The sequence below is a fragment of the Rhipicephalus microplus genome, chromosome X (assembly GCF_043290135.1).
Source record: "Rhipicephalus microplus isolate Deutch F79 chromosome X, USDA_Rmic, whole genome shotgun sequence".
In the NCBI taxonomy this organism is placed as follows: Eukaryota; Metazoa; Arthropoda; class Arachnida; order Ixodida; family Ixodidae; genus Rhipicephalus; species Rhipicephalus microplus.
Window position 1 is genome coordinate 145735848 of NC_134710.1, and position 120984 is coordinate 145856831.

The 120984-nt window shown below is 43.8% G+C and overlaps 3 protein-coding genes across 5 annotated transcripts; 2 read left to right on the forward strand and 1 right to left on the reverse strand.

Annotated features, from left to right (window-relative positions):
• Positions 1-401: 401 nt before the first annotated feature.
• Positions 402-82697, forward strand: LOC119177005 (snake venom 5'-nucleotidase). Its single transcript, XM_037428347.2, has 15 exons — positions 402-494; positions 1612-1652; positions 8464-8696; positions 18834-18920; positions 24717-24856; positions 28146-28271; positions 30127-30252; positions 33530-33695; positions 55841-55936; positions 60097-60264; positions 61469-61641; positions 66017-66094; positions 74904-75031; positions 76158-76344; positions 82245-82697. The coding sequence occupies exons 3-15, from the start codon at positions 8522-8524 to the stop codon at positions 82347-82349; spliced, it is 1755 nt and encodes a 584-aa protein (XP_037284244.1). The 5' UTR covers positions 402-494; positions 1612-1652; positions 8464-8521; the 3' UTR covers positions 82350-82697.
• A 3105-nt stretch (positions 82698-85802) lies between these two features.
• Positions 85803-91211, reverse strand: Sys1 (Sys1 golgi trafficking protein). Its single transcript, XM_037428355.2, has 3 exons — positions 90789-91211; positions 90644-90711; positions 85803-86124 (listed from the first exon to the last, which is right to left on the reverse strand). The coding sequence occupies exons 1-3, from the start codon at positions 90948-90950 to the stop codon at positions 85884-85886; spliced, it is 471 nt and encodes a 156-aa protein (XP_037284252.1). The 5' UTR covers positions 90951-91211; the 3' UTR covers positions 85803-85883.
• A 149-nt stretch (positions 91212-91360) lies between these two features.
• LOC119177006 (cytochrome c oxidase subunit 4 isoform 1, mitochondrial) lies at positions 91361-100380 on the forward strand. 3 transcript variants are annotated; one of them, XM_037428354.2, is made up of 4 exons: positions 91361-91498; positions 96808-97082; positions 99127-99258; positions 100163-100380. In XM_037428354.2, the coding sequence occupies exons 2-4, from the start codon at positions 96809-96811 to the stop codon at positions 100294-100296; spliced, it is 540 nt and encodes a 179-aa protein (XP_037284251.2). In that variant the 5' UTR covers positions 91361-91498; position 96808; the 3' UTR covers positions 100297-100380. The 3 variants fall into 3 exon arrangements, with proteins under 3 accessions (XP_037284251.2, XP_037284250.2, XP_075734068.1); XM_037428353.2 differs by having other exon boundaries at positions 91485-91572; XM_075877953.1 differs by having other exon boundaries at positions 91498-91589.
• The last annotated feature ends 20604 nt before the right edge of the window (positions 100381-120984 follow it).

Genomic DNA, 120984 nt, shown 5'->3' on the forward strand with positions numbered 1-120984 from the left:
AATTAATAAAGCGCGAAGGAGGAGCCGAAACGCATCGTAGACCGTGCACGCGGCTCTTTCAGAACTATTTGACTGCAGCGCCGCTGCTACGGGCAACGCGGAAGGGATCAGGCGGCGAGGCGCGGTCTCGCCACTCAACACTGCTAGTACACTCTAACGTTGCGCCACACTAGAGTGTAGTACACTCTAGCCACACGCCGAAGGAACCTGAGGTTGCCTGACCCCACGGAGGAGCTCCTCCGTGCCTGACCCACTGTTAACCAAAAGCCACAGCACGCCACACACAAAAAAATATACGCTCAGAGAACCAGATTTAACCCTGCAGAAAACACGAAGTGGCAGAAAACTTCAGGTTGCCTGATTTACCATTCTCCAAAAGCCATAGCTTTGTACGGATCCAAGCCAAGTTGGGTCTATTTTCACTGGGTTGAAGCGCACATAAGAAAGAAAACGAAACAAAAACATAATTCTCGGCCGCCTTCCTTGGCAGCTCGGTGAGTGGAAATCAGTGCTGGTCGAAGTATTTGCTGTACAACCCTTTTAAACGGCGCTTTACTACTGAGCATACAAGTTTGATGCCCTCAAGCATGCCTTGAACTCCTTTTCGGGAACCCAGCAATGATATGTCGTTCAATTCGCTCGCGTTAATCGCCACTTATGACAGCCGTCAACACCTATCAGACATTGCACAGTCTAATTCATGTGCCGCATATGCGCCATAGGCGCTACTTGTGGCATTAATTTTAAGTTTAGTTGCAAGCATCAAGTTCTCAGGGGCTAGTCTTAATTTTAGCTTGCCTTATTTGCGTAAGCGAGGCTTTGGCAAGGTCATACCTATGCCGTAACTGTTGGCAGTTGTTCAAACCTCAAGGCCTCCGTTCGCGCAACAAAAGAGTGGAGTTTCTGCGCTGCAGTTCGTTTGGTAAGGTGGTATTCGAGCCAATTCGAGCACCATCCTTGCGGTTATTTGCAGCAACGCGTGCGTTAACAGCTACTGTGTTTTTCTTTCGATCATCCCGTGAGAGCACCTACATATAAGTTGGTTGTTCCCTTGTTTGCAGCGCACTGTGTGTAATGTTGGGATTTATTTATAATTTGCCTGAATAGTTGGCCGTAACGTGAGAAAAAAAAAGGGGGGGGAGCCAAAAGGAAGCAATCGCGGCAACTCTATAGAGATGTTATTTATGAGTCCATATGTGAAAGTGCACGCCCTTCTCATTACAGCGGATATATGTCTTTACCAGTAGTGATATATGTCCATGTTAGAGAACCTGAGAATGTGAGTTAGGAACAAGATATAAGAAAAGCAGGTATAGATTTCACACGCACCAGTGGCGCGGCAACGAGGTTGTTTTCATGCACACACTGCCATCATTAACGTGCTTTCGTAAAATTACCATGAAGTACCAACCCAAGTTCATAAGCTCTTATGTCTGTGACTTTTCTTACAAAATTAACACATTGACTTTCACAATAGTTGGTGATGCACAGCCACATAGATTCACATTTTTGTGATGTACCATTTGAATATGTTAGGTTGCATAAAAAACATAGATTAATGTTGTTGTTGAAGAAACCATAATTATTTACTGCAACATGTTCTATTTACAGCCATGTGCTGCTGGGAAAGCTGCACAGCCTTCGTTTGAAGGGTAAAGAAAAGAACTTCCTCACTCCTGCTGCAGAATAGGTTTTCTTAGTTACTTTTTTGTTTATGCATATAATATTTATTCTTCTTATGTGCCTATGAGGATATTGTGACACCGTGGTATTTTTGTAATAGCTAGTGCAATGTATTCATGTTGTATGGTCCTATAAATGGGTGCAAATTTAAATAAGTTGGCCAATTCATCTTGACAAGAAAGATTATCAGGATAACTTTTGAAGTTATGCATATATTGTCAAGTAATTTAGTTATGGTATACAGTATGCTGAAGTTATTTATTTCTAGATGTGACCAACATTTTAGAAACTAGTATTCTGCTTTTATTTAAATTAATGCATGATTGAATGATGTTAGCTTGCAAAAGACAAGAGCACACTATTCAATATATAGTTAATGTTTTATGGACCAAAACAACAGTTCGCCAATGTGGCACATTTTAGTAGGATGTTCCTAAATGTTTTAGTAGGATGTTCTGTGCCAGTGAACAGTGGGTCAGTTCTGTGCTGGTGAACGAGGAAGACGAAGACGAGCAACCAGGGTAGGATGTTCCTAAATGTTTTAGTAGGATGTTCTGTGCCAGTGAACAGTGGGTCAGTTCTGTGCCGGTGAACGAGGAAGACAAAGACGAGCAACCCGGGCCAGGGGAGAGGTCCTTCTTTGTCTCTGAGATTTAGACAGTCGCGTCTCTTTGTATGTTCCTTCAAGCTCTTAGCGCGTGACAACTGGTGGAGGTGCAGGGTACCCTATGCACCGAACCCCTCCCAGTACAAGAAGCTCCAGCCCCATACCGGTTATTACGCCTGCTCACCGTGCTACCCGCAGGATCCGTGGACTGGACCCTGAGTTTGGGCTTCTCTCAGAGGAGATGACGGCCCCAACTATTTCAGGCAGCGCCATCTTAAGCGGCTCCAACCCAGACGGTATGGAAGGCGCAACGCCATTGCAATATACGCTGTTCAAACCACGAACGCCGAATCCCTTTCATAGTGCTGTTCATGAGAATGTAGAAGATTGGCTAATCCACTATGACTTCGTTGTCGCTCATAACATGTGGGATGACGCAGACAAACTCCGACGTGTCTACTTCAGTTTGAATGACAGGGCACGTGTTTGGTACGAAAACCGGGCAGGTGTGTTCACATTATGGGTGGACTTCAAACGCCGGCTTCTCGAAAGGTATGCAAGTCCCGATCGCCGAGAGCGAGCTGAACGTGAACTCCAGTGCCGTATGCAAATGCCAAATGAAGGCGTAGCAATGCATGTTGAGGACATGACGCGTATTTTCGACGAGCCGACTCTCACATGCCGGAAGAGAAGGTGCGATACCTGATGCGTGGAGTGAAGGAGCAGTTGTTCGGTGGTCTTGTACGCAGCACCCCCAAGACTACGTCAGAGTTTCTTGCTGAAGCCGTCCTGATTGAAAGCACGCTTGGCAACGGACCCACACGTACGAGCAACAAGTGAACTTTGCCTCTGCTACGGACTACATGGGTGATCTTGGGGGCCACGTCGATTTCTTCCGAGAGCTCATACGCTCTGTAATTCGCGAAGAACTGCAGAAGTTATCTGTACCCTCGGCGCCCACTGTCAGTTCTTTGTCCGGCATCGTCCGAGATGAAGTGCAGCAGGCACTACGAGAACCGTCCTGTCAGACAGAGCCGCAGCCCCTAAATGACTTCCCTCGCATGTCGTATGCGCAAACTCTGCTCCAGCCAGCACCACCTTTGGCTCCGCTTCCCACCGCGGCCCCTGCCATGCTTCGGACAGACCAAACTCTGCGCCAACCTGCACCACATTTCACTCCGCCTTATACCACAGCCCCAGCCATGCTTCAGGCAGTCCAAGCGGGCCCGTACCTCAGTGACCGCCGACCGATTCCGCGAAAATCAAACGTGTGGCGGGCCCCCGATCGACGTCCCCTTTGCTATCACTGTGGTGAACCTGGGCACATCTACCAACAGTGCACTTATCGAGAGCTGGGACTTCGTGGTTTTTCGGCCAACTCCCCACCTTCTAGGTTCGGCCAGTGGACTCCGGAAATCGCTGACTATGTTGCTCAGCAGCACGGATCGACATCTCGGCACCACTCACGCTCTCCATCACCACGGCGGTTCACGCCTAATCATCCCAACTATTCTGGCGTGGCGCAGACCTGGTCACCTAGCCCGCGTCGGGAAAACTAGCCTCAGCGACCTTCAGGGGCAAGGCCGCTCAAACTGGTCATGCTCAAGGCCCCCTATCGACGCAGACTGAAGATACCGACGATACATCGACAACGACACCACCGGCTGATTGCGGAAGAGTTTCCTTAGATATTCCTGTTCTGCTAGATGGTCGCGAAGTCAGCGCTTTAGTGGACACTGGTGCGGACTATTTCATAATTAGCGAAAAGCTGGCCGCCCTTCTCAAGAAAGTAACGACACCTTCGAACCGAACGCCAATTCATACAGCTGGCGGGCATATCGTCACGCCACTCGTTATGTGCACGGCAAGACTGCACTGCAAGTCCGCGGTTGTACATTTGTTGCCAGTTTGAGCGTTCTCCGGCAGTGTTCTCGAGACCTGATCATTGGCATGCATTTTCTCAGTGAGCATGGTGCTATAATTGACATTCGACGACGTCTAGTCACTTTCGCGACCACAAACGCCACAACAGCTTACGCCGACTCCAGCCACCCCCTAGTGTCTCTTCGCGTCATCGACGATGCTGTCACGTTACCACCCCGTGCAACTGTTGCGGTTCAGGTGGCGTGGGACGGAGTGATGCACGGTGAAGCAGTCGTGGAAAGCAATCACTCGCTTCTGCTGTCTCAAGGTGTCTGTGTAGCGAGAAGCCTTGTTGACCTTCGTGATGATCACTGCGACACAAACTTCAGCTACGAGTACCGGCACCTTTTTCCTGGAACTGTCATCGCCTACGCCGACCCAGTTGCCGATGTCACAGAGTGTTTTGCTTCCGAGGCCATCGGTACAGCTGAAGCGCCTTTCCGCAGCGTCGACATCAATCCAACGCTTTCTGAAGCGAACAAGCAGCGTTTGAGCGAGCTGTTGCTGGAGTTCCGCACATGCTTTGCACGTTCTTCGAAGATACGTCAAACACCGATAACGAAACACCGATAACGAAACACCGTATTGTCACCTACGACGACGCGCATCCCATACGGCAGCAGCCTTATCGTGTTTCGCCAATCGAACGACACGCGATTCAAACGCAGGTTAAGGAAATGCCTCAGGATGGCGTGATTTTAGCCTTCAAGCAGCCTTTGATCATCACCAGTCGTTCTTGTAAAAAAGAAAGGTGGCACGCTTCGCTTTTGTGTCGACTACAGGAAGTTGAACAATGTCGCAAAAAAAGACGTGTACTCGTTGCCTAGAGTCGATGATTCTCTGGACAAGCTGCGACGCGCAAAGTATTTTTCGTCCGTCGACTTGAAGAGCGGTTATTGGCAAATAGAGGTCGATAAACGTGACCGGGAAAAGACCGCTTTTGTAACGCGGGATGGCCTTTATGAATTCAAAGTGCTCCCTTTCGGCCTCTGTTCCTCTCCAGCTACATTCCAGCAAATGATGGACACCGTCCTGGCAGACCTCAAGTGGAAAAAGCTGTCTCGTCTACCTCGATGATGTCATTGTGTTTTCAGAAACGTTTGACGAGCATCTTCGTCGCCTTCAGAATGTGCTCGAAGCCATTAGATTGGCCGATCTTACACTCAAGCTTGAGAAATGTCATTCCGGCTACGAAGAATTAAAGTTTCTTGGTCACGTTGGTGTGACCAGAAACCAACCGTTGGTGTGACCAAGCGCCGTTGGTGTTCGGCCTGATCCTGACAAAACTGCTGCCGTCACCGCTTTTCCACCTCCGACAAGAAAAAGTCTTCGACGATTTCTGGGTCTGTGCGCGTATTACCGGTGCTTTATTGAAAATTTCTTGAACATTGCGGAGCTACTATTACGCCTCACGCGTGATGACACACCATTTGTCTGGGCTGACAAACAGCAGAGTCTTTCCGGAACTACAGCACCGGCTCTCTTCCCCTCCCGTGCTCGGCCACTTCGATGAAGATGCAGACACTTAAGTACGCACTGATGCCAGAAATATTGGTCTTGGAACTATTTTGGTACAAAGACAAGATGGAATTGAACGGGTAATAGCCTACGCAAGTCGCACACTGTCTCGCGCAGAATCTAACTATTCCACATCAGAGAAAGAATGTCTCGCGGTCATTTGGGCAATTACAAAGTTTAGGCCATATCTCTATGGAAGACCATTTAAAGTGGCTACTGACCATCATGGTTTGTGCTTGTTGACCAATCTACGAGACCCTTCAGGACGATTAGCATGATGGAGTCTGTGCCTACAGGAATTTGATGTCACCATCGTGTACAAGTCAGGCAAAAAGCACGAAGACGCTGACATGCTATCACGAGCACATCTGCAATCCGCCAGTACTAGCGCAGAAGAGGACGGTGCCTTCGTGGCAACTCTCAGCGGACCGGATCTGATGTCTCATCAACGAAATGACGCCGATCTAAGAATGATTATAGATCACTTAGAAGGTGGCACCGCGCCCATTCCTCGTCCGATGTCGCGAACGTTGCCATCATTTTGCCTACGAAATGGCGTCTTATACAAAAGGAACGCCAGTGCTGGTGACAGATCTCATCTTCTCGTCGTGCCTGAAGCCCTCCGCGATGACGTCTTATTAGCTTGCCACGACGAGCCCACATCTGGCCATCTGGGCTACTCGAGAACTATGGATCGGGTGCGACAACTCTACTACTGGCCTAAAATGTCTGCCTGTGTCAAACGCTACGTGAAGGGATGCCTGAATGCCAGCGTTGCAAGACACCACATTTAAAGCCTGCAGGCCATCTACAACCGATCGATCCACCACGTACACCGTTTGAACAAGTGGGGATGGACCTCCTAGGCCCGTTTCCTTTGTCTTCTTCTGGCAACAAATGGATTATTGTCGCAACCGACTACTTGACGCGTTACGCTGAGACGAAGGCATTGCCCCAAGGGACCGCATCTGAAGTTGCCAATTTTTTTATGCATCAAATTGTGCTACAGCATGGCGCCCCGTCATATGTCATCACTGATCGAGGGACATCATTCACAGCGAAACTCTTGGATGATCTCTTCAGGTTGAGAGACATAATCCATCGAAATACCGCTGCGTATCACCCTCAGAGTAGTGGTTTAACAGAAAGGCTAAACAAAACGCTAGCCGACATGATCTCTATGTACGTGGATGTGCAGCACAAAACGTGGGGCGACATCCTGCCGTACGTAACATTTGCGTATAACACTGCAACGCAGGTAACTACACGCTTCATGCCATTCCGGCTCGTTTATGGTCGAGATGTTAGAACTATGCTAGGCGCCATGATTCCGTATGAGGACATCGACAAGCTCGACCAATTAGCCCCCGACATCAATGAGTGCATTCAGCGCGCTGAGGAAGCACGTCAATTGGCCCGTGTGCACATCCGAACTCAACAGTACGCAGATGCACGGTGGTACAACATCCACTATAGACAAGTTAATTATGAACCTGGTGACCAAGTTTGGGTTTGGACACCCATTAGGCGGCGAGGTCTCAGTGAGAAACTCTTGAGAAAGTACTTTGGACCTTACAAAGCACTCAGACGTGTGAGCGACGTAAACTACGAAGTGGCTCCAGACGGAGGCTCACCATCACCCCAGCGCAGGTTACCACGCCCAGAGGCTGTACATGTAGTCCGCCTAAAACCATACTTTACGCGGTGATGCGAATTTTCTTCTTGTGCCAGTGAACTCTTCATGTGAACAGTGAATGCCGTTTATTTCCGATTGCCGGGCCCAGGACGCATTTTCTCTCGTGCACTAATTTGTTTAATGTTTCTTTATGTTGCCTACTTCGACCCACTGCTGTGCACACTTTTGTTTGAGCATCGGGTCGATGCTCTCTTGGGAGGAGGAGTAATGCCACCTGGTGTTCTGTGCCAGTGAACAGTGGGTCAGTTCTGTGCCGGTGAATGAGGAAGACGAAGATGAGCAACCCATGCCAGCGGAGACATCCTTCTTTGTCTCTGAGATTTAGACAGTCGCGTCCCTTTGTATGTTCATTCGAGCTCTTAGCGTGTGACAATATTCGTTACCTGTGGTGTCCTGAACATGCAATGAAATACTAGTGCACAAAAAAATTTTGCAATCAGCCTCCTACCCAAGGCAGGCAATCAGGTCTGAATTGAAACAACAGAGCAATAAGCAGTGAAAAGTATGCCAACCTTCAACTATGCGTGTAAGTGTCTGTCGCCATTGAATGACATGACAAACACCTCATTATGATGTTATCATACGTGCTATGGGGTTACTTGGATTTGCTGCTGCTTTTCAAAAAAAGTATTTTCACTGCTTTTAAAGTTTGTGTTATAAAATCAGACTCGCCAATCAGGAGCTATAACCAACCTCTGAAAAAGGTTATTTTCTTTTTGCCTTTAGTTTACTACTAGTGGGTACAATTATCACTTGAGGTATTTATGATGTGCACTTAAATCTAAGTACACAAACATTAGTGTGTTTGCTGCTATTTAAATGTAATAGCCCCCATTGCTAGAATACAAGCCACAGTCTTGAGTCCAATTACACAATGCCATAGCCACTTAGCTACCAAGGGTAAGGTTGCTAGTGCAGTGCATCGTGTCTTAATATCTCTAAATCATTAGCTGAAGAACATCTAATTATCACAAGGCTAAAGTAACAAAAAGTCATAGTTTGCTTAGTTGTGGCTTTATGCTTCATTTTTGACCAGGTGGTGGTGATGTCTGGCTGGTGCTAGCTGCTCAAGCAGCTGGATACACAGACATACAATGCCAGAAGAAGGTGAAGTGGTCACTGTGCTGCACTTCAATGACTGCTACAATGTGGAGGAGCAGCATGGTGAACCAGTTGGTGGGGCCACCCGCTTTTGTACTGCCCTCAAAAGCTTTGCTAGCCTGAACCCATTGATCCTGTTCAGTGGTGATGTGCTGGCTCCGTCCATCAGTGAGTAAACTTTGGAAAACCCACTAGACCAAACGAGAATAACTTTTTTTAATGTAGGGTCTCATGAAGTGAGGTAGACTGCAGAAAAGGTAAGCATATAAAAATAAACAAAATATAAAAAAAAACCTTGTAACAGTGCCTGAAGTGGACCATTTAGGAAAATTTTAATGCTTCTCGTGCCACTTGGACACTAAGTGCGTATGTGAAATGTACTGCATGTAGGCTTGTGCGAATGTTGAAATGCTTTGAATATATGAACAAATATTGCAGTATTCATATTTGCTTCGATGCAAACACATATTGTAGAAATGTTGAGCTATTCGAAGTGAACAAATGTATATTTATCCACATGTAACTTCTTGTAAAGATGGTTTTGCTGCAGTGAAGAGGTGCTAAGCCGTGAAACCACCTTTTAAATTTACACTGTTCTTCTTTATAAAAGAGAACACGCAATCACGTGACCTGCTCTCTACAACGGCTGCCTACAGCATCTTGCAGCGCTTGTCTAGTGGCCATAATTCATTGTTTTGTTTGCCGATAGATGACACCAAAAGCCAAAGTCTTTTTTTTTTTGCTGTCGGTTGATGATGGTCCTGCAGGCAGCCTTTGTAGAGCACAGGCCACGTGCTCATGTGTTACCTTTCATAAAGCACCAGCAGTGTACAATAATTCGCATGTGATTTTTTATAAAGGTGGCCCTGCCATGTCACTCAGCTGCTGAACCGCAGGTCACGGGATCGAATCCCGGCTGCGGAGGCTGCATTTTCGATAGAGGCAAAAATGCTGTAGGCCCATGTGCTCAGATTTGGGGGCATGTTAAAGAACCACGGGTGGTAAAAATTTCTGGAGCCTTTCACTACGGCATCTCTCATAATCTACGGCGTCTCTCATGGTGGTTATGGGATGCTATACCCCAATAATAATAATAATAATAATAATAATAATAATAATAATAATAATAATAATAATAATAATAATAATAATAATAATAATGTTATTGTTATTGTAAAGGTGGTTTCACTAGAGTGAATTGATGCTAAGCCATAAAAACATATTACAAGGAGAAATTCGTTCTGCTGATAATTTTATTAAATGAACTATTACTGTCACATCAATTCATCATTTTTTCTTTTAGTTTAAAAGCTTTATACACTGGCTTATATGCTCTAAGTATAGTGAATTTTAAAACGTGAAATATTTGACAGGTTATCACTTGCATTCTACCAAATGTCAAATCCTGCTACTATTCAATGTTGTCTCCACCTACTAAGAACCACAAAAATGGCATTTGCATAAGCCTGGTTTCAATTTAGAAAAAAATATTGTGCAGGTTAGTTGGGTCATGACAAATATGCACATTTTTCTTTACAATATGTGATATTGTAAAGGCCTAAGATTGAAAGGAGGAGTAAGGTTTCTCAACTAGAAGATTCTCCATTCTTTTTTCAATGGTAAATTTTTCGTAGATCTCAGACCTTACATAACCCTTTCTGAGACTAGGAAAACTCATCATTCTCACTCCCTCACACACTCTCCTTATCTTGCCAGAACTGAACTCTTTAAGTACTATTCTTTCTTTCCCCGAACTATTGAAGAGTGGAGCCTAATACCTTTTTATCATCTGGACTCGCCCTAATCAATACAGGACTACATCCTCACTGTTTCCAATTCCTTTTTGATTTAGAGTTGTTTGTTAGCCATTTTCGTTGATCTTCAATTGTGCATTATACGTTTATTTATTTTTACCTTGCCATTCCTGCTTATGCCACATGGCTTGCAGTATGTTTTAAATTTTTAAAAATACTATTCGAATTCAATTTGAGACCAAAATCACTATTCACTTCGAATTCGCTTCGAACCTAAAATTTGCTATTCGCACAAGCCTAATATGTTATTGTGTGGCCTTTGGACTATGTAATATATAAGGCCAAACACCGCATATTCATAGGAAGAGCTGTTTGTAGGCACCCACCTTCGCCAAATATGCCTTTGAATTGAGCCTACCCTAGCTGCCAGCTTCACAAATGGTCTCGGTGAGACAATTGAGTGAGGCAGGCTATGACCTAGTGTAATAATATAGAAGTGACCGATTGTTTGTGACATCAATCTCGATTCATTAGAGTTTTGCTATGGGGTAGGTCCCTCACTGCTTAAGTCTGTGATAATGCAGATATTTTGGAGTATGTTTGAACTCTGTCTTAGTAAAATTAAGTGTACTGCCTTCTCTTAAAAGGTGTTGAATTGGTGTGAAAATTTTGTCTCTGGTGTGAAATTCTGGTGTGAAAATTCTGAAAATTTTGTTAAGAAAGAACTGATGGAAGAAAATTAAGGGCTCATTTTTTTTCTTTAGACACTACCTTAAGAGCAACGAAAAGCCACTGAAGTCAAGGAATGTATTGGGGATACCATTTGAATTTATTAGGATATAAATGCGAGGAAATAGATGTAGACAAAAAAACAACTTTCCGCTGGGCGGGACCAAACCTGCAACCTTCGGATCATGCGTTCAACATTCGATCATTAAGCTATTGTGATGGTCGTCCTTCTGTCTACTTTACCGGGTATATCTGTGCACATAAAATGTTAGTTGGCGCCATTCGTAGCCATAACAGCAAGTGTTGAACACTCTTATTGCCTGCTCTTTTTTCTTCATATTTGTATCATAGTTAATACAAGTAAAGTCTCCTATACTTTCCTTAGCTTCATAGTCTGTTGGTTGTCATTAAGGTAGAGTCAAGCAAGGAGGGTATATCTGCAATATATTTTTTTTTCATACCTGTGTCACACGGGCATTTTTAATCGCAATCGGCGCCGATCAGGATGAACAACCATCTGGGTTAGGTGCTGCAACACGATCATTGTTAAGAGTGATCAGGCCCAATGGGGATGAAGACTATTGCGATCCCCGCATCGGAATCGGCCGAGAGATCGTGATTTCGCTGTCGTCTGCGTCGCCTGGCTGAGCTTGTTAAAAGCACAATAAACAAAAAGAAATGGAACATAGTTCAATAAAACATATTAAAAAAGCTACATTCTTATTTATGAAAGAAATTGTAAACTGTTTAAATGCGAACAATATCTGAAATATCGCATACTTCAAGATTCGTATTGACCGCATGTAGTTATGGGAGAAGCAGGCGATAAGCAGACAACCGTTGTCTTGCGCACCTAGTTCAACTCTCGCATCGTCGGAGCAGTTGTAGCACCTCAAAGCGAATCGATTACTGTATGAGCGTAGCCAGCTTTTCGACTGCGTCACAGCATACGCGTACTTTGTGGTTGAATGGAAAGACCTTTACAGTAATTGACCGCTGGCGGGGGTGACTGGGAGACTTGAGGTGTCAGAAATGAAACTCTGGCATGTACAGTGAGCTTGCCGTTTCGCTGCGACTCGACGGCTACAAGTGGGTGCTGTCATAAATAAAAGTAAAGATTAAGAATCTCGCACAGCAATACAGACAGTTAAGTTAAAGGAAAACTCTGATTTATGAAATTACATTTAAAGTGGCATGCAAAATTTTTGACGTTCTAGTGATTCCTGCACAAATAACCTTGCTAATAAAAGGCTCTATAGAAATATCGAAAGCCGAGTTTTGTCAATGACATGTATGAATGGATGGATGTGGCTGTACCCTTTAGATCGGGCGGCTGCTAACGCCACCCAGCCGTAATACTTAGTGAACTAACCACTAGATTTATCTTTTTTTTTCCTTTAAATAGTGAGGTTGAGGATTCGTACTTTGCAGTGGAGAGTTTAATTTTCACTCGTGCCTTGACTTTAGCCACCAATCAGATAACCTCGTTCCAGTTAATTCTACCCGCTTAAAGTATATTTTGCCCTCTCTATCCCTAAACCCCAGTGCTTTGAAAAACTCTGCGCCATCATCCTGAATTATAGGGTGAAGCCCTTTACAGAACATTATCAAGTGTTCGGCAGTTTCTTTTTCCTCTCCACACGCACTGCATACTGTGTCTACCCCTTCGTATTTGGCCAGATATGTCTTGGTTCGCAGTACTCCCGTCGTGGCCTCAAACGGTAGAGAACTACCTTGAGTATTATCATGGATCTTTTCCATGGCACTTTACTGCTTAAAAGTTCGATAGATCTCTAGTGCGGACTTCTTTATCATGCCAATTCTCCACATATCAGTCTCCGTTTCCTTCATTTTCTTCTTCACCGATAGTTCTTTTTGATTTGGCCACCTGCTGTTTTCTAAGTATTCTGCTGTTTTCTAAGCCCAGGAACCATGACCCCTTTCTATATTCCTCTTACAACATCATACCTATTGTAATTCCACAGTGCCCTATTTTTCATCACTGCTGCATTCCTGTTACCTTTAGTCGTCACGTATATTTCGTGTTCCCTTTGGTACTTGGTCCCATTGCTTATCCATACGCCCAGATATTTGTATTTATCTGTTATCTCTAGCATGACCTCCTGTATTCGAAGCTTACTATCTTCATTATCATTAAAAATCATGACAGCTGATTTTTCCTTACTGAATCTAAAATCTAGCCTATCTCCTTCATTACCGCAGATGTCCATCAATCTCTGCAAATCTTCCTTGTTGTTGGCCATTACCACTATATCATCTGGGTACATTAATGCTGGTAATGCCTGATCAATGAGTTTTCCTTGTTTGACTAAAGAGAGGTTGAAGCCAAGTCCACTTCCCTCTAATTTGGCCTCTAATACTTGTAAGTACATCATGAATAATAAAGGGGACAGGGGGCACCCCTGCCTAAGCCCCCGTTTCACCTCTGCAGGCTTGGATACCTGTTTTTCCCACTTTATAACTACCTTGTTAACTTTATTGATACCCTTTAAAAGATTAGTGACTAATGTTCCACGCCTAGGTTGTCCAGTATTCCCCACAATTCCTCTTGAACCACGCTATCGTACGCTCCCTTGATATCCAAAAATGCTAGCCACAGGGGCCTGTGTTCTTTTTCTGCTATTTCGATGCACTGCGTCAGTGAGAACAGATTGTCTTCCAACCTCCTGTGTTTCCGAAACCCATTCTGCAGTTCCCCCAGCATCCCTCATCCTCTATCCATGCCTGCAGTCTTTCTTTTATAATCTGCATCGCCAACCTGTAGACCACTGATGTCACTGTTATAGGACGATAGTTGCTTATGTCAGCTTTGTTTCCCTTTCCTTTGTAGATCATGCTCATCCTGCTAAGCTCTCATTCATCGGGGACTTCACCATCGATTATTGTTCTGCATACTGCCTCTCTCAAAGTCTGTTTAGACTTCGGACCCAATGTCTTTATCAGCATAATTGGAATGCCATCGGGGCCTGTTGATGTACTACTTGGAACCTTCTTCTCAGCCCTTTCCCACTCTCGTTGTGAAAATGGAGCCATTGCACCACAAGAACCATCCTCGTCTATTCTGGTGCATAAGGCACTTCTTTGTTGAAATTTTTCTGTCACCCTTGTTCTTATATATTCAATAGCTTCGTCCCCTTCTAGCCTGGCACCTTGGGCTGTAGTTATAAAACTCTGCTCTAGACTTGATTCATTTCTTAGGGAGTTTAGATGGTTCCAAAATTTCGCAGCTGTCTTTCTGTCCTTTTTATGTACTTCTGCCAGCCACTGAGAACCCTTTCTTCTAATCTTTTCATTGATCAGGAGGCATGCTTTTCTTCTAGAGCTTAGAAAGGTGTCCCATTTTCTTTCAACATCGTCTATTGGTTCACTTCGCCGCTTAGCATGTCTGTGTTCCCTAGAGGCTTCCTGACGTTTTGCTATGACTCTCTTGACTTCCTCATCCCATCAACTCTTGGGCTTGTGTCTTCTTTTCTGGGGTGACTTGTCACGTGCCTTAGCAAGCTCTAGCTCAAACAGTCTGATTAGATTTGTGTATGTCCACACTGTTTTATTATCCCCAGTGATTACTTTCCCAATTTGTTTAGTAGCAATTTCTATTTGCCTTTCTGAATGAAAATTTTCCTGTAGTTGCTCATCTTGTCTCCTTCCCACTTTCACTGCTCTTCAAAAACTTAGCTTGATAGGTTTGTGATCACTACCCAGACTTCTGGAGCCACCTTCGTCTATGTGCATTCCCCTGAGCTTATCATACATCCTATGTGACATCAGCACGTAATCTATCATGGACTACAGCCTTCCTACCTCCCATGTTATTGGCCCTTCACACTTCTCGGTACTGTTGCAAATGATCAAATCATGCCTTTCACACATATCCATGATCATTTTGCCTGTCGTGTCGGTATACTCATCTATATCTTCTATGTGCGCATTTATATCTCCTAGTATAATTATCTCGCACTCTCCTCCTAATTCCTCAATGTCCTTTATATACACTCCATCATTGCCTGGTTTTCCTCTCTGGCCTTTGCTCCTGTCCACAAGTACACCAAACCAAGGAGTCTCATCTGCCCAGCTACTTTCCCTCTTAACCATAAATGTTCCATGCATCCCTGCTTGACTCTTTGCCAACCCATGCTCTTATGTATAAATGCACCAATTCCATCCCTCTTTTTGCTGCCTTCTGTTTTATTGCAATATTCCCATACATAGTCCGGATTGCAGGGTGGTTGCTCCATGTCCCGAAGATGTGTTTCCACAACCCCATATATCATCAGCTCCTCCTGCCTCAACTGCTCGTCTATCTCTTCCCACTTTAACTTATTCCTGCCACCCTGCACGTTAATATAGCCTACCTCTGTCTTAACTCGGCCCTTGTGCTTACGCCGATTTCTTCTCCCACGGACTTCGTGTGGCTCGAATATTTGTGCCCCTTTAGGTCTGTCTTTGGCTAAACTGTTGGCCTCAGGGCTTTAGGTCCCCCTAATAAAGCTATGGCATGGCGACCCATTCTGTTACTGACGCTCCTGCCCGTCGCACCACTGTAGTGAATGCCATCCTGTGCAAAGGGGTGAGCGCTGGGCTCGTACACGTCTTGGTTAACTTCCATTACGCTGTATCCGAGTTGCCGGCTCAAACCCTTGATCACACAATTGGCCTCCACTACCCTCTTTTCAATCCCACGAGGCTGCCCCCAGACATCTGGGGCTGTGCATATGGTCACATGCACACTCCCAGAGGCTTCTCGGAGCTTACGCATCCCATCCTCTAACTTTCCTGGAAGGTTCTGATCCTTGCCCTTCAACACATCATTGAGCCCAGCATGAATAATGACTAGGTTTTCGCCCTCCATGCTGTTTTATTTTTATTTTTTTTATTTACAAATACTGCTGTCCCATGCCTGGGACATTGCAGGAGTGGGTACAGAAAAAGTTTTCTACAACCTCCTGAGCTTTGGCCAGTGCATCCACCATGCTCTTCCCTGACTGTGCCTCCACCCTGACTCTCCCATCTTCCTTCACTGTCTTAAAGACGCCATCCCTAACCCTGGCCACGTTTATTGGAGCGTAAAAGAGTCCCCCACCACCAGGACCCTTTTACGCTCCAATATTTGGCTTCCTGTTTGTGATGGCGCCCCTGTTTGCTTCACCTGTTTCTCTCTCTGCCGTCTGTCCTGTGTTTCTGCCGTGCTTGAAGACTGCCGCGCCACCGAGCTGTATGTTCTCGAATCCTCCGTGCTGTGGCCAGACACTGCGGCCCCCTGACCTCCTTTCTCCCCTGTTCTTTTCCGCCTGTCGCCTTCTCCGCTACCCACGCCTTCCGTCTGACACCGCTCGGGGCCGGGGCAAAGCGCCATTAGCTTCTTTACCCACTGATCGAGCTCGGTCCTCCCTTCCCGTTCTTTTCGAAGGTCGCCCTTCATTTGCTCTAATAGGCTGGCGGTAGCCTCCCCCCACTCACGCAACACTCTGAGCTGTTTTTGGAGTTCTATCCTATGCTGCCGTTCCGCCCTAAGCTCCCCCTGAAGCCCCTCGATGCTAGCCTCCATGCGCTGCACGGCCGCCTTCAGTGCTTCGCACAGCCTGCACATGAAGCTCGCCTTCTGCGCATCGGCCAAACTCGTGAATGCTGTCTCATCTAAGTAGCACCAGCGCTTGCATTCTTCGCACTGCACCAGCTCACTCTCGCTCGTGGTTTTCCTAGCCTCCTTAGCCATCGCCCGCCCGACCATCGGACCCAGCGCCCGACAGCCCTACGTTCAACCCTAATGCCGCTATCCAGCCGCCTCCGTTAACTCTCCCGCCTCAACAACTGTTTGAAGCTGCCGCCTACATTGCACACATACGTGTTCAGTTTCGCTAGTAGCCTCTCACTAGGTCCCCTTCGTGTTCGGCTCTAGCTCTTCAACAACTAACCGGGCGCCCCGACCTTCTTCAAAACAGCCGCCTAGTCCGTTCACGTGGTCAACGTCACTACAACGTTGCCCGTGTCCCACACCTACAGTACTCGCAACGCTAATGATTGATTAGGAGAGAAAAAATAATAATGGTGTTCACAAACACAAAGAAATGAAAAGAAACTTATCTCTCGTTGCTCGCTGCTTCTGCACCAACCGACTCTGGACAACCTTGCACGACCTTGAATCCGCCGAACAGGCAGAGCGCACGAAAATACGTCTGCACAGCTCGGAAGTAGGGCGAGAAGTCTATGTTTTACGACATGCAAGCGCCACCTGGTGCATTTAATCTGACCTAAGCTAGAATCGGGTCAGCATGGGCCGTGTAGCAGCGATCGTAAAGTTCATCGCGATCGAGAAAACTCATCCGGATCGCCCTGGTTGCGATTAAAAGTGCCTGTTTGACACCGGTATACTCATGTAATAGCTACGTCATTTAGTATTGCGACCCAACTCAGGTAATTTTTTTATTGGAATGAAATGTGCTTGCATCAGGAAAAATTAAAGTCTTAAGTAACTTGCGGCATGAAAGAAAAGATTGCTCTCAAGGTTACCTTGAAGTGCCAGCTCATTTTTTGTGTCAATAGCTTTTTTTTTTGTTAACAAGTCTCGTGAAACTGTAGACGGATACATCCCGGCTGCGGCGGCTGCATTTCCGATGGAGGCGGAAATGACGAGGCCCGTGTGCTCAGATTTGGGTGCACGTTAAAGAACCCCAGGTGGTCAAAATTTCCGGAGCCCTCCACTACGGCGTCTCTCATAATCATATGGTGGTTTTGGGATGTTAAACCCCACAAATCAATCAATCAATCTGTAGACGGATACTAGCATCCATAGTTTTAGAGCTAATGTATTAGCTCTAAGAAGATTTTATACTGCTAACATAAACCTTTGAAAGCCCCATAGTGAAGCAGTGATTAATTTTAGAAGCACTGTTAGCCAAAGCAAGTGATGATAATTTATGTGGAAAAAGGGTTTCAATATTTGGGGTGCTTTTTGTATGGTTTAGTGAAATTAAGGGAAGGACTTATTCAAGGCTTCACATAGTATGTCATGGGAAAAGGAAAATAATTTTACACCATTATGACCACATGTAAATATGTCTTCATTTCCTGCAGAAAAGCTATTGTTGTGAAGGTACTCGTGTACTGTATGCATGCTCCAGTATCTAACAGGAAGGCTTTGTTAAGGAAATGTAGTGATTATTTGAGATCGTCTCTGTGCTTTGTCGCATATGAGTAAGCACAGCATTACCTGCTTTTCAATCATCCAGCTATTTTGAAGTTTGAAGGCTGCAGGGTTTGTGAAACTTTGAAAATCTGGTTTTTTATTTTGTGGTAGCTAGTGTGGTTGGCAGTCCCCATGTAGTTTTTAGAAGGCTGCATGAATGTCACCTACAACTTCTTGCTAGGCTGAAAAAGAACATAATGATAAAGTTTGTTTGGTGGAGATTTGTAGAGCACAGATTCAAAATCTACATAAGGTAGTTTGCCTTATCAAGTTCACTATCTCTGGGTTGTTTGGATTTGGCAAATGTGTGGAGATTATCTTTATGACTGCTTCAGAACTTATGTAGGAAGTAATCTTCATGTTTACCTCCCTTGAACTTTAAAAAATCTCAATTTCTTAGTTTTCTGCTTTGAAACTCTAGAAAAATGTATTATTTATCCAGTGTTCATTTAACACAGAAGTCAACTGGTGTACAATATACAGTTTTGTTATATATTTGTACACTTGGTGCAACCAGGTACTAGAAAAAAGAGAAAAAGCATACAGTATCAAGCATTAAGTTGTGAGCCCTCTGACATTGGAGACTCATAGGCATGCAGTGTTTGCTTTCACTTGCAGTGAGCACATTCACCAAAGGCGAGCAGATGGTACCCGTCCTAAATTGTTGCAAGGTTGACTGCGCCGTCTATGGAAATCATGATTTTGGTAAGTCTCCCAAAGCACCCTGCAGACGTGACCTGCGGATCAAATGTAAATGTTAAACATATCAATAAAAATCTCAGTGACACTTGATGCATTTAGATCTAGTTAGGGAATTCCCAGAATTCAAATTTGCATTGCTCATTGAACATGAATGCTCACTTACTACTGTGATAGGAGGTAAACTGAGTAAACTGATGTGCGTTTATATCTTACAAAAAAAAAAAGAAGCACTAAAGAAAGGGGAGGGCTAAGATGCTGAGGAAGTTTCAAAACAGATGCTGACCTTCAAAGAGGATAATTATTATAAGAAAAAAAAAGAATAATAATTGCAATAGGGTTCAGTGCTGAAAGTTTTTTACAGCCATCGCTATAGTGTTCTTTCCCTTCCAATGTACAATATTCTTTGTTTATTTTTTGGTAAAGTTTATTTTATGCTATTTTTCTGCAACCCCCTTCCCCCTACTCGGTGCTCTTCTGGGGTGCGTAGGCTGATACATATAAGTGATTTTGCCCTCACCATTCTGTTTAATGCTGTGAGTATCTTACATGTACTTATGACTGTGGGCAATTTTTCGTTGTTGTACATATCCGTGTTGCACCCATTTACTTCTCTCTTGTGAAAATTTCTGTGTTCAATAATTATGGAAAATGATTGCTGTTTAGCTTAGTCAGGTATGTAGAAAATGGAAGGAAGAATAGGCATTTTGTGATCCATTAGTTTTGTCTCCAAGTGCCATGAGGATTTTAAGAATCTTAGAGTATTCTGGGACATGTTGGAGTGCTCTAGATTGATTTTGACTGCCTGTACTTCAGAGGGACCCTGCAACACTTTTTGAGCACGTTCAAAAAGTGCTGCTGATCTGTAGTCGAGGCTTCCAAGAACACACGAGCCAAACATGATAGTACGGGGCCTGGAATTTACAATGAATTCTCAAAGTCAGCTGAACATCGCTTTCTCTTGTCTCAACAAATGATCCTACAGGCTTAAAAATCAATGCAGGCAAACTATCAGCCATTGGCTGATTTGAGCATGACGCGCTCTGTCGTTAATGGTCCGACCTTGACTTGTGCACGCATGCGCGCAATCACACTGAAAAGCCATGCATGCAAAGAAAAAAAAAGAAAAAATGCTCACGGTCACAAGGCATGCGTGACGTAATTTCTTTGCCCAAGCCATCCGTCCTCTGCTTAGCTTCCTGTGCTTTGGTTGGGGTGAGAGAATGTAATTTCAGCGTGCGACAAAGCTGCAACTTTGCTCGTATGATACGGATTCTAAAATTTTTGCGTCAGTGAATTAGTAAGGAAATAATCTCCTTTAGTGAATTTATTCCATGGCTATTTATAAAAGTGTTGCTGGGCCCCTTTAATGTGCATCTGCATCCAAAAGCTTTCGCATTCTGCCTTCATCGTAAAGTGGATTTTATGGTATGGATTCAAACATGCAATCTTGAACCACTGAGCCACTGCAGTTAGTAAAAGCAGTAAAAAGAAGGTAACTTGAAATGTATGTTTTTTTCTGTGGGTGTGTGTGTATGGGCGTGTGTGTGTGTAAGCTTTACAGCTTGTGGTGTACACGTATCCCGAAGGAGTACGGCCACCAGCGTGGGTCCGGTCTTAGCGAGCCGCAGGGCACGCGTTAACCGTCGCCGTGGCGGGAAACACGATACTGCTCGAGTCGCAACACTTTATTGTGGCAACACCAAACGCAGTACAGCCCGTTGCAAAAAGGCGCGGCGGGAAAGCAAGTAGGCTTATCCACGCCATGGGCACAAAGTACTACACAAGGGGTGCCACGAGCACGTCTCCGCGGTAAAGGTGATCCACGGAGACACCGGAACAAAGGCCCGGTTGCTCGAGCGAGGGCAAAGGCGCTCGCGTTGGTTTCGAAGGGAGACGGGTCGGCGTAGCGAGGCCACGCACTAGGACACCGTACCACCCTTCGGCCGTGCGTACGCAGCGGGGCAACAGCGGGTGAGCGTTCGCCTTGGGCGCGAGGCGCCGTCAGCGAAGTCTGACGAGCCCCCGACTGACGGGAGCCGACGGACGAAAAGATAGCGTGGCTCACCGTTTGCTGTCCCGGAGAGTATCTGACCGCTCCCGACGCAGCGCGCGAAAACCTCTCGGGGGTCCCCGCGCGCGGCGCCACAGTCCACATCCGCTTCCGGGTGAGGGAGTTAAACGTCACTCCGCCCTTCCCAGCGCGGAAGACAGCAAGGAGGGCAGACATGTCGGGACATGAGAACGGCAGAAAAGGCGGCAAAGCCCGCGCAAATGCAGCGGGCTAGCCTCAATTCCCACAAGCTTAAGGTGTCAATACTTTCATATTTAGCACAGCTAGTGCTAACATTTCACAGAAAAAATTTGTAATGAGAGGCTTGCAGAGCTTCCGGCACATGATAAGTAAACCTTAGTTTGATTTTAATGAAGCTTTGAGCACAGCAAGGAACTTTGTTTTGGTTGTTGCTTCAAGCACTGCAGGAAAGATGAAGAGCTGGAAGCTAATGAAAAAAAAATGGCAGGACAGCATGTACTTTCTAGTAACTCTGTTCATGCATAGTACATTTAAAACATCTGCCCTCTTCCCTTTAAGGATATTTAACAAATACTTTTTAACACTAAACAGATTCCATGCCATTCACTGTATACTACAGAGCTCCCTTAATTAGCTATCAAGTGAAAGAAGTAGACATAGTCCTTGCTTACATTGGCGAGTGAATGCAGGTATCACTTCTACCTCAGTAAGAATTTCATTTCAGTAAGAAAAGAATTTTAATTTATTGCATATTTATAAGCAGTAGTGACAATAAGAGAAGTACAGCACAGAAAATATGAAAGAAGAGAGAAATTGAATGCAGGTACATGCAGGTACACAGGTCACTGGCACTTTTTGGACATGTAATTTTTTGTTTAGACACATTTGGCTCTGTGTACTCTGCAACACTGATCCTTAATGCATTCGTATTTAGTAAAGCAATTCCCATAGTTAAAATTTACATTGCTCATTGAACATGAACACTCTCTTATACTGCAATAGGAGGTAACCTGAGTAAACTGGTGTGTGTTTTTATATCACAAAAAAAAAATTCTTTAAAGAAAGGCGAGAAAAGAGATGTTCACAAACAGTTGCTGACTCTCAATGAAGAGAACATATATATATATATACATACACACACATATATACACACAGTCGAGCCCGCTTATAACGAACCTCAGGGTGACGCGGCATTCGTTCGCTGTATCCCGAAGTTCGTAGTAAATGAAACACAGCTTTTAAAAAAAGTTGCGAGTGAAAACACAAACTTTTTTTTGCTCCAAAAAGTCCTTGATGCACGTATTTCGAAGAGCAGAAACGATAAGGGCGGTCTAGAGTTAATTTAAAATGGCAGGCTGCTCGTTCCCCGAGGCCCGTGGCATAAGCTGCATGAGGCGCTGGCTCCAAAGCTTCATCGTTCACGCTATCCAATTCCTCCAAATCGCTCTCGCCACATTCTTCATTCACAATGCCCCAATCCGTGCATGGTTCCGTAGTCTCGACATCATCATCGGCCGTAAGTAAATCATCGCAACAGATGTCCCACCCGCTCTCCCAGGTCGGAGTCGACGACGCGCTGCCACAAATCGCCGCCGTAGTGGACCTGTTTGGAAGCTTCAGGCTCGGCATCGGGCCTGACGATTGACAAAGTCGGCCTCGCGTTCGCGCACATGTCGCCGTCACCGCCGCCCATGAAATATTCACCATCTCCACAGCTGAATACCGGGACGTCCGAAGCGGCAAGTTGGCTGCCAGGTGGTCAACAGCTATGAGAAAACGCTCCGCAACGCGGCACCTAACACGCGAATTACTTTCGACGTTTTGTTGAGTGGCACGAAAAAGCGTGCTAGTCCTCCCGTCGGCCATCATGACCGCACACGCTCATCAAGAGCGAGCAAGACGCGCACACGTGTGCAACAGCTCTGGGCGCGTTTCCAGTCAAAAAACGAAACTAATTCGAGCCAGCGTGGCGGGCATCGCGGAGCGGTGGAGACGGATGGATGGGTTGTGATCAAGAGAGGAGAGCAGACTTGCGAGAGAAGGGCAAGGAGTTGCGATAAAGCATGAAGGAATGAAAGATTCCTTCCTCCGTGCGATAAAGAGAGGGGAGAATGCGGCGGGAGGGTGACCTTGAAAACCAAAACACACGGGAAGGAGGCAGGTTGGGTAGCTTGCTTGAAAGGTCCGCGAAACTTGCACGTAGAAAAACTTGAAAAGAGTACCAGCGCGCGCAGAAGGCAAAGCACGGCCGTCTCATTCGGTGCGCGCGGCGGCATTCGAAAAATCGGCAGCCGTGATAAAAAAAAAATCGTCTTGTTGCGCCGGCGAGTTTGCGTGGCCTCACGAACTTCAATTTCGCTATTCACTCCGCGCAAATTAACAGTCGTTTTCGCGCTTCCGCACGCGTGCTGAAGGCATGCTAAGCCAAGTGCGAAGTGAGCGAGAACAAGTCCTAAACACGAAACGAATCGCAAATTATCAGAGTCGGTGGGGTAGCGTACGCGCGTGCACTTGACGCAGACCATCGGATACACTCGGTGGCCGACGATGTTGGCAAATGGTCTGGTCACTCCAGGCCGGTGACGCCAACGACAGTACCAGCGATCAAAAACAGGGTACATGGCCGACCGGTCTTCAAAAGATCGGTGGCAGTGTGAAAACATGGGCCTCTTCTGGCGATGCGGGGTGCTCAGAGTAGCGGGGGGACAAAGGACGGAGGGGTGCGTAACAAAAAGCGGTTGGATTGATTGAATAATTGATGGATTGATATGTGGGGTTTAACGTGCCAAAACCACCATATGATTATGAGAGGCGCCGTAGTGGAGGGCTCCGGAAATTTCGACCACCTGGTGTTCTCTAACGTGCACCCTAATCTGAGCACACGCGCCTACATTTCCGCATCCATCGGAAATGCAGCCGCCGCAGCCGGGATTTGAATCCGCGACCTGCGGGTCAGCAGCTGAGTAGCTTAGCCACTAGACCACCGTGGCAGGGCCAAAAAGCGGTTCGGGAGAGCAGCAACTAGAGGGGTGCGGAGGCAGAATCGGAGTTTAACAATAAGAATGTATGGGCACCTCGCCGACGCCTGATCGGTGGTCGAAATTGGTTTCCCGGGATGTCGGCAGACCGCTGACTCTGTTCGCTGTAACTGATCAGCGGCGCTCGGAGATGTTCGTTGTAAGTGCGATTTTGTGCCATTGAACCAATGTATATTTTGACGGTCACATGGATATTGTTCGTTTTAAGCAAAAGTTCGTTTTAAGTGGGGCCGTTATATGTAGGCTCGACTGTATATATATATATATATATATATATATATATATATAATCCCTTATATTATGCTATATTCATTGTGTAAGTGTTCTGAGCTGAACTGGTTCACTATGTTCATCACAGCAAAGCAAGGCTCATGACAGAACAGGCAAGGCAATGTGCACTACACTGAAATCGTTGTTCACTTTGGCCATGCTTCAACTGCGCTTGACCTTTTTTCTATTTTTTTATTGACTGTTACAAGGTTGATAATAGTACACTTACTGTGGAGTTCTGAACAGTATTGACCAACTTGTTGCCCAGTGTGAACACACCCTTCCAGCTAAATACTGAATGACTGGGGGATTAACTGATCTGCACATTTGGAAATAAACACAGAAGCTGATGTTTTGGGTAGATTATGCTATGCTGCATTTTGCTATTGGAAAAAACATGGCTACATCGTGGAAGTCATTTGTAAGTAGTGTGTTATCATTTGGTTTCTCTTTTTGCAGATTTTGGTGTAGACAATTTGACAGAGTTTGCAAAACAGACAAAATTTCCTTGGCTGATGTCCAATGTAGTGGACAACGAAACTGGAAAGCTGCTGGCTGATGGTGAGGAATTTCAAATACTGGAGCGGTCGGGCAAAAAGGTAGGCCATGTTTGTTTTTGTGGCTTCTTGTCTTGCTGATCTTGACATGATTTGTTAAAACAATATCCGGATGTGTCATAACTATGCCAGAAGATAGTCAAGTAGCACACGTCCAACAAATCCTACTTTAATTAAATAAGTTATCATTATTAAAGCATTAAAACGAAATGAAGTTTTAAAAAGTTGATCATTCATTCATGTTGCTGAAAGACAGTAGAAGAGAAATATTAAGTATTTGTTAAAGGACTGAAAAAGATGAGGGTAAAACAGAGTCACCATTCTAAGAGCTCCAGCATTTAAGCATGGTTTGGACAGTTATTATTTTATGTACGAGCCACCTACAACATGTATTAGTACTTGGTTTTCGCTCACCAGTCTTGTCTATGTCATGTCTTAGAGCATTGAAGATCGAGTTGTATAATTCATTAATCAATAAATTCTACTGGAGATGGTACCACGGTACAATTTCTTTGTAAATTGAGTTGATATGAGTGAATTCATCTAAACTTGCCTAAATTTTGCTGCTATTCCTAAAACTCGTTAAAAACACCCAAGTATTTCATTCCCATGGTACGGCATATGTTTCATCAGCCCTTGCAATACCACGCTTTTGCAGTGAAGTCTCAATGTATAAAACGAATATTTTTTCCCTTTTTTTAATTTATTCATTTTAGCAAGGTTGAACTGTGATTGTTGATTTTATTCACAATCATTCTTAGTTCATCATTATGCAGATCATTGTTCAACCAGAGCAAGTAACCTCCTTTTTGTATACCATGTGTTTTCATTGTTTGTGCTCATTAAGCATATTTATTGATTGGGTAATAAAAGGATGATTTGTAAGAAGTTATGTCGTATTTTAAATAATGTGAAATCAACCTGCATACCCTGTAAGGATTAAAAAAACCTAAAAGAGAAAAGAAAAATCGTTGTTTATATGGTCCTGTCAGGCCTTAAGGTTTTCAATTTTTTCAATTTCTTTAGATGCACGAAGCTTAAGTTATAAGTTGTCTCATAACAGATGACAGAAGTTGTAATCTTATAATTAGAGACCAGGTTATAGCAAATGCCTATTTTGTTTAATGCATTCCTATTGTGCCACTTTACTATATGAGCATGAATTAGAAGTTAAGAAGAGCTTTATAGTGTTTTATGGAGCCTACAAAGGTTTATTTTGGAGTTTTATGCTTAAATTTGCATAAGTACCTAAAAATGCCCATTTTAAAAACTGGCACCTATATAAGCACCATATAACCTCAAATTTCGTTTTTGAGTACAGTTGAAGGCCGGTATTTATGCTACCGGACAAAATTGACAATTCAAGACTCTATTGGGGGGAACCTATACTCCATCTCACAAGTTCCTTTCAGCACTGTCAGAACCACAAGGCCTCTTAGCCAATAGGAAGGCTGATTAGCCTCTATGCATGTACTAATCCGCGTTGCATCATCTGCTCGGCATCTTCGCAGCGTCTGCTTGCATGCATAGGGAACAGGAAGTGCTTCTGTGCAGCCGCAGGACAATGAAGACATATGAGAAACCGTGGAGTTTCATCAGGGGTGTTTAAAGTAGAGGTAAAAAAAAGATATCCACGGGGTTGTTGTTTTGTTTGTCAAACAGCGCTTCACTAGGTCATGGGGAAAATTTTACCTATAGACAGGGGAAGTTGCTGCGTACCCATTTAAAATCTTTGTGCCACTATTTTTGTAAAATTAGTTCATTACAAGCTGCAAAAGCATTACGCAGGAGGTGAGCTTGCAACCTTTGCCACTCGCCCGGTGTAGACTGCAAGCCAAATTCCTTATCTGCCTTCTTCAGTATCAGAGCAACTCAGAGCCGGAAAATCACACGACGCTGATGCACCAACATGTCATGCGCACGCAAGGTTACATTCGCATTACATGCCCTTGCCATGTCGAGTACGCGTGCGGTGTTGTGTCATTTTAGCATTCTTTGTACTGTACTGCCTCTTTCTGTGGGATGAATCCCTCATATGCGCACACATTTGGAGAGGCTAGCTTGGATCATGTATCCTTATCTTGAATGCACAGTGTTGCATCGCTGCAACTGCTCTAAAGGACGATGCACCAAAAACACACCAATCGCACTGTGAATGCTGGCATTGGCACAATGCTAGAACGGCGAGAATACCAACACAAGCAAAATATAGGCAGATTGGACTCTTATCTCACTCGGTACGAAGTTAAAAAAATAAGGTGCATAGATTTCGTTCATAGGTTTTGATATTTCTGTTAACATTCATACTTCTATTCAGGTAACAGATTGCACAAGTTAAACACATCGATTTGAATAACTCTATAGTGTCACTTACTACTTTGACATACGCACGACTATTCCTTGTGCGATGATGTTCCGTGAGAGCTCCACTACACTTGTTGTATAGCCTACGTCCCCTCCACCTTGTTGGGGCGTGCGCCGGTGAGATGAAATCCAAGCGGCGTTCAGTCCAAAATTTTACCTCTTTCCTAGGCACGTACTAGCATTGCAAATCTTGGCAGATGAGATCGTGAGCGCCCAGTGCATGCATTTCTCTTGCCTGCTTGAAATTCTGAAACCTGCTAAAGGGCCCTTTGAGGTGTCCATAAACAGAAGAGAAATTGACCCTGTGCAGTTATATCAAGTTAATGTGAGGCAGAAAAACCCTTCTGGCCTTTTAACGCTCTGACTATTTGCTCCTGTGTTGCCTTTCTCAGTCATGCCGAAAAAAAAAAAAAAAAAAAGAGACCGAGGAGAATGTCTATTCGATGGTAGATACTTAAGTTACCATGCTGGACTAGAAAATGAGAGAGCTGGATTAGAAAAAAATTGCATGGCTATACTAAACTATATCGCTTTTGTACCATCATAAACTAAAACATTTCTGTTTGCGTTCCTGTCCTAGACACAGATCTCACACTAGTTCTTCGAAAACTTGAATTTTGTCAAAGCTTAATGTGCCTATATTTACGATTTTGGGTGCCTAAAACAGTGTTTTGTCCGCCTATATTAGCGCCTAAAATCCTGTTTTTAGTGCCTATAAGTCCGGCCTCTAGGTATAATGTTATTGCTATGGAGTCATTAACCACCATTGCTTTTTGCTTGATTTTCCAAATGCATCCTAGACTCATCTGCAAAATTATGTTGATAATGATGTAGACATAAAAAGTACAAACACAGAGTATTTCTTTGTTCCCTGGGATGCTCTATGGCTATTCCAGATAAACACCCTTCTGAAATCTATTATTTGTGCTCATGCTGAGAATTGTCATTCGTAACTTGTTCTGTACAGATTGGGTTGATAGGACTTGTTGAGGAAGAATGGCTTGCAACACTTGCAACTATTGACCCAGAAGATGTTGAATACAAGGACTTTGTCACTGAAGGCCGAAGGCTGGCAAGATTTTTAAAGCAAAAGGCATGTCACTTTTCTAATATTATTTACACACTTGTATTTGATCAATTGAATGGTGTTTTATGTGTTACCTAATTGAGTATAAGCTTACTTTTGTGGCAGTGGAGGCTAGTTGATAGACATTATTGTGGCAGTTATTGTATTTAACTCATAAATGGTATATAAATAATGTGTGACGGTAATCAGCAAACTGAAATTCAGTCAGCTGATTAAAGTATCACAGTGAGTTAATTGTCTTCTTTATTCACACTGTTAGGGTGTGCTGAACCACTTTTAGAACATGGCCAGAAAGCACTGCCAGTCAGTGGTGAGGACTCTTGTGAACATGGGAACCAAGTGTTTTTATACTTTGCTCATAGGAGGAAATTTACAATTTCGTCTCAAAGACAGCTGAAAATCACTTGCTCTCTTCTTGGCAAACTACACAGGAGGCAGGACCGACCACATGGTAGATGAGACTGACATGTACATTGGAAGATTTTACAATTGTTTAAACATCCTCAGTGTTATTTTTGTTGTGTGCTTTGAGTTTAACAAATAAAAATTATGCGTGTCAGTGTTTTCAAGAACTGTGAGAAACAAACTCATCTCACTACATATGGTCTTCATCAAATGTCTGCATATATTTTGCTTTCTTCTGCATTATGTTGGAGAAAAGAATTATGTTTCTAGGAAAGCCGTGAAAGTGGCACAATAATTAATTATCATTGCTCAGGAACATTCCTTTGAAATGCTTTACTTATTCTGAGAAAGTGTCTATTGTCTTTTCTTGTAGCTCCTTCGTCATTGATTTGCTGGAATCACTGTGAGCTTTTTATTCAAGTACTATGGAAATGCTTATTAGTTTACGGTGGTCTTGTATTGCTACGAATAAACAAGGGGTGGTACGGTTCAACTTCATAGGTGGCTGGTTGTTTTAATACTTTGAACAGTATGGATTCACTATTGTGCTTGCCAGTTTAATTGGTTTAGGGTGGCATCACTAACTTAGTGCAGGGGGAAAAGCTTGCACAACTACCCGCAGTTTTTTAAATCTTCAGTGCTCCTAGTAACAAAAAAAAAGACAGTGCAGTTGTGTAAACACGAAAAGGGCATTTATTATATCTTGTTTAATAAAAGTAAGGTAGCCTAATTACATAAAAAGAATAGTTTTACAAGGGTTCAAGGGGAGAAAGATGTTGTTTGACTTTTCACATGAAGTTACCGAGTGAGTGGTTTGCCCTTGCCAGGCTCCCAATGCTCCAGTCATTCACGAGTATAGTCTTGTAAACAGAAGCATTTCTAAGCAAACCCTGTTCATCTGTACTAGTACTATTCTACGAAGCCTGGCAGAAAGTGTTTTTAGTATAGCTGCAAGGATAATTGATAACTATGTCTCTGGTATCAGTCTTTGTTGTCATACCTGTTTTTTTATAACAGGTATGGCAACAGTAATCTTTTTTTATCTGTGCTCTAAACCTAAGTTCATAAAGGGACAACAGAGCTTCTTATGCAATATCATAAAATTTAAGAAGGGGGGCTAATACATTTGTTTAACGTAACAGCTTGCTCTGTATTTGAATGTCACCTAAGCCTGAATTCTAAGTACATTATAGGCGGAACCTGAAGGTGTCAGGAAAATTTGTTTATTGGAACAGTAGTTTAGTTTACTGAGAGAGAAACAGGGTCATGGAATTTAAGTACTAAACCAATCATATTAGAAGCTATTGTTCTATCCAAGCTGCAGCCATTTAAGAGATATTTATTCACTGTATTTGCATAGGCATTTCTTGTGTGATATGTAGTGTATTCCCATTCTTCTCTGCAATCAACCATGCAGATTACGAATATTTCTTTTTTACTGTTTTTGTGCTTACAGAAAGGAGTAGACTATGTTATAGCTTTAACCCACATGAGAACTCCCAATGACTGCCACTTGGCAGCCAATGTTGATGAGGTAGACCTTATCCTAGGAGGCCATGACCATGTCTATGAAATCAAAAAAGTGAGTTTGTTCCTCTTATTTATTCCATCTGGTTATTTTTGCTGTCTGGAAAAGTAAACGTTCACAATAAAACATCTGGCTAAAGCAGTACCCAATGTTATACAGAGAGAAATAAAACCTGTACTAAAAACTTGTAATCAGTAATCTTTTCTTGGGACTGCATGTTACTTTTTTTATCATAATAACTTTTTATTTAAAGTGCACTAATTTTTAGTCGGATTCTAAAGATATCATAGTTGAAGTTGGGAAGACATAGGCAGGGCACGTAGTGTGTAGGCAGGATAATAGCTGTTAATTAAGGGTAACTGCCCGGATTCCCAGAGAAGGCAAATGTGCAAATAGACAAAAAGTTAAGTGGGCAGTTGAAATGAAGTAGTTGCGGGTATAACATGACAGCAGCAAGCACAGGACAGTATTAATTGTCGGAAAATGGCAAAGGCCTTACTTTGCAGTGGGCATGGTCAGACTGATTATGATGGGGATGAATTCTTAGTCAACTTTATTTTATGCAGTCAATATGCATAGCAGCTTTATTCGATTTTGCCCTTTCTGAGTGAAGTGTCTATGCATATCGTGATAAATGATATCTGGGGTTTCACATCCCAAAATCATGATATGATTATGAGAGACGCTTTAGTGGAGCACTCTAGAAATTTTGACCCATGTGGTCATTAGTTAACAGCTATTGATTAATTGATTGAAATAATATGTCTGAAATGGTATAAAATTATGATATACTTAGTCTTGTCTGTGAAGTTTTATCGTAGTTACAGTACGACAACGGTAGGAAAAAACAGTATAGACAGTCTAGAGCACTGACTTTCAACTGAATTTATTAAAGGTGCTCTGGCCGCTCTTATACTGGATGCTAGATAAGTGTGCATGGATGACAGCACGGGTGCGACTATGCATAACATTGTTAACTCAGAAATGAATACTCTCTCTCGGAAAGGGGAAGTGATAGTGTACTGATGCTTCAATTCTTCCTAATAAAAAAATGCTTCTATGATCTCTCTTTCATTCTTTGTTCTCACTTTCTTTTAAAAACCTTGTTTCTTGGAACAGAGGACTGCACTTTCGTTCTTTTCAGTGTACAGCCATGTGGCTACCATACCCATTCTTATCGTTGTATGCATGCTGTCTTGCTCAGCCATTAAAGCACTGCCCTGTTTGTCTATTGTGTATCTTGCCACATATCAACGGTGTTTCATATACATCAGAATGTCATTTAGTAAACCTTTGCCAGTGACGAATGTTACATGGTCGACTACTCTTGTTGCTTAGGACACACTTATGAAAACTTGTGAGGGGTGGAAAACAACAAATTGATATCTATCTAGTCACTATTTTAATTGTCAGACACCTTATGTACGTACGATATTTATTTTTTTTTTATTTATTCATCTACCCTAAAGGCTTAAGGGCATTACATAGGGGGGGGGGGGGGGGGTAATAGCATAGTACATACATAAAATCAACACAAGCCGCAAGCACTAAAGTAATGAAAGGTTTGCAAAACTGAATATCATCGTGCAAAAAAAAAAAGATTGAAAAGAACATTGTGATGTAATTAGAAAAAGTACATAGAAATGTTATTATAAAGACAAACTGCACTAAAAGGAAAATGAGAACAATGAGGCAGAACATTTTTCTCCCACACAGTGGTCAAGTGACACAGCTATACAGTGAGCCAGAAAAATCACGATGTGCACATGTTGTACATCTGAGGCAGTTATACAGGATTGCTCAAACATGCAGATGAGCTTTTAATTTATCGGTGAATTCGTCGTGGGTTCTTGTACAAACAATATCCTTAGGCAGTTTTATTCCATTGATTGGAGCTTGACATAACATGCAATGGTCTTTGATCATTTTGTTTTCCTTTTGGTTGTGTTTTGTTGCACTTCCTGCAGAAGGGTTTCGCAAACGGGTATGAAGACGCTGTTGGGATATGCAGCATCTTTTAATCTTTCTATCTGGTTTGTTAGACTGACGTTGTGCTCACATGACTTACGAAGGACATGTCCAAAAAATTGTGCGTCCTAGAAGCAACAAGACTAGTTGACCATGCAACATTTGTGACGAGCATAGGTTTACTGAATGCCATTCTGATGTTGTCTGTGAAATACCGTTGACACGTGGAAAGATACTCACAGGGCAAACAGGGCAATGATTTAATGACAAAGCAAGACAGCGTTCATACAAGGCTAAGAATGGGTATGATAGCCTCATGGCTGTACACTGCCAGGCAAGTGCAAGTGCCTTGAGAGCAAGTGCAATTCTCTACTATGTGAAACAATGTTTTTGAAAAAAGTGAGAACAGAGAATGAAAGAGAGATTGTAAAAGCGTTTTTTTTATCTGGAAGACTATGGATTGATGCATCAGTACATCATCACTTGACTTTTTTTGAGAGAGGTGAGGCGATGAAGTATCTTCCGTAAGAGCTCCATTTAACATGTTTGCGATCTAGTGTTAAGTCACTTAGCTTAGTCACTTTTGAGCACATCCTCCAGCTGGTGCAATTCATTGTACCTTCTGGACAGTTGCCAAATCTCTCAGACTTTTGAGTTTTATCATCTGTACAAACTGTAATAGTTGTCGAGTAATGTATGTGTGGGTTCTCATCAAAGAAGACAAAAAGGCTTCTGAGGAAATTCATAAGTGTTGAATGTTGAAGGGTCCCCAAGAAGAGCATCAGTAATGTGGCTCAGGCGTAATGAAGTTTTCTTCAACTATGTTTATTTGCATTTATTTAGCTTTTATAAACTTTTTAGTAATTGAGTTCTTTATTTATTTATTGGGAAATGTAACTTTTGTCTGTTAATTAGTTGTAAATTAGTCTCAAGCAAATGCTTTTCCAATCCTAATCATCACCAGGAGTTAGCAAAAGGTTGTTATACCGATTTTTTATCTTCCGGCTTTTGACATTTTTTATGTGTGCCTAAGATATAGGCACACATATAGGATTTGTGCCAAGATCTAGGCGCAAGTTATATAACCCCTAATGGTCGAAATTCGCCTAGAGTCCCTCACTAAAGTGTGCCTCATGATCATATCATGGCTTTGGCATGTCAGATCTCAACAATTATAATAATGCTTGTTTGCTTGTTGGCTACTGTGTATCATTGTGTTTATGAATGCACTGCATTCTTAGTGCCATATCCCATCTATATTTGTTGATGTATGATTGTGTTTATGAATGCACTGCATTCTTACTGCCATATCCCATCTATATTTGTTGATTGAAGTCCTTATTTGGGTATGTTGGGGATATAGGTGAATGGAAAAAACATTGTCAAGAGTGGAACAGACTTTCGACAGTTCTCGCACATCACCCTCACATTCACTGCATCGGGTGTGACAGTAGATATTACTGAGGTTAATGTCACATCTGATTTTGCTGAAGACCCGGAGCTGAGGGAACTTCTGTCCAAGTATAAAGGTGAAGTACTTCTTTTGTTCAGTTGGAACAAAATATTATTAATTGAGTATTGACCATTCGATCTTTGGTGTTTGTTGCAATGCTATAAGGGTACATGCTTGAGAGATCCTCCAAGGCTACCAGGTGTATGAGAATCACTGCATCGAAATGGAATGAGGAAAAAGACAAGAATGAGAAGAAAAAAAAGTTTGGCTGGAATGGAAACATTCTTATAATATTTTTGGGTAAATCAAGATATAATTATTAAATTTTGGTTCAAAATAAAATTTCCCAATACAAAGTAATATTAGCACTAAGAGTGATTATTCTTACACTGGGAAATCATAACTAAAAGCTACATTGCTAATTAGGTTAACTAGTAAATGCACTGTAATAAACTATAGTAATTGTTTATTGCTGAAAAATTGCCGAGTCCTACAACAATGAATATGCCAAAGATCACAAGGTTAGATTGTTACTTTATTTAACTTAAATGCATTATTCAGCTTTTTGAACAAGTAGGCTGTTAAAGAGAGCAAAATTGGTCTTTGTCATCGAATACATTCTCTTTGACAGAGGTAAATAAGTAATTCATCTTTGCTGAAGCTTTTGTCGTCTAACTTTTAAAATGTTTCTTATCAAGGCGTGGAAAGTTAGAGAGTTATGTTATATATATATATATATATATATATATATATATATATATATATATATATATATATATATATATATATATATATATATATATATATATATATATATATTGTGAGCGCTGACTATGTACATCATCTTCATCTGTATGACAATACCATTGTAGTGATCATCATCGTATGTCACGCGGGCTGGGTCTCTTTGGCTCGTGCACCTGGATTAAAGAGATAACCTGGGTTCTGCCGTACCGGACATGGTCTCATAAGTGGTAGAGCGTGCTTTGGTTCCCACGTCCTCCTGCTCTACCCGTCACCCCTGGAGCTCCGATCTGGTCGACGGTTGTGCCCTCAAGCAACAGCGATGGCAGAACCCAACGCGTCCGCTGCTGCAACCGCTCCTTCTCAGCCACTTAGGCTTCACTACACCGTGAGTACCTCTCATCGAGACTTTCTGGTATTTTCCGGCCTTCGCAACGAAGACATCGAAGAATGGCTGGACAGTTATGATCGAACCAGCGTGTGTAATTATTGGGACGAGGCGCACAAACTGTGCTACGTTCCTTTTTACCTTGATGGCGTTGCTAAAACCTGGTATTACAACCACGAGAGCAATTTCTCCGATTGGTTGGCCTTCACGGGGCATCTCCGTCAGGTATTTGGCACATCTGCAGGATGCTCTGCGGTAGCGAAACAGAAGCTCGCAACCCGCATCCAAGGGGATGACGAATCACACAAGACCTACATTAAAGATGTTCTGGCTCTCTATCGCCGAGCACAAAATGACATGACGGAGGCGGAGCGCATCCGACACCTACTGAAAGGTATCAACTCTGTGGCCTTCAATGCTCTCGTTATCCAGAACCCAACTACCGTTCGCGACGTCACCACCATATGCCAACGCATTGACACGCTTTATTCCATGCGCCTTCCACACGACTCCTGCGACGCTCGCTTTACCGGGCAGCATGAAATGCGAGCCTTTATCCGCACAATTGTCAGAGAGGAACTCCACGGCCTTATTCCAGGCAACCCAACCATTGTGTCTGTCCACCCGCCTCCTCCCAACCTGCGTGAGATAATCAAGAACGAACTGGCATCAATGACAAGCGCTGCACATGCCCCGTCTCCTGTGCGCTATCCGGTGCCTTGGTACGCAGAATTTGCATCACGGGCCCCGGCACCAGTTCCAACCGTGCCTGCGGACATCGGATGCGACCATGTGGCTGCGATGGCAACGCAAGTGCCAAGGCTACCCCACTATTTTACATGGCGTCCTTCGCGCCCCGTCTGCTTCTACTGTGGCATAAGGGGTCATATATCCCGTTTCTGTCGCCGCCGTCAGCAGGATGAACGTCGTGGTTATCCAGCTTACGAAAGAGACTTTGCCCCGAGACCCTACGAATACGATCCCGCACCGTATCCGTCCACATCCCGTCCGTCGCCGACCCCTCCACGGTCTCAAGCTGGACCTCATCCTTCTCATTCATCTCGCCGCCGTTCTCTATCATTGTTTCGGCGTACGTCATCACCCCTGCGTCCCGCGCCGATTTCTCTGGATTCGGAAAACTAGAAGGTGCAGTTTCTGGAGGGAAAACTGCTTGTTGTCGAAACGTTACGACTCCTTCGTCTCGCCCAGCTAATTTACTGCCTATTTGTGTGGAAGGTGTTTTTGTTGATGCCCTTATAGACACTGGAGCCGCCAGTTCGGTAATTGATCGTGAATTGTGTTTTCGCCTGCGTAAAGTGCAAACTCCTTATTCCGGTCCCATGTTATGCGGCGCTAATGACAGTCCGATTTGCCTGACCGGATTGTGTACTGCTCGTGTTCTCATTGATGGAAACCGTCATCACGTACGATTGGCTGTGCTGTCTTCGTGCGCTCATCAGATAATCTTAGACTGGGACTTCTTGTCAGCTGCATCGGCTGTAATTTCGTGTGGTCAGCCCCTCATTCGTATTACGGACACTGAGCTTTCCTCTGCTGCCGACCTTTCGTCGCCCAACCTTGTCACAGCTGCGGATTTCCTCCTGCCTCCCGGACAAGAACGTGTCCTTACAATCAAGTCACGAGACATTCTAGATGGTGATGTTGTGGTTCTTCCTTTCCAGCGCTGTATTTTTCGAGGGATCACCATCGCATCTTGTTTAGTGCGGTTCTCACGTGGTCATGCAAGCATCACCGCCTGCAACACGACGCCAGAACCGCTACTTCTGCCAGAGGGGACCACTGTTCCCAGCATTACCGAAGAAGCCCCCGTTTGTGTCGTCACTGGTTCATCTGCTTTGTCATTCTCAAAGTGTATGCCAGCTGAAAATCCATCTCCTGCTCTCAAGGCCACTTTGTGTGAACATCTCAACCCAACGCAAACTGATGCCTTACTAGCGTTATTAATGAAGCACAAAACATGCTTTGACGTTTGTTCCGATGGTCTGGGTCAAACAACAGTGGCCGCCCATCGTATCGACACCGACGGATCCCGTGTCATTCGCCGCCGCCCTTACCGTGTGTCGGCTTCTGAACGCAAGCTTATAGAAGAACAAGTCAACGACATGCTCGCGCGCAACGTCATCAGGCCTTCGACAAGTGCATGGTCTTCTCCTGTCGTACTAGTCAAAAAAAAAAAGGATGGCTCGGTACGGTTTTGCATTGATTACAGATCACTCAACAAAATTACTCGTAAGGACGTCTACCAAATGCCTCGCATTGCCGACGCTCTTGATACTTTACAAGGTGCCGAGTACTTTTCAAGTCTCGACTTGCGCTGTGGTTATTGGCAGATTCCAATGCACGAGTCTGATAAAGAGAAGACTGCGTTTGCTAAGCCAGATGGGCTCTTTGAATTCAATGTGATGCCTTTTGGCCTGTGCAATGCCCTAGCCCCATTCGAACTAATGACAGACACGGTACTGCGGGGATTAAAATGGAAGACCTGCCTTTGCTACCTGGACAACATTGTCATCTTTTCCTCCAGCTTCTCACAGCACCTGGAACGGCTAGACGAAGTCCTTACGTGTTTAGCTAAGGCCGATCTCCAGCTCAACGCTAAGAAGTGTCGGTTTGCCAGTCACAGCATCAAGGTGTTAGGTCACGTCGTCAGTAAACATGGCGTTGAGCCCGATCCCGACAAGGTTGCCGCAGTGCTGCACTTTCCTACACCAACCACACCCAAAGACCTCCGCAGCTTTCTTGGCTTGGCGTCGTATTTCTGCCACTTTGTGCGTGATTTCGCTACTATTGCGGCTCCTCTGAACAAACTTCTAAACACGAGCGCACCCTTTGTCTGGTTAGACGACTGCGAAGCAGCTTTTCACACCCTCAAGCGATGCCTCACATTACGGCCAGTGCTTCACCATTTCGACCCTGCTGCACCTACTCTGCTACACACTGACACAAGTGGACTTGGCATTGGTGCTGTCCTTCTTCAGCGGAACCACGCTTTCGAAGAATAAGTCTGTGGCCTACGCGAGCCGTACTCTTTCACCTGCTGAGCGAAATTACAGCATTACTGAGCAAGAGTGTCTCGCCATCGTGTGTTCGTACAAAAGTTTCGCCCTTATTTATACAACCGGCACTTCACAATAGTGACTGACCATCATGCTTTGTGTTGGTTATCATCTCTCAAAAATTTGTTGGGACGCCTTGGCCGTTGGTTACTACGATTGCAAGAGTATGAATACAGCGTCACATATAGGTCGGGTCGACAGCACCAAGATGCCGACGCTTTGTCACGTTGCCCGCTCTCGCAAAGCGCCGAAGTGTCATCTTCCATCTGTTCGTCACCGCCCACCAAAATCACTAAGCAGGCAGCTGCTAGTTCAAAAGAGTTCATTGCCTCGGCGGACCTTCTTTCGTCCACAGATCTCGCTTCGCTCCAACATGCCGATACCTACTGCCGCACAATCATCGATCGGCACACTGGCTTATCGCGTGCTCCAAACAGCCGCCTATGACGACAACTTGCCCGTTTCAAGCTTCAAGATGGAACATTATGTCGGCAAATTTACCATCCTCTCGGTAACCAATGGGTTCCCATCATTCCTCACTCACTTCGTCTGGAAGTCTTACAGGTGTTTCATGACGACGCGACAGCTGGCCACTTAGGGTCCCACAAGACTTATGACCGCCTCAAGACTCGCTGCTTTTGGCCTGGCCTCTCCACTTCTGTCGCCAAGTACGCTTCCTGTGCATCATGCCAGCACCGCAAACGTATCACTGTCTTCCCGCGGGACCATTGCATCCGCTGCCATGCCCGTCCACTCCCTTTGAATTTGTGGGCATAGACTTATACAGACCTCTTCTGCTTACGCCAGCCGGTCACCGTTGGATTGTTACTGCCGTGGACCACCTTACTCGCTACCCGGAGACGGCAGCTCTTCTATCTGGTGCTACCTCTGAAGTCGCCGATTTTTTTCTTCGAGCCATTATTTTACGACATGGCGCACCGCATGTGCTTCTTTGTGACCGTGGCAAGACATTTCTTCAACACGTTCTTGCTGAAGTCTTCCAGGCCTCTAACACCATCCACAAGAACACATCAGCGTATCACCTAGAAACTAATGGTCTGACTAAGCGTTTTCACCGATCTTTGTTCGACATGCTCTCCACGTACGTTCACCCGTGTGCTCAGATTTGGGTGCATGTTAAAGAACCCCAGGTGGTCTAAATTTCCGGAGCCCTCCATTACGGTGTCTCTCATAATCATATAGTGGTTTTGGGACGTTAACCCCCACATATCAATCAATCAATCCACGTACGTTCAACCGGATCACAAAAACTGGGAACTATACTTCCTTTTGTCACGTTCGCATATAATACTGCCATACAGCGTACGGTGAATTACAGCCCCTTTTTTCTCGTTTATGGACGTCTACCGACTTTTGTTCTGGACACCACCTTTTTGTCCACATCTTCTGTTCCATGTTCATATCTTCCGGAAGAGTTTGCCGCTCGCGTCGCCTGCTGCCGTGAAATCGCCGGCGCAAACACTGCTACCATTCAGGAGAAGAGAAAAATCGACATTGATGCAAAGCGTCGAGTTGTTTTGTTCCACCTTGGCGACGAAGTGCTTTTGTGGACACCTGTTCGTGCACCTGGGCTCTGCGAAAAATTCCTTCACCGATATCTTGGTTCATACACCGTTCTGGAACGAACATCCGAAGTCAACTATCGCATTCCTCCTGTCAAGGTGGCTCCTGATCGTCGTCACAGCCACACCGAGATCGTCCACGTCTCTCGACTCAAACCAACCCTTTCTAACTTGCTGCCCTCTTTCGCGAAGGGAGGAAAGTAGTGTGAGCGCTGACTATGTACTTCATCTTCATCTGTATGACAATACCATTGTTGTGATCATCATCGTATGTCACGCGGGCTGGGTCTCTTTGGCTCGTGCACCTGGATTAAAGAGATAACCTGGTTACTGCCGTACTGGACGAGGTCTCCTAATATATATATACACACACACACGCACATGCACGCGCGCACACCCCCACACACACACACGCACGTGCGCGGTGGCAAAAGTGGCTGTAGCATTGCAAATGGGTCGATCCTCCTTGAGATCGGTAACAATGAAAGAAGCGTTTATTTCGACAGTTTCGGCCATAGTCTGGCCTTGAAACTGTCCAAATAAATGCTTTCGTTGTTATTGTTCTCACGGAGGATCTACTTCACTATATCATCATCATTACCATTATCATGACTACGTCCACTGGAGGACAAAGGCCTCTCGCATGTTCCGCCAATTAACTCGGTCCTGTGCTTGCTGCTGCCAATTTATATCCGCAAACTTCTTAATCTCGTCTGCCTACCTAACCTTCTGTCTCCCCCTAACCCGCTTGCCTTCTCTGGGAATCCAGTTAGTTACCCTTAATGACCAGCAGTTGTCCTGTCTACGTGCTACATTTCCGGCCCATGTTCATTTCTTCTTGATTTCAACTATGATGTCTTTAACCCCAGTTTGTTCCCTAATCCACTCTGCTCTCTTATTGTCTCTTAAGGTTACACCTACCATTTTTCTTTCCATTGCTCGCTGCATCGTCCTCAATTTAAGCGACCCTCTTTGTAAGTGTCCAGGTTTCTGCTCCGTAGCAAAGTACCGGCAACATACAGCTTTTATATACCTTCCTCTTGAGGGATAGTGGCAATCTGCCTGTCATGATTTGAGAGTGCTTGCCAAATTTGCTCCACCCCATTCTTATTCTTCTAGTTACTTCAATCCCGTGGTTCGGCTCCGCGGTTATTACCTGTGCTAAGTAGACATGATCTTTTACAACTTGAAGTGCACTATTACCTATCTCTAAGCGCTGCTCTCTTCTGAGGTTGTTGTACATTACTTTCGTTTTCTGTAGATTAATTTTAAGACCCACCTTTCTGCTGTCCTTGTCTAACTCTGTAACCATGAGTTGCAATTCGTCCCCTGAGTTACTCAGCAATGCGATGTCATCGGCGAACCACAGGTTACTAAGGTACTCTCCATTAACTCTTATCCCTAACTGTTCCCGTTCTAGGCCTCTGAAAACCTCCTGTAAGCACGCATTAATTAGCATTGGGGAGATTGTATCCCCCTGCCTTACACCCTTCTTGATTGGTATTCTGTTGCTTTCTTTATGAAGCACTACGGTAGCAGTTAATCCCCTGTAGATTTCTTCCAGGATGTTTATATATGCTTCATTGACGCCCTGATTCCGCAGTGTCTATGACTGCTGATATTTCAACTGAATCAAACGCCTTCTCTTAATCAATGAAGGCGATGTAAAGTGGTTGGCTGTATTCTGGGCATTTCTCTATTACCTGATTGATAGTATGAATGTGGTCGATTGTTGAGTAACCTGTTCGAAATACTGCTTGTTCCTTTTATAATAGTGAACTGAGATGAGTGAACTGAGTGAACTGTTATTCGAGACCACGTAGGAGCGTAGGCCTAGCCAGCGAAATTAGCGACGTCCGGGCCGAGCGTCTCGTGCTTAGCACTGACAATGTGTTCGCCGAGCTTTGCATGACCCACTACATTCATCATTACATATTTTCCCCTCGCTGAAGATGGTGCCAAGTAAGTGTTTTAAGGTGTCGTGAGAACAAGTGGTTCGTGGTACGGATTGAGGCGATCCACATGTACGATGTCACGGCCTCAGCGGCGCAGGTCCACAGTGGCTGTGAGGGGTTCGATGAGGTAGTTAACAGCGTAAGTTTGTTCTATGATGCAATAAGGTTCATGGTACCTGCTGACAAACTCTGTAGAGGTACCAGGAGCAGCACTGGGGGGAACTCACAGCCAAACAAGAGAGTTTGGCGAAAACTGGTAGTTAGATCATGTCATGACGAAATTTCTGTAGCCCTTGTTCTTGTGTTGTAAAGGTGCGAGCTAATTGCCGACATTCTTCCGCATATCGCGCGGCTTCGGAAACTGGTGTGCCTTCGGATGAGTCCGGTCGGTAGGGGAGAATGTTGTCGATTGGAGATGATAGTTCTCAACCATAAAGTAAAAAGAAAGGAGAAAAGCCTGTCGTCGCTTGAGGTGCAGTGTTGTAAGTGTACGTTACGTAGGGAAGGATAAGATCCCAGTTGGTGTGGTCGGAGGCGACATACATAGAAAGCATGTCGCCAAGAGTACGGTTGAAACGCTCGGTCAAGCCATTTGTTTGTGGGTGATATGCGGTAGTACAGCGGTGAATCACATTGTATTCTGCAAGAAGTTCTTGAATAACATCCGCGAGAAAGACGGGGCCTCGGTCGCTCAAAAGTTTACGTGGAGCGCCGGGACACAGAACAAAACGTTGCAGCAGGAAAGACGCAACGTCACGTGCCGTCGCGGCTGGTAGAGCGGCCGTTTCTGCATATCTTGTGAGATGGTCGATCGCTACAATAATCCAGTGATTCCCAGCTGATGTGTATGGTAGAGGACCATAAAGGTCTATTCCAACCTGGTCGAATGGTAGAGGACCATAAAGGTCTATTCCAACCTGGTCGAATGGTTGCATTGGGCATGGTGGCGGCTGCATTGGTGCAGTAGGACGGCTAGGATCGTGCTTGCGGCGTTGGCACTCTGTGCAAGATCGAATGTACTTTTGAACGAATGTGTACATGCCGCGCCAATAAAACCGGAAACGTAGCCTGGCGTAGGTTTTAAACAAAACGGCGTGCGCACACTGCGGATCGGCATGGAAAGCAGCACATATGCTGGCACGGAGATGCCTGGGTATGACGAGTAGTCATTTCCGACTGTCAGGGTGGTAGTTGCGGTGATAAAGTATTCCATCACGGATGGCGAAGTGAGAGGCTTGTTGGTGTAGTGCTCGAGATGGCGGGTGGGCGAGTATTTCAGATAGGTAATCCATCAGAGACGCAATCCACGAATCTTTGCGCTGCTCCGCCGCCATGTTAATGGGTCCTGATAGTGGAAGGAAGTTGTCTTGGATGGAGACACTTGCAATATCAGTAGAAACAGGCGAACGCGAAAGAGCATCGGCATCGACGTGCTTCTGGCCTGAGCGATAAATGACACGGATGTCGTACTCCTGGAGCCGTAAAGCCTATCGTGCCAAGCGTCCGGAGGGATCTTTGAGGGAGGATAACCAGCAGAGCGTGTGGGGGGTTGGTAACAACATCGAAAGGGCGGCCGTACAGATAAGGCTGAAATTTTGTAATGGCCCAGATAATCGCTAGGCATTCTTTCTCAGTTACCGAATAATTTGCTTCTGTTCTTGTAAGAGTGTGGCTCGGGTACACAACAACATATTCTTGGTAACCAGGCTTCCGTTGGGCGAGTACAGCAGCAAGACCGATACACTAGCATCTGTGTGGATTTCTGTGGGAGTGCTTGAATCGAAATGACGCAGTATGGGTGGTGTTGTAAGCAGTTCATGGAGCTTCGCAAAGGCGCTGTCGCAGGCTGGAGACCATGCAGATAGATTGCGGTCTTTCTGAAGTAGGTCTGTCAGAGGCGCCACGATCGAGGCGAAATCTCGGACGAAGCGGCGGAAGTATGAGCAAAGCCCAATGAAACTACGCAGCTGCTTGAGAGACACAAGCCTCAGGAACTCGCGAACAGCACGTAGCTTAGCGGTGTCAGGAAGAACGCCATCCTTCTACACGACGTGTCCGAGAATGGTCAGCTTGCTTGCTCCAAAGTGACACTTCTTCAAGTTGAGTTGGAGGCCTGCTGCAGGGAGGCAGCATAGAACCTGTTCCAAGCAACGAAGGTGCGTGAAAAATCGGGCGAGAATACCACTACATCGTCTAAGTAGCACAAACACGTGTTCCATTTGAGGCCTCGTACGATAGTGTCCATCATGCGCTCAAATGTTGCCGGTGCATTGCATAGGCCGAATGACATCACGTTAAATTCATATAAGCCGTATGGTGTTACAAAGGCAGTTCTTGGCCTATCATCCGGATTCATGGGCACTTGCCAGTACCCAGAGTATAGATCAAGGGAGGAAAAGAACTCTGCGCCTTGTAAAGAGTCGAGGGCGTCATCGATTCGAGGCAAAAGATAAACATCCTTTCGTGTTATTTTGTTTAGGTGACAATAATCTACGCAAAAGGGTATCTTGCCATTCTTCTTTTTAACTAAAACAACCGGCGACGCCCAAGGACTGTTTGATAGTTGAACGACGCCTCACTTTAGCATGTCACCTACTTGTTCATCGATGACACAATGTTCACTCAGCGAAACACGGTATGGTCGCTGCCGTAGTGGTGGGTGATTACCTGTGTCGATCTGGTGGCATACGGTAGATGTTCGCCCTAAAGTAGCGCTGTGACTGTCAAAAGATGGCCGAAACTTGTCAAGGAGGCTCAAAAGCTCACACCTTTGTTGTGGGTTTAGACCTTTGTCGATGACACGGTTGAAAATGTCGGTAGTGGAAGGGTCATTTACGGAACTACAGGAGAGGGCGCTGACTTCCGATGGTCCATCAGGAACGTCAAGTGTAGCGATGTTTTCGAATGATTCTATCGAACCGATACATTCGCCTCGAAGCAGCGTAATCGTGAATGGGAACGGATTCTCCACAGGCACGTCAGTCGCACCACCTTGAAGAGTAAGGAGAGCGGTTGGGAGCGGTGATAAGTGGCGATGAACGGAAGCAGCGGAAGGCGTGAAAAATGCGGTAGCGTGGACCACGGCGGAACACGACACAGGCGCGAAGACAGTAGTGCGTGGAGGGATCTGGCTGTCGTCACTAATGACCAACTTCGCGTAGGAAGGGCGATCGTGCGCTGGTAGTGCATCACCAAGGGGACAAAAGACGAGTTCGGCACGGGCGCAATCAATGACGGCTTGGTGATGGGAGAGTAAATCCCAACCTAAAATGATGTCATAAGAACAGTGCAGGAGTACTATGAACTGCACTGTGTAGGGCACTCCTTGAATTACAAGTCTGGCAGTACACGCGGCCACAGGCTGCACAGGCTGTGCAGTGGCCGTATGAAGACATGAGCCCAAGTAAGGCATTGTCACTTTTTGAATTGAACGGCAAACTTTTTCGGCGATGACAGAAATTGCGGCATCAGTATCAATAAGGGCAAGTACTGGTACACCTTCAAGAACGGCATTAATTACATTCGGCGGCGAACGAAGAGAGCTTGTGCTTTGCGACGAGGACGCAGTTCTTGCCTCGAGAACTGCGTCGTTTAGTTTTCCGCGTCGATTGTAGGGGGGCGTCGGCGCATCGAGGAGGGCCACTGTCGACATGGAGAAGGAGATCGGCGATTAGGAGCTGGTCGGTGGCGAGGAGCGTACAATTCGGGGTCTGGAGTGTATTGAGTGTACATGTAATCGTTCTCATATGGACGTGGGTTTTCACATGAGTGGAGTGGGCGGCGGCGGCACAAACATGCTACGTGTCCAGGTAGACCACACGAAAAGCAGATCGGTCGGTTGTCGGCAGTGCGCCATGGATTATGGACTCGGCGGACTGGAGGTCGTGGCGGCTGGGCGGCATAAACAGGAGCAGGCAGTGAAGGCGGCGCTTGGAATGTCTGTGGTCGTGGTCGTGCTGCTGCTTCGGCTTACGTCAATGGTGCATTGACTGGTGGCACCAGCTGCGGAGGAAGGACCTCAGACACTTGATCTTGTATAATAATCCGTAAAATAGGGCTAAGCGGCGCACTGCGCTCCGGTAGGCCGGAGATGAGAGAGAGTTGACAGGCAGTTTTTTCTTGCACGAAATCTTTGATCTGCAAGAGGAGGACGGGGTCTTGCAAGGGAGTTAAGCCGGACATCGATTCTTGATGTGGGACAGCACGGCGGGTGACGAGACGTTGCCGGCGGAGCTCATCATAGCTTTGGCAGAGCTCGGTAACTTAGGCGACAGTAGCAGGGCTTTTTGAAATAAGCATCTGGAAGGCGTCCTCGTCGATACCCTTAAAAATATGCTTGATGCTGTCCACCTCTGTCATGTTCGCATCGACGCATTTGCACAAGTCAATGACGTCTTCTATGTAACTTGTGAAATTCTCACCAAGCACTTGAGATCTCGACTGAAGGCGCTGCTCCGCACGAAGTTTGTGGACAGCAGGATGACTGAAGACGTCGCTGAACTTTGCCTTGAATGCTGTCCAGGTGCGAACGTCGGTCTCATAGTTCCGAAGTCACAAGTGGGCAATGCCACTGAGGTTAATTCCGACAGTGGCCAGTCTCGTGGCTTCGTCCCATTTGTTTAAGACACTCACGAGTTCGTAAGTAGCTAGCCAGTCATCGACGTCATGATCGTCAGTGCCGTTGAATATGGGAGGATCCTGTGACGGACTGCGCTGGAGCACACGATGGCCTGGGGAGCCACAGGGGGAGGACTTGTGGCAGATGCAGTGGTCATGACGGCAGGTCGAGTTCGGCTTTGCAACTCCAGGATTGCAAGGAGACCCTGCAAACTCCACCAATTATAATAAAGAACTGAGACAGTCAAAACTGTTATTCGAGATCAGGTAGGAGCGTAGGCCTAGCCAGGGAAATTAGCGACAACGTCCGGGCCGAGCGTCTCGTGCTTAGCACTGACAATGTGTTTGCCGAGCTTTGCATGACGCACAACATTCGTCATTACACTTTGGTTGATTGAATTCTAATGTTTTCTTAACTCCGTTAGCACTTACCTTTGTAAATAGCTTGTATACTACGGAAAGCAAGCTGATCGGCCCTGTAATTTTTCAAGTCCTTGTCATCTCCTGTCTTATGTATTGGGATGATGTTAGCATTCTTCCAAGACTTTGGTACTCTTCCCGTCAGGAGACACCTCTTAAACAGGGTGGCTAGTTTTTTTAACACGATCTGTCCTCGATCTTTCAGCATATCTGATGTTACCTAATCCTCACCAGCAGCTTTGCCTCTTTGCATGCTCTCCTAGGCTTTTCTGACTTCTATCATTACTGGTGGGGTGTCATTTGGGTTACTCCTAGTTTTTATAGTATCAAGGTCGTGGTTGTCCCGGGTACTGTACAGATCTCTGTAAAACTCCTCCGCTATTTTAACTATCCTATCCGTATTTGTAGTTATTTTGCCTTCTTTGTCCCTTAGTGCATACATCCGATTTTTGCCTATCCCAACTTTCCTCTTCACTGCTTTGACGCTTCCTTCATTTTTCAGAGCGTGTTCAATTCTCTCCAGGTTATACCTTCTTTAATCATATACGTTACGCTTGGTAACCAACTTCTAAAACTCTGCCAGTTCTATTTTGTCTGTTGTACTTGAGACTTTCATGCTTTGACACTTCTTAATGAGATTCTTTGTTTCCTGGGAAAGCTTGCCAGTGTCCTCTCTATCTACCATGCCTCCAACTTCCACTGCACACTCCGTAATGATACTCATCAGATTATCATTAATTGTATCTACGCTAAGGTTGGTTTCCTCAATAAGAGCCGAGTACCTGTTCTAAAGTGAGACTCTGAATTCCTGTACTTTCCCTCTCAGTGCTAGCTCATTGATTGGCTTCTTGCGTATCAGTTTCTGTCGTTCCTTCTTGAAGTCTAGGCGAATTCAAGACCGTACCATTCCATAGTCACTGCATCGTACCTTTCCAACCACTTACATATCCGGCACGATGCCTGGGTGTGCACTCATTATAAAGTCTATTTCATTCTTATTTTTGCCATTAGGGCTCCTCCATGTCCACTTATAGTTTCCTGGTTTTCGTTAGAAGGCATTCAAAATTCGTAAATTATTGCATTCTGCAAATTCTACTAGTAGCTCTCCTCTGACATTTCTAGTGCCGATGCCATAATCTCCCACTGCCTGGTCTCCAGCCTGCTTCTTCCCTACCTTTGCAATAAAGTCTCCCATCAGTATAGTATACTGTGTTTCTGCCTTACTCATTGCCGATTCCACATCTTCATAGAAGCTTTCAACTGAAGCGTCATCATGGCTGGATGTAGGCGCGTAAGCCTGTACCACCTTCATCTTGTATCTCCTATTGAGTTTATTTACGATACCTATCACCCTTTCATTAATGCTATAGTATTCCTCTATCTTGCCAGCTATGTTTCTGTGAATTAAGAACCCCACTAAGAACCCCACTCCCAGTTCTCTTCTGTTAGACATCATTTTGGGCAGTAATTTAATAAGTTAAATAATTCATTTTTAGTTAGTAGAGTAATGCACTTACGTAAATAGGAGAATTGAAATTCTTCATGCGAGAAACTCATTACATCTTTGAGATACAGAAAAGGGGGTCTCTGTTAAATACTGTGGTGTTACGAAATTCAGGCAATGAAACCGAACCACCAATGAGTGCAACCAGAAGACTAGAATGACATTATTGTTACGATTACAGAGGTGCAATTTTTCCCCATACGTTAACATATGTGCATCATGCGTGCTTTATTGCAAGTGCCACCGTCACAATGAAGTTGGTGGATGGTTGATATGACAACGCTCACTCACTCTGGATGTCTCAGACAAATATGGCAGTTATGCTCTTCGCGTATCAGTTTTGGTTTCACCGCTGTATTTGGGAAAATTTCATTACTTTGCAATAATTGCTAAAAACCATTTTGTCAAAATCTCAAAGCTGAAATGGGTTCTTTGCATGAAGGACTTAAATTCCCCCATTTGACTTAACCACATTACACAACTAATTATAAAGTTAAATAAATTTTCTTAATTACTGTCCTAAATGGTGTCTCCTATCTTATTAAAATGTCTGATACTACAGAGAAAGCAGTTGTGAAGACAGCGAGCAAATAGCGCCTTTTGCTGATTTTTAAAGAATATTGGACACGTTTCTTGAAACACCATATATATATATATATACACAGTTGAGCTCGCTTATAACGAACCTGAGCGTGACGCGGCATCCGTTCGCTGTATCCCGAAGTTCGTAGTAAATGAAACACAGCTTTTAAAAAGTTGCGAGTGAAAACAAACTTTTTTTGCCCCCAAAAGTCCGTGATGCACGTGTTTCGAAGAGCAGAAACGATAAGGGCGGTCTCGAGTTCATTTTAAACGGCAGGCTGCTCGTTCGCCGAGGCACGTGGCATAAGCTGCATGGGGCGCTAACTCCAAGGCTTCGTTGTTCTCGCAATCCGATTCCTCCAAATCGCTCTCGCCACGTGCTTCATTCGCAATGCCCCAATCCGTGCATGGTTCGGCAGTGTCGGCATCATCATCGGCCGTAATTAAATCATTGCAACACATGTCCCATCCGCTCTCCCAGGTTGGAGTCGACGACGCGCTGCCACAAATTGCCGCCGCAGTGGTCCTGTTCGAAAGCTTCAGGCTCGGCATCGGGCCCGACAATCGACGAAGTCAGCCTCGCGAAAATAGTTTCGCGCACATGCAACCGTCACCGCCGCCCACAAAATATTCACCATCTCCTCAGCTGAATACTGGGACGCCTGAAGCGGCAAGTTGGCTGCCAGGTGGTCAACAGCTATGAGCAAACGCTCCGCAACGCGGCACCTAACACGCGGATTACGCTCAAGCGAAGCGGTCACACTTTCAACGTTTTGTTGAGCGGCACGAAAAAGCATCCTAGTCCTCCTGTCGGCCATCATGACCACACACACACCAAGAGCGAGCAAGACGCGCACACGCGTGGAACAGCTCTGGGCGCGTTTCCAGTCGGAAAACGAAACTAATTCGAGCCAGCGTGGCAGGCGTGGCAGAGTAGTGGAGACGGGCGAAGGGGTTGTGATCAAGAGAGGAGAGCAGACTTGCGAGAAAAGGGCAAGGAGTTGCGATAAAGCACGGGGGAATGAAAGATTCCTTCCTCTGTGCGATAAAGGATAAAGAGAAAGGAGGATGCCGCGGGCGAACGACCTTGAAAACCAAAACACACGGGAAGGAGGCAGGTTGGGAAGCTTGCTTGAAAGGTACGCGAAACTCGCCCGTAGAAAAACTTGAAGAAAAGAGTGCCAGCGCGCGCAGAAGTCAAAGCATGGCCGCCTCGTTCGGTGCGCGCGGCGACGTTCGAAGAACCGGCGGCCGTGATTAAAAAAAAATCGTCTTTTTGCGCCGGCGCGTTTGCGTGGCCTCACGAACTTCGATATTTCGCGATTCATTCCGCGCAAATTAACAGCCGTTTTCGCGCTTCCGCACGCGCGCAGAAGGCATGCCGAGCCGAGTGCGCAGTGAGCGAGAACAAGTCCTAAACACGAAACGAATTGCAAATTATCAGAGTCAGTGGGGTAGCGTAGGCGCGTGCACTAGACGCAGACTATCAGATAAGTCGGTGGCCGACGAAGTTGGCAAATGGTCTGGTCACTCCAGGCCGGTGTCGCCAACGACAGTACCAGCGATCAGACACAGGGTACGTGGCCGACCGGTCTTCGAAAGATCGATGGCAGTGTGAAAACACGGGCCTCGTCTGGCAATGCGGGGGGCTCAGAGTAGCAGGCGACAAAGGACGAAGGGGTGTGTAACAAAAAGCGGTCGGGGAGAGCAGCAACTAGAGGGGTGCGGAGGCAGAATAGGCATTTAACAATAAGAATGTATGGGCACCTCGCGGATGCCTGATCGGTGGTCGAAATTAGTTTCCCGGGAAGTCGGCAGACCGCTGACTCAGTTCGCTGTAACCGATCAGCGGCACTCGGAGATGTTCGTTGTAAGTGCGATTTCATGCCATTGAACCAATGTATTGTTATGTGGAAAATAACAGTAGTCAGTCTACAGCCTCAACGCAGCTCACCGACAATGTCCACTTCTTTACTCTCAGTCTGAGGCACCTCCCTTGGGTATGTCCCACTATGCCCTGTTTCAGTCAACTGAAATCACGTAACACGACCCCCGGTGGCAAAAGCGCCGACCTGGCGAGTTTAAGGGGCCGCAGCAGGAGCAGTGTGGTAATGCTTGAGCCTTGATACCTGGACGATGTCTCTTGACAGCAGAGCAGAGGAGGTTGACGGATTATCAGGGACAATTTCATATGTAGTGTCGGTCACACATGGGTATGGGCCCATGAAACGAGAGAGAAGTTTTTCTGAAAGGCCTGCATGTCGCATAGGAGACCAAAGAAGAACGAGGGAACCTGTTGGAAAGTGTTCGTCGGGATGCCGCTCGTCGTAACAATGCTTCTGAGAGTCTTGGGACGCCATTAATCTGCTGCGGGCAAGCTGACGAGCATGGTCAGCTCGGGTAATAGCGTCGTGTGCATATTCAGAAGTAGACTGCGCAGCGGCTGGCAAGAAGGTATCCAACGGAAATGTTGGTTCGCATCCTAACAGAAGGTAAAATGGCGAGTACCCAGCAGTGTCATGCTGGGAGGAATTATATGCGAACGTCACGTAGGGTAGTGCAAGGTCCCAATCACTATGGTCGGCTGAGACATATTTCGATAGCATGTCTGTCAGGGTGCGGTTTAAATGTTCTGTAAGCCCGTTTGTCTAGGGATGGTACGATGTCGTGAGCTTATGTTGGGTAGAGCAGGAATGCAGGATATCGTCAACCACTTTCGAAAGGAACGTACGGCCTCGGTCTGTCAGCAGTTGACGAGGGGCTCCATGCACTAAAATGAGGTTGTGTAGTAGAAAATCAGCGACGTCTGCAGCGCAGCTTGTTGGCATGGCTCGCGTAACTGCATAATGGGTCGCGTAATCCGTAGCCACTGCGACCCACTTGTTTCCGGAGGTGGATGTTGGGAAGGGACCGAGAAGGTCCAAACCAACACGGAAGAATGGCTCCGATGGGATGTCGATGGGCTGAAGATATCCGAAGGGAGTCCCGACGGCTTTTTGCGACGCTGGCAAATTTCACAGGCGTTGACATAACGACGTACAGAGCGTGAAAGGCCAGGCCAGTAGAAGCGGCGGCGCACACGGTCATATGTGCGAGAGACACCAATGTTACCGGCGGTTGGCACGTCATGGAGCTCACGTAGGACTGTGGAGCGCAGGTGCTTTGGGTAGGTCGTGACCATTGGGCGATAAATTACGCCGATATAAGGTGTGGTCCTTTAAGGTAAACATGCGAACAGAAGCGTCTTGCGGTGAAGATTCGAGCCTTTGTATTAGGCGGCTGATATCCAGATCGCGACGCTGCTCGTCCCCGAGATGAAGCAGCTGGGAGATGGAAAGGACGCAACCCACATAATCAGTGCTCGTAGGATCGCAGTCGGTCACAGGGTAGCGTGAGAGACAATCCACATCTTTGTGCAGTTTTCCTGATTTATACACTATGGTGTAAGAATACTCCTGGAGGTGGAGTGCCCAGCGGGCGAGACGACCTGTGGGATCTTTGAGGAAGGCGAGCCAGCAGAGCGTGGTGGTCGGTGAGAACTCTAAATGGTCGGCCGTATAAGTAAGGGTGAAGTTTCGCGACTGCCCACACCAGCACTAGGCATTCGCGCTTTGTGATGGAATAATTACGCTCCGAGGGGGACAGCAGCCTGCTGGCATTAGCTATCGCGCGATGCTGCCCACGTTGTCGCTGAGCCAACACAGCGCCTATTCCGTAACCTCTGGCATCGGTGCGGACTTTGGTCGGTTTCGAGGGTCGAAGTGAGCCAGCACAAGAGAAGAAGTGAGCAAAGTGGTCAGGTCGGGGAATGCTGCTGCTTGCGAGGGACCCCAGGTAAACGTCTCATCTGGTTTGAGTAAATCTGTTAGGGGCCGAGTGATTTCCGCGAAGTTCTTGATGAACCGCCGAAAATAAGAGCGGAGTCCCACAAAGCTGCGGACATCTTTGGCAGTTTTTGGCACAGGAAAGTCCTTCACAGCTCGAACTTTTTTTGGGTCCGGCTGTACGCCACAAGCGTCAACAATATGTCCAAGTATTGTAATGCGACGGCGACCAAACTGGCACTTGGATGAATTCAGCTGAAGGCCGGCGAGACGGAATACATCAAGAATTTTCGACAGTCTCTCAAGGTGCGCTTCAAAAGTGGGAGCAAACACGATCACGTCATCCAGATAACAAAGACACATAGACCACTTGAATCCATGGAGCAGGGAGTCCATCATTCGTTCAAAGGTGGCGGGGGCATTACATAGGCGGAAAGGCATGACTTTGAATTGGTAGAGGCCATCGGGTGTTACAAAAGCCGTCTTCTCTCGGTCCATGGGGTCCACGGCAATCTGCCAATAACCAGAATGAAGATCATTGGAAGAAAAGTAGGCGCCACCATGGAGGCAATCAAGGGCGTCGTCAAGTGGGGCAGAGGGTATGCGTCTTTCTTGGTGATGTTGTTAAGGTGGCGATAGCCCACACAAAATCGCCACGGTCCGTCCTTTTTAACTAATACCACCAGGGATGCCCAGGGACTGGAGGATGGTTCAATAATGTCCTTCGCTAGCATCTTGTGCACCTCCTTCTGAATTATGCTCCGCTCAGAAGCAGACACTCTGTAGGGACGGCGGGGAACAGGGTTGGCATCACCTGTGTGTATGCCATGCTGGACAAAGGACGTCTGCCCTAGAGGTCGGTCGCCAAAATCGAAAGTATTCTGGTAGGCCTCAAGAAGATGTTGCAGGGCTTCAACTTGCGAAGGCGAAAGATCAGTGGCGATTATGTCTACAATTTGACGGCTGCCCAAATGTGTTGCGAGTGATGTGCGCTGCGGTGAAACAAGGGTGTCTAAGGCAAGCACTTCAATTTGTGAATCGAGCAACGGACACAGGTGGACCACGGAAATGCCTTGTGGAAGCACATGATTCATGTAGCCTAAATTTACAAGTGGTAGACAAGTTTTGTTATCTGTGATGCTGAGCACCGTATAGGGCACTGAAACATTGTGCGCAAGGAGTACGTCGGTGAGAGGCGTAGCGTAATAGTCACCGTCGGGCACAGCTGGTGAGCACAGAAAATCGACGTACATCACAGTTTTGGAGGGTAGGTGAACAAAGTCGCTGCCTTGTAATCGGCATGTAGCTTGGTACGGGGCGTCACTGATTTGTGGCAGTTCTAGGCGGACACACTAGTGGAGCAATCAACCAGAGCAGAATTGGCGGCAAGAAAATCGAGGCCTAGTATGAGGTCATGGGGACATGTTGCAAGCACGGTGAAAAGGACGACCACTTGATGACTGGCTACGGTAAGTTGAGCTGTGCACATACCGACGACAGGGACTGTTTCGCCATTGGTCAAGGGGGGCGGGAGGACCTTCTTCATGCGACGACGAAAACGCGAACTCATAATACAGGCGTGACCGCCTGTATCTATCAAAGCTTCAACAGGTGTGCCATGAACATATATTTCTAGGGTGTTCCGGTTCAAACGTAAGGGCAACAGAGGATTTTTGGGTAAGGTTGACAGGGCAGCTTCACCTCCAGAAGCTGCACAGCCTAGTTTTCCGGGGACATGCGGCGGTTAAACGATGGCGAGGAAGAGCGGCGACGCGTATTTGAACGAGAAGAGCGGCTTTGAGGCGGTGGCGACGACGGGATAGGGTGGCCGTAATCCTCAGGGGCAGTAAATGCTGTAGGCTCAGTGCGGGTCGGATAACGGTGGTTTGGTGGACGGAATGAGTTACTGTAAGCAGGGTACGAGCCAGAAGACATAGATGGCCATTGGCTGCGGCAGTAACGCGCGATGTGTCCTGCGCGACCACAGCGGAAGCAGATTGGCTTATCATCAGCTGTTCGCCATTCAGGCGGGTTCCTGGTTCGAATAGAGTACGGATGGCTATGTCTCATGTCCACAGAAGCTATCGAGGGACCAGTATTATCCAGGGTGGGTGCAGTGGACAGGATATCAAGGTTAGCGAATTCCTGGCGGACAACAGCCTGGATCAAAGCGACAGCTGGCGTTGAGGCGTCGGGCAACCTCGGTTTGTTGGTAGCCAAATAAGTGGCCTCGAGTTCACGTCGGACGATGCGCGTCACATCTTCCGTCGTAGACGGATGACAAGGAGTGGCTTCGCAAGACGACGTTGCCACGGTGTTGGGTAGGCGCTGGAACTGCTGCAAAATGCGTCGACTCTTCGGCAGCTCGAGACGCCGGCACTCTTTGATCACGGCGTCGATGGTCGTTACGTTGGTAAATACAAGCAGGCTGAACGCATCGTCGGTGATTCCTTTTAAAACTTGCGTAATCTTGTCGGCCTCAGTCATGTTGGGATCGGCCCTTTGACACAACGCTAAGACGTCTTGAATATAAGTCAAGTAGGGCTCAGTGGACGTCTGTGTACGTACGGCCAATTGCTTTCGGGCATCAAGCTGTTGACCAAACGGGTTGCCAAAGAGGTCGTGGAGCTGTTGTTTAAACATTTCCCAGCTTGTGATTTCGTGCTCATGGGTCTCAAACCAGATGCGAGGGGTCTTGTTAAGATAGAAAATGACATTCGCAAGCATAACGGTTGGGTCCTAGTCATATTGCTTACTGACGCGCTCGTACATACTAAGCGACTTGTCCACATTCGCATTTTCCTCTCCAGTAAAAGTACCGGAATCATGGGGTTGCGTTAGAGCAACGTGCCGGGTTGCTGTCGTTGCTGAGGTAGGTGGCAAAGCCGTACCCTCACCTGGAGCCATGGTAGCAGGCTTAAGGAGGCGTCCACTGCGTAGCTCCATTGTCAGAAGAGTACCCAGCACCTCTACCAAAATGTTACGTGGAAAATAACAGTAGTCAGTCTACAGCCCCAATGCAGCGTCCACTTCTTCACTCTCAGTCTGAGGCACCCTCCCTTGGGTATGTCCCACTATGCCCTGTTTCAATCAGCCGAAATCGCGTAACAGTATATCTTGACGGTCACGCAGATATTGTTCGTTTTAAGCCAAAGTTCGTTTTAAGTGGGGCCGTTATATGTGGGCTCGACTGTATATATATATATATATATGTATATATATATATGAAGTGTGTATTAAGAAATGTGTCGGGAAATGAAAGAAGTGACATATATATCAGACAGGTAGTAGATTGTAGCCTAAACTAGGCTTCCGGGAATATTCTAATATGAATTAGACATTTTCTATTAATAATAGTCAATAGTCATTGTATGCCACATTATAGTTTTCTCCAATTTTTGCTGTCTTTATACCAGCATATGTTTTAATATACGCTAAACGATACTTATCTGTCAGTGTCTGTGAAGGCTTAGCAAATTCAGCTTCCCTTTTGTATTCTTGATTTATTTGGGGTGTTATGCTTTCAGATGTTGTGCAAGGAAAAATGGATGAAGTGATTGGGCATTTCGCCGTTGATTTGGATGGTCGATTTAGCAGCATCAGAACTTCGGAGACAAATTTAGGTCAGTGGTGTCTTTTTCTTTGTAATTTAGTGTTTGCTGCTATTTATAGGCCATTGTCGAGACAAGAAAAATGCCATCTGTGTCTAAAGAAAGTCTACTAGGCGTAAAGTAAAAGATCCTAAAAGCTAGCATTGTGCATGTTAGTGAATGAATGGGGAGGGAGAGAGGCCGTGCTGAAAAATAAAGAATAATTAATTCCATGGCTTAGATGGCACTGGCTAAAACTCAGTAGTGCAACTACTTACTAAAAATTCATGTACATTTGTTCTCAATAACTTTGTAAACCATGGGTGCACATGGCCACTGGCATGTGCATAATGTTGCGCACATGCAATACAGTGGTGCCTGCTGTTAAGAGTGCAGCAGGGCATACACGCAGATATCTTTACTTGCTTGTTTGATCATTTGTTTGTTCAGCACTGGTGTGTACACCATTCACCATACTTTTTGCTGCCACAGCTAGTACGTAGCTTTGACGACGTAGCAGTGGCACAGCAGCATATTTAATTATAGAAGCACTCACTAGCACCACCAATACAGGCAACTGCCATGCAACAGTCATATTAACTCTTTTGTGGGTTCATCTATATTTTTTCTTATGATAACAGAAAATATACCTGTGTAAAAGCTAAATAACTTCCTTGAAGATAGTATGGAGCATTTTTGATCAAAATACGACCATTAGTTTACAAGGGAAAAAATGGGACATATCTTTCCCATTGATTCATGATGTGTTTCAGAAAAAGTGGGAAAACATTTGTCCCATTGTCTCATGAGCACTCTAGGCTTTAATCATTTTGCCAAATTTTTGGCACCAAAAGGCTTGAAGCAAGTGGTAAAAGCAAGTGCACTGCAAAAGCAAATTCTTGTGCAGGTGATTTCTAGCTGTGGTACAAAATGTGTGCCTGCACCAGTTGTGCTGCATCAGCAGCTCTGTCTGACTTGTTTGCCTACGTTAACAATTTATGCCCCTTTCTGGGTTTTCTGCTGGTGTTGATAAGGATGAGCATTTCAGTTATGCCTGAATTTCTGTTCATATATAAAATTGCAGCTATGAATCGGATGCCAGCCATATCAGTGTGGTGCTGCCAAATGCACAGAATCCTGGGTGATTCCACGTAAGATCGAACAAAGCATGGCTGGTCAACCTCTTAAATTTCTTTCAATATTTTATATATAGTTGCCTGATCAGTGGAAAGAAGAGATCCGCAATTGGTTTCACTGTCAAAAATTTTTTCGAGGCACAGTAAATCAATAATGACGGAGAGGTGGAGCGCCACGCTTACCTGCTCTGCTGCTTTTTTCGAATTTGGCGATGGATTATACAAAATATATTAAAGCTAAGTTCCTCAAGTTTGTTTGACTACATATAGGCATACTGGCACTCATACTCAATTATATTTTGATTTTTTTAAATAAAGATTCTGAAATTTGGCCTCAAAAACTTTTTTCTGCCTAGTTTGCAGGCTTTCATTTCACAAAGTGCCTATGGCAGAGCGATGAAAATTCCACATAGTTTTCTAAACATGCTTATTCATAAAACTGCCAAAGTTATTATTAAGAGCACTTTTCTCTAAAAGGATATAATTGGGCTAACTTCAAGAAAAGAGCATGCAAGGGAAACTTTGATGACGGTTAAAAAGAACATTTTCGATATATTTATGCTTTCTCCCACTTATTCTATTGCACATTCGCTTTCACAATCAAAAAGACATGTTGAAATTTATGGTTTCACTTGCAGTTATGGCCCATAAAAAAATGCCCTTGCGCAAAAATAGGATATTAAACAACACTCAACACCATGACAAACAAGGTAGTGTCGCTAACACCTGACTCACCATAAGGGCCCCCGGCAAACGGCCCGCGTTGCCGTGCACCGGGGTTCCCACTGCGAGAGAGTACCGTTCGCGCCAAACGCCACCAGCCGAAGAACCTCGCTTAACTTTCTCTGCTGCCACCAAGGCTTGCCTTCTGCCAGGGGTCGCCGCCAGCGCTACCGCATCTAACACAATGCCACCTACCGCTGAATCGCCGTGACACCAAAATATGGCTTCTGCGCGACACACGTTCGCCAAGTGGCGCAAACAACTTTACAAGTGGTTTAATAAAAGTATTTTCACAGTTTATAGTAAGGCAATGCAAGGAACTGCTTTATTTTTCATCCAAGTATGAATGGACACGATTGTCAGCCAATATACTGCTAGAATGTTTAAAGAAAATTTATAGTTTCGTAGTATAACTATTACTACCCAAATTCAGAAAAGAAGAAGCGTACCACACATTTAAAGCTTTAGCAAAATTGCACGCAGAGAAACAACAGCTCTGAAAATTTTTCTACTCAACCAAATGATTTTCATTGAAACGTATCACTGATACCACATGTGGTAAACAGGGGAAGCAGTTTTTGGATTTTCCTAATGTTTCTGACCTACAGCAGCAGAAAATCAGAGCGCTGATAGCAATGTGCAGTGATCATAGGCGTGCGCAGGGTTCCCCTTCAGGGGAGGGGGGGGGGGGGGCGAAGTTTTGTCGGAGTGCTCCCTCTTCCCTATTATGTCAGTCTACATGGCTGAATTTGCACACACCCCCCTCCGAGTTGGAATGCCCCCCTCCCTCTTGTTTCAGTGGGTGGGGCTGATTTCGCGCCCCCATTTTTAGGTGTCTTGTGCGCTATAGCTGTGGCGGATGAAGCTTTTACCATAGAAGGAAAAGTGGAACATATTAATTTGCCTCATTATCCCCCAAAGGGTCAAGTAGTCTGGTAAAGTGATTTTAATTTTATTAACTTTTGAGTACCTCGCTCACTTTCATTTCTTCTTGCATTTCTGCCACCGCTGTCTTGCCGATAGAAATTATTTTCGTTCTCCATAAAGTGGGCTGTTCCTGGCACAAAGCACTGCTCCTAGCGAAATGTTGCAATCAAACATTGCTTTTCGCTGCTTCTCTTTTGCAGCACCAGGGTTGCCAAGCATGGCATGCGATTCACCATGCCAGTACCATAACATCATGAATGATTGCAGGCATGATAATTCAGAGTAACAGTGCTAAATTTATATTTTCTCTGAAATTTCAGAAAGCGTATTACGGTTGACAAAGTTTCTGTGATAGGTCCTTTTTTTTAATCACACCTGTTTGTTCCAGAAGCACCCCATTCCACAGAATGCGTGACTGGTGTTCATTGCTTGTACTAACACAGCAGAAGCACCAGTGGTGCAAGCAATTAATTCCACAACCTACAAACTGTGCCGAGTTTGGGTTTCTCGAGTCATGGCTGTTGCTCTGCTCTTTTGCAGTTAGCAGCGTTGGCAGAAGTGGCCACAAATAGCGGTGTATGGCATGTATGCCATTGCAGAATAACCAAAGAGACCAGCAAATAAGAATCAGTGGGTTTGTGCAATGCAGCACTCTTGACAACAGACACCACATCTACAGCTCGGTGTGTGCACGCAATTTTCCACAAGCTCTCACGGTTTCCAAACTTATGAACGTGACTATACATGGATATCGATAAAGTGGACAGAGAAAAAGGAGCTGCATGGGGCACTGCACATCCACGAAGTTTTCTTTTCTTCTGGTTTCATGTCCCTCACCCTTGTATTGCAAATTTAACTTTGATATATCTTTTGTTGCTTAAATTTGCAATGGAAGAAAATAACATTTAATTTCTTGTGCTTACACCTTTGGCTTTACTGTCTGTTTCCTTGATACGATATGTACGTAACTAATTTTTTTGTGTTTTTTTGGGTGCCTGCATGCGTATGTGTGTATGTCTGTAACATTGATCTTAAAAGAGACATCAAATGCTTTTAATTAAGTCAGTTTCTTGCCTTTGGTGATATTAATTTTAGCAGTTTGTCTTGAATTAGCAATTCGTTAACTCTTCATAAAATACATTTTGCAATATTTGCACACTCGCAGCAGAGAACCAGTCCCATAAAAGTCGTTTTTTATTGATGTGTGTGTTTTAATTTTGCAGTGCAGTTCAACCCCCCTTTGAAAGGCATGCGCCGGGGAGTAGTTGTACCATATATGAATGTATCCTATAAGAGGAAGCACACGTTCTCATTTTCTGAACAACCTCTAATATTCAAATGCCTGTTACGTCAGTGCCTCTTCTAAAGGAGTTCAACAGTGCTAACTTTATATACTTCTGTATGCAGGAAATTTCATCTGTGATGTTATGCTATCAGCAACTCATTCTGACCTGGCTATCCTCAACTCTGGTACACTGCGGTCAGATCGAATTCATCGGAAGGGGGCCTTCACTATGCGTGATCTGGTCACCGTCTTGCCCATGATGGACTCGCTGATTGTGCTTAGTGCTACTGGTATGAATGGTGGCCTCCATGCCAATCTTTGTTAATCAAAATAAAAAGCAAGCTCTTTTGTTAATTTCACATCAAGACTAATATCACATAGGTAAAAATTTTGAAGGCATTAGTGTGACCGAAATGTGCGTTTTAATTATGTAGTCCCACATCTTTGTACGCTTTGTTGGAAAGTATATGTTTAAGTCATGCAGTTTTGATTACCATTGCTTGTGGCATTATTGTAAACAATATTTATTCCTATCAAATCTCATATTTATTCATATCAAACTACTTATTCAGGAAATCAGGTTTTGTCTTTTCATCCTGCTCAGGGTGATCTCTAGTGTTGCGTAGTTGCTACTATGTTTTTTTGCTACTAGTTGTAGCTTTCAATATTAAAGTGAAAGCTGTTGTGAGATCACAACTCAGGTCATGCACAGTTGTCCGCCGCCGCCGCGGGTGTCCGTAACCACATGGCGCGAAATTAGAAAAAAAAAACAACCTAGCACCAAGGACACAGTGGGGCTCGAAACTCGGGTCTGCTGGGTGCCAGCCCAGTAATCTACCACTGAGCTACACTGGTGCTTGTGACTTGTTGGCAAAACTAGCACCAAAGACACAGTGGGGCTCGAACCCGGGTCCACTGGGTGCCAGCCCAGTATTCTACCACTGAGCTACGCTGATGCTTGTGACTTGTTGGCGAAATTGCCTTAGGCAGGCTTGATGTCGGGAAAGCAATGGCGTTAATACGACTTATAAAGCATTTTAATACGGCAAAAGAACTACCAGTCGTCACACAATGCGAATAGTGTAACGAGTGAGCTGTGCAATGCTCCAACCCATTACAAAAGCTTGTTCTTGTTCCCCTATTAACTGTGGCTCATACCCACTTCAGCCATAATTCCTCACCGTCATCAGCCACTGCGTGAATAATTGGCATGAAATTCCTTGCAAGTGTTTAGAGGATACCACGCTTCTCAGAATAATGACAAAAAATAGCATAGCGAATGCTGGCCTACTACCCAAAAATTTATGATTAATACCCTAGTGGGTATCAAGCACAAGTGTGCTTGCAGTAGTTACCCAATGAGTGTTTTGAAAAGGCTCTGAAAGGTCGCTCTTCTAGCTTTGACTGTGCTGCGTCTTCCGTGCAGGTCTGGCGTTTTTTTTTTATGCTCTTTTTAATTGGTGTAACAAATGGTCATTTCTGTTTCCCTTACAGGAGACCAAATTTTGCAAGCTTTGGAGAATGGTGTTTCTCAGTACCCCAAGTTGGAAGGTCGCTTTCCTCAGGTATCGGGAGTCAGTTTTGCCTTCGACCCCAAGAAGCCACCTGGCCAACGAATAGATCCCCAGTTTGTGAGAATAGGGGATGAACCTTTGGACAAAAATCAGGTACTTACCGATCTAAAATCTTGGTTATTTCCATAAAAACTTGCATGGTGTTCACCATTAATGCTGAAGGACAGTTTTATGGACTGGATGCAATTTATCTTATAGGCTACACATGAACAAAATTGATTCAAATATTAGCATAAAGTTATGTAATATCAGATCAAATTTTGCAACATAATAATAATAATTCTTAAGATTTAACATTTGAAAACCATGATATGATAATGAGAGATGCTGTAGTAAAGGGCTCCAGAAATTTCGACCTCCTGGGGTTCTTTAACATGCACGTAAAATCCAAGTACATAAGCCTCAAGCATTTTCGCCTCCATCAAATATGCTGCCGCTGCGGCCAGGATTCGATCCCGCAACCAATTTTGCAACTTTGATATCATATGTCTTGTATCGTCTACGAGAAATGATGTCAGTGATATATTGCACCGAATATTGTGGAAACATTGTGCTTTATGCTCTCTGTGAATTTTACTTTTTTGTAATGTTGTGCTCTAGCATTTTATCACTGGCTTGCACAAGTTTCTATGCGCTGTTCTTGTACAGTCATTTACAAAAAAGGACTAAAAAAATACTTGGCTCATATTTACTACATTTTTCTTACATTTTTATAACCTGCTACATCTATTCATTATTTCTACAGTGATCTTGTCATTTAATTGCTATCTTAGTTGCAGCTGCAGGGACAATAGCCAATGAGACAACATATGTAAAAACCTTGATTATAATACTACTGCATGTACAGTCGAATCTCGATAATTCGAACTCGAAGGGGCCTGAAAATTCATTTGAAATTAAAGAAGTTCAAATTAATGAAAGCTAAATGAATTAAGGGCTCACTATGCATTGGCGTATGTGCATTGAGCCAACACATGAGAGGGAAGCTTCAGAAGACTTACATTTATTCACAAATCACAGGACATCCGTCATTAATTGAAGTACTGGAATCGGTGATGCGCGCCTGCACACATTTGCTTTACAGCGAATCAATCAATTTCGCACGCAGTTTGCAAAGCATTTTAACTTTGGCTTCAGCGTTTTCCTGGCAGGAGAAGTAGTGTGAAGCTAAGTCCAGTGCCAACACTCTCTAAAGACGGCGGCAACGACTGCGTCTCTGCTGCTACCCTCTGCTCCGCAGCCGGAGCATGGCCAACACATGACGAGAAAGAAGGAGCGTCTCCACGCGGGGCAAGGAGTAGATCGGGGTTTCAGAGAGAACCAATACTCGACGGCACCTTTTTTTTTTTTTTTGCTCTCTAAAAACATAGAGACCCTTATTCTTTTAACGGGCGGCGCTGAAAGGACAAGGGTCTCTACGTTACGTGGCAGGCACGGGAAAGGGGAAGCGTGGCACTGGTGCATTGTAGATGGGCGAGCCAACTCTCCGCGATAGCTTTCTTTCTTTTTTTTTCCCTCTCTCTCTTCGCGTGCAGCATTGAAAGGAGAAGGGTCTCTACGTGGCAGGGACAGAATAGGGAGAAGTGTGACACAGGTGCATCGCAGATCGGCATTTGAGAGAAAGCAAACATACCACCGCAGCCTTTTTTTTTTCCTTCTTTGCGCACAGCGTTGAGGTGTCAGAGGTGCCGTTGCGGTATTCGGCGTGGTACTGAGAGCATTTTCAGAGCGCGGTATGTTCGAGTTAACCCTCGCAAGTGCTTGGCGTTGGAATTACAGGGCTTTTTCGCCCATTGGAATACACACAGCTTTGACAGGACCACAGCGTGGTTACTGGAAGTTCGAATTAAGCATGTTCGAATTAATGACATTCGACGGTATATGACAAAGTTTAGTAGCTGCTTACATATTTAGCCAAATTAAAAGCAGCTATTTTGATCTTGCAACGACACTGTTTATTCCTGTGAAATATAGGTGTAGCTGATGCACATGATTCATACTATTTATGGCTAAACTAAATTTGAGTTTAGTGTATATACAGAAATAGCTAAAAATGCAAACTGTTCGGGAAACTGTTCGGTTGCCTGTAACCATTCCACCAAGAGGTTGTTGGGCCCAGAATTCAATGACATTAATATGCAGCATTCAAACTGTCCTGTTCTTACTAAAACTTCTAGCAACTCTTTGCTCCCTGCTTATTCCTCTCTTTAAAAGGCTGAGGAGATGATAAAGCTGAGTGTTTGCATTGTCTTTTAAACACTTGTTCCAATGTAATACAGTCGATGTCGGATATATCAAACGGGAAGGGTATTGTGGAATATTTCGATATATCGACAATTTGGAGTACAAAATATGCATATTCAAGGCCTAAATTAAAGCATTTCAGGCCTCGGAAGTGGTTACAAGAGCTAACATAATGATTTTCTCACAGTTTGATGAAGAACAAGGTGTGAACTGCAAGTTACCACACTTTATTTCACATGTAAATAGTCCGTAAACTTGTCTCGCTTCTTGTGTGCCATCAAATTCCAGTCATCCTCAATATTATTAAAAATTTTTAAATAAGCGAATTCAACTCCTTCAGCCTCAACAGCATTGATTGACACGAAACAGCGATGCGAGCTTAGTAGTGCGGCAAATGGTTGGTTAATTAGCGGCGGCAGCGATGGCATATTCATAACCGCATGGGTACACTTCTGCAGCACTGGCAAGGGCAGGCACGATCTAAGCATCGACGCAGTCAGGAACAGCTACGTCGTGATCTGCACCGATAAGTCGCTCACTGCCCGAGATGGTGCCCGGAAACGCTGATAAGTTGCACCGAGGCACCATATGCCAGCGGTCATGATGCACCCGAAGTCGTCACCTGACCCTCAAGCAAAGTTTAAGATGGTGCTCTACTTTACGTTCCTCCAAGCACCAGTGATAACTTTTTATCGCTACATGCGGGTCAACGTTCACTTCAACTCCAGAATGAGAATTTATCAGGAACGCGGCAAAAAAGCGCATAAGACATCGTCGAGTTTCTACAGTCGACATGACGGTGATATCGATATCACTAGGGCCCTTGTAGCTGGAAGCCGCTGCTTTCAACTGCTTTTATGCGAAAAGCTAGAAAGAATGTAGCCTCCGAGACGTGCATTTTAAAATCGAAAACGCCAAAAATACGTCACGAGGCTACACATCTCGAAGTCCAGGCTTTTCAGGCTCGTGTGCTATTGTGTGCTAGCAAGGAAGGGAATGCGAACATTTCAACGAGATTGTTGAGTCACTTCGCAGTCTCATTTTGGTGTCCTCGGCAATCAGTCTTTTTTGGAGAATACTATGCTCGCGCGTTGAAGACCTGCAGATCGCGCATCAAACATACCGGTCTACTCGCAAGCGCCGCGCAACGAACCAGATAAGTGTGATGGAATAATACTGCGATTTCATCAGCCGTGCATGGAAGGGGATCAGAACTTGTTAGAACACGACCAAATATTGATCAATATTTGCTAGTAAAAATGTACTTTCTAGGCTTCGGCGCAATGCTGCTTTTGATATAAGAGATGTCCCGCTGTGCGGGAGTTCAATATGTATACAGGCGCACCCATTCCGTACTTTTGCATAGGAAATTCAAAGGGATTTCTGAACTGTTCGATGTAGCCAATAATTCGATATATCCAAGTTTGATATATCCGGGATCGACTTACACGGTGTGTGTGAGTGGGGTAAAGTGAAGCTATAATTTTCTTGAGTAACTTCTTACCGGGTGCTATTGAAAGTTCAGGCTGTGCATTCGGATGTTGTGAAGTGACCCTGATGGAGTGGTCTGCCATGATCGATAAAAAAAAAAACTTAAGAAGACAGGATTGGGAGCAAATGGAAAGCATAATCACATTTCACACATGCTGGCTGCCCTTTTCATAGTAGCAGCACTCCCTCTCAGTGTTTCAACCAGTATGTGCAAGTGATATTTCACCCCTGCATTTTACCATTTTGGATCCAAAGGCCCATGTGGTGTTTATTTCATGACCCCACCTCTGTTCTCGAGACTCCCTTCATTTCTTGGTGCTCAGCACACTTATAGAGGTAGTTTTTGTATTTTCTGAATTTCATAGGAATGTCTGAGTTTGCATTTCTACTGGTTAGTATTTGCGCGCAACAGGCAGTACATGTTGCGACTAATGGGGAGAGTGGCCTCTCGACAAAAGCATTATGTTATCATTAGGGTTAGAAGGCATTATTGTTCTCATGATATTTGTTTCTCAGCATTCTACAGCTTGTACAGTCATACCTTTTATCCTCACTGCTTTTTTTTAGACTGCTCTTACTGCTGTGTGTTTTCTTGAGTGAGCATGTACTGCATTCGTGTGTTCTTTCCACGTCTTATATGTATGATTGACAATGATGTTTTTTCAGTATAATGTGAACGCATACAAAATGATGTTAAAAATATTTTCTCTCTTTTTCTTATTGTTTGAAACAGAAATATAGATTGGTTACAAAAAACTATCTTGCTCAGGGAAAAGATGGCTATGATGTGTTCAAGGAGTGTGAAGTCTTGGTGCGTATGTTTATATTCCTCCATTTATTCGTCTCTTGCATTGGTGGTATGTCGATACCCCCAACAAGGGCAGTAAAAGCACAGAAAATCTGTATCTCCTGTAAAATGCTCTTACATTTAAAACTGAATCAGGAAACAGAGAATAACATGGCTTGGTAAGGAAATTCAAGCGACAGAAAGCAATACAGATTAGTAAGACTTTAGTAGTATAAAACAGTGCAAGTTAAAAAGATTCATGACTGTAAAATCAAGCTTTAATTAAATGTCAGACGTAATAGAAATCAAAAGTGATAGCCCAAACATTGCTTATCAGCTAAAAAATGTAGAGTACTATTATAGTATAAATGAAAGCGGGCAGGACTATGTTCATGTGCTTGAAGCAAAGCCCGTGTAGCATGTGCATGCAATCAAGGGATATAGCTGTTCAAGCATGGCACTTTTTTGATCTGAATGAAAATTAATAGATAGTTTATGATTAAAATACTATGCTACAGTTATATGGACAAAAGGAGTTCGGGAGGACACATGTTACAAAGTGGACACAACAAGCACGAACTATCAACTGAATTTATTGAAAATGTTAACTTTTCTAGCTTTACTAAATAGGGCATTTTTTGACCATAAAACACATCTTTTCTGTGTCTAAATTGAATCTCACTATTTTTTGATTTTGGGTGAACCACCATATTTACAATCATAGAATGAAAGACTAGATATATCCTGCTAGGATTTTGCCTATTTACATGTTTCATAAGTATCCAGTGTAGTCAAATGGACAGACTGCCCTACATAGACTACTCCAGCCTGTAAATCTATAGAGTTGTTAATATAGTATGTGTTACTAAAAACTTATGAAGTTAATGCTATGCAGAGAAAGCTGAATGAAAAGAAATTTGATAGAGGTTATATAAAGCATGGTGCTGTGTCAGAGTAGATTTTATGTCAGTCTGGATAAATCAAACTCAAAAAAAAAAAAAAAGAATGAAGTAAGTGAGGATGAATTTATCAAGAATTCAAAATACAAAGTACGCATACAACTGAACCCCTCAATAATGAAAACTCTCAAGAACGAAATTCTCACAACAATGAAGAAATCTGGCTTTGATGCTGAATGTCCATGGAGTTCCAATGCATTTGCTCCTCTCCACGATGAAGAGATTGAAAAACCACACCCACAATAACAAAAGTTTTTGGCACTGGTCCGCGACATCTTTTTCAACCCATGAGCTTTATGGTAAGCCAGAAGTTCAAAAATTGCAGCAGCACTTATTTGACAAGTGGGGCCCATAAGCTTCTGCCATCAAGCATCGGTGTGACCATCGTGGTTTACATTTGGCAAAGTGATGATGATAGCAACGTGACTTCTTTTTTCTGCTGAGAACAGTTTTTCACTGACACCCCTAGTGAATACTGCGTCGGTGTATGAGGTTTCAAAACCCAGAAAAGTGACGTAATGCTGACAAACATCTGCGGCATGTATCTCTATATGCACGCTGGGATCTCCTGTGCCTTGTTTACATATAGTACTGTTTGGCCTTTCGAAAAGATATTTACTATTAAAAAGTGTAAGGTTTCGACGATTCAGGAGAAGTTCAGAATCATCCCCAAATTTGCAAAACGAAGAGAAATGGCAGTTATTGCTGAGGAGTGGTCAATTAAGCTGTGGTGCTCGACATGTAAAGCTCACTAAGAGCAACGTAAAACAGAGCAAGATTGGCAACCTTCTTAAATAAATTTTCAGCCTTCAAAGTAATTGGTGTGCATATTTTTGTATTTTTGCAATATTGAAATTCTAACAGGAACGCACAAAGGTTGCTTCCCCTGCAGTTTTGTTATTGAGGGTTTCAACTGTATCTAGAACAGGAACGTCCTGGGCTAGTATTCTCATATTTCTAGTGTGTGATCATTGTGCTTGGAAACAGAATGGTTTTTTTACTGACATTTTTGTATACATGCTTACTTTATTGCAGAGTGCTTGAAAGGATTACTCTTACTCTTGTTTTCTTTGCTGTAAATATTTGACAATCATTCCCAGCTAAATTCTTTCACTTCAATTTGGAGGTGAATGAAAGTTCTCTGTGCACATAGTGCAGTGCTATGCTGTTGTATAGGATTTCCCAGTGCATGTTTAAACTCCTTGATACAGAATTTGACATATCCAAATTCAATATATGTGGTTTCATATATATTCCAGCCATTATATATACTTTCATGTTGGGCAGACTAGTCAAAGCCTCAACCTTAGTTTAGTTTCAATGAGCACAACCGGGATCAGGTGTGCTGATAGGATGCTATTTAAGGTTTTGTCCAATCATTGCAATTGTACTCTTAAATTTGTAGAGAGTCAACTTCTATTACACGATCATGTTGTCCTTTGTGAGCTCACAGTATTTTATATTTGACATTTATCGAATGATTCCACAATCGTGAACAGGATAGTGGTGGCCCATGACTCGGGTAACCACTTCAATTCATCCTACAGTTCTTGTAAGTACATAAGATGCCCAAAACACTTGACCTCTACTTAAACAAGTGAGGTAACTTTTGAACATCAAAAGGGCACCCTGGTACCCTTTTTTTTTCCACTGACACTGCATGTTCTGAAAAACGTTGTTTTTCTATCAATGTCATAGCGATGATGGCAATGGCAGCTGTAAGGCTGGCATATAGTATATTTATCCTTTCTGTTCTGCTGTATTTGGTATAAAGGAATTTCACACTCACAGATGCTATTGCACACCCTGTCACAAATTATTGAAACCGATAGTAGGCAAAGAAGCCAAGGAAGGCATAAAGGAACATTATTAAGGTGAAAACCTTAGATGCCTCTTTAAACACGAGAATTGACTTGTGTCCCACATCGCAGTCCCCCATCAGTAAACGTCACCACAAGTGATGCAAAAAATCATCATGTGACAAAATCACCGTGATGTCACTATGTGATGCCATCACATGACATTGCTTGGTCAAAGGTGGGTTGATCTTGGAGGCAGTGCGAATCAAGGTGAGGTGCTGAAGCTTCCGATCTTTGTGGCATTGCAAAATCAGGTTAGTTGAATAAAGCTTCCAAGGGGGTCGATCCAAGGACTGGTTGGAAAGGAAGCTGTTGGTGACGTTCCTGATAGCCCACTGATATGTATGCGATTCCAAACCTGTAGCCTAATATATACGTAATCTTTTGTGTAGTTACATCGCTGCATCTGACACCTACAACTTATTTGCATATTTACATTGCTCCCTTAGGACCTAACACACAAACTTGTAGTGTGCATTGTCACTTCATGAATATCGAGCGGTAAAGGTACTGAGTATATGTGAAACAAGAATCTCTGCCTAGCAGAAAAAGAAGATGGCTTTTGCCTTTGAGTCAACTGAGGCAGATGCATAAGGGACCCTCGGAGTCTTCATAGTCTTTTTTAAATGCGTTGTAGGAATTATGATATAAGTGTGAAAAAATTGAAGTGGATGAAAATATAACTTGGTGCCAGCAGAGACCTGATCCTGCAACCTTCAGATAACACATTCGATGCTTAAAGGGACACTAAAGTCAAATAACAATTTATGTCAAAGTGAAAGCTCAGTATATGGCATCTAAAATGACAGTATTATCAACAGAAGTGCCCTATTTAACGAGAAATTAATGTTGAATTTCAATGGCGGAGTCACAGCAAGTTTTTCTGCTCCTTTTGGGGCAAGTGTGTTCCAGTGGCAGAGTGAGAGCGGGAGTCGAGTGTTCCATTGAGAGAGCTGGTGTGGATTCAGAGAGGAAGTGACTTCGTGGAGCAGGAAAAGTTGCTCCACTGAAATCGGAGGAGTGGAATGGAACTCGGCGTACTGTACTACCGTTACAATGACGGCACGGGGTGTTCGACCGCTGTGTGAATGACCCCTAATACATTCGCCCGCTTGGGGGTGCCGCCGCTGTCACTTGTTTTGGCAGTAATGGTGGACGACATAGCCGACTGGGCAAATCAATTCGTCACAGAGTGACAGGCAACGACCGCGTACGAAGAATTCGACAGTGGAATTAGCGGGATGGAATACTGCACGCAAGTTATGAGCAACTCAAAGACTTCCGCTTGTACCTTGCTCCCCATATTTGCTCAGGCAGTGCGGATTGTGTTCGAGTCGCGGATTTGGAGGTGTTGCTCTACGCCAGAGTCGAGGGCTCACTGGCAAAATTCGTCGGTTGCTCCTACTCCCCCATTGGAACTCAACGTAAGGTAAATGCATGAGAACACATGCTCCACAAGTAGGACATTCGCAAAATGATCCCGATGACATTAGACTTACTGCCTACAATTAATCACTAGTAATTGAACTAGCTGCACTAAATAAAGAACCTTCCATGAATCAAAAGAGGTAATAAAATGGTGCTTGTTCGTTTCTGTTTGATTCATGAAAAAAAGAACCGCCGGACGTTACTATAGAGAACGGCGCGAGTGGCTCAAAAGTTCAATTTTCGCCTGGTTAAGCTGGAAAGGTCTTGCCATCTAGTGGAGCGCAGATCAACCAAGCACGCCTACCATCATGGAGGCCATGGCTAAAAATTGTTCAGTGGCCGTTGTTGCTGCTGTGGCTCCCGCTACTTTCGCTCTGCTGCTCAGTAAAGTCAGGCAACGGTGGCCGCTCAGTAAAGCCAGGCAAGGTTGTGCACAGCAACAGTGACGTGAGACCGCCACTTTCAGGTGGGGGGATCTGAAATGCGCTAATGCGATGTGTACCACTAAAACGAGATTTTATTTCAAAATAAGCATTTCCTTGGCGCAAAAGTAGCACTACCAGGTTTCTGGACCACTATTTCAGCAACTAACATCGACTTAACAGTGTTTCTTTAAGGTTGTGGCTAACAAACAAAAGCAAGCCCTTAATATTCCCTTTTTTTCATTAATTTATAGCAAGGGTCTAGTTCAGGCAGACGTGATGCCTTCTCGCTAATATGTGAGAGCTTATTGGTCAGATTCCAGCTACTAAAAAGATCATGGGCTACCGGCCGCCAGCTGGCAAAAAAAAGTGTTTCACACTTGCCATCATGGGTGCGAGTAGGACTAACACTCCCAAATTTGCATGGACAGATATACCTAATCAAGTGGGCGGGAGAACGACCGCTGCCATAGCTCACTTGGTAGAGCATTGGACAGATTATTCAAAGGTTGCAGTGTCGGTCCGTGCCGGGAACAAGTTGTTATTCCTGGCAGAGATCAATCCACTTTTAATTTATTCACACACGTACTACTCCCACTCATATTACTCACGCTCATAATTACTTCAGTACAGTTAAAGGACTACAAATCATGCCCCGTGTACCTTTTTTGGCTTCATTACTGTTGGTTTTTATTAAGATTGTGTGTAAAAAGAAAATGAGCCCTTAAAATTTCTATTCTTTTGTTCCTGCTACATGTTGTCACACATGCGGCAGTCGTCTCGTATGGCTAGTTGGTCTGGGCACGATTGAAGTATATATATATGTGCAGTCATGGCTTAGTGATTAGAGCATTTATCTGGCAAGCTTACAGATCAAGGTTCATTTTTATCACTGGATGCATAATATAATTGTTTTTTTAGCTTTATCTGAGTGTTTGGCACATAAATCTATTTTTTTTAAGCTTGAAGTATTCACCTAGACAACAGGAGCATCTAGCAGCCATGTTCGTGAAAGTTTTGCAGGACACACACAAAAAAAAAGCTGCACTTTATTACAGAGATCATGCATTTTTACTGCTTGTTTTGTTCCGAAGTTTCTCTGGATTGGCCGAAACTTATTTTTCTAGAAGATACGTTGACACCTTCACTGTTCTCTTAATGCTATCGAGACAGGTACCGAGGGGGGAGGTCACAATTTTGATTAAGCACATGTGTGTTAATAATGTGCAGTTTGAATGGATGAATGAGTGGGGCTAATTTTAGGATCAAAATAACAAGTGCTAGCCCAGGGCATTGTATAGGTCCATGTGGAGGCCTTTGTTTGGATTAATATTAAATGAAAAGTGCAATTCTATAATTGAAATTCTATGATTATATAGAGCTGAATTTATGTAAATCCACTGTTTTAAAGTTATATTTCATGTGCAAAAGGAAGAACAGTGAAAATTTAGGGGCTTTATTTTTTTAGACACAGTATTAATGAGAACTTACAGACATAAATGCAAGGGAAAGTATAGAGAATGATTCCATTAGTGATTGTAATGTAAACGTGAAGAAATAAAAGGGCACGAAAAGATAACTTGCTACTGGTGGGGACTGAACCAGCGACCTTTAAATAACGCATCAAATGCTGTACCAACTCAGCTACTTTCCACTATGAGATGGTGAGTGTGGTACGAGCCCTTAAATTGACACTTCCTTCATTTATAGCAAAGGTCTCGTTCTGGCAGATTTGATACCTTCAGGTGGTACGCGAGGAATTATTGGTCAGCTGCCAGCTTGCATACCTGCCAAGTCTCCTGGATTGGCCGGGAGACTACTGGATTTGGACCGTTTCTTTGATTTGTACGGTTGTCATGAAAATTTCCCGGAAATTGAAATTTTTGTGCCTGATCCGGCCGCTTTGACAAAAAAAGCAGCTCAATCCGTTTCAGGCTTTTCGAACCTACCCATTTTATTATGAATGAGTTTTAGAAGCGTTCATCTAAACGTACAGTAAAATCTATGCGAAACCGCAACAGAGACGAATTCGTAAAATTCTTCAGCGAAATTCTACTATGTCTATTGGGTCTAAATTCGAATGATCCGAACACATTTCCTAATCCCGGCGGGTGATACGAACTTTAGTACAGAAATTGTTGAATGAAGGCCGAGAGCAGAGTATTTGAAGCTTCGGAAGTACGCCTGCGACCGGCGCACGCACTGCCTTCTACAGTGTGGGTGATTGTCGTTGCCACAACCGCTGTCGACGAAATCGTGGTCGCTTTTCACGCGATCTTGTATAACTGACAAGAGTCCCAAAAGTGTGCGCCCATCGAACGCTCAACCAGTGCACGGGGGTTGAAAAAAGGAACTACCATGTGCCGCAACCGTCGCGCACAACATCGTGGTCGCGGCGGCGCGATAGCGATTTACGAGCTCCGAGGACATGCAGCGGTAGACTAAAGGTAGTAAATGCATAAAAAAGTCACAGTTTCGCCGCAAGGGCGAAGCAATGAATGCGACAGGAACAACTTGGAATGTCACACTGAGAACGGCAAGCAGATCGAAACTTGCAGCGCGCTGCTCAGCACAAATGAGGCACGAAAACAATACACACAAGATGAGAGCAAACTAACTGCATTTACCGCTCGACACGTAACGCGCTTTTTAAAGAATAAAAAAGCGATGCTCGAAACATAATCAAAAGTACGGATGAGTACAAACTAACAACTGTCCCAGTTATATCTCGTTGTGCATGAAAAGCGCGCTCTTTTCGCAAATGGGGCCTGTGCATAGACCGAAGATACCTTTGTGGGCCCGGCAACTAACCCAATTGTTCCAGTGAAAGCCGAAGGCACACGATTCTCCCCACCGAAAGATAAGCGCGTGCACAAACATAAACTCCCCCCCCCCTTATCTGCAGGGCAGCTGGGCACCTAGTGCGGGCGGCTTTTTTTTTCCTTTCCAGAGTGTTAATATATACATAGATATATACATATACGGTGAATAACGGCGGCGACAGCAAAAAACCAGCCTAGACTGTCAATAGCAAAGGGGCCAGACGCGTTTTGCCGTTCCTGTCAAAAGAATCTAGTAGAGAGCAAAGATTTGACCCGCGCTTTTGCGGCAGCCAGCTGCGCCGTCACGTTCGTTCATGTGTGCCCCAGTAAGACATACACGAGCTGTTTTGATGGAAATAAATTCTACAAGTTGTGTTGATCCTTTGAGATTCTCGTCTTAGTGGGAAACCCTACCTTTGTGTGTTCGGCCACTTCAAGCCGACTGCAACGCCGATGTTTGCGCTTGCGATTGAAACTCTCGACGCCCTCTTGTTTTTCGTGATGTTTATTTGTTTGTTTCTCCTTGGAGGTTTTTTTTTGGTGCCGAAAAAAAAATAGGAGCAAATAATTCAGTACCCCCTCCCCCTGCTGCAGAAAATTTCCCGGATTCAGAATCCTTGAACTTGGCAGGTATGAGCTTGTAGTAAGGTCATGAGCTACAGGATGCCAATAGGAAGAAAAGAGTGTTCCACACTCGCTGTCATGGCTACTTGGGATGCTTGTATACTGACACTCCCATGTTTAAATGCACATATATACCCCATAAAGTGGACGGGGGGTATGACCGCTGCTGTAGCTCGGATGGTACAGCATCAGATTTATTCGAAGGTCGCATGTTCGGTGCCTACCAGCAGCAAGTTATCTTTTCGTCCACTTCGTGGCACCATTGTCTGTTAGTTCCCATTTCATGTGAAGGAATTAAAAGTATGCTTTTGGGGATGTGTCATATTGATAAATCTTGTGGCGCATGTGTTGATTGATTGATATATGGGGTTTAACGTCCCAAAACCACTATATGATTATGAGAGACGCTGTAGTGGAGGGCTCCAGAAATTTCGACCACCTGGGGTTCTTTAACGTGCACCCAAATCTGAGCACACGGGCCTACAACATTTCCGCCTCCATCGGAAATGCAGCCGCCGCAGCCGGGATTCGAACCCGTGCGTGGCGCATGCATAAACCAGCCTTTGATTGTACTACATTGAGGGGAACTAATATACATGAGCTATAACACTGAATTACAGTCATTTTGGGCTTTGTTGTGAAGATTGGCAGCACACATGAATAAATTCTGAAAGGCTAACTTGACCTATTTTGTACTGTCTGTTCTTTTTTCTTTACAGTTGAGAGACGATGAAAGCCCTGAATTGTGCACAGCCGTGCAGAATCACTTCCAAGCAGTCCGCATCCTCACTGGTGTGGCCCACCCCCGCACACACCACCGCCAGAGTTTGGTCTGCCTGTCTCGACGGTATGCTGGTTTTTACATTTGGCACTTTTTTCAAGTATTACGGTGTGAAAAAAAAGTGATGTATCAAGACTGGCAATTTCACACTTCTGTGTAACTAGTGTGTTCGGTCTAGGTTTGATGTAGAAGGTTTAATACTTTTCTGATGTACCCTTTGTGTGTGTGAATTCATCTCTGCTTTAAATGCTAACTCTCATGTTACATCTTCAGAATGAGCAGTGTTATGTCATGATGCTACTCTCACTGTAAGTCGAAGCTTATAATTTGCTTTATCCACTATAACTCAGTGCTGCGGGACACTTGAGCTATATGTTTCCATGCCACCACCACTTGTAATGTAGAAACTGTAGAAACGGCATGCCACCAGCATCTGAAAGAGTGGTGGCACTGGGAAGTCGCGATCGTCAGGGCTCTGTTTCTGTGGCAGCATGGAGAGAAGCCAAAAAGACTGTTGTCTTATAAAAGTGAGATCTGCTATAGAATTTGCCATCTTTGAACTTTTGCATGAAATTCTGACAGCCCTTGAATGCTACTTAATCGCACATGTAGACACGTGTCGTGAATGTCATCTTCTCTTGAAATTGTGATGAAATGTATCAGCTCTGAAAAGATGCACGCATGTTCAGCCATGTTGTGCTGCATAAGCGTCACCTTCAGGTACCTGCTGGGCTATCTTATGAAGCTCTCTCTTTCTGTGGCGATAAGCTGAAGGAGAAAAGCTTGGACATAAGTGTAAGATATGTTTATGAAACACATTAAGGTGCAGAAAGCTTGAGGGCAAGAGATAATAAGTATAAGTGTGGTTTTTAAATGTGGGTCATAAAAGTCGGTTCAATCTCAAACAGCTTGAACAGTGTATTAAATGGCTTCTTGTTGAATGAGTGCATGCCACAATAAAGCACTCTATTCAAGTCTGAGGACTTGGCGAGTCACAATGATTGAGCTTATATGTCATGAATTAAAATAAATGCACTGTTTGCTAATTGGTAGGTTGCTTTCACTCAAAAAAGTTCTTCAATAGGCAGGTGTTGCAAAGCAACCCAGAGGGCTTTAACAGTGCAAGCATGTTTCCAGAAAATGAATAAAGGAAGTTGGAACTGAGTATATATTTTTTTTCAATTCTATAAAGACACAGTCTTGTGCGAACTTGTGAAGACGTCACCATGAAGCCACCGTTGAAGCGAGGTCTCAGCCTTGATGCATCAGCAAGAAGGGGGCTGTTTCGCCAGCGGCAAACTTCGCTTGAAGACGTTGAGCACGAGACATGCAAAATGGAGCCGAAGGTTGAGAACCGCATAGTCATTTTTACAGAAGAAGTAAGCTTTTTATTCTGTCAGTTTCTATAATTTCTGTACTAGTGAAGCCACTATACTTGCAGGCAAATTTCATATGTCTGCTACAGTCTTGATAATTAACATGCAACGAATTATAGCATATAGTGCCATCTTGCCACTGGTTGCATGCTTGAAATTATGAAATTTTGTTTGTGTCACCATGTAAGGTTGGAAAGTATAGTCAGAGCATTTAATATTGTACAAGTGTGAAGCCTTTATAATGGGGTGTGATGTCCTTAATATTTAAATTTTTAAGAATAAACAGTGCACGACCAAGTGGATAACTTTCTCTTTATTCTCTCATTTATGAAACAGTTTTTTTTGTGTTTATAATTTGTGCAAATATTATGTGTTATGCTGAGCACCTATTAAGCATGCAGTAATACCCTGCATATACTGCACCAGTTGCTGTTAGCAACCACTATGTGTCCTGAATGCAGTCAAGTCTGGTTGCTGGTAATCATGCTATGCCTAAATACCTAGGAAGGCTGGCCATGGTGCACCTGATGTTGTTTTTTTCAGGACACCAAGCTGTCAGAATACAACAGCTTGTGTAGGAATATTGCCTGGAGGGTGCTGGTGTGAACACAGTACAGTAGACTCTCATTAAACACAACCCGAAGGGACCAGGAAAGTAGTATGTTCCATTAACAGGAGTTTCGTTTTCGGAAAGATGAACATCGGTGCAGAATACAAGTATAAAAGAAATCAGGGGTAGTTCTATTTAAGCAGTAGTTTCGTTTAACAGATTTCTGTCTACTGAGAGTCTGCTGTATATGCAAAAGCATGCCCTTTGTGCGCAACAGACTTATCACCATTTTTTGACCATGTCGATGATAAAATAAACATTGCAAGATTAAGTTCTTGCTGTCGATGTACAAGGCTTGCTCTTTTTTGCCTATTTCGATTATCTTTACAGGCACGAACAGAAACAGGGCATGCACCCTAAGTTCTAGCTGCTCACTCTATTCTTACAGTCGGCTAACGTTCACACGAGATATTGAAATGCTTCTTAATTTTCAGCTGTGGTGCAGGACTATATTTTTGATATAGGTAAAATTTTAAGAAGTATTCTGTAGGAACAAATTATTCATTAGGTATTTATTTTATTTTATTAAATTTGCTTATTAGGTGCTTTGACTGAAAGATGGTGCATTGTCTATCAATGGAGCAGTAGCCATGTGCTGTTGTGGGACATGCCAGTACTGCCCAACTTCCTGTATTCAGATTGGTGTTTTATGGCTTCTTCACATTTTCCCTCCTTGTGTATGGCGCAACACTTCAGTGGTTCCGGTCGGGCTCAGTTCCCTGGAGCCTGAATTACAACTATCCACAGTGCAGTTAGACTGGTTTCAACTGTGAACCACTGAGGTGAACCCTAGATCTGAGCATGGCAGCTCTGGCTGAAACTTATCTCTATTTGCTTGTTCTCCAGTGCAAAAATTTTTGCTTATACACCAGCATGCAAAGATTCTGATCTGATATGCTTCCGATTATGCATGTAAAAATCCTAATAGTTCGTTGCTTGGTAGATGTTAGTTTTCAACCATATGTGTCTTTGTTTTTTATTTTGAAGCAGTTAAATATCTTACAGCTGTATCTCTCTTTTAAGCTATCTTATAGGCATAAAGCACTTTCTTTCTGACTTGTAACTTATAGTGTCCCTGCGTGGAGCCTCCCTCTTTTTTTTTCTGTTTCAGGCAGTGTTTGCAGGTAAAAAGGTAAAAGAAAAAGGTTGATAGGTGCATCATATGGATTGAATGCAGTACTATGTGCAGAATGCTGTTTAATAAAAGGGCTGACTATTTTATAACCTTTCTACCTAATATAATCTGCTGGTTTGTCTTCTCTGAAATTTCTAACAGAGAGTGCATTGTTATTGGGGTTTATGAAACAACTGGGATTTCAAGTGTGGATTGAACATTCTTTGTTTTTACTACCATGATCTTCTGGCTTGTTTTCACTGAAATTTCTCTCAGAGGGTCTATTGAAATAAGGGTTTGTAAAGTATCCAAGATTTCAAATGTGGATTGAATATTCTTTATTACGCGATGAACATTTCATTTCTGAAATAACTGTGTAAAATGTTTGTAAAATTATTTCTTATAAATAAAATAGATAGCAACACAAAGTGAAAGCCCATTGCAAGTGGGGACTGTTCCAAATGATAACCCTGAAAAGCCAGTTTTTCAGCACACATGCGAAATAGCTAGCATTCTGCGATGTGATGGTTTCCAGTCATTCAGTAGGGATTTCTTGTATTTATGCAGCCTGAAAATTTGTTGGTTAGATTTTGGTGGACTACTTCACTACTTGGACAGTCTCACTGTGCCTACAGCTCTTTAAAGCAGTGTGCAGTGGTGTAGTACCTTGTTTCTTCCAACAAGCACAGCACTCATATGTATCTAACAACGTGCTGTCCTACCACCGGAGCCCTAGTGTTTATGGCACTCGACTGCTGAGCCGCAGGTCGTGGGAACGAATCTCAGTCACTGCGGCTGCATTTTCAATGGAGGTGTAAATGTTTTTGGCCCATGTATTTAGATTTAGGTGCATGTTAAAGAACTCCCGGTAAGGATAATTTACAGAGCCCTCCACTACGCTGTCTCTCCTAATCATATCGTGGTTTTGGGACGTTAAGCCCCAGATGTTATTTTTATTATTTAATGACATGCTGTTCTATTTTATTGTTTAATTACTTTCATTACCTTGGTAGATAGTACAGGTGAAAGCAGTAAATTATTTACAAGTCTCCTCAGTTTCAGGTGCATCAAATATTGTAAAAATGTTTTTATTTTACTAGAATGACTCTGTGCAGTCTTTTTATCATTGTAATTTTTTTTTCAAGAAAGAAAATCATATTTCATGTACCCCATTGAAGGCAATGAAAAACTTCAATGAGGAAGCTGCGTATGACCAAATGGGAAGATGGCCATCAATGGAGAACTTTAAGATTATTTTATTTCATAGAACAAAAATTGTACTGATAAAACTTGCCATATAAGAAGAACTACTCGCTTCTTACTTATTCGGCTTGTGGAAACATTAGCTGCAGCGACACGACATGTTCACGAATTTTTTCTTCGCTTTGATATTTGAAGGCACCCCTAATATCGATAATCAGTAAATCTGAAAGCTTTCTTGGCTGTTGTTCTGGCCTTATTCACTTATGACTCTTTTGTCATGTTTTGTTAGTTTTTCTGGTTGGCTGATATGATAATGAGTTTGATGCATGCATTTAAAGCATGCGTTTATGCTTGTCGCTGAACATGCTGGTGTGTTTATATGCCCCCATTCTGTACACTGTCTTTTTTATCTAATCCATGAAAACCGGTACTTAGTGCTCCTTTGTTGACTTGTGAGGAGAGGGCAAAAATCTTGTTGCAATATGATGCATTTTCCATTCAAGAGTCATTTTCTGATGATTCTTTGCAAGGTGCCGAAGGCAAAAGGCACATCTATTATTCTTTTCACAAGATCTTACCACATTCACTTCCTGTATGTCTTCAAAAGGGGTTTACAAAATTCCAAATAGATATTCTGCTGCTCCTGAATTTGTTGAACTGTTATTTTTAAGTTTGGATATGGTGATTGGCTTCACCTAAAATGCTTGTTTTAGCATTTGTTGGGCTTTTGCTCCTGCTTCTCCCAATTGAAAGCAAAACTTCATCTTACTTACTATTCTTCATTCTTTTTGTCAACCACCTCAGCTATTATGTAACAGTGGCAGAATACTGTTTCAAAAGCATATGGTTTAAGTTAAACTGAAGCATAATTTCACTTTGGCGAAATTGGTTTAATACATCAACACTACCGTAGTATGAAACTTGTGGTGATCATAGTATCTTATAATATCTTATAAAATGTGCACTTTTTGAAATGTTGAAACAGCCTTGTGTTAAGCACCTTTGTCACAACTTTAGACACTCTCTGCAGTACCACAGTTCACGAAACACTGAGGCTGATTGGTACATTTAGTCACTCAGCATGAGCAGTGCACTGACCATGTCTGTTCCACAGATAATTTCATGCTTTGGATTTCAACTCAAGTCAGAACATTGATTAAAACTTGTGACTCATCACGTGGTTGGCAACAAAAGTTGAAGCTTCGAAAGAAGTAGAAAAGAAGCACCTTTTTCTTTGCTGCAGGGATTACTGCAGAAGAAGGTTCTTGGCATGCTTACAACTAGTAAAATTAGCTTCCAGCACTGTGATATGGCATGTAGAAGCCGACCAAGATGTCAGGATAAACTTCTGCTTCAAATCAAGCTACAAAAAAATAACTTTGTTCATATCATGTTGCATCTTTATCTGCTTGGAAAGTGCCTCATTGAATGTGTCGTCTTGAGCAGGGGCTGAACAGGCAGTATCTCTGTCGTTAAAAACATGACTTGGTGCATATGTGCCAAGCCTGAAATGAGCATTTCTAGAAGCTGTCTTTTATCATTACAATGTGCTACACATTCTCAAACTTAAGCAATGCAAGCAATAATTTTCAAGACTTCTCTTGCTCACAATGTCAACTTAAGCGCTATTGATGGCTCTCACAAGCAATACTTTACCATCAGTTTCTTATCACTGTCACCTTTTTTATGTTAAAAGACAGGGCATGTAAATATGGACACAAGAGATATGTGAAGACACCACGAATGCCAACTAACAATTAACTGTCTTTTAACATTAATATGTAATAGCTCATCTCTCTGTTGTTCTATGACCCTTTGACCACTAATCTAGGAATTTGGAGATGACACCTCACTGCTACAAAACAAAGATTGCCTTCATTTTTCCTCAGAGCAACTAGTTAAATAAATTAATCGTCTTGTCTCATAAAAAGTGCAAAACTAGCAAATAATGTTCAAAAGCAACATAGGCTTTATTCAGAATAGGGTCACCAGTACAGTCAAATTCGCTTATGACAATACAGGTTTTGAGATTATATCGTTTATAGCTGCTCCACCGTCAACTTCAGTATGTTTTCTATGGTGAAATGACCCATCTGGAGAAATGCACTCAGGCCGCATTATCGGTTATAACTAGTTCTGGCCATATAGTGTTCATTCTGAAACGTAATGTAACACGAAATCTTTGAAATGAAAGAAGGAAATCGAGAAATTCAAGCTGCTGAATTTCCGGCCACAACCTCGAATGTATACTAGGACTCTTTCGAAGTTTCGGTATTCTTCACCGCATTGCTCAGTGACATTGCGGCAAAGTTGACCTTTAAATTCTGCTACGCCACGGGAGTTGCCAAGGCTTGTTAAAGCATGCTATTTGACTACAAAGTTGAGACTTCAAAAAGTTTTGGCGTCTAAGCATCTGAATGTTTAAGCATTCCATAAGAATCGGCAGCTTTGTCATCCATTTCACTGATGTCAGTTGGCATATCCCGTCTGATATGATTTTCTCATAACAGCCTACCATCCCCCATTTCGTTTTTTTTTTCATGTACTAACCCATTTATAGAAATTGTCAGTTATAACTATGAAATATTAGTGGCATTTGAGTTTGTTATAAGTGGGTTCAACTGCATCATGCATTATTGTACAAGCGCGATTGGAGTGCAGTTGAATTAAATATCTGCATTCAACTGAAAATTTGTCTAACAGTCAAATTAGTGATTGTGAGCACCACCAAAAGTACTTGTTTTGGCTTTTACTTTCTGGCTGTAGTTTTTCAAGAAAATTACCATCGTTAATCTTTGCATGTATTGGTGTAAGGACTGCGCCCCCAGCTTTAATAAAATTGCTTTAAAGCCTATGGACTTGTAACTTTACTCGCAATTATGTGGTAATAGGTTTACCATGCCTCAGTGCCCTTCCCTTGAGTATGTGAAAGAAGACAAGGTTTTACTTTACTTTGTTGCCTCTATTTTGTTTCAGCAGGTTGTGAAGAAGTTCTGGGAAGACAGTGATTTACATCCACTGTGTCTTGTTGAGGAAGTGATTGAAGAAGAGCCTTCGACGGGAAGCTTTGAGAAGAACTAGAAGACATGAATTTCGGTTCACTTGCATTCTCTCTAGTCCAGAGTTCACATTTTGTGCACAGCTTAAGATATAGCACAGTTTTGAAAGTTTGAATGGATATCTTTTGGCACCGGTGCATTTGCCTAGGTTGCAAGCAAGACCTTTCAACACTGTCACTTTAAATTTGTTGTTGGGTAACTAAGCCTCGTACATCATAAGGCAGTGCAGATGTGGTAATTAAGTACAGAGGAAAAGTGCACCTCTTTCAGTATACGTAGGAACAGTGTGGAGAGGCAGTAATCAAATTTGCGTTTCATGGCTCTGCTCGGCACTAATTTCTTAATGATGGCAAACAAAAAGCACTGTAATTTGTCATCCTTGAAAACTTTGGTACTACTTGTTCTACAAGTGCCATCACTTGTGATTTAGACATTCCTCTAATGGTAAAAAGAATGCACTTGATTTATAGGGAAGTAAATTAGTTTTTGAAGATATAAAAATGGATGGGGAAGAGTTAAAGTATGGAACCGATTCATGCCTGAACAATATATATTACCCAAATGAGGTGAAGAGGGTAAGGGTATGCCCACTCATACTTAAACAATATGCTGGTTTTACTCATCACTTTTATTTTCCTTCAGTTATTGAAAAGTGTAATTTGATAAAGCATTGAGCTTTGGCTCTCCTGTATAATTTAGTTTGTTGAGAATCTCTTAATATTTTATCATAATTTTAAACTCCATCATTTATTGTTTTACTATTTTCTTCTTAACCACATCCACATTAAAGCCTGCCCAACACACTAACTAAAACAAAATTTATAGCATATGTGAGTTGGTTTGAACATATAAATATGGCCACTATGGTTAGTAAGCAAAAGATTAGAGGTTGTGTGTATTTTGTCTGCTGGTTAGAGAAGACCCTGTGTGGCAGCCATATGGTTGTTGCACTTCTAATATTTTAGAAAATGGGCAGGAGAAAAGAAAACACAAAACATAACTGAGTATATTGAGTCTATGCAAGTTAGTTGCACAATTTTAGGTTGTGAAAGTGTTCCAAGTATATTTTTTCTTATTTGCACTGCCTGTGCAACAAAAATGTTCTCAATGCCAAGTTGTGTAATGCAGGGTATACATTTTGCACTGGTGTGGTGTTCCCAGCAGGTACTGTTGTAGCTTGAAGAACACAAGCCCAACTGTCAGTATAATATTGCGTAGCAACAACAGAGATGCTATGTGAAATTGGGATGCTTAGACTTCACTATGACATAGAGTTGTTGACATGCCATTTGCACAGAGCTTGTTCTAGTTTTGTAAAAGGACACATCCTGTTCAGATGGCTATCAAAAATTTATTTGGTTAATATATAAAGTACATTTGTTATATGTATTCACTGTGTACCAAAAGTATGCAATCTAACCAGAAATCTATACGAGGAAGGCTAGTTTGATAAGTCATTGCACATATTTAGAGCATCTTTATATTCCTGCTGTTAGCATCACAACAGCCCTTTGAAGTAACAGTCAGTAAGTGTGGTTTACTAATTAAAAATTTATTACACAAGCTTAAAACATGATGAGCTTCATTTTATTATGCCTGCCATAGCACATTTACTGGCACCACAAATGAGAGAAACCTATCTGAGGATAAACTACTTAAGTTCTCTTTTCTCTTACACAAAGGTGTGAGTAAATGCGTGTGCATTCTGATTTCACAAAAATTTATTCTTGTGAAATGGAATGTTTGTGAAGAACAAGCAAAATGTTATACTGGTTAAGACATAATGACAATACTTCCTTGTTTAACTTTTTCACTTGTTGCACAGTTTTAATAAAAAGTGACTGTTTTAGTTCTAAATGTGGAAAGTGTGCTTTGTTTACTAGATATTTAGTGTTCTTATGCTTTATGAACTTCGGCACTTCTCTTCCAATGGCATTTTTTCACATTCCCAAGATAGGTGTAAGTCATTCATTGCTAGTCTGGAGTTATTCTCAAAAAGTTCTGACATATTAGTCCCATGAGTATTTTGTGTTAGATAGACATGTGTGTCATTAATGAGTGTACGTTGTCATTGATTAAGAAGCTCAGTAGTTTCTTTTGCAGCCCTTTACCAAATCAAGCGCTCAAAAATGTCTTTCATGCAGGAAATGCTTTTGCATAAATAAATGTGTTGTCAGTCGCCTTCTTTTCAGTGGCCTCTTCTTTCCATCTAGCTTATACAGCACCAGAAGACATGTGGTCTGACAAAGTAAAGCGTGTATGGGCTATATTTGGTGGTAAGAATCAAAACCTAGAAGGTGGTCTTCATCATCGGTTTTGTAGTCAAGTCGCACCTCCCAGGTGGTTCCTTTTGTGGCACATTTTTAAAACTGACTAGGTAAGCACCGTGGCACTATTAGACAACAAATAGCAGAGCCCCAGTTTTTTTTATAAAGGGATTATAATACTATATTTGTAGCTGAGGTGATTGAGTCACGATTTGCATAAATGACCACTGACAGCCAAATTTTCAATTGTGACATTTATGTTGTAATAAGCAAGTCTGTCTCATCACAAAAACCATAAATGCTCTGACATATAATGAATGCTGGTGTCATTAATTTAAGCACTTCAAAGCACATGCTCATAATAAACTACCATGGTGGTTGCAACTGACCAGGCTTGTGATCACACACACACCTCAAATTGAGGTTCAGTGAATCTGAATGAGGAGTAATGTGGGGCTCTGCATGAGGGAAAGGATGAAACAATGTAGCTGCTGCAGAGCCATCTTCTTGCTTTGAAGGGCACAGTTGCACTTGTGCTCAGGTGTGAGCATTTTAAAATGTAGAACAGAGTGAGGGCACCTTGTAAAAGATACGAGCATAGAGGGAGCCTCAACATGATCCCATTGTGCACTGTACAAACTTTTATATGATATCGACAGTACACAGAAAACTGACAAAACACGAGCGAAATCAAGGAACCACTAAATCATGCATCAGATTATAACAAAAGGTGCTGCCAGCCCATATGAGCATTCAAATAATTTATCCTCAAGGCAGTGTTTGCCACTAATAATTTGGTCTAAAGAATCTGTGTGTCAGGAGACTATAACTACACAAACAGGTGTTTATACAAGATTCTTCCAGCTTTACCAAATCTCCTGAAAGAAGAAAAATTGGGGGTAAGGAAAAGGGAGTACAAAGAACTAAACAAACACCTTTAGTTAGAAATGTTGGTGCCAGTGGTCCTTTAACCAGACATGCAGCAAAATTAGTACACTAATTGTGTAGTGGAGCAGAATTTCCCATTTCTGCTAGCAGGCACGACTAGTGTGTGCATGAATACATCTGTTTATAAATGTTCTGCAAAGATATTTGTCTCCCTTTATTACATATCACTAAGTGTTAATCTGAGCACTGGTCTTGCCCCTCTCTTCTGTGACTCGTAGAGAGGCAGACAATGTGCATGTATCAATACAAGCACAAGTAAATCCTACGGCACTTGCTTTATTTTTCTAATATTGAAACATGGCCAGTGGCTTAAATAAATAATAAACCTCAAGTCCATCATTTCAGAGGTCAGCCTTGGGTGACAGGCTCAGTGGAATAGCTTTCATTTCAGTCCTGATGCAGAGGAATTCACCACAGACGCAGGTGACTGTCACACAGGCTGTATTCAGCAGCCACCACGACAGTGTGTGTGGGAATGCTGCATTGTAGATCCAGCAGCCAATGAGGTGGAATAAATGCACTGTGCACGTGAAGTCAAGGCATTGCTTTGTCCTTTGAACAAAGTACCACAGACCCAGGGACCTATGCAGGGAGGACAAAAAAAGAGAGAGAGAGCAAGAAAATGCTTAGAGATTTGAAAAATAAAAACATGTGGATTTATTTTACTGTTATGTTTCTGTGATAGTATAACTAGGACTCAGTGTTGTCAGTTTATTTTGGTTGAAATTTGGGGGCATTTTTCAGAGTTAATTTTGTGTAAAAAATTCAGCATTTATTAGAGTTTACTTCTCATAAATTGCCAAATCTCCACAATCCAATTTCGTTGAGCATTCTCAATTCTCTAATATCTAGATTACATGATATATGAAGCAAAAACATCAGAACACAGAAACACAATATGTACATACTTGAATACAAAACACCTCTACTTGTGTATGTTTGTAAATATTACAACATGAAAGCTTCTTGTAATAAGTGTTTGCACAGTGCAAAAAACAAGGAAATAAAAGAGTACACAAAATGTGCATGGTGTTGTAATAGATGCAAGTGAACTTTATAAGGTGCTATATTAGATGAGAGGACACAACACAGTGCTCGTGTTGCGTCGGCTCGTTTGTCTTTATTTTGCACCTTGGAAAAACGTCAATGTGAAAACTTGTAAAAATCTTGTTAAACTTGTCTGGCAGTGAAGAGAGATGCATCCATTACAAGTTAACATAACAGGGGATATTAATATTTTTTATCAAGAAAATAATCAGAAGCTTCAAAAAAGAAGTGTTTGCCCTTGTTATTGTGAAACAATCACTTTTGACAAGCATCTTTCATTATGCTCTCTTAAGCGAGAATGTTAAGATAATCTTTAAATACAATTAAAAGGGGCAACTGAAGATGGCGACTTGACAGGCTGGGCGAGTTACTTGACTGGACGAGTAATTTTAATTATGACCTCAGGCATTTGGAATGACTGTGTTGTTCTACTTTTGCTATAAAATATTTTGTCATATGCAAAACACCTGCACATACAGATATGACTTGAGAATGATTTATCAAGCAATGTTGTTTTTTTCAAAATCTTAATCGCAGGATGTTACATGCCAAAGCTATAATTTGATTATCAAGCACAATGCAGTTGGGCACTCTAGATTAATTGTGATACCTGGACTTATTCAATATGCACTTAACTATACAAAAATTTCTGCATTTCACCCTATGAAGTGTTGCTGTAGTAACTGGGATCAATGCCCAGCAGTACAACACCATTGCCACTAAGCTATGCAGCGAGTCCTAAAAATGCTGTTTTTTTTTTTTTTTTGCACTGGAAGTATTTCACCACATGAGAAGAAAGCACTTATAGTTGCACAACTTCCTCCAGAAGCAGGGTAGTGCAGATAGATGTGGGTAGTAGAACATGCTCTTAACGTACCATATTCTCTTATGCAGGGGGAGAAGGAGGGTTACATGCTAAAACAGCAGTATAATTAGGAGGCACATCGTAACAGACAGCTCAGAGAATTTCCGACCACCTGAGGATCTTCATGGCACACCTAAATCTTTGTAAAGCAATGGAGGAAAAATTCCTCTAGCATTTTGCCTCCATCGAAATGCAGCTGCTGCAGCCGAGATAAAACCTGTGACTTACAGGTCAGCAGCCAAGCATCGTAACCACCATGGCAGCTGATAGTTTCTGCCACTTCCACTGCATTAACAAGACCCTTCTGCTGAAAGATAGTAATATACTATGTGGTGGTACGAATTGGAACCCAATCCCAGTAAACTTTCTAGCCAAGGATAAACTGGGATGAAAGGCATGACGACTGAACAGGCTCAAGGTGCAAAATAAAGACAAGGGATAAGGCACACGAGTACATTGGTTCATGCTTATCAGTTCCACAAACCTATCTTGGTCATGTATCAACTAACCTGAAAGCAGACATCACTAAGCATGACTACCCATCAATGTGATACCTTGATGCTTTGGCAATTTTGAAACTTTCACTAAAACAAATTGCTAAACAATACTATGGTTGGATGTAGCTTAAGTCAGTGAGCCTAGATGATTGAAGCACAGCAGCCAATTACTGAAGATATAGTCCAAATGATGTACAGTGTTCTACACTCTTGGGGTGAAGACGACTCGGCGTGGGTAAGCTCTGGGAAGCGTCTGTGCATATGGCACAGCTGCGTATCGTAGCAAAGCTGAGCAGACGCACGAGGCAAGTACAACACATAATCTGCTACAGCACTGATGACACCAAAGTACACCGCTCTTGCTTTATTATGGCAAAGCAAGAACAGCACATTATTGTCCTATTTCGTTTCTATATGCAACAGCACTAGATGCACAGGCACGCCACAGAGCGCTGCCACGCTGAGCCATCTTCTGCAATGTGTGTAACTGCTGCATTCCGTTTTTTTTTGTATAGTTGCTTTGTATGTACACAATTTGCTAAGTCCTAACCTGAACCTTCAGTAATGTTATTGTTACTTGTAAAATTTAAAAAAAAAGCTCTTATTGTTCCTTGTTCATAATATAGTTTTTTGAATGAATTAACACAGGAGGTGCTGCCTGTTGATAGTAACCTTCAGACTTCCTCCTGTATATTTACCTGCAATGTATTACCTTTTCAACATGACTATTAAAGATTGATTGAATGATGGGGTCACCAATCATGCTGCTTATGTCAGTCTAGAGAGCAAATTCATTGGTGCAGGCTTGAGCTACAAATGGCACTGCCCTCGAAAGATATACTGGACAAAAAATGCTCGTATGTTGTATATAACTAATGGCTCATAATATCCTTAAAGCAATTTCTGGTGTAATTTCTTTCTTGAAGTAAACCAGAAAGTTTGTCTTATACACAAAACGGAGTGTCTAATAGTGTTACGTCTAGACGTAACGATAGAAGCTGTTAAGTTACATCCAGACGTGAAAATAAAGAATGTTAGAGTTACGTCCAGCGTGACAATTCAAAACCGGCTTGCTAAACCATCCGGACCGATCGGCAGTTGTGGCGTAATAGGCTGAGGCAACACATACAGGATGGTGAGGCGATTGGTTTTGAGCCCCTTTGCGATCTTTTTTTTTTCTATATATATATATATATATATATATATATATATATATATATATAAGAAAATCACTTTCGTGGTCACGGCAGTCGCGCAAAACTGCGTTGCTATTGTGCCGTACAGTTTTGCTGTAGCAAAATAGTGAGTAATAGTGACGAAAGCACACCAAAAAGCGAGAATATCCCAGTGACACATGAGCAAACCTCCGAGACTGCCAAATGATTATCAAACTCAAGTACCACACGACGGACGTAACTTTAGCAGCTGATCATAGTTATGCCTGGACGTAACTTTCACCTTCCGCAAAAGCTACATCTAAATGTAACGATAGAAGATGTTTCGTCCAGCATGACAGCTATACAAAATGGGCTTTTTAGACCCTCCAGACCGATCGGCAGTTGTGACGCAGTTGGTTAAGGCAGCACGTACAGGATTATGGGGTTGTTGGTTTGAGTCCCTCCGTAACTTTTTCTTTTATTTGCATAAGTATTTTTTAAAACATTGCAGCATTAATGTTCTATGGGCGCCGCTTTTATTTTTTTTCTCGGTGACAAATATTTCTCACTGTGTGCGATCGTTTTCCTTGTATCTGTGCGTGTTTATGTTGTATGTAAATGGTGTTACGTGACTGAAACAATCAAGTATTCTCTTTTTGCTGTGGCGGCCACAAAAAAAAAAAAACATTTCTCTGTAATTAGTTGAAATTCCATCAAACTCTAGCAGATGCAAACGTCACCGTGGTACCGTGGACGTAACGCAAGCAGTGGCTATGGTTATGTCTAGACGTAGCGAAGCCGTTGGCTCTAGTTATGGCTGGACATAACGATTGTGGTGCTTACAGTTACATCTGGACGAAACCCTAGCCACACCGTTCACAAAAATGGTTTTTATGTAGTGGACATGATGATCGCATGTACGTACTATAACAGTCAGATGAAATCTGCTTCTATCCAATAAGAATTTTGCAGAGTAAAATGCCACCGCACTGTCCTAAGAGCTTTGTCCCGTAATCTGCAGATCTCTTTGAAGCATTCTAAAAGCTGAGGTGTTTGTCTCGCAGAAATAACTTGGGGGGGGGGGGGGGGGCAGCAAAGGGCATCTGATGTTTATGTTGCAATAAATTGAAACCTGGGTACAATGTAACCTGGACATAGTCGAGGCATGTAACAGGAGAAAGTTTTGATGAGGCGATATTTCCTGGCTTATTGCTTTCACACTGCTAAGAGGTTACAGTGTTTACAGTATTGATTGCACTTCCTACACGGCCTCAACAGACTTATGCAGACAGAAAGTGCGATGGAGTTGACGCACACAGGAGGCGAGACACGCAAGCGTCTCCTCTGCCCGCGTCTCGTGTTTCGCGCTATTGCTCCGTCATTACGTGCCTTAACAAGTCTAGACTAACTCCAGGCATGTCACGTCACTATCACACCGCTTCTCAGAAACTAGCAAAGATCTAATTGCCTCTAGACATCCAGATTTCATACATAGTTTAATATCCACATCAGAGAAAAATTAAAAGCATACTTACGCGAACAGCGAGTTTATTATATAGGATCCTATTATGCACCGCCCCCGCATGTCCTTTATATGCACCGCCTGCAATTGACGACATCGCATATAGCACAACACAACAGTGGCAATTAAACGCTGCGACAAAAAGACTGGATTCTCACCTCGTAAGAAAACAGTTGATCGAGCGACAAAACTTGGCCGGTGACAATGTCGAGGAAGCATATCCAAAAGCCTAGTCCGACATAGTACATGCACTGAAGAGTTATCATTTGAGATATGATGAGAAACGGGTCCCACACTGAGTAGCGGAAGTGACCAGCCATTATACAGAATGATTTGTCACAGACTTGTTTTTTAAATGAAGTGTGTGAAATTTCAGGAGGGGCAGCACTTCATTTTATCCGTCCGACAACCCAGCCTCTCACCATGGCTTAGGCAAGCCGTGCAGGCTGCTACTTGAACAAAGGCAGGGTTTGAATAGAACCTTACGATTCCTTCAGTAAAATTAGTTTGATCATTGTAAGTTTGGCGGTTTACGTTTCTACGCACAGCAATGACATCGATCGCAACAACTATACACCAACTAATCGTGGCCTGTGAGGATACGGATTTGGATGGTCGCTCGCAATGCAATCCACAAAAAAATCCAATTTCGAACGTAACATGCTTATAAAATACCTTGCTTGACTAAGCATAAGTTCAATTGTCATTATAAAAAAGTAAAACGAAATTAAAAATTTTGAAATTACAAGCACTTTGTCATGGCGTAGCGCTAATGCCATTTGCCTTGCCTATGCCATCCTAGCTTAGCTAGCGTCCGCAACTTCCGCTCCTTCCGTGTGTCCTACCGGCTTCACTCGTACGGCTGCAGGTGAGGTTGATCTGCGCCGCTGTTCTCTGCTGGCTGGTTTTCCGAAAAATTCCGCTGAGCTCCTTTAAGCTGAGGTAACAGTGCCATTAAGGTGTGGTGAATGTCGCCGATCACTTGAAATGTGCAATCACTGCGCTTGAGGGAGCGTTTGCTAGGTTTCACCTTTTGCGATTAAGCCTAACCTTTTGGAAGGCGGTGGAGGTCAAAAAAGGTGGATGTTACAGGTTGCATTAATGATGTTTCATTTGGGCCCTATTAGTTATCTGAGATTTAGCTTTACGTGTTGTCTTGTAATGTATTATGTTGACTTTGTGGCATCTTGCTTTTTTTCTATGTGGAAACTTCTGCCGAGAGGTGCCAGTATCGATTTTTTTTTGCACTCGTGCAGGACGAAAATATTCAAGTCATGTGGATCGTGTGAATTGCACAAATTTAGGACTTACGTCACTATGTTTAATTTGAGGCTGGGGAACGTGCGATGTTTGTGTACACCGACTTTTATGCCAAGTGAAGTGTACGAACTCGGGAAAGCTCGAGTGCAGTAGTAGGTTCCGTTTTTTACTTATTCCGAGGCGAGCCGTTGGTAAAGTAGCGACATGCGTATTGAAAGGTTTGTTTTTATCCTCTTAGTTAAAGCGTTTGTAGGTATCGATTGTGTTCATTGCTGTGACGATCCGCATAAACGCGAAGCCCTCAAATATTACTGGTGAAAACCGTGCGCAAGGTAGGCGGCGTGAGTGGACTGCTGACTGATCTCGATTACCATGCGTTGCAATGTGCGATCAGAGCCGTGTTTGCTTTGTTCGCAGATTGTCTTGCCAAGCGCCTTCGATGAATTGTATTCACACCTTACTACTGACGTTTTGCATAACAATCAGGATAATACGTGAAATTTTGAGTAGGCCTGTCACGTTATTATGCTTGGCTTTGCCCTGCAGGTTTGGATTTTTAGATGTTTATTTAGCGATTCGGAGTTTGGAGGTTGTGGAGCTGTGAGGCACTAAAGTGACAATCAGGTGTTGCGTTGTGTGCATCTGAGTTTTAAGTGAAGGACGAAGATGCCAACAAGTGTTGCTGTATGCACAGTCGGAATTTCACCTTTCTAGGGCAGTTGAGGGCATGGCTGCGGGCACTGGCCCTATCAGAAGCTGCGACGTGTCGTTAGCTACAAGTTTCTGTTCATGCTTGAAGTGTGACCTAGCATATGGTGTGACCATGTTTAGTACCATTATAGCATCTGTCTGTACATGCTTTTGGGAAAAGCAGCGATCGACTGGCTGAACTAGCCAAGTGTGATACCGACTGCAGATTCCATCAGGGTCAATTGATTGTGCTAGCATTTTTTGTCAAAAATTTTCCACCCCAAGGTGCAAGTGCAGACCTAACACAAGTAAATGTTATATAATAATTGAGACTGAATTGCACTGAATTGTGTGGCATAGTAAAGTCCTACTTGTTTTTATCTATGGTAGGGTAAAAAAGGTTATCATTTATATGAATATTAGATCAGTGTCCCTTTCCCAAATTTTTTACTTGATCTAATGCCCCAACTGATATATATCCAGATCACTAAGCAGCAGTACAAGTTGTAGCAGTAATATAGATGTATTATCAATTATGCAAGGGTCTGGTCAGGATTAAATTTAACTACAATTGGCTCTTTTCTTGCGCTGACTTGCACAAATGAGCTAATCATGATTGAAGTTGATTCCCTTTAGGCCAAAGCACGATACGAAATGCACCATTTGCCATACCATTAATGAGGAGCAAATGTCATTCATCATCTTCGTTATCAGCAAGCTTCAAAATATCTGTGCTAGCTTAAATTTGTGGCATTCATTCCTTTTTTGTGCCTCCACAAGATGCCACCGCTGGCCTTTTGGAGATGTGGGGAAGTGCTGTTCCTGCTAAAAGCACAAAATGAAAGTTTTGTTTAGATATACAGAGGCGTCTAATTCCACATTGAACACTGCACTGTGCGGCCAGTGCTCCGTGGAGTGCCTCTCGTGGGCACTTGCCGAACTTATGTGCAAGCACAATGACAGCTGTAGGAGGGGTCTTCGCTGCATCATCTGCTAAAGTGTGGTGGCTCCACTGAATTGTGCTAGATTTGCTCTGAAGATCACTTAAATCTTGTTGTGCCTATGCAAATCACTGATGCCACATGCTGCACGAGAGGCGAAGCAACCGCTCCTTGTTCTGCCAACTTTTACGCTTCGCGTTTCCTTTATTTTCGGCATCAGATTTCCCTAGTAATAAACCTTAGCCCATCCATGAATAAGATCTCTAAACTGTGCTGAACCTCCCACAACTAAGCATATCTATCTGCAGGGGCATGGGCAGAAGTTTTTTCTGGGGAGGGAAAGGTCACTACCTTGATCCGAAGAGGGGGCCGAGCAGGCAAATGGTCATTTTGTACTATTGTATGTCAAGAAAAAAAGAAATTTCTTCGAAGGGGGAAGTAGTATACGGGCCCGGTTAGCCACTGCTTAGTTTCTTTGTACCCAGTCGCCAGAACGTTCCCGATGCTCATGCAATTGTTTTTTATCAGCTTAAAGGTGTTAGTCTTGCATAACAGCTTTAAATATGGGAAGTTTCCAATGGTTAGCCACTTAAAAACAAAAAGGATGAGGCAGTTTGCCCATTTCAAAGTAGTGGCATATCATTTGGCTGTTACCAGCACCGGTGCTATCATAGACTAGCCTATATAAGTCACCAACACGCCGCCCTAATTTTTACTGTTTTTTAACCGCGCTTCTTCATACTATTCTTGCAGGCATATTAAAAAAGGTTGAAATAGAGCTTTCAGCAATCAGTGCATCTAAGAAACACCACTGTCAAATTTTAACTTCTGTCCGCCGGCACTGAATTGACTCTCTCTCTATTGCTACGCAACCCATGGCCCCCGCATCGCTTTTGATCTTTCTTCGCTCAATATTTGAGCACAGTGCAGAAAATTTTCTTTATGCCTTCAGTTTGCAGCATATTCAAACTTACATACTTCGTTACTGACTTTATTTCGCAAGCTTTCAGCAGATGAAAACAATTGTGTCTGTCACGGGAATGTTCTGGTTAGCCCCAAACAGCTCAGTAGATTACTTGTGGGAACACCTGTGGGTGTTTGAGATTTTACTCTTGCAAGGCCCCAGGTTCATTACTTCTGAGATCGCATGCAGAAAAGAAAGAAAACATGATAAGCAAAAACTAGATAAGACGAGCAGATATCGCTGTGTGCATTGAAAATCTTGCATGCTCATCGCGAGATACAAAGTTAGCTCCACCGCAAAACAAAAGCGATTCCGCGGAGCCTCTGCGCTTTAGCAGATGACGCGGCGATGGCCCCACCTACAGCTGCTACTGCGCTTGTGTGCTAGTTCGCCAAGCGTTCGCGCAAGGCGCTCTGCTTGATAAATATGTACATGTTGACAAATATGCACATGTGAGCCTCGACTCGGAAAAACAAAGACTAGGGGGAAGCAAGAATATCACTTTTTGCTTAGACTGATAACAGGTTATCAAAACTTCGCTAATGCAAAAACAAAGTATTCTTTCTTGTAAAGAATGGCTCTTGCGCTAAGCAAAAAGTTGATTGATTGATATGTGGGGTTTAACGTCCCAAAACCACTATATGATTATGAGAGACGCCGTAGTGGAGGGCTCCGGAAATTTAGACCACCTGGGGTTCTTTAACGTGCACCCAAATCTGAGCACACGGGCCTACAACATTTACGCCTCCATCGGAAATGAATCCCGGCTGCGGCGGCTGCATTTCCGATGGAGGCGGAAATGTTGTAGGCCCGTGTGCTCAGATTTGGGTGCACGTTAAAGAACCCCAGGTGGTCTAAATTTCCGGAGCCCTCCACTACGGCGTCTCTTATAATCATATAGTGGTTTTGGGACGTTAAACCCCACATATCAATCAACTTTTTACTTAGCACAAGAGCCATTCTTTACAAGAAAGAATACTTTGTTTTTGCATTAGCGAAGTTTTGATAACCTGTTATCAGTCTGAACACAAATCGTTGCAACCTGCTTGGTGACTTATGCTATCCTTACCTTGTTGGTGTTGCGCCTGCTTAATGCGCCTATGGTGGGGTGTGCATGCTTACAGTTTTATGTAAATATAAGTGGATAGCTTTTTGAATAAACAGTTGATAGTGAGTAGTTGTTCATATCTACCTTTTACATATTTTGGTGTTTTCTTGGGGCTTTCTCTTGTTCTAAGTGCCTTAACTGTTAGTGTCTGATCGGTGGATGGCATGAAAACGGCCTGGATACGCTAGCATGGTTGCAATTTAAAAGATGTGCTTAATCACCTCATTTATGGGCTTCTTTGGCTGCTTGCAAAACAGCACTTTTTTTTGCCATGGTACAGGATTTACATTATTGTATCTTGACCCATTTTATCTAAATTTGACATCCTCACATGTTGGGGGTAGTGACTTAAAAATCGGTGCCAAATCTAGCCCTGCCTGTTGTGGTGGGACAACCGAGAAATCGGGCGCACTGTTGCATGGTTGCAATATTAGATTTGCTTTTTGGCTTTACCCATAGAGTTTAATTATTCCGTGTGCTTGTTTTGAAGAAAAAAAACATTTTTTCTGCTCTTGCGAAGCCACTGTTCACACTCAGCAGTTCCATTGCTGTTCAGACAAGCACTTGTTTTTTCAATGATTGACACTTAAAAGATGGCACGTACAACTCATATGAGTGTGTTGATCATTGTTTGTAGAGCCACTATTCCAATCAGCAATGGCACTCCTGACGACAATTCAGTGGCATGTGTAGTTCAAGGCCGATAGGGCTGGGGCATGGAAGTTCATAAGGAGGGCTGACGTGATGATGAGTGAACACATGTAGTTAGTCCAGAAACTGCCTAAACGAATTTACTTTAGAAAGTACACTTGGATTTTTTCTTTCTAATGTGTGCTGTTGGGGAGGGGAAAGGCATTGTCCTACATGTGTGACTTACAATTGTGTAAATATGGTACGTCTGTTAATGTTTTTTAGATTGCTAACTATTTGGTATTTCTCTGCGAGCTCTACAAGTTACCTCATCTTAATGTGCAAGATTGATTTGGAGGGATACCGAGAGTGTACTCTCGCCTATAGCCATAACAGACTTATAATCAAGTAGACATGGTAAATGATGAGATTTTTAATGTTAGGGCCTATGGCATCCTTAAAGTTTCATTTCCTGAGAATCCTGATTTATGCTGTTGCAGGTTTTAGGCATGCAGTGACTTCTTGCTGGCTTTAGTGATACAGGGTCTTAGAGATTAACAGATCAATGTGCAATTTGCTTTCAGCATGGCAAACCGACTGCTGCAGATCAGCGAGCGTGCAGTCAAGTTGGCACCCTTAGCAGCACGGGCTCAACCAGCAGCTGCATACCATGGCCGTGCCCTTATTGGCAAGCGAGAAGTGGTTGGCTTTGGTATGAATGGCGAGTACAGCTACATTGACAACCCCGACTTCCCTATGCCAGCCATCCGCTACAAGGAACCCACTCCAGATATTGAAAAATTGCGTGAGAAGGAGAAGGGGGATTGGAAAAACCTCACTCTGGAGGAGAAGAAAGCCTGTGAGTCATTTATAAACAGAGTCCCATTTGAGTGTAGGCTGTGCAAAAGGTATTTTTTTGTGACTGATCCCCTTTGCAGTAAGTTTTAATGGGGAAACCCATGCACAGTTTTGAACAGAAAAGCTGATCCAGTTGCATTGAAGTATAACCGTATGTGCACGAAATTACCAAGAAGAGTGGGGTATGGGGCCAATTTCTATTGTTGTGTCTGTGCAGTGTTTTTGAACAGGCTGCGATGCCATCATTTGTATCACTGGTGTACTTGCTCAATTTTTATATGCAATTGTTGCCGTTTTGACTATGTTTCATGTTGCTATCGTCAAATAAGACACCATTCAGTAAGTAGAAATCAAACCACTTATATGGTTCTTGATGGTGTCCTGGGCCTAAAAGTGCATTCCCACCAGGAAGCTTTCTATTAGCAGGCGATATCCAATCAGCGCATTGAAGCTCTAGTAGTGCGTGTTATGTCCATTGTGCCTGCCCACTCTCCCAAGATATCGTCAGCCCGACTGTGCTTGCTGCAGGAGGAAGGCCTCTCCCATTTTCCGCCAGCCAACTCTGTCTTGTGCTTGCTGCTGCCACTTTATACCCGCAAACTTCCTAATCTCATCTGGCCATCTTTTTTTCTGCTTTCTACTCACCCGCTTGCCTTTTCTTAGAATCCAGTCTGTGATTCTTTATGACCAGCGGTTATCCTGCCTTTTTGCTACGTGCCCTGCCCATGACCAGTTCTCGATTTTGACCATGATGTCCTTAACACCTCTTTGTTCCCTGATACACTCTGCTCTCTTTTTGTACCTTCCAAGACATACTCCTGCTCTATGCTTACCGTTCCATGGTAGCTCAGCATTCAGGGTGTTATGCTGCTAAGCCTAAAGACACTTATTCTGTTTGAATCAACTTTGGTAGCATTCCAGTGTTGCCATGGCTGTATTATTGGTGTCAAATGAAATGTGAACAGCAGCAAGCATTAGCAGTGATATATTGCGTGCGGTCCAGTAATCACCTTGTACTATGCAGAGCTTCCAAAGTGCTGCTCAACTGTGATGACTCGATGAGGCTCACTATACCATTTCTAATGCTTGCCGATGTTCAAGTTTCATTTAAAGCTGATAGTACCTGCCTTTCACACAGTTATTTCATAATCCCGTGTTCTGATTGGCTTGCAACAAGCTATGCTTATTCCCTGTCACGCAATGCGCGGCCAGTCCCCTTGCTGACAAGAAATGTTCACCTGAATGGGGCATAATGGGGTTAGAACAAACTACAGTTGTGTAGATATGACAAAACGTTGCAAATATTTTGTCTTCACCGTAATACTGTGAACTGAGAAAAATTGATTAGCAGCTTGGTAGGTAGCACATTTTTGCACAATCCCACTGTCACTAGTGAAACTCATTGTGTAGACCTTTGAGCAAAAGGCAATGTTTTATAGTGGCCAAAAACTCTTGCTGTAAAGCAGCAAAAGCGTATTATCCTCTGTGAAATAAAATTCTGTTTGTTGGAGTCGCTTAAGGACATGCATGAGTGGGGTTATACCTTAAACAGTGTTTTTTAAACTATAGTGCAGGCTTGAATGCGAGTGATAAAGTGATCACTGTTTGCTTCAATTTTGCTTCAATTTTGCTTCAAACCTAAAATTCACTATTCGCTCAAGCCTAGTTTTAATGTATGCGAACACGATTGCCTTTTTCACCTTTAAGGTGGTGATTCAAATAGTTTTACTTATCAAGTTCTCGTACCTTATAATATTCTGCAAATTTTTTTCTCAAGTTCCTTGCTTGCTCCTCATGTATGGTTATGATTGTTCTGTATCATGAATAATAAATGCAGTGAACAGTGTCCTTGATGTAATTTGAAAAACCACTGGCTACTACACTTAGCTGCCCTTGAGGGTAGGAGATCGAAAGGATTAAAATTTGTGCGTAAAACTTAATATTTTTTTCATTGAAAAGTAGCAATCTGTTAGTGTGTGTGCTTCAAGTAATTTTAAACTAATAGATTTGCTCACTGTCTGCTCTCCTCTTCCTTTGTTTCTTAGTGTACCGGTACAGCTTTTTCCAGACCTATGCTGAAATGAATGCATCGCGAAATGAGTGGAAACCCATTGTGGGGAATGTGTGCTTGCTTTTGGGTGCGACCCTCTGGGTTTGGATTTTCCTAAAGAAGTTTGGTGAGTAACCTCGTGAGGGTTGATGCTGCATTGTTACGGTGCCATCTCTCTGTGTTCAATGAATGTGCCACTTGAAAAAAATGTTTATGCCTAGCAAGTGCTAGGCATTCTTCTCGTGCCTTAGTCTTTTGTGTTCCTGTCATGGTTGTTTACACTTAAGCATTGTTTTCTCCTCAAGCATCTGGGCTCGCTGTTGTAATTTTATCTCACAAGTATTTTCCTTTTGTTTGGCTCGTAATAAAGCTGTGTGGATCTGGTAACTGATGGCAAAGAATATGTGGAATCCTTGTTTTCACTGTGCACTATGTGATGGCCATGCGAGTGAGCCATAATCTTTTCTGCACTTGGCAAAAAGAAAAGACTTTATAGTCGGCACCTTATGCAATATTTGCTGCGACATTGTACTTATTTGTTAGTGGCAGCAGTGCACAAAAATATATGCAGATTTGTACTTGTAAGTTACTGTGTACTACTGTTATAGTAGTGCCGAGCTCCCAGCAGGTACATATTAATGACGTTCACTCCAGTATGTGGGATGATGGCTGCTTTTTACTATGACTGCCGTTCATATACATGCTGAGAAGCTGCCATTTATTTCAGAATGTTGTCATACATAGCTTACTCTTTTGAAAAAAAAAAGTGGATAAGTTGATTTCATCAGTGTGCATACTTTTTAAATCTCCACTGTTTTAGATGCACCAACAAAAATTTAGAAGGGGGCGGGAGCAGAACTAATGCTTCAATATAACTGAAAAACATGTTGCAAATTTTGGGGCTTACTTGCTGGAACAATGTTCCCGCTTTGATATTTTTTAATGCTCTTATGCTGCATTTATATGCTGTATTTATGTTTGTAAAAAATGGTAATGTTCATTCCTAGCTGCAAATATACCTTCTGTTGCAGTGTATGGGCCATTGCCAGAATCCACCTCTTTGGAAGCAAGGCAGGCTCAGCTGCAGAGGATGATTGACCTTAGAGTGAATCCTGTTGAGGGCATTGCCTCGAAGTGGGACTATGAAAACAACAGGTGGAAGTGAAGACTTCTTCAGTGCACCACACAGCTGCACTAGAAGTAGGTTTTAGGTCTTCACCTTTCTGCAATAAAGTATACACTCAAGTCACACTTGGTCTCCTACTTGGTTTTGATACCATGCCGCTCACATTAAACGTTGTGCCATGTCTGCATGTTTGTCTTCATTCATTATTCATATGTGTGCTGATGACTCCACAGTACATAGCAATGAGTGGCTTGAAAAAGGCGAAACATACTTTATCTGTGTAACAGGGATTTCTTATATTCGGAGTCGTGTGTTGTAATGAAGTTAATCGGACTTCACTAAAGCTTTGATGCGGCTAACTATCAAGTCATATTCAATAAACTTCAAAGAAGGATTGGTCAGGCTTAGGAAAGGAGCGCTGGAATCATTTTCGAAAGGGAGGCTGTGTGTAGTATGCACCGCTTTCATATTCAGAAAACGAGATCACTGCATTCTACTTTATAAATTGCCTATCTTCTTTGAGGGGTGTACAAAAAAAGTTGGAGCCTCTTGATTGGCCCTTTAACCAGGATGTACTCCGGCTCAATTCACGGTCCTTTACTTTTGGTTTTCTATCTTGAGGATCTTTTTTGTGTTCTCGTCATTCTTTTGATTACTCATTGCATTCTAAATGCACATGACACGACCATACCATTTGGTGTCTATTGCTAATGCATTGACTAACATGATGAATTGGTGTATCAGTGATTAGTTTGTGGTCTATAAAAGACAAGATGATGGATGGTAGCGCAGACAACGAACACGGACAAGAGAAGGCACATAGACACAACACAGCGCTATGTCTATGTGCCTTCTCTTGTCCGTGTTCGTTGTCTGCGCTACCATCCATCATCATGCAACCATACCAACAAGCCCAAATCGCCACCCTCATTGACTATAAAAGACAAGTTTGTTTAAGAATGCTCACTTTGTTTCTGCACTAAGGCACAAGACTACTTCTATTCCCGCTTGCAACAATGTTACTTCTTGGCATACATAGACTCCCCCCCCCCCCAAGAAAGCTTCCATTTAGCTGTCGTTTCCATCATCTCAAGCAGAAGACTGTGTTTGGTATCTGCACATGAATCAAAGCTCATCTTTTTTTTTTTTTTGGCTCATGAGCCCTTTAGTGTTGGTTTGCTTTCACTCGTAGTCACAATAATTATGCTAGCATTTCATTGGGCATCATGTATGCTCTTCACTTGTTAGTTCAGCATATTACAAATTGGTCAATATTTGATGTCACTTCCATTTCCATTCTATGCAATGTCTCTGTGTTACTCTGCTCGTAGTCTTTCATTCATTATGCATGTGTCTTGCAAAGAAAACGAGCCCTTAAAATTTCTGCTTCTGTTCTTCATAGTGAGTGTCTCGTTCTGGGAGACTTAATGCTTTCAGGGAGTATGTAAGGGATTATTGGTCAACTGCCAGACTGTAATAAGGTTGTGTGCTTCATGACACCAACAAGCAGAAAAAGTGTGTTGCACATTGTCATGGTTACTAGCGGTGGTACTTTCACTCTCTGGCAGTGTTGTCTGTTAGCTCTAATATTCTAAGAAAAAACGAGGTAGCCGTTAAAATTTCCCCTTCATGGTGCTTGTAGAGCATGCTGAGGTAATTATTTGTTCCTGATGAACATAGCAGTATTCTATGAGCAGTACGTGCATGTCTATGATAATGTTAGCCATATAGTTAACTCTATGCTGTTAGCTGCCGGCAAAGGCGTGTACTGGGTTTGTCGTGAGGGAGAGCAAAGTGCAGGGGCGTAACAGCTTCGCAAATTGCGCCGATTTGATACAAATCACTATTTTTGCGCCTGGCTGCGCCAAAACCGGGAAATTTGCAAAAATTGCGCCACGCTGTGACAGAATGCCCCGTCAGCCTCAAAATTCTCTAATTGTGTTAGTTTCAGCGAGAAATGGAGGCCACATTGGACACCCGCAGGTTGTGTCGTCAATCTAACCAAGCGAGCAAACCCTAACCCTAAACCACGGTGTAAGATATATTCCATTAGTTCAGGGCACTCGCGAGACGCTATCGACGAGCTAAAGTAACAGCCGCGCGCCTGTCAGTCCGCTGACCGCAGCGGATACGTATCGTCGGGACGACGCAACTTAAAGACAAAAAAAATGTATAGCCGTAGCCACTAACGCTTCGCAGGAGAGAGAGAAAGAGATGGACCTTATTTAAACATATCCTGAGAAGGCTGAGAAAGGGCCATTCCGACCCTTAATTCAACCTGGAGGCTCCGCCCAGGATGGCGCTGGCACCCGAAGGCATGTAGCGATGTCTCGGGCCCTCTGGACTGCCTGTAGTTGCTGCTTGTATTCATTGCTTTTGAGGGCTTCCTGCCAAGCCTCTTGGGTATTCGGTTGCTGCGCTGTGGGTAGGGCACAGCCAAAGCATGTGTTCGAAATTGCAATAGGGATGGTTGCAAAGGGAGCATGTGGGTGGTGTGACGGGGTCGACTCTGTGTAAGCTGGATGGTGTTATGTACGTACGTGTTTGTAATCTTCTTAGAGTTAGAGCTTGTGCTTTGTTAAGTTTTGGGTGCGGTGCCGGGAAAGCACGTCTTTGTTCCCGGTAATGTGAAGCGGGAATACGAACTTCCTAATCAGCAAACGTGGCTATGGCATGCCGCGTTTTCCGCGCGCGAACAGAGTCGACGTGCTCCGAACGCCAGCGACCACGTTGGTCGCCATAGCTACGGCACATGAAACATTTTTCTGTCTTGAAGTTACGTTAGTTGCGTCGTCCCGGCTGCAGTCGCCGGACGGTGGGTGCGCGCAGTTATTTTATCTGGTAGAACGCGCCTTGCAAGCGAGCCGAGAAGTTGTGCCCTAAACCTAACCCCATCGTGAAAAAAAAAAAAAAAAAAAAAAAAGCGGGGGGGGGGGGGGGGGAGGTAGCGTAGCGTTAATCGAAAATTTCTTGACCTTGTTCTAACCCAGTGGTTCTCAAATGGGGGTCCACGGACCCTATCCGCGAAGCCACTTCTTTGATCCGCGAAGCCCTCAACCGCTTTTTTTTTACATCTCTTGGAGTTTAGTTCGATTGTGACTCGAAGTAAATACCGAAACAGGTTGAATGTGCCTGCATATATGCAACTCTGCTTAAGTGCGACTGTGCTACGTATCGATGAGCTGTCCAAAATGAAGTGATGCGGCACATTTGATGTTTTGGTAGCAATAAAAGGCACCTGTTTCACCAGTTGTGTTATTCACCTACGTACCCCCCTCCCTCCCATCTGCTGCAAGGGGTCCCCCACTACTTTCACTAGTCCACAAAGGGTCCCCTAAATATCCATGGCTGAAAACCATTGTTCTAACTCATGCTGAATGCTGCTTAAGTCACCTTCGCCGCAATGCATTGGCGTCTTGTGGAAAAGCGTAATATGATTTGGAAGGGGCTATTGACACTAGTTGCGGGACACAGCTCATTTTGTTTAGTGACTCACGCGTGTATACTCTTCATGACTGTGAGTACTAGTATGATGGCCGACATCTAAAAAAAGTTACCGGCAATTATTTTGAGCACTGTATGACATTGCTGTCACCTTAAAAAGAACTGCACCAGTTTTTTTTTTCGCCACCCCTACTACTCAGTTTCACAAATACCCTGAATTTTTAAGTCAATACCTTGGCAGCTCCACATTTGAATTCTCACAGTCTGTCAAAAGTAATTGGCAGGTACGACAAATGCTAATGTGGACTTTATTATTGTTTGCACTGAAATAGCAGTGTTCATGTTTACTCTGCACGATTTAGCTGATTTTGTATGGTTTGTACTTACTCGTTTTCTGAATGTAAGCCTCTTTTTATACTGCTCCAAATTTGGTCTCTCGTGATAAAATTTTTGTTGTTGTTTTTTGTTTCTCGGAATCTGCTCCAAATTTGCATTGCAGTGTTCCAAAAATATCATTTTGCTATTCCGAAAATTGCCTCAAATTTTGTTTCGGCTGTTGCACCCCTGAAAGTGCCACCGCTGCCCTCCCGGTCAGTTTAGTCAGAAAGAAAAGCCTCACAGTTTCAAAAATGAAAATTGCGACGAATTGCTTCCAACGACGACATGCCCTTTGTTCCCAGTTTTCCGGGCGTAAAGGTGGCAAGTTTAATGGTTCTTCGAATGAAGGTTCTGGTGTTCTCCGCCCACATTATCGTCAAAAATTTGCGTATCCGTAACTACTAGTCTTGTCACAACCCCGCAATTTCAGCAAGACGGGTCCGACTGAGTAAGCTGTAGTGCGTGTCTTTGCTAGCTTCTTGCATTCAGGCGGGCGAGGGCACCCCTTTGAAGAGTCCGCACTTGAATTTGCAATTCATGACATCGCCATCGGAGGTTTGGCGGGAAATCATAAGGTTAAGCTTGCGTCATTCATTTCCTCATCTATTAGCAAATATATTAGTAAATTAACGAGACGAGTTTCCAGAGCACAATTAATCAGTCTAAATTAATTTATTAGTTCATTTTAGTGTCCCTTTAACAAAAGCGCCGTTCTATTGGATCTGATGCGCTTCGTGCCAAGTGGTGCCACGCCTTGTGCTAGCGTTCAAATTATGCAGTAGTAACCCTATATTGCCCACTAGAATCACATACGGAAGTGCGATCGCGTTTCATGACGAGCGCTCAAGGTCATCATGCGTGGATGATCTAACTTGTTTTCCGCGTATCGCCCCTCCCTGCTTCCAGCGCCTTCTTTGGGAAGGGGGAAGGTATATAGCGCTTACGACAAATCTCTGTAACTCCGCCCGTTTCTGAAGAATAAAATTGCAGTGATCGAATAATGATTTGCGGTTTAACGTCCCAAAACCACGATATGATTACGAGGGAGGCCTCAGGAGATTCAGACCACCAGGGGTTCTTCAACGTGCGCCTAAATCTAAGCACACGGGCCTCAAGCACTTTCGGCTCCTTTTGTTGAAAATGCAGTTGCCGCGGCCAGGATTCGATACCGCGACCTAACAGTCAAGCATCTATTATAACTATGCTAAACCACCGTGGTGAGTTTGCAATGATCAATCCGTGAAGGAATAAGCTCCTGATCTTGAGGCCAATTGAGGATTACTTGGAAATTCAATTCAGGATCCCTTTAAAAAGAAAGCATCGAAAGACGCGTTCTATTTGTTTTCTTGTTCTTCCCTGATTTTTTTTTTTACGAGTCTCTCAATGATTATAACAGTATACGTGAGCGGGGTTTGGGCTTTCTCGTGTTTTTTCGCGAGCTGTTTTTACCGGAAGGAACACGATTTAGCGGGATACCATCTATAGGATTTTCCTGAATAGCTTTTAAGAAAAGCCGCACGCCACGTCGTTCTATACTCCCTCTAGAATAAGTTTGAGAATACCAGCATGGTTATACGATGTGGCTGGACGGGGCTCGTCATGCGCCGTTGCCATTTTAAAAGTCTGCATTTGGAGGAAGAGTGGCGAGAATGCGCACACAGCCACCCATTACGCCAATCGAGCTATAGCGTGACGCTTGAGGAGTAATAGCGCTGCAACTCGGTGCCACCTCTCAAAGCCCTGAACTGAGTTTCAACGAGCGTCTTTCCTAACCTCAAACCACTGTCAGGGCAGGCTACCAGAGATAGGCCGATATCGGCTACAGGCTTGCGCGCCTGCGGCGAGGATTGTATTGTCCTGTCTTTGATTCGACACACCACATGATTCGATACGCATGCAGTCGGGTCGGTGCGCGGATCGGGGGCGTATATACAGTTGGAATTTCCGTCTGTTTTGGGCTATAATTTACGCGTGCATGTAACATGGTGCGTATATGGCGGAGGGCTAGACTCGAACGACGTCGAACTACTCCTTACATTGATACACTTTTACGTACGCTCAAATTGTCGCGAATGCAATAGCGTTAAGAAGAAGCTCATTTCTCAGAAATCCCGGCGTTGCTGTCGCCATTTTGTCCCTGTCCAAACAAAAATATAGAACGATGCAAATAAAATAAAGTTTTCGGTTCGAAGTGAGAATCGAACCCAGGCCGCTTGCGTCGCAAATAGTTCTACCACAGAGTCATGCCATTACTTGAAACTGCTTTGGAAAAGAACTCTATATGAAGGCGATGCAGCTGAAGGAGTCTCCTCTATACCCATGTGTATTACGTGGAAGTATCCTAGAATCACACCATGGCGTCAAAAAATGTGAATCGCGCAGCGAGTGGGCGGTACATGGGCGCGGATCCAGCCACTCATTCGAGCGGGGGTGGTTCCTTTGCAAGGTGTATGAGAATATACAGGTGCTGACACTCTCCCCGCAACGCGTTCAAAAGCGTAATCCCAGCGCGTCCAGGTAATGTTTAGGCTGCTATTATTAGGAGTCAAGGGCATCATTAGTGGCACTAAGAAATCTGGTCGCCTATAGATAGATGAGAGGTATTAAATAAGAGAACATCAAACAACTTTATTTAAAAAATGGCATGCTCGTCGTGTTATTGTCGCACAGAGGTTGTCTGCAGAGTCTTACTCAGGCGCAATCGTGGTTACATTTTTACGTATAATGTGTGCAGCGCATCAGCGTTTGCTACTTCAGCAAAAAGCATAAGTATAGAGCGCGCACATCGTCTGGGCCTTCATTCAGACAATCGAAACCGCCCCATAATCGTGAAACTTCTATTACACAAAACTAGAGAGGCAATATTATCAAATGGCAGAAAACTGAAAAAAAAAAAACACTACCTGCATTATCGGAGATTACTTCTCCCGGCCCGTTCAACATGCCCGCAAGCAGTTGCTTGCATTTGCATAAAAACACGTTCGGAAAAGTATATGCTCTACGATTTAAAACACTGCACATCGGTTCGAAGAGCTATATATTTGATCCATCATCAAATACCGTTAAGTTACTAACATAGCAGTCACCCCGCAAACAACCAGCATTGCTGCGCCATACGGCTTCCCCCTGCCAGGTTCTCTCGTTTTACATTATATTCACTAACATAAACAGCCTTCCTCCAAAACGAGAACTTATATCCAACATTATCTCGGCATCCAACAGCAACATACTCGTACTAACAGAAACATGGCGTAACAGTGACGTAACGGATGCAGAAATCTTAACTGATTTGAAGAACTTCCTGGTGTACCGAAACGACCGAAAAGGCTTACGGGGAGGAAGGGGGGGCAGAGTACTTATCACAATTCATCATGACATACCTTGCGCTGTTATTAACGTCGATTCTACTACCGAATGCCTGTGGCTAATTTGTCGTACCCATACCCTAACAGTCCTGTGTGTCTGCCATAGACCTTGTGGGAATCGAGAGCGCCCTCCCACCTGGCGCCTCGTTCCCCAGCTGCCGCGCACGCGCCGACAGCGTAGCCCGGGCGCACATAATCAACGGCATTCGCCAACATGGCTGCCAGGGTGCGTCTTGGTCTGGGCGAGTCAAGCCTCGGCTCCGTCCCGCGCTGGCATGTCCGGGCGTGCACGCTGCGCTGCGCGGGCCTACGTCACAACGCAGCGCCATTTTGCATTGGGCCGCGCGTGACATCCTCCTCTCCTACGAGCTATGTTGCGCCTGACGATTCGCTCGTCGCGGCAGATGCTCTCAGGCTTCCACGAGAGGTTGACGCGCTGCTGAGCAGGCGGCTTCTCGTTCGTGCGCTCGACTTCGGCCCTTGTGCGGGAGTCGTCGCGTCCTAGGCAAGCGTACTTGCTCGGTCTTGCGGAGTTCCCTATACGGCCTGCAAGCCCGTGAGTGTCGCACTGTGCTGCATCTTGGGTTAATAAAACCGTTGTTGTTTTCCTGCCTCGTGCGTGGTTTCTGCGCCGTGTCGGAGAAAACGACGAACCCAGCCGCAGCGTCGTCGCACGCAGCGGCAGTGGAGGATTTCGCATCCTTACACGGTTGCGCTTAGTAGGTAAGCCTAGTGCAAACCTATCTCCACAACCCCCACAAGCGAATCCAAACTTTCCGCGTCCTCTGAAAAATACCATTCACAAACGGGCTTCCACTTATTCAAATGCTCGAGTTCTTTTATTTTTTGGTGATTTTAACTACCCGGACATTGATTGGCAAAACATAACTAGTTCTACATTATCATGTCATGCAGAGGTCAAACTTCCTCAATGTGTGCCTTAACTTTAACCTCACCCAATCGGTCTCCCGACCAACATGTGTCTCACGAGAATCAGCAAATATTCTCGACCTGGTATTAACCGATACCCACAAAAACGTATCATCTATTCACGACCTTCCTGAGATTAGCGATCACGAAGTCATTCATGCTCTATTACCACTTACCTCGACCAAAAACAGATGACTAATAGAATAATTATTCTTTATGATAAGGGAAATTATGGTGCAATATCTGAAGACTTAGGCAAACTTTTTTCAGTCAGTACGAATCTACATTTCACACACGTTCCATGAATGACAACTGGTTGATATTAAAAAAACAAAGTGAATATCCTCTCCAATATGTTCATCCTGAAGAATACTTTTCGCCCTAATCGCAATCAACCACGGTTTTCACGGCAGTTAAAGAAACTTGAAGACGAAAATGAAGCGATATTTTCGAGTGCAAAACGTACCGAGAATCCTGCTACATGGGAAAATTATATCGCCTCTGAAAAATCGTATTTACAGTCCGTCCGTAAAGCCAAACACTCAACACACATTTTTTATGTTAACTTACCTAATTGGCTACTCAGGAACCCCAAGAAGTTCTAGCAAGTTAACAACCCCACAAATCCTTCCGATATCACACTAACAAGCAATTCGCACGAGACACCGACTGACGATGATTGCACAGAAATGTTTAACAAAGCATTTTCATCTGTGTTTGCCACTGAACTTCACACACCCTCACAGTCGCCATCCTTTAATTTAGAAACTTCAATGCCAGCTGTCACCTTATTCGAAGACGGCATTTCATCAGTAATTCACAATATTAAACATTCTTTATCAGCTGGCATGGATTCCATCAATTCGAAACTACTAAAACATGTGCAGTCGACTTGTGCAGCATACTTAAGTCTCATCTTTTCGCAGTCGCTCATCTCAGGAAACATGCCGGCTGAGTGGAAAATGGGCAAGCTCGTTCTAGTATACAAATCAGGCAACAGAAACTCACCTTTGAACTGCCACCCCATTTCATTAACTAGTATGCCTTGTAAAACATTGTAACACGTCATCTACTCACAGATCATCAACTTTTTGGCCGCCAATGCATTTTTCCATTTTTCACAGCACAGATTTCGCAAAGGGCTCTCTTGCAAAACTCAATTAGCACAATTAGTGCATGACCTACAGACTGTAGTCATGACTGCAACATCCAAATCGACTCAATCTTTCATTATTTTGCAAAACCTTTGACGAGGTTCCTCACCAGCGTTTGTTACTAAAACTTTCAAAGCTTAGCTTACATCCTAACATCCTCACTGGCTTGGAAAGTTTTGGACTAAACGCTCCCAGTAACCTCAGGAGTCCCAAAGAAGTCTGTTATCGGTCCTCTCTTATTCATAATATATATTAATGACTTACCATTGTATGCTTCCTGTAACATTCGCATGTTTTCTGACGATTGTGCAATCTACCATACCAGTACTAACCATCGTGACCATTACATCCTAGCGACCTTAACAATACACTAAATTGGTGTAACATTTGGCTAAAGTCTCTCTCAACCCTACTAAATGCCCTCATGTCCTAAACTGGTGTCCTTCTATCGTAGTCACAATCCCTCTCGCTTTCACTACTGTATTTCAAGTTCATCGACGGAATTAGTAAATTCCTATAAATATATAGAAGTCACCCTTTCTTCTAATTTATCATGGCACGCCCATATTACTAACATAATTTTAACATTAGACGTAACGCTCGGTTTTCTTAAACGGCACTTCCGACTCGCCCCACCTCATGTTAAACTACTCGCATATAAATCACCTATAAGACGAAAGCTAGAATTTGCATCTGCCATTGGGAGCCCGCATCAAGCGTACCTAATCACTGCACTGGAAACCGCTAAAAAACAGGTCTACTCGATTCATTCATTCCTTATACTCATATATGACATCAGCATTTCACCCTTGAAAGCTGAATCCGGTCTATCACTTCTTTCTTATCGTCGTCGCATTGCTAGTCTTACCCTTTATCTCAAGTTCTTTTGTTTTTGTCTCAATGAAGCGCATTACATCAAAGCTGCATCACGCATTTCCCACCGCACCAGTCATCCGCTTCAAGTTGCCCGCCCACCATCGCATACCGCTATATACGTTTTCTGCTTCATTATTCCACAGAGCAGCTGCAGACTGGAACGGCCTGACCTATGACACCGTCAAAATTGGCTCATCATCTACGTTTCAGGAACGCATCGCTGATCATCTGCAATGTTAATTGAATCATCGCTGTTAGACTTTTGCTTGTAATCCCACCGCTTATATAAGACCCCCGAATGGGGGCCCTTAAGGAAACAAAACTGAAGTGAATTGAACATTGCCGCCCCCCCTCCCCTCAATTATGTAAATGTATGGGGCTAAGTTGACGCCTTCCTTCCATTTTTTTCTCAGGTCTCAGTGCTTCCCTTGCCTATTATGTCACTGCGTGAGGCTGACTTTGCCCCCTGTTAGGTGACTAAGCCCCCTTCGTGCACGCGCCTATGGGAGCCAGCAAGGTCACGTTTCACCGCAGTTAGAGAGCAACCCTACCGCAGTCCCCCATCACTGTTGGTCGATTCCACTAAATAAGCTCCACGATGCATGCTAAAGCGAACATGAAGTGATCACGTGTATACTTCTCACAACTAGCTGTCATTGGTCCTTGGCTTTCCGGGGGTAACGGTGTGAACAGCTCTTTGAAGCAACATCAGGAAGTCCTCGTAAAATAAGAGAATAAATAAAAAAAACGGTATGCATGCGTACAAGCCTGCGCAATAAAAATAACTTGAAAGGTCCAACTGAGTAAAAATACTGGGTGGAATTGGTGTTCCCCTCCCCTAGATAATTGGGGGAAGGTTACTCCTCCCCCCCCCCCTTTGGGCGCACATCTATGATTTCAGCCTCCGGCGTCATTGGGCATTAACGCTGACAGAGGCGGCAATTTAAAGCGCGGACATGTGGTCATGTCTGACACTACTCGGCATCAAGGTCTACAGCGAGAGATGTAGATCTAGATGTATGTGCGTTAGCCTATAGAGCGCAGAGAATGACGACGCAGTGACCACGCAGCACGACCATCGTGTCATGTAAATAATGTATACATTTTAGATGCACTTAATGTGATGTCATGCTATTTCATGCGTATAAGTCATGAAATCTCATGATACGTGGTATAACAATGAGATTTTATGACACAACCAACACAATATACACAAGTGTGCACGGAGTGTCTGTGTGTGTGTGTGTGTGTGTAGGGAAAGAGCTGTATGCATGTACGTATGTAGCTGTGTTTGCTGTTCCTGTGGTCATTGCCTCTGTAATATTTTTCCCCTGAATGTAGTTCTATGCGAAGCTGTGGGGAGAACAAAAATTTACAGTAATCTACAGTTTCTTGCTAAAGTGAGCCCGTCTCCACACACAAAAAAAAAAAGAGATAGAAAGACAATGCGAACAAAAATGCACCGGAAACTCTATGGCGCTATAAATCTTAAGGTGTCGCAGCAAACTAGCGCTTATACAGACCACGAACAAACCGGCCATTTTCGCTTGACACCTAACAAAATGGAGCGGAAGCATTTTATTCACTAGTTATGTGTGTCCCCCTAAGACGGTTGCAGTAACGACTGGTCCGGGTCGCAGTAGGTCGCAGGCAGTGACAGCGTCCTCTAATAACACGCACAAAGGGCTCGACTGCAACGAGGAGATAAAGAGGATAATGGGAAGGAAGGAGCGGCTGCGTCTCTCCTCGGTCGTCTCGCGCGGAGGACGGCGCGCCGAAAGCGAGATGATGGCCAGGCTGAACTTTGACTCCAATTCAGGTCGTCCACGAAGCGCTCGCGTAAGAGAAGAGGAGCACGCCCGCTCAGGCAGCTTTCGACGAGAGTATCACGCAATCATTATGCAACGGCGTCCACATGAATCGACGCGCCGTGAGACGCCTGTTTTCTCCTCTGCGTGGGTGCGCTCTCCCTTTCGTAGCTCAAAACGCTTCGCGCCAATTATAATACGAATTGCATTGGCTATTTCCGTTTAGGTTGTTGCTGCGCCGTATACTGCTACACCCTTCACTGGTCTGTCTTTATTCTTCGACTGCGCGAAAGCGTTTCCGTACATAGTTATTCCCACACTATGCGCATCACCTTGCGGTTCTGTTGTTATAGTTTTTTGGCATTAGCGGTTGGTTTCCATGAGCAGATGATTAGACCTATATATATATATATATATATATATATATATATATATATATATATATATATATATATATATATATATATATTTACGGAAGCGGAAAAGCACGACTAACGAGGAAACACTTTTATTAATCACATAAGTTTCGGCTGGTGGGCCAGCCTTCGTCAGTGTGACCTGACGAAGGCTATATATGTGTGACCTGACGTGTGACCTGACATGTGTGACATGTGTGATATGTGTGACCTGACGAAGGCTATATATATATATATATATATATATATATATATATATATATATATATATATATATATATATATATATATATATATATATATGTGTGTGTGTGTGTGTGTGTGTGTGTGTGAAGTGGGGCGCGCCCAGCGAACATCACAATCAAGGGAAGGAGTGGGGGCCGTTTTTTTTTAAATCAACTGCAACACCTTCTTGTTATATTAGTCTTATACCTTATTGCGCACAATAAAATTCGCAATGCCTCACAAGTTGTAAAAATTGTGCATTCTTTATTCTTTATTCAAAGGTTACCCCACATTGCCCAAAGGCGTTACAGCAGGAAGGTTACAGAAATGACATAAAAAATTCTTCATTCTTACAGCACACTTCCATGGCAGACAATCCATTCCACTCTTCAACAGTTCTAACAAAAATGAATTCGCGAACAGGTTTGTCCGGGTGCGTGATTCTCTTATTTTAAAAACATGGTCAGTTCTAGATGAACGGTAATGAGGTTCCTTAAGGTATTTTTTTTGTTAATTCCTGTTTTATCATTATATATCTGAAAAAAGAACTTCAATCGCAGCTTTTGCCGACGCGAGGAAAGCAGTTCCCACCCAAGCTCATTTTTCATCTGAGTGCAGCTCTCCTCTCTTTTGTACCGTCCCAAGACGAACCTGGCCACCCGGTTTTGAATTTTTTCAATTTTATCAATCAATGTGGCTTGCAAAGTATCCCATACGGCACAAGCGTATTATAGTATAGGTCGTATGCTTGTTAAATAGGCTGTCTTTTTTAAGTTCAGTTCCGAAGTTTTTAAATTACGTTGGATAAGGTTTAGCGCCTTTCCAGCTTTACAAACCACATTATCTACATGCGCATTCCACGAGCAGTCGGATGACAAGACTACTCCTAGGTATTTATAACTATCTGCACTTTTTAGACGTTCATTGTTTAAAGTATACTCTGTTTTCATAGGTTTCCGCTTCTTTGTAAAAGAGACATGAACACACTTTTTATTATTTAGATTCATTTTCCATGTAGAGCACAAATCATGAAGACGTTCCAAATCAGTTTGCAGTTGGGTAAGGTCTCTGTCATTCTTTACTTGTCTATACACAACACAATCGTCTGCAAACAATCTAATATGTGATGAAATACCTGCTGAAATATCATTTATGTAAACTAAAAATAAAAGTGGCCCTAAAACTGAACCCTGTGGAACTCTCGATGTCACATCAACATAATCACAGCTTTTGCCGTTTAAGATGATGCATTGCCGGCGCTGGCACAAATAATGTTCAATCCAATTTAGGACAGCAGAATCTAGATTTATTATTTTAAGTTTGTTGCAAAGGAGTGAATGTGTTACCGTGTCGAATACCTTGCGGAAATCTAAGAAGATGCAGTCAGTTTGCCCCCCTGAATCAATGGTGGATACCAGATCGTGATAAAATTCAACTAGTTGTGTGGTGCACGACAACCCCTTTCAGAACCCATGTCGAACATTTGTTAATATATTGTTTTCAGTGAGGTGTTTTATTATTCCAGAGTAGAGAATGTGTTCTATTACCTTGCACACTATTGATGTTAAAGAGATTGGTCTGCAATTTCCAGCATCCTTTTTCGATCCCCCCTTGTGGATTGGAGCAACATGGGCAGTTTTCCAATCAACTGGTAGGAGGCCTGATTTCAAAGATTGTTTATAAATTATGTGCAAGTTAAGAGAGATTGGTTCGGCGCACCGTCTCAGAATACGCGGAGAAATCACATCTGGGCCAGTTGCTTTCGTTTCGTCTGTTTGCTTTAATAGCTTTTCAATGCCACTTACGCTGAACTCAATTGGGTTCATTGAAGGTATGCTACTGGCGTCGACCGAATAGGCAAAGTCCTGTATTGGCAAAAAGATAGATTTAAAATAGTTGTTCAAACAATTCGCTTTCTCTTCATCATTTGTGATAGTTTTGTTATTATAAACAATTTCATTTATACCGACACTCTCAGAACCGCAACTCTTGATATGCCAGAAATGCTTAGGATTTGCTCTCAGCGTGTCGTTCAATTTTTTAAAGTAGACGCCTCTGGCATTTTTTATACCTTTTTTGCATTCTTGCGTAATCTGAGATAGCTTTTGATAGTGCCTAGTCCGTTCAGTTCGTTTGAATTTAGCGGATAACCACTTTCTCTTATTGATTAGCCGCAACAGACAAGACGTCATCCACGGCTTTCTTAGTTTTTTCATTTTGGAGGAATCCACGCTTGGCACATGTGCCTCAACGAGTTCAAGTAGCTTATTTTTGAACAGACGCCACAATTCATGCACATCCTTATCATCCGCCAGGCATTCGAAGACTGGTAGATAAATATACAGTTTTTCATTTATGCTAGAATAATCACCTCGGTCAAAGAAGAATACTCTTCTATTCCCGCTGTGCTTCACGCGATGAATTTACGTTTTTATAGATGCGGCTACAGCGTGGTGGTCACTTAATCCCGGAATAACAGTTATTGAGTTTACAAGGTTTTGATTGATTGATTTGTGGGGTTTAACGTCCCAAAACCACCATATGATTATGAGAGACGCCGTAGTGGAGGGCTCCGGAAATTTTGACCACCTGGGGTTCTTTAACGTGCACCCAAATCTGAGTACACGGGCCTACAACATTTCCGCCTCCATCGGAAATGCAGCCGCCACAGCCGGGATTTGATCCCGCGACCTGCGGGTCAGCAGCCGAGTACCTTAACCACTAGACCACCGTGGCGGGGCAGTTTACAAGGTTTGGCGAGTTGCGAAACAATAAGTCCAAGATACTATTTTCACGGGTTGGCTTGGTTACATATTGTAACAGACCATGGGTATCAATAATGCTCTTCATGTTCTTGTTAAGCTGAGTACATTTTTGGAATGCACAGGTATTATCACTCCAGCGAAGGTCTGGTAAATTAAAGTCACCACCTACCAACATAACCTGACCTGAAACCTCAGAGATAACTTCACCGAAAGCATGTAGTGGCGCCACGTCAGAGTTCGGTGGCCGATACACCACCCCGGCAGTAAGTGAAAAACTATGAAATAAATGAACTTTACACCACACAGCTTCCACAGCATCATGGCTGATAGCAAGGGCAGATGAGCGTAAGTCAGATCGGACAAGCAAAAAAAAAAAAAAACGCCGCCACCACGACTCAGCCTATCTTTTCGATAGACAATAAAGTTCTCTGGAAAAACTTCACTGTCGCTGATGGAAGGGTTTAGCCAAGATTCCGCGCCGAATACTATATCCACCTTTACAGACTATATTAAGGCCGCAAGTTCATCCGCTTTGTTACTCACGCTACGGCAATTCACAACTAGAGCAACCATGTCGACATAAGGGGTTACCTTAATTTGGGCACTAGTCAAGGTTTTGTAACAGAAACAACTTCTTCCTTTTCTTTGTCCCACCTATAAACCTTGCCGTTTATATTAAACTTATCATAATTTAACTTTGTTATTTATATCTTCCTTTTTAGCTTTCGCATATTCCCACAGGCGCTTGCGCATTCCACGTGTCTCAGGCGAATAATCCTGAGCAACGCTGAAATTGGTCCCTTTAAATCTTTTGGTGTTTAGTAGAACGTATTGTTTTTCTTTGTAACAGGAGAAATTTACAATAATTGGTCGCTTAGCCTTTCCAGTGAAACGTCTAATCCGGTGCGCTCTTTGAACCGACTTCAACTGTATTCCCAAGTTATCTTCACAAATCCTCTGGATTAATTTTTCTGACTGGTCCGAATTTTCAAACCGGTCAGTGTCGTCCACCCCATAGAAGACTAGATTTTGTCTCCGGCTTCTGTCCTCTATTTCGACCGACTTCCCCTTAACTCATTAACTTGTTTCAGAAGCCCATTGATTATATCTGCCTGCCTCGTTACCAATTCACTGACGTCCTCTAGATGTTCTTGCGTGATAGCCAGGTTTTTACTTATTTCTGTTATCATGGTTTCGTGCTTTGCGAATCCAGTTTTAATTGCGTCTAACTTATTCATTATCGCCACCTGACCATTTTGCAGACTTCTCAGGCAATCTATTTGAGCAGCATCATCATGACTGGACAAGTTTACCTGGACAATACCATCAGGACCAGGGGTTTAGTTCCACGTCTCCAGCAGGGAGCAACAGCAAGATCAAATACAGCACACTATTAGAAAAAAGGCGAAAGCGCCTTTTGGACACCCTCGCCCGGTTTATCATTCACGGGAGCAGCAAAGGCCATCGTGGGAGGAGCCGGCAATACAGTAATGTTTTTTCGACTGTGAATGAAATAGTAGAGACTAACCTGCACAAACAAGAGCGATGTCAGCTGCGTCCCTCACGCATCACATTGTTTCTTATATAGACGATTATCTTTGGTCTCGTGTCGACTGGAATTCAGATTTTTTATTGATACGAATACAAGAATGTGACATGTGTTTAGCATACAAAAGGAGGTCCCAAAGTCAAAGACTGTATCGAGACCTCCTTTGAGGCTGGGCGGAAATCAAAGAGGCTGTATGGAATTCACGTGGGGGTAATAATGCCAGCGATGCTGTGTGCGCTCGTGCGAGCCCATTAGAGCAGCAAAAGCTTGTTATATTTACAACAGTTAACCCATATGCAGCTGGGGCAACATTGCTGCGAGAGGCCAGCTGTTAAATAACTTGCCGCTTAAATGTTTGCCTTTCCCGGCCGTGCACCGAGGCGCTGCTTCGTTTCTTCCCGGTGCTGTTTTTCGTATACGGGTGTTCATGCGACGCCTGCGAAGAGGCGGTTACCATTCCTAATATATACTGAAATGAAAGAGTGCGTCGTAATACGTGTAGAGACCGAGCAATGTGTGTGCCATGACACAAAGAGGTCAACGCCATGTTGTAAATATAGCTCGCCATAGAATGAAAGGACGCCAAAATACGCATATACACGGCAGCGCTTTTTGTCGATCCAGCGTGAGGGAAAGCAACGACGGGATTCCTCATTTGAAAACGTCACGCGCATTCGGCGCAGCACATTGGCTTCTCTTTGAGCCTGTGCAGCGCCTTTCTATAAGATTGCGTGCCACAGCGTTCCGGGTCTCACGACTCCTTTTCTTGGCTTGTGGCACCACGCCGGCAGCCGGATTCCAGGCGCACCGAACGTGTGAATCAGGTGAAACAAGGCAGCAACAAGAAAGAAAAGCACTGCTAACTGTTGATGCATGAGAACCGAAAGTGCAGCAGTGCGCAGGAAGTCAAAAGGAAGCTTCGTTGTTGGACGGGTGGAGTTGTTCCTTCATCTTCTTGTGGCGCGTAAAGGGTGGTGGGAAACTTTAGTCACTTGAACGCCATATATTCCAGCAGCTCCCGTTTTCTCATAGCTGTCCTTAGTGCGCCGAAAAACGCATGCGCGAATTCATTGTTCCCGATTAGGAACGCATTGTTTCATCGGCGATAGTGTGTCTGATCTACTTGATTGCGTAGCTGGGCGGGCATTCTTTATCTGCAATTTCAACAGGGCTGCTCAGAACTTGAGCTAGCAGCGAGTTGAGTGTCGGTCTTGTTTCAATATATGCGGATACAAAAACAGCACCAGCAACGTGAAAACAAATGAAGAAAAGAATAAGTAGGCTGACGCGAGTGCTATATATTTTTATATTTCGCTAAATTACAGAACGCATCAACAAAATTACCATCATAACATACTAGTAATTTCTGGGGTTTCATGTTGTACCACAGTGACATAATCTTGAGGCACGCCGTAATGGATTAAGACAATTTCGAGTATACCTCTATAGTTCCCTAAACATCCCACATGCAATGCACAGAATATACCGCCTTCACCGATGCGTAGCCGGGACGAAGCTATCGCAGGTCTGCAGCCGAGCACACCGTATTCATTGCGCCACTGCGGACGTCTTATTTGCTTGGTCTTGATAACTCCGGATAGCCAGTGACGTATACAAGCTATAACATATCTGGTTAATCGCATGAGCGAATGAATATATATGCGAGCATCTTTCTCACATTTTCCGGAAGTAGTCACTACGTTTGGTTGTGCTCATGACAATGATTCATCCCCGACACTCTGGGCATGCATGCGGGCGCTTCAGAGCTGCCACACCGGGGAAGTTGCGTCGCTAACGCCGCAACTGCCGGACGCCGCCAACTTTCACAACCGCATGGTTGATAACTGACATGGCTGACCTCCAACGTGGAGTCGGTATAGAAGAGAACCTTAGACACCAAAATAGTTGATTAATCGTTAACGAAGCCACCATGTATGAGTGCATTCATATAGGATATACGCAACGTATGTCGTGAAGTGATTTTAGATAGATAGATAGATAGATAGATAGATGAATAGATAGATAGATAGATAGATAGATAGATAGATAGATAGATAGATAGATAGATAGATAGATAGATATTATACTGGTGCGGATTACCGCGCCACAACAACGATTTGGTTACGAGAGACGCAGTAGAGGGCTTCGGAAAGTTTAACCGTCCGGTGTTTTTTACGGGCACCTAAACCTAAGTACATGTACGGACCTCAAGCATTTGGGCCTCCATTGAAAATGCGGCCACCATCGTCTAGATTCTGTCCGGTGGCTTGAGCACCAGAACTACTAGAGCACCGTGGTGGATGTTGCATACAGTGCATAAGTAAAAATCACGATGAATATAGGATTGAGAACAGGGCAAGCTAGTATTGATTTATGGCGAATATAGTCAAACAGCACAATGAAAACGGGGACGCAGGTTTTGTGTTGGAAGACTGAAGGTGTTGTGGAAGACTGAACATGTCTTATATTCCCTCTGTTTTAATTCTACGGCTTCTTTATGTTGGCCATGGAATGAAAGTCCGAAGCATGAAGGAGGCAAGCGCATGAGCACATATTGAGTGTCGTGGTGGTTTCCGCATCATTGTATCGCGCGAGCACATCGAAAATTCTCTTCCCCCCTTGCGGTCACGCGCGTTCGATTGCCAACGTCGGAGAGCAATGAAGAAAGCGCGCGCAGCTGTCGTGAGCTCATACATTCAGGTCGTTTGCGGCGCCCGGAAGGTACCATTGTGCTCCTCTCTGTTCCGGTGTTTGGCGATCCGACCGATACGCCCGCAGCAAAGCAATAACACTATATGACGTGCTGTTCTTATTTTCATGTTGCGTGTCATTATGTTTCCATCCGATTCCACTGCTCGCGGAGACAGCCCTTTATTGCAACGGGAATATCGTATACGCATTTTGCTTTGCATTGCGGAGTGTGTGTGCGTGCGTGCCTGCGTGCGTGCGTGCATGCGTGTGTGTGGCGTGTGTGTGTAGTGTGTGGTGAGGGTGTGTGTGCGTGCGTGCGTGCGTGTCTGTGGTGTGTGTGCGTGCGTGGTGTGTGTGTGTGCGTGCGTGTGTGGCGTGTGTGTGTGTATGTGTGTGCGCGTGCGTGCGTGTGTGTGGTGTGTGTGTGCGTGCGTGTGTGTGCTGTGTGTGCGTGCGTGTGTGTGGTGCGTGTTTGTGTGTGCGTGCGTGTGTGGTGTGTGTTGTGTGTGCGCGTGCGTGTGTGTGCGTGCGTGTGTGTGTGGTGTGGGTGTGTGTGCATGCGTGTGTGTGTGTGCGTGTGCATGCGTGTGGTGTGTGTGTGTGTGCGTGCGTGTGTGGTGTGTGTGTATGTGTGTGCGCGTGCGTGTATGTGCGTGCGTGTGTGTGCGTGCGTGCGTGTGTGGTGTGTGTGTATGTGTGTGCGCGTGCGTGTATGTGCGTGCGTGTGTGTGCGTGCGTGCGTGTGTGTGCGTGCGTGGTGTGTGTGTGCGCGTGCGTGTGGGGTGTGTGTGTATGTGTGTGCGCGTGCGTGTGTGTGCGTGCGTGCGTGTGTGCGTGCGTGCGTGTGTGTGGTGTGTGTGCGCGCGTGTGGTGTGTGTGCGTGCGTGTGTGTGTTTGTGTGTGCGTGCGTGTGTGTATGTGTGTGCGCGTGTGTTGGCGTGTGTGTGTGTGTGGTGTGGGTGTGTGTGCGTGTGCGCGTGTGCATGCGTGTGGTGTGTGTGTGTGCGTGCGTGCGTGGTGCGTGTGTATGTGTGTGCGCGTGCGTGTATGTGCGTGCGTGTGTGGTGTGGGTGTGTGTGTGCGTGCGTGCGTGTGTGTGCTCGTGTGTGTGTGTGTGTGCGTGCGT

Coding starts and splice junctions, on each gene's coding strand:
- LOC119177006 (XM_037428354.2), top strand. CDS start 96,809: ATGGCAAACCGACTGCTGCAGATCAGCGAGCGTGCAGTCAAGTTGGCA. Junction 97,083..99,126: donor TCTGGAGGAGAAGAAAGCCT/GTGAGTCATTTA, acceptor TTTGTTTCTTAG/TGTACCGGTACAGCTTTTTC. Junction 99,259..100,162: donor GATTTTCCTAAAGAAGTTTG/GTGAGTAACCTC, acceptor CTTCTGTTGCAG/TGTATGGGCCATTGCCAGAA.
- Sys1 (XM_037428355.2), bottom strand. CDS start 90,950: ATGGCTGGTCACTTCCGCTACTCAGTGTGGGACCCGTTTCTCATCATA. Junction 90,712..90,788: donor ATCAACTGTTTTCTTACGAG/GTGAGAATCCAG, acceptor CGTCAATTGCAG/GCGGTGCATATAAAGGACAT. Junction 86,125..90,643: donor ATAATAAACTCGCTGTTCGC/GTAAGTATGCTT, acceptor CTCCCTGCATAG/GTCCCTGGGTCTGTGGTACT.
- LOC119177005 (XM_037428347.2), top strand. CDS start 8,522: ATGCCAGAAGAAGGTGAAGTGGTCACTGTGCTGCACTTCAATGACTGC. Junction 24,857..28,145: donor TGGAGCGGTCGGGCAAAAAG/GTAGGCCATGTT, acceptor TGTTCTGTACAG/ATTGGGTTGATAGGACTTGT. Junction 28,272..30,126: donor CAAGATTTTTAAAGCAAAAG/GCATGTCACTTT, acceptor TTGTGCTTACAG/AAAGGAGTAGACTATGTTAT.